The sequence below is a fragment of the Stegastes partitus genome, unplaced genomic scaffold, assembly GCF_000690725.1.
Source record: "Stegastes partitus isolate 25-593 unplaced genomic scaffold, Stegastes_partitus-1.0.2 Scaffold146, whole genome shotgun sequence".
In the NCBI taxonomy this organism is placed as follows: Eukaryota; Metazoa; Chordata; class Actinopteri; family Pomacentridae; genus Stegastes; species Stegastes partitus.
The window spans coordinates 784,936-907,277 of NW_007577877.1; the positions used below are offsets into that span (position 1 = coordinate 784,936).

Sequence of the window (122,342 nt, forward strand, 5' to 3'; positions counted from 1 at the left end):
TCCTCAGAAACATCACTGACGTCTGTGGTGACGTGTCTTTATCAGCTGGTGGTTTCGTGGAGGAGTGACCCGCCTGGCAATCAGTCAGATTTGCCCGACAGGCCACGCCTCCTGCCGCCCAGTGGTCTCTGCAGGAAAGCGTCCCATGTGTGGGACAGCATGAATGCCCCCCCTCATCATGTGATGAAGGGCCATTCATTCCGATACAAAAAGAAACATTATACCTATAATCAGAGTAGACAAAATGAACCAAATCATGCAAAAACAGATCATGATGGGTCTGATCAAGTTAAATTTTTGCTTGCTGGTTGATGAGAGTAGTGAGACTGAATCGAACCTTTAGACTGCATGTAGAAAACCACAACAATGCGCTGCTGCAAAACACTCTGTAGAATTGACAAAGAGGTGCCAGGGAGTTGGGTGATAAATGACGTTTTAAACATTTAATGCATTTACTTGTGTCTTTTTTCCAATAAAATATAATTTATTGCAGCTTTAAGAAGCAAAAGTATTTGCTCCCGCAGTTGTGGAGGTAGGATGCACTGTGCGGATGATTCCATCTGCTCACCGTTCAATATCTTACGACGGCTCAATAAAAACATAAGAGCTTTAGTGCACTGTAGTCACGGATTCCTCATGTTTCTTTGCCTGAGAGGAGCTTGATCTCCACTGTAATACGTTTTTGTCACACCACTATCTTTTCACCAAATTTTTTTTTCCCTTTTTGCATTTAATGAATATGATGAGTTTCTTGTTTTCTGTTTTTTTTTTTTTAACTTCCTTTACTGTGACAGTTACATAAGCAGCATTCAGAGTATTGGGACTCAAAGGCATCATCACGTCAGACTGGTCATTGTGCTGCCAGCACTGAAACTCACTGTGACATCAACCCAACCTTTCCCCATGGGCTTTATATAGCACAACACCATATCTGCTGCTATATGCACAACACCAGTTCCCTGAAAAAATGCGTTATGTTGTCGCTGCAAGGCAAGGAATGGGAACTGAAGCGAAGAGGAAGAATGGAAGGCAATGCAAACACAGCCCCCTTTTTTCAAGGTCTAATCCCTCTTAGTAGGGGAGCGATAAGCGTGTTTTGACTTAGCCCCAAATTTCCTGTTGTTTATGCATCCTTTGCCAAACCATGTGGATCCCTGTAGAGTCGGATAATCTTAGTGATGCCAGTTTGGCAGGGCTGCAAATATACCACTGCCTCCTGGCCCAGGTCAGATCACAACAGTGGGGTGGAAAACAAAATGCCTCTGCGTCTGTTTGCTTTCATTTTTCCCTCCCTCTATTCATCTTTGTGTGAGCGTTTGCTCATAGATAGGAATCTGTCAAAGCTGGTGGCTTTGTTGACATGCGCCTCTCATTCCTTTCTGGTTCTCATGAGCTCTGAGCTTGCAGAGGAAATGGAGATTGGTGCAATCAGAGTTACGAATGAAGCCCACCCCCCAAAGAAAAAAAAGAACCAATGTAACAGGAAAAGCCTCTTAATCTTTCTGCAGTATCCCACTAGGGCCTTTTTTCTGGGGTGCATTTGTGGCGGTGTCATTTTAGTTGTGAAACTCCTCCATGTAAATCAGGATATGTGGCTTAAGTCAGAATGCCCATTACATCATTTTGTGCTGGACCATCTGCCAAGATTATCCTTCTGTATGCCTCTTTTCACTTTTGAGCACCTCACACTTCGAGCTTGATGCAGAACAAGACAACAGGGAGTTCACTGCATACAGTACAAATAACATCTGTTGCTGTAAATTTGTAGTTTGAGGGTGCTTTTGAGTCATGCTAATCAGTCGCACTCCAAATATTTCAGATTGACTGTATACCTGTGACTAGTTTAGTTTGATAGTTGAGGTGCCCTATTACCCTGATGCTGCTGTTTGATTCTAAATGTGTAGCACTGTGCAGTAGGTTTTAATGTTTTGCTGCCAAACGGTCTGTTTCAGATTGGTTCTTATTAGTGTACGCTTAGGAGACCTGCTGTGAAAGTTATGTTCTTAAGTTAGATAAGGGATAATACTCATTTGCTACTCCATTAACAGCAATGAGAAGGACAAGATTGCAGCTGAAGTAGGCATACAGCATCGGAGCTCTCAGACTAAGGCTCACCTGGGTCCTGATTCTGTAAGCCCAGCATGGATGTTCATTAGGAGGGACTCTGCTGACGACAGATCTGCTCTGGGTAGATTTTCCCTATAAGGCTTCAGGGCAAAAATGGAAAAAACAGGATTACACATTGGCATTTTGTACAAGATTTTTTACATTTCTGTTGTAGAGTTGTCATGATTAAGCAGGAGTGCGATGCAGGTGATCAGTGCAAGGCTGTGAGCAGAACAGTGTTCCCTGACTACAGAGCTAGAGGCAGGAGGAAATGTTGGCAGCCTGTAAGCAGTAGAAAATGCTGACTATAGTGTATACACTGCAGCAACCAAAAGTAAAACAAGAACAAAAAAAATAGAATGTTTGGGGACAGTGAAGAGGAAAACAAGCAACTTCTTCTGCTGTTGATATGACATCAGGTGACAAGAGGAAGCCTGCCATGATTGTCATATGTCAGTGTCAGTTTAACTCCAACATCAAACTGTTAGTGCAACTTGATGAGTCAGGCAGTTTTAAACTCATCTCAACTGTCATAAACCCAGGAGTTAGTGTGTAGCCACTATACTGCTGATATTTTATTGCCACCTTACTGCCATGATCATGTTATATTATATAGTATTGCCCTTGCAGTGAATGAGTTATTCTTCCAGAACAGCATTCAAAACCAGTATTACCACTTTTAAATCAAAGCTTGTATGATGAGAAACTTGGCTTTACACTCCAGTTTAGATGCTTTTAACAGAAGCAAGCAATTCGTATATAAAAGTTTAAAATACCTGAAACACTCTATTAAAGTAGTTCAGCTTTGATTCTACAGGTCATCAAGTGGCCCCATAGTTTTTAATTGGGAGAGTTGCAATCTCATTTTTTAACAAATAATGCAACATTCAGCCAACTGTATTAAATTACATCAGTTTATTCTGACTTTTAACAACATGTAGTTAAAGACCAGTAAATGGGAACTTTTTGGACTTTCTGGTTGTAGTCTGTAGTAGACTTGGTTTAGAGCTTCTTTGGACTTGATTGTGACTCAAAGTGAAGCTCGAAAACTGTGTTTTTTTTTGTTTTTTTTTAAACTTGGAATTTCTTTTTTTTTTTCTTTCTTTCTTAAATTTGCTTAAATCAGGACTGGTCATGGACTACATATTTTTCATTTAACCTTTATTTTAGCAAGCAACATATGAAGGGCAATGTCTTGTTTACTTACTTAAGTGTGAAGTGCTAGAAGATACTTACAGGGGAAAAGGACCAGAAGAGGAAGCAGTGCTCCATCGTGCGACCATTTTTGATCACACATGTCCATGACATTAGCAGGTCTAACCACATAGATAAAACCATTCAGTTTCAACTGAGGTAAATCTGATATCAGGAGTGCCTGATTTTATTCTTTTCAAACTCATTTTTGGCCACACATCTGTCTGAGTTTCTGCACTGCAGTAACTTATGGCCTAGAGGATTGTCTGTGCTCGGCTGCCTCGTAGTGTCTACCAGTGCATGTGAGGTAATCTTGATAAAACTGTAGCGTCTACCAAGAGTCTGCAAATTGTAGCTTTAGAAAACAAACTGGGTTACACTCTCCCCCTCTGAACTGCGTGAGTCTCTGTATGCACATTGGTCACGCCATGCCACCCACCACCACAAATACATTTTTAACCTGTGGGAAGCACTGAGACATACGGAGCCCGTCTGGTGACATCGATAAGAAAGAAAATAAGTCGTTCCCACGCATTAGTAATTCGTGGCCACGAGTTATTAAAGTGTGGGAACGATATAGTTAAGTCATGGCCACGAGATATTAAAGCGTGGGAAAGACATAATTATCACACAGTGTTTCATCGCAAGAGATCGCAGGATATCGGTGTAGTTCATTCCAAGGTTAAAATCAAATCAAAATGCTCAATGTTTCATGCAAGTACGCCCGTTGTTTCTTCATATTCGTAATGCGAGGCCACAATTTAACTATGTCGTTCCCACGCATTACTAACTCGTGGCCACGATTTACTTATGCGTGGGAACAAGTTATTTTTATTTCTTATTGATGTCACCAGACGGGCTCCGTAGAGACGATAAAATGGCCAATATTATGCATTGCAAAGTTTGCAGCCAACGCATAGATGAGAACAGTGCCTCTGCTGTCAGAACACTGACAGTTTAAACTGAAAAGCTAAAAACATTAGTCTTGTGACATGTGCATGGCCAGCAAAGCAGCCTCCTCCCTGCAGCGCTTCAGCATCAAACCAAAACCGTGACAACTCAGAATAAAATTTAACGTTTCTTGCTCACTAAAAGTCCCAGATCATAACTAGGAAAATAGAATGAGATAAATGTACAAAATATTTATCTGCCCCTTTTTTCTGTTAATGTTTTTTTTTCTTCTTTTTTACATATGTACATGTTAAGTTATGACCTTTGGGAACGGACAAAAAAACGCCATGCTTGACATTTATTATTTAGCGCCAAAAGGTTGTGAAAAATTTGGGGTCTGGCAAAATTTTGTGCTGTTGAAAAAGTTAGGTACACATTTAAAAAGTCCATCTGAACCCTGGGACCAGGAGAAATCAACATAAAAACAAACGAAACAAAACAATTTTCGGTAACAAATTCTGATGATAAGCAGCAGCAGACTGGAATGATGAACAGACCAAAAGATGTGTTGCTTATACATTGTGTACAGATCTTTTTTTTCATTTAATATTTAGCCTCTACCGATTCCTGATACCATTTTCCTGGATAACACACACATCGAGTGTTGCTGCCTTTTACTTTCCCTTTTACTGTTTAGTACTGTAGCGGCCAGAGGAGGCAGGGACTTTTGTGTTCATCAGCAGGAGAGACTTATTGGAGTTTAGCAAAAAGGGAGCATCATGACAGAGTCTTTACTGGCGCCTAATGACCTCTGACCAGCGCACAAGTTTTTACTCAAGTGGTGCTAACTTATTACAGTGTCCTTGTATTTCAGTAGCATCTAAAAGACAAAAAAACAGCCTTCTTATGCAGCTTGTTTCTTGTGAGACAACAGATGTAAACAAAGAATCGGGCTTAGCTTCCTGCCAGTACTGATCCATTAAAGATTTCCAGGATCTGCCCCGATCCCAATCTTAGGGCTGAATATAAAAGTAGTTAGCGTAGTTAGCATTGTCAATGGTGACTTTTGAGCTCTTTAAGAACTGATCATAATCTGCTGAAAGGTGCCAACAGATGGATACAGTTTCTGTCTTTCAAAATGCAAAGTTTTTTCTTTGTTGCTACTATGGCTATTTAAAAAAAAAAAAAAACAGTAATGAAGTGTACAAACATGAGCATGGCTATACTATTTACACACACACAGGCACACACTTTGTCCTTCTGTTTTCCCATTTCTGTTTCCATTTTTCTTTCTGAGGCGAACACATTGATTCTGCCTCTTACGTCTCAGCTGATCTCTGAAAACACACACACACACACATCATGTTTTGATACGGTTTGGCCTTGTTGCTCAGTGAAACAGAGCCAGAAGAGGGGCTTCTGTTCTACTGATGAGACAGTAATTAGTACTAACTCCTAAGGGAGTGCAGAGAGACTTCACACAGCTTGACACTCTCTCTCTCTCTCTCTCTCTCTCTCTCTCTCTCTACCTCTTTCTCTGTGTCTGTGTGTCTGTCTGTCGCTCATCCTCCACTGCCATTAACAGCAGCAGCAGCAGCAGGTCTCTGCTTCTCACTCATTCTCCAGCCTCATTATGTGCCATCCAAACAAATGCGCTGCTTCCTCAAAATAGTCATTAGCACAATCTGCCACATCCAGCTAACTTTGGCTGCCTTTGTTTGGCTTTGTGAAAACTTTCACTGCGTGCAATCCAGTAAAGAAAAGACACAATATCAGAGAGAACAATCAAATAAAAGAAGGGATTCAGTCTATAAAGGTGTTTTTGTTGCTGTTTGAGTTGACATATTTGTAGAAAACACTCTATGCGTGTGTTTTTTAACTGAATATATCTGTGGAGCTGTTGTTCGCCGCCTCCTCCTCCTGACTGCTTTAGTTTGTTCGATTTTTAGAAAGAACATATGCAGTGATGGACAGCATTTCCATAGAGATTATGCATTTTCATTAGCCAGTTAGACACTATGTCATGTGTGCTGCTTTGGTCCATGAGGGGATGGGCACTTGGGTGAAATGGCCAGAAAGATTCTGTTCGCTTCAGCAGTTTTGCTGGAATGATTGAAAGTGTGTGCGAGGCAGCGCAGTGCTGGGAATCTTGTATTGCTGTTTCAGGACTTTTTCCAACTAGAGACAGATAGTGTTTCAGGAGCCATTTTTCACTTTTTTACTTCAAGTTTTTGCTGGAGCGCTCAAGTGTTTTTAAACTTTCTATTAAGATACATGTGTGTGTGTGTTGATGTGTTTTTTGAGTGCGCTCAGTCTCTGTGCATGTGTGGGTGTGAGTTAACATCGGTAAGTGGATAGACCTGCTGCTGAGTGTTTTAGGATTACCCGTTCAGATTAGCCCAGTTAACTCATTTATAAATGTAAAACCAAAACCCGGGATCACCTCTTCCTTTTAATTGGCTTTGAGTTGTTGTTGTTGTAGGCCGATTTGATTTGACCTAGCCCCGAAAGACAGTACTTTTGAAACATTTTATATAAGCAGTCCACTTCTAAAGTCTTTCACTGCAAAGAGAATGTATAAGAAATAGCTGGTTCTCTTTCTGCACTCCAGCTGATGTTTCTGTGATGATTTGTGTCATTTGAATCCACAACGGACTCAGACACTAACTCATCTACTATAGAGTGGTAATTCATTACTTTAAATAAACTGACCATGATTAGTATTAGTCTTGAACTTTTTGGAGCGTTTGTGGTCACACGACAAAGTAACATGTTTGGCTGAAATAGGAGTAGAAGCCTAGCGGTGGTTGACTAGTAGTCAGTCATACTTAGCTCCAGGAAATTGTCAACATTATTGTTCTGCTATTTTGTTTCCTCATCCCCTGTTTTTTTGTCTGCTTTTTGTTTCAATTCCACACCATTTTGTTTTTTTTAAAAAGTTGTATAAAACCAAAGCTGGCCAAGCTAACTAGCTGTTAGCTAAACTTGCTAGTGTAGTTCATCACTGCTACCACAAAAAGTTCATAAAGTTTATTCATTTTATGTTATATGTACCATGAACTCATAACTCTCCAAACAATGCATTTTGTGTAAAGGTTTTTACTTTGACAGAGGAGGTGAAATAACAGCATTGGCACAACACAATGATAAAACTACAAAGCTACGATAACTTCATCCATCGTAGACTCTGTAGCTATCCATGACTTCAAACATCATCAACATCAAGATGGATTACTCTGCGTCAAAGTCATGAATGAATGTGAATTCTGCACAGAGGTTTCATATGGATTTATTTTTGCCTCCTTAACCAGATCGTTAAATTCATTTGGGCTCAGAATTTTGCAGTTTTTATATCTTGATTTGTTTCAGCAAGAAATCCAAAGGGAGAGTTCTCCCAAGTTTAAAACTACAACTTCAAAGGTACACTGTCTTTTTGGTTTTGGGCCAGGAGTGTGGAAACATGCAACAAGTCCTGATCAGAGGGCTGAGAGAGCTGCTTAGATGTAAGATCTAACATATACAGGTCCCTGAACATGTAGAGCTCTAAAGATGAATAATAGATTTAGATTTTTGATGGAGAGCCCATGTAAAGAGGTTACATTATTGCTGTTAGATGATGTGTTAAAGCTTTGCAGCAGCATCCTGAACCATTTTTTAACAGCGGTAGGGTGTTTTAATGATACAGCTGGAAATGGAATTAGTGTAGTCTAGAATGGATGAAATAAAACCATTTCCACCTCTACATATTGCTGTACATTTGCTGCAACTATACTTCTTCAGGTTGTTACTCACTGTTTCAAGTGAGGTCTTAGCTCTGAACTCCTGTTGTTCTCCAACAGTATCCCACTGTTTAATCCTTTTTTACGGTACAGACAGCTCTGCACTGGGCGAGCAGGCAGATGCTAATAAATTCACCCTTAACAAGGGTGTGATTAGCCTATTGATTTTTTTTCTTCCAACTTCCTTGCCGCTGCAAAAATTGTCTTGCACGATTACATTTCTGTGACAAAGCCCATTGACACCACCAACCTCAGATGCAAATGTGCTTTGATCGTCCTATCCTTGAGCGGTAAAGGTCACGCAGCGTTTCTTACTCCGCTGTGTGTTCACAATACTATGACGTGCTGCAGTTTTCATTTTTGTACCCGTACATACATACCAATAATGGTTTCTGCTTCTCTGCCTCGTTTGCCCCTCTACAGACTGAAGAAGAAGTCTCAGTCGGTGGATATTGCCAGTCAAGGTTTCTCCCCGACTCTGGTGCCAGCCTCGCCCCTCAACAAGGCTGCACCACCTGTTGCCAAGACAACCACTGTCCTCGCAGTGCAGGAAAACAACACCACCAACTCCCAGCGCCGCAGCCCTCGGTGTGGCGAGCTGAAGAGAGGCTACACCATAGGTAAATGACACAGGGGGCGGGGCTCTGATCCATGTGTGTAGCAGCTGATGAAGTAAACTCCACTGGAACACTTAGAATAACTTTGATGCTCAGTTATTACATTATCCAGCTGTTACTACAATATTAATTGCAAGCAAGCTTCTGGGAAATGCATTTTACACTATATGTGTGTATGTATGTGTGCGGCTGTACAGATGTTTGGAGTTTACATGTTGTCCAAACTGCTGACACAAACTTCTCACACAGCCAAACTTCACTGCGTCACATCCACTGCTGTCTCTCTCCATCTCTCAACTCCTAATTCATTTCCTACCTACAAATTCTAATTATGGCCCTGATGACATTTATTCCTGTGATGAATCCTGTTTTTGGCGGTGGCGAGGTGGTGTAGCCGTCTGCCGTGGGTCTATTTCTGTGTCGGAGGCTAGGTTACTACTGTGAGAACTAAGTACACTTTCGGGAGCTCACTTCTTAGAGATGATGAAATGAGTTTGAGCTAAATGAATTCCAAACTGATGAATGCAATGCATCTCAGTTCACTTCATTGATGCGATTCAGTTAGCAAGCTGCTTGAGCCAAATTTGAGAAGAGGGAGTCAGGGGTGGGAATATGCACTGCTGCTGAAGGTGATCTACTGTCCTCTCACTTCTTATTACATTATGTCTTTACTTCTTTGTTATGACTTTATTTTATGTAGTTTGTTGACATGAATGCATTAGCACAGTCTTATTTATTCCAAATATCATGTGTTTGCTCCCACTGGGCTTTATCTTTTATGTAGCAGACGCTTGGATTTCAGGATTGCAAATCCAAAGGCGTTTATTGACCATATGAGTTGTGTCACTCATTACTACCACACAGCAAAAGTGACATTAAACATCAAATATATCATGCTAAATTTAGTGGAACTGTGTGCAATGATGTGAACATGCCGTTTTAGTGAGATGCTGCATTACGGCAATTTAAAATGGCTTATCGGTGTGTAGATAGAAATTAAGTGTGGAAAAAGGTTTTCACATATCTTAAAAGGAATAATTTTAATTGGACTTAGTTGCAGTATAAAAACGGGAGTTGGACTGCCATGTAAATACAAACAGAGCCAACAATGAGAGAGAATGTGAAAGTACAAAGAACCTATGTGATCAAAAAAAGACGTAAAACAAGGTGAACTTAGCGCTGACATTTAAATACCTCCATTTCTGGCCCTTTGTTTCTGAGCTGAGGTGTGAACACGATTTGTCTTTGTAACTTTGTCTATCTGCATAGATTAAATGGCTTCAGCAGATCCAATGCTGCCTTTAAGGTGTGAACCGTTTCACCATTTTTACAAGCCAATGGCTGTAAAAAAAAAACTAAAAAAAAAAAACACCACTGTTTATCTGTGACTGATTTAAAAAAAAAAAAAAGAAAAATGATTTGTTTTCACAGCAGAGTCCTTTTTGTCCTTTTGTCATTCTTTCTCAGTATTATTAATTAAATATCTTCAGTTTTTCTTGAAGGCTGATGATTTTTTGATTAAGTTCAAACCTTTGTGTTGATTATTTGATTTGAAAGCATTAACTTAATTCCATTTATTTAATTTAATTATTTTATTTTTATTTTATTTTGAACATCCATTTTAACATAGCTTATGTGACTAGGTGGGTCAAGCCAGTGTCTTTTTCTCCTATAACAGAATAATGAGGTGCTGCAGAATGGTCTGACTATGTAAGAGTAGTTCACCTCTAAAAGGAAAGGAAATGTGGAGAGTTTTTACCTCTCAAATAATGCATGCTGGGAAGTCTGCTCGTATGCCAGTTTTGAATCCTAAAAAATTAGTTCAGTGAACTAGCTGCTCATTGATCCAACTCCTCATTTTAAGTCATAACACCCCAAACCAGAAGAAGTCAAGTCTCTGAATTCTAAAGTGGTCTGAAAATAAAAATCAACTTTTTAGGTTGAATTAACTTGACATTATAAAACCTGTACATTGAATTAAGTTAATATAAAAAGATAAGTTGAGTCCACTAAATTCTTGTATGATGATCTACAGTATGGTTACTGCAAGCGGATATTCATTGCAAGTTTGGAAATTTTAGCAGCAGAAAATATGTTGTCAGTCGGACGCATTTAGTATTGTTGTTTCTGTGGTTTGCCAAATGCATACATTGAAAATGTTTCCTCATTGTGTTGAGACAAAAAGTAATCCAGTGGCAGCTAAATCCTAAATGTAATCATAATTTAGTTGTGTAGAGATGCCATTTCTAGGTGACGGTTGAAAAAAAAAACTGAGCTACAAATATGAAAGCACACATCCATAGCAAACAACTCACAGATTACACAAAAACACCATCTGACTTTAAATTGAACAGCATACTTAACACCTCACCATTTAGCAATAACGTTGCTATTTTCTACCTATAGCAGCAAACAGCCATCTTTATGCTGTGTCCTTGAGCACACACAGCCTGTGATTAGTTGTGTAAATCAGCGCAGTAGCTTCAAACCTTTGCAGCAGTGTCTTCTGCTGGGAGAGGGCAGTGTGGGGAGTTTGCATGGAGATCATGTCATTGAGGTTACAGTGCGTCACCCAGTAGGCAGGGTTTGGGCGAAGGTGTCACCCGGCTCGTGTGTCTGCTGGTGTCACACGCCGATGAGCTTTCTACAGAGTCATCAGGCATCGACTTGGCTCCTGCGGGCCAAACATCGACCGGAGAATGGATTGATCTGCAGTCGTCCGTATCAGCTCGGTCGGCAATAATCAATAAAGGAAATTGTGGGATAAAAGCTTGGCAGGACAGGTGGACTGACTGTTGATATTTCAGCCCACTCTTATCATCCATTACCCATTCAACAGCAACTGTGGGCTCTTTTTAAAAAGCGCAGGGTCGGAAGTCACAGTCGCTCAGCCATTAAATGAAACGCGACTGTGACTTATTGTGCTTTTACGGCTTTTAACTACAAAGTAACAAATTGAACAAGCCTCTAAAGCATGAGTCATAGCAGTTAATCATTGGCCCTGGCTAGCGTTGGCCTAGATAAACCACGATCAGATAAAGGCCTGAGTTTTCGCCATACGACTACAGGAGTAGTGCATCTGTCAGTCACTCGCACCATTGTCTCACATAATGAGACGTTGATTAATGACTGTCCCGTCTATGTAGATGATGCAGTAAGTGCAGCCTTGTGGCATTTTTATATAGTCAAACCCAGGCCAGGCTGCTCCTACAGGGCTGATCATGCTAATTTATTCTAATGGGATAGTAATAATGTGGCAGGCAGCTTGCTGTGCTTGTCTGCCAGGCTTCAGACAGACCTGTCATTAGAGGCACATAGCACATTCACAAAAGACATTTTAATAACCCGACCAATGAGCCTCCCACCAGGGCGATGCCACCTCTGACGAGGAGCGGGTGATTGATACGTGGATGCTGTTCTTCCATTAATAGTGCCGCAGTCATTGCAGTGTCCTTTAACTCAGAACGAGGAGAAGGCAGCATCTAAATGTGTTGATGTTGATGAGAGTTGGTCATTGCTCTCGGTAGTGTCAGCAAAGCAGAAAGGAAAACTGGTTTCATCCACTGGTATTTGCATTTAAGGACCACTCCACAGCCACAGAAAAGAAAAGCAGAAGCAGGGTGAGAACAGAAAATTAGAGTGAAGAGGGAAAAAAAAGAAATAAGAAAGTGAAAGCAAAGGAAGGAAGTGGATGGCAAATGAGAAAAAAAAAAGGTTAGGAAAGGACGGGGTGGGAATGGGTGGAAAATAAGAGAATAATAATAATAAAAAAAAAACAGGAGAGGAAAAAAGACGTAGAAGGAAAAGAGAGGGAAACTTACTGGGAAAGGAAAGGAGACAAGTAAAAACGAGGGGGGAAAGAGGCAAGGGAAAAGTAGGAAAGGAATGGGAAGTAAAAAGAAAGAGGGAATCAAAGCAAAGTAAAGAAGAGACAGGGCTGCAAAGGAAAGGAGATATGCCAGAATGCTGGGTAAGAAAGAGAGGGAAAGGAAAGAGGAGAGGAAGTCAAAGCAAGGCCAAAAACCAGTAGAGTAAAAGAGAGGAAAGAAATTTAAAGGAGGAAAGGAAAGGGCAACATTAAAGGGCAAGTAATGGAATGGATTGAAAGAAGAGGGTAGGAAAACTAAAACTAAAAAAAAAAAAACAAGGTAAAGGAATGAAAGGAAAGGAAGGACCTGGATAGACAGGGAAAGGAAAAGGAAGAGAAGAAAAGCAGAAATGAATGAATGAGGAAATGAAAAAGTAAAATAAAAAAGTAAAGACAATGAGAAGGCAGGAAAGCAAATGAAAGGAAGCTTGAGTAAGTGAAGGGTAAAGACAGTGAGGAAAGGAACAAAAGACAAGGAAAGACAAAGAGGAATAAAAAGGGAGAAAATCCAAAAGATAGACGAGCAAATGAGAAAATAGGATTGAAAAGAAAGGAAAGTGAAGGAAAACAATAGGAAGTAGAGGAGGTTAAATGAGAAAAGAGGAAGGCAAAGGTAGGAAGAGAGGAGGAAAAAAGTTACGATAAAAAGAGAGGAAGGGAAGGGAAAGGAGATGAAGGAAAACAAAGCTAACCAGAGGGAAGGAAAGGAAATACTGAGTAAAGGCATGGAGGGGAAAAAGATGTAAAGGATTGGCAAGAAAAGCAGTGGAAAGGAAAAGAAAGACTCCTGAGGGGGTGCGACACTTGACACCAGCTCTCCCTCGACTCCCAGCATCTCTGTCTGACAGCCTCCGATTCCCACCGCCATGTCTGACCTTTACATCATTATAGCCCGCCTTTAGCCCGCACTCCGAGGCTCGGTGAGCTCTGCTCGGTAATAGAACGGCAAACAGGAGATGAACCGAATGTCTCCGCAGCTGTAGACTCATTAAGTATGACTTACAGTGTTCCTGCCTACAACAAGTGCATGGTAAAACTGTTTCATCACACTGTGCTCTTATTGCTGTACAAGTACCATTCTGTCTCTTTTGCCGGAGCTGACTCATGCTCTCTGTGCCTATATACGGCGCATGTGGGTCTGCTTCCGCGTGTTTATGCTGTCTAAAGTTAACTACGGAGACGGATTATGACTGTTGGGTAAGCACTCGCGGGGCAGGAGATGTGCCTCCGTCCCCCCCAGCCAACGTCTTTCTATGTGTGCAAAGGGAGAGCCTTCACAGCATGTCACTGCAGCTAATGGCTTCTGAGAGCAGAGCTGCATCCCCCCCAACACCGCCCCCCGTTCTGCTTTTTTCTGCTCTTTTCTACCATTTTGCTCTCCAGTCCCTCCTCTCTCTCTCTCTCCCCTTCCATCCCTCACTCTCTCCATCTTCACACACTCCAGCTTGTTATCCTCTAATGTATTTCCTGTGTGTCTGACCGGGAGGTACAGGCAAAAGGGTAATCTGTCTCAAGGACAGACGGACAGCACCGGCAGATTGCTACTAACTGTGGCACCAACCTTGGCTGCGGTGTTGAGGAGAGGCGTTTTATCATGTTATTCTCTTGTTGCACTTATTTCCACACTCGAGAGATAGCCTCGCTTATGCATATATGCACACAAGGATGGCCTGACCATTGGCAACAATAAACACAATATGGCGTTTTCATTAAGGGCTTGACCTGTGCTACAATCTTATAAACAAATATCTTTTTTTAATGATCTTCCATCAAGATGTTTTATATTTGCAGTTGAGTCTTTAAATTTGATGAGTTTTAGGCTGCTGAATTTCTAACTAGTAAAACATTGACTGCGCAATATCAAATTTTTATTGAAAGAGCAATATCAGACTTGTATACTGGAAAACTAATCATTCAGACCTTACTCAGAAGTCTCATCAGAATCCGACATAAATAATTTCCTTTTAACAAGGGAAATTATGTGTGTGTGCGTAAAATTATTCCAGCGATGCCGTGCTTTGCTACCTCAGTGTGTGCGTGGCTCGCAAGCAGAAACAGAGGCCTGACTCTGCTAACACAGCATTGTATCTACAGCAGCTGACACAGGAAATGCTAATAAACACATGCTGGCGAACCCTAACACCCAGAGAGCGACGGTCCCTGCCACCGCCACCTTCTGACTGATTATTCCCCTGTTAGTTATTCATTGGATTTTCACTGCAGGGTCGAAGAAGGGAGGAACCGGTGCAGGGGGGGAGGAGGGAGGGTTAGCAATACACTAACTCGCTGCAGGCTCCCACCAAGCATTGCTTAATGTGCAGTTTCACAAAAGGGAGTGGCCAGAATTCCATTAGCAGCCATTCGATAGATCGAAGGAAGTGTCAGGTTGGGTGTTAAGTCCCTGCCCTGTTGCTCCTTTACGTCCGATACTTGTGTTTGTTTGAGCGTACAGCCGTAGCTGCAGCACTTGTCCTTGGAAACAGCACTTTCCAGTCCCCAGCAGCAGCTGCATAGATATGGCAGGAGGAGCTAATCACTACGGCAGTTGACAGTTATAGCCAACACCGCAGGCGGTACACCCATGTTGCTCTCTTTCTGTGTTTGATGTAATTGTCTCAGGTGCCACATCTCTTGTGTTTACACATCCGGATTGTAGCCAGGGGTGGCAATTACGCACAAGCCTCTGTGAGACGTCCCACTGCTTTTTTTTTTCTATGGAAATGGAACAACTTTATATCTATGACCACTTTCAAAGGGAGTGAAAATGGTGTGGTACACTATTCTCTGCATGATTTGAATTTCCGCTTATCAGTTTAATTTGATGATCAAATTGCAGGAGAAGGCTGGGATTCATGTGACTGCCGCACTTCATTCTTAGGAGTCAAATGTCCTCTGTGATCTTCTTCCTTCCATATCCTGATCAAGGTTTATGTTTTTTATTTTTTTGCTTCCGATCTAAGTCATTTGATATTTAGTATCTGTCGATACCCAATACCATTTTCGTAGAAAATATACACTTCACATAATGTAGTTTAGCTGTAGTCCCTGATTGTGGCACCAAGTGAAGCTTTTTACTGTTTAATACTGAAGCGACCACTTTGCTGTTAGCAAGCAAAGAGTGTTTTGGGAGCTATTTAAGAAGCGCTATGATAACGACATTTATGCCACTTATTGACCTCAGGCCAGCAAATAAGTTGTATATTAAACTGTGATTAACCGGGACAGCAATGCTAGATGTCAATGGAGTACCTGATGGCTGTTTTGTAGTTTTTGAAAGAGAACAATTATAAACCAAGAATACGGCGTAGACACAATAGGCATTGATCATAATCCCAGTTTCAGGTTTAGACGCAGAACATCTGTTTTTTCATGTTTATTTGCACTAATTACAATCACTGCTGAAGTCTGGAGTGAATTCAAAGGTCATGACTCAGTCATGGTTGGTGTTTCCCACCCACTGATCACCCGCCACAAAAGTTTCAGAGAGTTACATGTATGTTACGCCCATTTAGATCCCCACACAGTAGCCACTAACTGTTAGTGTGAACATGTTAGTGACTAACATGTTCACACTTCTCATCCATATCGATGTATTTTTCCTTTGAGTTTAGGTTCATCCTTTGTCTGTTTTAATAATTACCCTATGCATCAAGGCAAAGACCACACTCTGATGTGGCTAGGTTGTGTGCTGCATTGTGCAATTTCCTTTCATTTCACACGAACCCAAGAAACTAGCAATTATAAATAGAGATAATACTCAGGGTCATTATTTAGGCCAATCCAGCCATATTTTAAACGACTGAAAAGAAGCCAATCAAAATCTGATTGTTGCTTTTTAGAACTGTGTTGTCTGTTGTCCACCTTAGCCTGTCAGTGTTACTGCTACCCTTCTTAATGACAGATGGCTGAACACATACATTGTGAGAGTGAAAACTGTGGTGTGCGAACCAGAAGAGTTGGGTGTAAGGTGCTTATCTTTTCACATTAGGAAAGATCAGAGTACAAATCTTGCAAGAAATTGGGTCTCATCACTTTGTAGCACTCAGCAGCAGCTGGACTGAGGTAATCAGAACAGTTCCAGTTTCATATTCAAATGAACATTAAGGTAAATTCAGGACCTGAACTCAGGACCAGGAGAGCTTGATGTGTCACCTGCACTGAGCTTTACTGACTGTTTTAAAGTTTTCGCTTACATATTACAGTGTAAATTCCTGTGCAACTCAAAATGCTTTTACTCTGTCTGTTATCAACTTTTAATCCTTGGGGGTTTTATATATATATAAAAATTAGTGGTGGGACGTGATCAAAAAAGAAAAAGTAATTAATTAGAGGCTTTGTAATTAATTAATTAATCTTGATTAATCACATTTTTGACACAATAAGCCAATTTTTTTTTTACTTCAAATACATTTTGGCTGACGACTGAGTCGATGAATAGACATGTGTGAACTTAAGCAACAAAAATGTTCATTTTTCATCTATATTTTTCTGTGCATTTTGCGTCTTTCTATTACATTCACAGATTAGTGCAAACTCAAAGTGTAATTATAGCTATTCTGGTCAACATTTTAAGACTTTTGTCTTTAAGCTCTTTGTTGCACAATTTGCACACAACCATGCTTTCATCCAAGCTGCCATCGGAAAGTGTTTTTTTTAAAAAAAAAAACCTTTCTGCCTTACAAGCCAAGCAGTGCAGTCTCCACTTCATCACTGTTCACCAAACTTTCTTGGGCGCTGACATCACTCAATGCATTCTGTGCATCTTCTTTGCAGCTGGCAAACGAACTTCAGGTGCATTAGGTGCATATTTTTTTTGTAATTATTTAACGGAAGGTGACGCGATAAGATCCCAGCCATAGTAAAAATACTGAACACTCGTGCATGTGTCATGGGCAGCACAATGCGGAAGCAAAACCACAAGGCTGTGACTCTGATATCCATACCTTCGAATTGTCACCCACAAATGGCAAATGTCTGATTTTTGGTGACTAACAGGTGACATCAGACCTCTTTTAGTTGTAATTTTCACTTTATTGATATCATCTGTTCAGTGCCCCTCCCTGCTTTCCTCCTTTTCACCTTAATTTTGAGGACAGCAGTCTTCCAGTTGAGTAACAGTGCATATAAATGGATTGTATTAACAGGACTAGTATTTGTACATCTATATGCTAAACAGGACTGACAATAGCTCTTATTCCGCCCACAGTGTGTTAACTGTTGGACGGATTGATTTGCATCTTCTGTAAAGATCTTTGGTTGGAGGTGTAAATTTTATGTGGAGTTGAAAAGAAACCATTCCGACAATTCCCTGTATAACTTTAAAAACAGTACTTATGATATGGAAAGAAAGTTTGGCAAACATTATTTTAGTAGAAATGGTCGCTGCCTTTATCCTCTTCAACATGAATCTTAACATTTAAACCAGACAAAAAGAATTATCCTGCAACTCAGCGTATGTGGGATGCAGACTGTAAGGACAAAGGAGGCCACTTTTTTGTTTTCAAATCTACCTTAAGTAAGAGTCGCTGCCATATTGTGCATCAGTATCAAACCTTAACACGCTCTACCCTGAGTGAATGAGCGGTAACGACGGAGATGGGGTAAACGCTGGTGAGAGAGACTAACTGTAACAGTGAGAGGAGAGAGAGTAAGAGCTATTGGTCACGCTCTGACAGCAGCACCCATAGCCATGCCACGGTGCCTTTGCCAGCAGTGCTGCTTGTGTGCGCTGAGATAAGCCCGAGCCTTCTTGCCTTGGCGGTATAGGCTGGTCACGTAGCACCAGAAGGCAGCTTAGCCCCACCGCAAATCCAATGGAGGGTCTTTCTCTCACCCGCTCTTACTTTTGCATCCTCCCACGCAGGCTTGCTGCCTCACTCCCCGTCTTTCCATTTTTGTCGATGTCCCCGGTTTTTACCTTCCCTCTGCGTCTCCGTGACTGTTTGACACTGCATGTTCACTACGGAGACCGATGTACCCTTCCTAGCAACCATTTAATGAGCGGCGCCGTGCAAGAGGTGACAACAGCGCAGGTCATGCAGATGTCTGGAGAGCTTAAGCTAGGATGGGGAAAACAAAGGTCAGCCATTTGTAGCATGTGGAGCTTCAAATTGATTTTTTTTTTCTCTGTCTGCCTTTTCACATTTGTGGATTTTCTTCCTTTCTTTGTCATGTATTATTAGAAAGCTTTAGGTTTGGGATTTTGGGTTGGACCAAACCAGACATCTAAATAAACAATAGACCGAGTAATGATCAAAGTAATGCTGTGTTGTAGCCCTGGTAAATCTGTATAAAGTATAACCCTTTCATACTGAAGAGCATACAACTGGATGTGTTGTGAGAGATATTACTGAGCAACGAAAAATATCACTGGTCATTGATTAGTAATGCACACTGTAATCCATTGGCTATAACAGGATTTAAAGTAAAGATGTACAGCTTTATGAGTGACGCACATATGGGCTTACTTAGGAACTCTCTTAAATAATAAAATCAGATCCTTTGTAACATTGGACTTTAAATGTGACCACAAATGTTCACACCCTCATATTATAGTTCAGCAAACACTCAGACTTAAAGTTGTACTTCTCTGATAGTAAAACACTGTTTGTCAGCTCCAAGTATTCGTAAAAATGAGCCATGTGGATTTGGTAACCCCCCCTACACACACACACACACACACACTAAGTAGTCTGTGCACACGCTATGAGGTTAAGGCATTTTGGGTAATATTGCACAAGAACCGCCACAGTTAATCCTGTGAAAGTGGTGCTGCCCACAGGGTAGCGCAGTCTACGCGGTGTGTTGATAAGAAAAGCCTGACAACAACGTGCCTCCAGGGCTGCATTTACACTCAACAGCACTGGAGGCAGTCAAATCACACTGTTCTTGCAAACCTTAATTGGGATATCTGATACGTCTGGATTTTCTTCCTGTCTGCAAACAACAAAGCTGTGATTTGTTTTGTTCAGGTGCCGGCCGTGTTAGCGCCTGCAGTGTCTGCGGGTTTGATGGAGATGCATCCTGGTGTGCATGAGGCTGACAGGAGCATCCTAGTTGTCCGCATTTAGATGCGTCTTCATACTCAGCCCAGTTTAAGAGCCACTCTGCAATGTGGAAGGAGGTGAATGGGCATGAACTGACGTACACAGACACACCGCGGCAACCCGGGAGGGCTCAGAAACCATTTCTACAAAGGTTAATAGTATGCTTTAGTCATCCCCAGACAGCAATTGAGCAGCTTTGACGCTAACTTGGTTACAGGCAGAGAATGTCACCTCTGTTTTACCAGGTTTTGACTTTATACTCTGTGCTTATTATTCTCCGAGCCCCCTCCGTGTTCTAATCCAGATCAGACTAGCTGCTCCGAGGAATTCATCACCGCTCTCTGGTGCCGTTTAGAACTTTGCTTTTATATCATGACTGCAGATAATAGGAGATAAAAGGCGATTATAATATAAACAGCATGACTCCAAAGAACTTTTTTGACACGAGATGGGTAGTTGTATTTAAAAGGCCTGACAAAAAGGCTCAGTGACTGATGTATGCAGACCTTGTTTTCATTCGTCCCTCCTGAGAGGATGAAAGAGCACATGGTCGTCTCTGGTTCCATCAATCTCACACTAACAAGGTTGCATCCGGAGAAATCATAAATGAATTAAAGCTAACATTTGTTTAGCCCAAAGTCTCTTATATATTTTGAGAAGGAGGTATATTGCAATGCTAAATTTTCATACAGAAGAAGTAGTTGCTGCTGCCACAGGTAATTACAATTTGGAGAAAATCTAGCAACAAAGATGCTGTGAATTTACAGGAGAGGTCAAGATTTGTGTTTGTTGTGGACGGACTTGTACATGCAAGACACATGCACCTGGGATAAAAGAATCACTTATCCTTGGGCTGTCTCAATGTCATGAAGACCAGTATGATGTTAGCCCTGCCACAAACGCCCTTTCATATGTTTGTCTGACATTTGTCATTTCTAAATGTCCCCTGGGACGACGCATGTGGTCCTTAAACGAATTCTGTGCTTTTAAGCAGCTCTTGTGTCTTACGTGTTTCCAGAAGGGAATGATATTAGATGGACTTCAAGTGCGCTTTACATGCACCCATTTCAAGGGCAACTAAATGTAGATTTTATCCACAGTATACTATGCTGTCATATGTATGAGTCAACACTGTGTAAATCTAAATCGCTGCACTGACTCACAGCTTTGCCAGAAGCAAAATCCACAGAGATTTGTAGCAACCAAAGCCGCTGCTTTTTTTTTTTTAACTATAGAAAACAACAAAAACATTAACGCGTTCTTCAGTCGTGCAAGAAAGCAGTGTAAGGAAAGGGGCCGAATTTACTGCAGCGCTACTGTAAAAGATCTGTGGGTCGGATTTATTGGCCTGCCGGTGTAATTACGTTGACCGGGAGTCTCTCGGTGGCCCTCTTCTCGTTGGGCTCAATTTATAAATGCCACAGAGCTAGTAATTCCACTGTTTCCCCACTTAGTTTGGAAAGGGCTCTAGCCATCCTCTGGCTAGGATTGATTACATATAGCTCAAATGAAGAGTAAGCAGTTTTCCGCTGTCGGACGCCAGGACCAGCCCTTGCTATTGATTCATTTTACAGCAGAGGGAAAATAAGATCTGCCACTTCACATAACTGTTGATATTTGTTTCCTCTTTGCCCATGAATTTATGGGCTCCTATTATTTAAAAAAAATGCTCTATTTTGCCTGTATCTAATGTACATGCAAGAAACGGAAGAAACCCTGTTAATGCGATGTCATCGGGTGCAAAGCATTATTAGTCAATGTCTTTAAGGAGCAGGCAAACCTTTACACAGTTATAGATGGCATTTACATAGGAGTTAATTGAATTTAAAGAGGCTCTTGAATCTGATTAGATAGATTTCAAAAGCACACAAGTGCCACAAGTTAATGTGGCTCTTTAATTGTATTAATTATCAAAAAATAGTGTATAAGAGATGTGTTAAGATACTGCTGCAGCTTAACATTAATACTGTTAAAGTTATGGGACACAAAGTGGCTTTTATTGTGAAACAGAAGTTATTTATCCCCATTATCAACTCTGGACACAATCACTCTTTTGTTACAACACACCACGTGTGGTTCATTTTTTGGTCTGTCAAAACTATCCAAGAACTGTTATAAAGAAATTCCAAGGTTAAAAGGTTCTCTCAGAATGTGTTTTGAGATTTTTTTTAAAAATAAAAATGGGTTGAATATTTCAAGAGTAATCAAATAATGTTGACTGGTGAGTCTTGATAAAAAAGAAAAAAAAAAAAAAGAGGACAAAGTGTTTTCATTTCCATATTTTTACATAAGTATGTGCTGAAAGAGGCATGCCCTGAGTGCTTTTGGGTTTCGTTTTTGTAGCATCCATTGTCCTTGTAGGTTTTACCAGTCTCTGAGTATGAGGACAAAAGATGGAACAGTTGGATCTAGGCCAAAACGGTTGGAGTTGAGCTTCAAGCATGTGTACGATTCATCTGCATCCACCTTGAGCCTGGCTTCTCTCACTCCTTACCCTCCTCCACTTCTTCTTATTAGAATGTGGAGGACTTTGTATTGTACATGCTTCTGGGGCCACAGTTGCTATGCATCAGTTTATCCAAGAGGAAGAATAGCTGGAGGACAGGATTTAGCCGGCCAGTGGAGTGCGCTGTCTTCTCCACACGGGTCATTGCTCTGGACATTCACTGGATGGCAGGGCTCTGGAAAACTGTCATAAAGAAGCGCAGCAGCAGAAGCTACATACATCAGGTTTGAATGCCCCCCCCCCCCAAACGCACACACACACACTCTGGCTGCACAAACTACTGGAAATACAGCTGCCGAGAACAACAACCCTGAAAGGACAAACTTGTTATGAAAACAGGCTTCAAAAATAAATGTTGTCATTGGAAAATTCAATTTGATTCAGTGAAATTACAGTGGATTATCTAGGATAAATGTGTTATCTTTGTTTTTGCTATTGGTTCATCTAAAATTAGTTTATGCCCTTAATTCTAAAGCAATTTGTTGGGGTTTTTTTGTAATGCATTTTTGTACAGAAATACAAACCTAATTGAATGAAACAGACAACACATTAATCATAGTGTGTAGTAGATGCTGGGTCATGGCTGCCTGCCCTCCATGCTGTTTCTATGTGAAGCCTCAGGTATGATATCAGTCTTCTGTTCAGACATGACAAAGTACAGGCTGTGGACATTAATCTGCTGCGTCATCCTGATTGACACGTGTTGTGATGTCATCTGTGTCCAAGCACACAGAAGTTCATGCACTGCCTTCAGCACTGATCTATGCACAGGCAGCAGGAATAACTGTTCTAAGATGCTGTACATCTGATGTATAGCTGAACCCTATGGGATGTCCAAAAAGTTAAATAGAGCAACAGTAGGATGAAAAGATTGATACCAACTGACCTTTTCTTTTTTTTCATTCAGACATTTTTAGGCCCTGCAATAAGTGTCGTACAAATAATAATACCGTAATCATACCTTCAGTTTGTATAGCACCTTTCAAGGGACCCAAGGACACTTTACACATACGGAGAGAACAAACAGCCCCGGAACAGAAAATAATGGTGGTAATGCTTGCCAGAGAGACAAGAACATCAGGGTTTGTAGGAGTTATAAGCTAGTGGGCCAGCATGCACAATATCAGGGCCTTGGGAACCCATTCAACTCAATAGAATGCATTCATTTTTAATGTAATTAGCAACACTTGTGTGTAAAGGTCTAAGGAGAACCACACTCCTCATATCATGTCCATGCGAGCCCCTTTTCCACTGGCCTAAGTAACAAATACAAGGTGTAATTCAGCAATTTATTTATTCATCTCTTTGAAAAAAAAATAAAAAAGTTTACTTTCCAGACTTGCAGACAAATCTTGATTCACTGCAGCATTTGGTATTTAATTTGTGAGTGCAGAGAAAGCTCCAATCAAATTTCAACTTTTCACCTGTAATTTCTGCTGTGTAAAACCTTCCATTGTGTTTAGTCGTCTGAGATAGCTGCGGCCTCTCCACTCGCTTTTGAACTGTCATTAAATGCGACAAAAAAGCTAAAGTATCTATATAAACATGCGTATCAAAAGCCTGTTCTAGAGCTGGATTTTCAGTTGTTGAATGAGGTTTTCTTCATTTCCCATCTGTGAGTTAAGCGAGGAGATATAAAAAAAAAAAAAAGGATGTTAGCCTAGCTTTAGCGTAGCTTAGCATGAAGTTCCTAGTTTGGTGCTTACCGGGGGACAAAGCTAGCCTAGCAATGTCCTAAGTGAAGCTAACAATGCCTATAAAGTCCCCTGGTTCATCTTGCTGTTTTAACTAGTATACACACAGGAAGAACAAAAACATTTAGAGTGAGTTATATACTTGGTAGAAATGCTATAAGTCTTTCTTTTTTTTAACTTTAGAGGGAGTTGCATTAGTTGCTGCCACTTGCTTATAGTCTGTCTTTATGCTCAGCTAAGTTAACCACATTGCTTCTCTGGTGTCATATGCAGTTCCCTCCTTTTCTCATTTATTTCTTTTTTTTTTTTTTTTAACACCTTCACTTTTTGGTTTGTTTTCTCATTTAATCTCTTCGTCTGTCTTTAACGGGCTTTACTGACTCCTTCTCTTCCACTGCATGTATGAAAAATACTTGTTACAAAGAAGGAAACTGCCATTTTGAAAAGCGTTCAAGTCATTAAAAAGGTACAAAAATATCAAAGTCAGCGACAAAAAATCCAAAACTCATCACTTGATTGGCATCAACAGCTGTGCCTTGTGTAGTGAAAGTGTGTAATCGTGCTGTTTGCGTCAGACTGTAGCACCACAAACATGCAGATTTGTGTTTACAATTTGTCGGAAAAGACGAAAAAAAGTTGTAAGTATAAAGTGTGATGGAGGAAAGAAAAAGAATAGCCCCTGTGCTACATCTTAACCCATGTATCGATCGACTGGCATCATATTTGACTTGGGTATGTTTCATTAACACAGTCAATGTGATTCTTATCAAAGAGTCCGGCGCAGTTCATTAGGTCTTCATTGGGTCCTCACTTCACTGATGTTCCTGCTGGGGATGTCTCCAAAAGGTTGCATCCATTTAACCACGCTAACATCTCATGCCCCGGATGATGCAATATGTCCCCAGCTCGTAATTTAACCAACAAATTATCCATCTACTGCATCTCCTGGGGGGAGAGATTCATTATCCAATTTAGCACACTTGTGGAACGAGCGATATCAAGTGATAGATGAACAGTGTCCGGGGTGAGGACAGTTTTACAGCAGACAGAGAGAGCTCAGAACCTCTTAGCATCTTTGTCGGATTTAAGATGTCCATTTGGCTCTTAATTTCCTCCCATCCCACAGCGCATTGCTGTATCTGGTCACAGTTTGATTCTAATGCCCGTCCAGGGCAAAGAGGCTTATGTAGAGCAATCTTTGTGCTTTTGTGCTTTTGTTGTAGCTGAGTGATTCACGAGGCTTTTTAGGGTAATGATGAAATATAGGACTGTGTCTGAGTTTAAAAGAAAGCAATTAACTCCTTCTGAAGAGTTCAACACAGATAATAAAGTGGACACTGACATAACTGAGCATTTGTTTAGTTTATTTGCCTGACAGTGCCTCAGCGTTGTAGGTCTTCTTATTGTCTCCCTGTCAGGTTTATTGTGGGCTCAACCTTCAGTGCAAGGCTGAGCTTTATTATTTTAATAAATTGCCCTGTATGAAGTGAGCAGCGGTGCATGTCTGATGCATGTCCCTTCCTTTTCCCATCCTCCCTTATCCTCTCCTTCCTTCTCATCCACCACCATCCTGTTTTTCCTCCCCCTCTTTCTGTGTTCTTCTTCTGCGCCTATAATTAAGCATCTTCTGGAGGCTGACAAGCTTCTCGTCATCATGAACAGCTCTCTGGCTGGGGACTAAAATGAAATGCATGCACTAAGAGAGACAAGAGGCAGATGATAAGATTGAGGGTGCGAGCGCTTCCCCTCAGCAGACGGATATGTTCTTCTCGCAAAGCCAGTGGTCATCCGTCGCCGGGGCCACCCAGCCTCTCGGGGCGGCTTCAGACAGCGCAGACACCCACAGAGGATAGATGACCGTGAGCGGGGGCAGTGGAAGCAGCGGTGAAAGATAGCCCGCTCTGACGCCACCGCTCATCGATCACCACTAGCCACCCTGTAGAACTGTCTTGAGAGAGGAGCCAGGCAATAACAGTGGGTTGAATTGTAGCGGCAGCGGGTCAGTGTCAGACTGGATGGCACAACAACACCTCTGCCGTCACCTCCTTGTTTCCTGTCTCTGCTAGAGGCATTAAGCTAAAATACAAATGTTTATTTCCACACCATGAAACTGAATGTAGAGACCTTATTCATCCCGCAAGCTCATTTAGTCCATATTCCATATTTCACTTCATGTAGCACTAATGGCAAGAAAAGATCCGCTTTTTAGTTGATGTATTTGGCTCCTGTGGTAACAAATCTGTCTTAAAAAGAGAAGAAACTCTTGGTCAGGGTTTCCTGAATTAGATGAGGGGAAAAACCCAATGCATAAAAGAGGACAATTGACTGTGACAAGCGGCTTATCTTCTAAAATTAGGGCACTGTTTTTTTTTTTCTCTAAGGCTCTATTTTTTTCATATGGCAGTACAGTGTTGTGGTAACTCTGTCAGTGCTGTTATAAGCAGTTCTTTGGTTTGCTAAAGGCTAGTTCCAATATTAAACCATAACCATGCACAGGATGGGAGGTTGCCTCAGAAATAATTGTCACTCCCTATCTTGTTTTCTACAGACTACGGCCCAATAGTGGTCTCTATGATTTATCAGAAAACTCTAAACACTTTCAGTGGGAGTTCATCTATGACCTTGAAAGAAAATTTGTCAACAGATGGAATTAGAATTAGCCTTTGAGTCCCAAACTTTTAAATGCCTCACAGCAGAGCAAGCTGCTCAGTTGTCGTGGAGGTGCTTCGATTGTCATTAAACTCTTTGTTTTCTGTATTTTGTATACAATTCCCATTTCTTTCGTTTAGAATATCTTAACTAGATGTAATGAATAACTGAAGGAATGATGGGCTACCAGGAGGCTCCTGTTAGTCCTGTGTTTAAATTACTTTACACCTAAGTTGTGCAGATCAGGTGCTTGAAATGACAATGTTGCCCTGTCTTTGGTGTTGGGTTTTCTTTACCTTTCACCCATTGCATTCTGGGATATATGCCACCCTCCCTTTGCCCCAGAAATGAAACGAAAAAAACGTTTTCACTCATAGATTTTACCTCACTAAGGCTTTGCAGGTTACTATTCGCATCATTAACATTTTTAAAAAGCTCATACCTGTCAACTTATTGGAATGTGCATAAATGATGCCGCTTTTTTTTCCCATTTAAATTGCTTGCAGATTTTGTTGTGCTTCTGTTGCAAAGCATAACTTCTGCCCTGATCACATTTGTAGGGGCATTCGGTTTTGAACACACAAACATCGTCTTCTGTGGCTGATGTATAGTCATCTGGTGGAGTTACAATCTCAGATGCTTCTTTTGCATCATACAAACCAAACGGTGCAACCTTGATGCCTCTCACACAAACTATTCTTCATTCTTTTCCAGTACGATGACGCACAGGAACATCACTTTTGACAGGTATTAAATTACTTTATTTAAAATGATGATCACTGTAACAGAAGAAGTTATTATAGCACAACAGTTAGCCGAACCAGATTAGTGTAACCTTCGCCCACCATTATTAAAATGCCTGTATTTAATTAATCAGTCAGTTTATTTGTACAGCACTTTTTATACAAATACAGTGTAACATCAATTGCTTTATGGAACAAAAGGAAACAAAAAAGAAAACAGTAAAAACAATACTCCACAGTCCTTCTGCACAAAATGAACCAATGGCATGTGTGGGACACAGGTTTGTATAATAGAGAGCTGTTAAGAATATAAAAATGTATTATGGTAAAAACGATGTTACTGCAATTGATCTAAGAGAGGGATACCGGAAGAGCATTGTTGTGTATATATATTTTTTTCAACCACTCTCAGTGCTTATTCTTTAATGTAACAGCTGCACATTGGAGCTTCTAAGTTCTTCAGTATCTTACGTTGACATTTAAGCATGAAACACAAAGATTGCATATTGGTCTGACATTGACCAATAATCCATAATGTAGTATACGTGGAAACCACTTTGGTTTTTGCAGAACCAGAGCGAAATGAATGTTATTGATTGAATATTCTCTGTTATAAATACCAATAGACAAATCAATTTTCTAATCCGTGTTTGAGTAGCTGCAACACCAGCAGTGTAAAATGGACACAGCAGCAAATGAAGGCCAAACATACAAACAAATCTGTCCATTTTCTGCATCATGAGATGACAACGCACACAGTTTACCTGCTGTAACTGCACAGCTACAAACAGTGGCATTATTAACGTACGGTGACAGGTTTGCAGATTTCCTCTGAGAGTCTGTATCATCCTTCTCTGGAGCAGGGTTAGATCTGCAGCATAAGTTACCATGACAAGGAAGAGCTGCCTCACAACACTGAAAACTCTGACTTTAGGCTCAACATACCCAGCTAGCTCATTTATCTCGCTTTGTTCCACACCCCTCTGTACAGAGTACTGAGATAAACAACAGAAAAGTTACCCGCTGGCATCATTTATCCACTAAAAAAGGATCCTACAGTTCTGGATAGCATGTTAAATCACAGATATACAGACTCAGTTACACTCAAAACCAACATAAGTATAAAAAGGTCCATTTATGGATGCAGCTGCCCCACATGGCTCCCCCTCAAAACCAAAGCCAAGCTTGTGGTTTCCCCTCCGCTTCATCTTAATGCTATGCTAGGTTAATGGCCTCCTGAGCTTGAGAGTGGCATCGATTTTCTCATCTCGCTCTCAGGAGACTCTATTTTAAATATTCTAGCAAGAGCAAATGAGTGTATTTTCAAAACTATTCTTTTAAGCAGCCAGTTAGCAGCAGAACTGCTACATTTTTTTCTCACTTTAAAAGCACGGTTACTCATCTCTGCTTGAGCCGAGACTCACAGATGATGTTAATATCCGTGCCGATGTTGGTTACTGACTCATGAGCCAAATAGCTGGGCATAAATGTTTGCATAGCCCTATAGCTGCAGCTCACATAAGCTGTGAGATTGAGAGACACTGGAGGCTCAGAAATGCACAATATTCATGTAAAATAGAAGCAAATGATAAACAACGTCTGAGTGACAGCAGTCAGACTTATGTAATCAGGGCAATGAGTAATTAAACAGCCCTATTTCTCCAGATGATCGGGTGATTCAGCTTGGCATTGTCACGGTCTTAACAGGCACCACACCACGTTCAATTTATGTTTCCCTCTTATGAATATTTGGGTCCTGCTGCCAGCATGAAAAACATGTTCATCTGTTGTAGTGCTGACAGGCTTTTGAGAGGCAAAGACTCACTTCCCCAATAAAAAATGAAAAAAGCCTGAAAGAGGGTGGGATTTTGTGACAAGGGCAGTTAAACACCTGTGATTGCCGTCATTGTCTGGATGCCTCAGCCTGATTCCTCCTGGCAGAAAACTGTCTTTAATGGTCGTCATCTTGTAAGAGTCGCGGGATAATAGAGCAGAACGCATGGGAAGTGCGGGACAATGCCTGCTGTATGTTTTCTATTTACACCCCAGCTCCATAGATACTCAAAGAAATGCCATGTGAGATCCATCACTACGGAGAAAACTATCTCAAGCCCATCTCACGTACTTCAATAAAACCTTCCCAATTACCACACACTGAAGGGCTTGTTTGTGTTTGCCAGCAGGTGCATTTGTGTCGCATGAGTGAACTCTCTGCTGCATTTATGTCGTACTGTAGTGATTTCCACTGTAAACAGGACGTGTCTCGGAGAGAACAGCAGATTGTGATTGTGTGAAATATATGCATACAGCATGTGCGTGTGTGTTTGTGTGTGTGCACATGAATCGCAGTCATTCCACCAGTGTGCTCCTTCGGCTCTGCTTATGTAACATTGCTTGTGAATTCTGTCCGTCGTTAGCGGTGGGGAAAGCGGCAGCTCCCCAGCGGCCGACGTGTTTCTTCCATAATGAAAGCGTTCCCCTTCTCGGGATCAGGCTGCAGCCTACCTGGCTCTAAATGGGAAACTGCTGAGATTAACACTCGCTCCCCTGTGCCCCCTCCCAGACGATGACAAAGCCTCAAGCACAAGACCCTCTCAGGGCTTTTGCTAGCAGCTGCTGACACCAGGAGGTTTTTTTTTTAATACAGGTACTTGTACAACAAGACTCCCCCGCTTTAAAGTCATTAAACTGAATGATTCCCTGACTAGTACTACACACTTAAATGCTGATCTGATCATGTTATAAAATTAATAAGAAAGCAGATGATATAAGTTGTGCACGCTCTGTAAACACATGCACAAATTATATTACCAGTGTATCCCTTTAGGATATTGTAGATACTCAAACTATAATGAACTATCAACCTCACACAAACAGGGTAATTTGCAAAGATTCCAAAGAACATAATGAATGTCAGTTAACTAATTGGCTTCCTAGTCTCTTTAATCACCCCTAAAATACCAGAAACACTCACATCAAACATGCTAGCTTAAGTAGAACAAAATAATTTATATAATTTCAATGCAATGACGCTCGTGTAGTCGGATGAGCACGGAGGGAATTCTTTAATTTCCCCTCTTTGGTCACACTGCAGCTTAATTAGAGAGTGGAGGAGTTCTCAGAGAAAACAGGTCTTTATAACTACATTGAGTGTTATTGTTTTTGCTGCAAGCCGCCACACAGCGTGTCTCTCAACCTATGAGTTTTCAATGCAGAGAGGAGGAACCCAGCCAGGCTCCTCCTCGGGATGTTATGGATGATTTGATGACCGCTCTGGGCAGCCGTACAGCAACACACTATATCACGCAGCTCCAAGGCCCAGTGGGGGTGGCAGAGGGCCAGTCGGAGACTCGGCTAAACACACTGAGTGCCAAGTGTACCAGCAGGGCCCTGTGCAAGGTCAAAGAGTAAAAGTGGACCAGATGAGAGTCTCCTGACTCCAAGCCCATCAGCTGTCTCATACATCAATGTCAAAGCTGTATATATTTAAGACTGTGTTTTACGTTCTTCAGTTACTTTGTTGTTAAAGACTAGTTTGACCAGTTTACATGCTGCAGGTTATGTGCAAATTCATTTTTACGACTTTTACAACGAGCCTGTCACAAAACTTATCTTAAAGACATCCACAGACTGTCAACACAACTAAAGTACAGAAAAAATCATTGTGCTAACTGATGGGTTTCAATGTCAAACATTCGCACGCTCACAGTCCTAAGATTTACTACTTTTCTCTATTTTACAATATCGTTGAGTTATACAGTATATTAGTCGGCAGACAAAAGAATTAAACATCATTTGGGATCGAGGGAATTTCAGTGGGCACTTTTCACCATTTTTCAAACCTTTTGCAGATTAAGTGATTAATTGGCCAGTCAGTGAAACAACGGACAAATTAATCAACAGCAAAATAGTCATTACCACACTCATTTGCACAAAATCGAGGCTGCTTTCATGGAACACATGGTACAGGAAAGTCTGATTAATGTAGAGATGAGCATAAATCCTTTCTCTTGTTTAAAAAAAAAAAAAAAAAGTAATACAATCAGCTAGGCAAATACATTCCCAGATACTGATTATGACATAATCTTTGTTGTCATGGTGGCTGCTCACCTAAACTCTGCCGCCCCTCTCTGATGGACACCAAAGTCCACACTTCCCATGGTAACCAGCAGATGGAGCACTTTAGCATTGAAGATGGCCCTGTCTCAAACCACACTGTGCTCAACAATGACAGCTGTTTCACCCTCAGCCTGCCTCCTGCAGATAACCAGGGATGAAACGCAGGCAGTATTCTTGTCAGATTAGGCTTGCAAAGAAACACCATTTCCATCTTGGCTTTTTCTGATGTGAATGAGTGAACAAATGGTGCCAGATCCCTCATTCTGATTACTTCTGTAATTCGCCTGAATCATTACAGGGGCTTCTTTATACTCCAGCCTCCTTTCTCACCACAGCAGCTCTGCCCCTGGATGAATAATGCATCACAGCCTTTCTAGATCACTACCTGAGCCTGCTGCCCAATTATTACACCCTGTTCTGGTCTGTCGGTTTTTCACTTTTCCACGTTCATTTGCGTGCCGCAAATGCCATCTCCAGCCATCTCTCACTGGACAAGCAGACACTTATATGTCATAGGGCTCAGAGTTCTCACTGCACCCCCTCGAGCCACTTACTGTATGAGCGCAGAGGTGTACTTTGGCTCCGGATGTTAAAGTCTCAATTTATTAGAATGTTATTATGGTGGGAGTCAGATGGATGTCATTCTCTGGGGTGCCATAAAGCCCCACACTTGACGGCAATGAAATATCCTAGCAACAGTGTGGAAATTGGTGTGGGCTGAGCTGGGTTCCACTTTCGTTAAATACATTTATTTATCAGAAAGTTCATTTTTCATGAGTCCCCACGACCTTTTGAAGTCTGTCTGCAATCGGCACCGAATTTGCAACTCATTATCTGTATCCAATTAAAAGCAGTCGTCTTATTAAAAAATATCTCTAAAAAAGAATGTGGAATTTGAACTGAAGTAACAGAGTGTATAATACACAATTTGATGGGGAAAAAGCTGTGTCCAACTACTTACCTGTAAATGAAATGCATCGTTTTTAAGCATTTTGACGTAAATGTCCCCATGCACTCTATATACATGTGAGCATGTAATAAGTGGTTGATAACACTTTGATTTAGTTTGAAGCAGATTCAAGAGTCTGCTGGTTAAATAGATAGTAAAATACAATGTAGTAAAACTTTAATAATATCAAATAAGCCTTGACTGGAGAAGCTATAACTGGGTCATTCTGCCTTAATTTACCAAATGCCTCACACCTGACCATCTTCAACTTTACTTAAGTGATAAACATTGATTGAGTTGACAATGTGTAACATCTAGGTAACATTAGTTTTGAGTTAAAAATTCTTAAACAAGATGGGGTCATGTCCATTTTTGCATCATTTTCTTCACACCCATCTGTGGAGCAATATTTAAAGGGCCGTAACATGATAAATAATGTAGCTAGAGTCCAGGAATTGTGTTGGCTGATTGGCATGCACTTATAGTCTTCAGTGGTTCAACCTTGCTTTAATAGAATAACACAAACCAGTTATATGATGATGCAAATTTGGTTAAAAATGTCCATGTTGTTTTTTTTTTTTTTTTTTTAAATATTCCAGTATTCCAACAACCATAAAACCTTTATTTTTCACCCTAAGAGGCAGAAATTTTTAATGCTAAAATATAATGATTATTGTTGTCCAGGAATTCTCAAATGTACTGTTTTACAAAGAAAAATTGAAAAATCAGTAAAGCACATTATTATTTCTTTATTAAGATGTCAAATTATAGTTCTTTACTTGCATTCCTGAACAGAAAAAAATGTTTTCATGGTTGAATGTGATGCTTGATTAATTTCTGACTTCTCAGAGAAGCCCAGTGGCTGAAATTTGGGTATAAAAAGGTGAATTCAGTTTGAAATTCCTCATTCCTGTTCAAAATGGTAAAATGTTGAGAGCTGAGTGCGAATTAAAGCACTAACAAATTAGACAGGTGGTCTAATATGTTGTACATATGCTTAGGGGGAAAAAAACAGGTGGTCATGCCGGATTCTTTATTTTATTTTATTTATTTCACATTTTTTGATGAATTGAGGAGGGATGACCCAACTGCTAACACATACTATAGTGTAAATAGTGTCCTTGTAACTGCTTACAGCTACATAGCAGTGTGCGAAAAACTATTAAATACTTAAGGTGCTACCATGTTTTCGCCCTTTTTTCTTCAGGCTTCACTCAGATAAGGTCCTTACACATACATACAGTAAAGTTAGTGATAGTTTTGCAATGCTTTAACTAATTCAGACTTTGCTGAACCAAAATCCTGTCCACTTTGGCTCTAGTGGACCAAAGCGAGCATGGGGCCAGTGTGTGGACTGTGGTGTAAATATAGGCCAATGGGGCAGTAGGCTGCACTCACGCTCTGCTTCCAAACAGCGCGGCACAGCTTGACTCCACTAGGGGCGAAAAAAAAAAAGTTTGCACTTGTTGACGTTTCTCAAATAGTTCCTGCTTCGGAATGTGTAGACTGTCGGAGGCTTTTCACACCACGAGTTTGAGTCCGTGAGTTGTAGTCAACGCCTAGTTTTGCACCATGACTGCGGACTTTTCACCACTTTGAAGGCTTCGCCGTTAGCTAGCCGAGCTATGGACTACATTCTCTCTATCACGGGTAGCGGCGTCAGAGTGGTCAGAGACGCAATCTCTCAGAGACTCTGGGCCGGACCCGAAGGACAGGAGCCAGGACAGGAGACAGTCCAGGTTCAGCAGCACCACATCGGGACACCACACGACAGAGCCACCGTCCGCTTCCAGACAGGTCAGTGTGACGTTTAGCTGTGTTGGCGGACTGCAGAGGTTGGAGAAAATGCGCGACTTTGCACAGGAAGCAAACCAAAGTGCCGAACTCCCTTTAAAAAGCGTCCAGTTTAAAGTTTCCTCGTCCTTGGATAAGTGTGTTTCTTTGTGCAACATAGGTTAAGATACCGAGATGTTCACAAAGTGTCACTCTCAACTTCGGGGAAGTTGTTACTATTTGAGGGCGACAAACTCAACTTTACACGTAAACCAAAGCATGCTCACAGCGTAGTACCAGACCTCCTTTAGAAATCCTTCAATTGAATGTTTCCTCGTTCTTTGAAACACTTTCGTATCCAGTAGAACACATTTTTAGATTTTGGCATAAACTTGGAGTACTGCTCTTAGTTTCGGAGAGGGTGTGTTAAGTGTGTGTCGCTTATTGGCATATAATTTTAACTTTTATTAGAGTTGTACCTGCTGTTTCCTGCAGTATTGCGTCAATAAAATACACTGTCCAGCAGCGTCAGGTGCACATGCTGAGTTTATTGAAATTCTGTTGTATTTTCAATCACACTGAAGTCACCTGAACAGTTTCACAAAAATTGCATATTACACAAATGAACATGTGACACAGACTGACTCAGCCTCATCAGCTGAGATTTTCATACTTTTAGTTGTTTTATATTGCCTTGAAAACAATAATGTTACAGGTCAATGGTGTTAAATATCCACAGTGTAACTCAGTACTGAAGTTTTACTGTCCTTATACATTACATTGTACACTGCATAAAGCTTCAGATTCATGTTTGTCAGTTTCTGAGTTGCATTATGCAACACTGGTTGTTGCACACATGTTGGAGAAGACTTCCCACTTCTGAGCTGATGTTAATTCATAAGGAATCAGCCATGCCCTCTGTGGCTGCACTCTGCCTGTCCGGTTTGTTGTGAGGACACATGGCATGGAACAACTGAGGCATTCCAAGTATTTCAGCTCAGCAGGCAGTGCGTGCTTAAACCATCCAGCCAGAGAGTGAACAAGTACTGTATGTCCTCAAGGCTTTTCACATCAGGGAGTATCTCCATGTTAATGAAGATTTGATTTTTCTTTCTCCCCCTTTCTGCTTTGCCTCTCACACTTAATTTATGATGAGACCCATCAGTGCCTTCTCTGACTTTGAATCAAAAGCGGAGCAATGTAGTGCTATTGAAATGAAAAGCAGAAATGCTCAGAGCTCTCGGCCATGCGATCAACCCAAATATCACACAGAATGCTGCACGCTATTAGTTAGCATTAATTGGTTGTTCTGAAAACACAGAAAGTTGCATTGTGGGGGCCACACTCTCAACCCTGCTCCGGTTTTAATTTACAGGAGGTTTGCAGCTCATGCAGAGTCATCGGGCTCCAGAGCTTGGTGGCAGGCAGGTTAATTGTTCGATCTAATTAGGACAAAGATTAATCAGATGCATGCTCTGCTACTCTTGAAACGCCACGGATGGCAGTTGGGTTCATTAGCAGTCCCGATGCTTCTCTCTTTCTCTGTCTCTCTCTCTCTCTCTCTGGCAGGAGAGTGGACGGCGGGGGCGGCTTGGGACTGCAGGCTGCTGCCCCGCTCAGGGGGAAGGAATGAGACTAACTAGACATGCAGTCAGATAGTGGAAGTGAGACGATGTTAGAGATGAGGGTGGGCATTAAGGTGGTGAACAAACTGCGTGTGGGCAATGCTCTATTTGACAGGGAGGTATGGGCCCAGTAGCACAGTCCACTCAAACCGCTGAGCAACAGGCTAAGATGTCCCCTTTCTCTGCTCCAAATGCTAAATGACGAATGGGACAGCACTTAGTCAACTCACATTACCTGGAGTAGAGTAATTCTGTGACCAGTAAAGTGTGGAGCTCAGATTTCATATATAGTTTAACAATAAAAGTCATGTGGTGGCTCAGTAGTGGTTTTGGCACAAAATATCAAAATGATTAGATTGAAACTTGAACTGTGACAAAGGCGGGGATGTTCTTGTTTGGATCAACAGTCCCAAACCCACAGATACAAAGCTGGAACTTGCAGCAATGTTTGGTAATTGTTACACAATCACTTGAGCAATTAATTTGTTGTTATATTAGATCCAGATTAATTTCCTGTCAATCCACTAATGGACAAATCATTTCAGCTCTCATGTGGCAAAAGATTGTTACATTTCCAACATATTAGTAATGTGGTTTGAAGCTTGCTGCTTGTGCGTGTAAATACTTTGGCTTTTCAAACTAATTTTCAGTTGTAGCATCAGACTACTGTGACTTGTGGGTGCTTCCATCAAGCAACTTTAAGGTTTGCATGTGTGGTTTACAAAGCCTGCAAGAGAGCCTCTGGGCTTCTTTCGATTTCACAGTGAGACAGCCATGAGCTTTTGCAGATTTATCAGGAATGCATGGTAAATGAATGTTAAAGTCTGAGAACACAAGGGTGGTCTGAGCAACTGGAAAGTTGGAGTGCTCTATCAGGACCAGAAAAGAGACACAAGTGGAGGCTCAGTTTTGCTTTCATCCTAATGCAGAATTGTAGGCCATTTGACATTTTCTTAAAGATAAATAAAAGATAAATAGTCATGCAAAGACAGTGTGAATACAGAGAAGTGCCACACTTGCAGGAATTGAAACACATGCTACAGCACAGAAAGCTCCTGCAGATCAGGATGACCAGTCACACTGTCTTTGCTGTAATCAGCAGCATGTGACTCTTCCCTGGATGACCTGAGCGATAACATTGGTGGAACAGATACAGTAATGTGTATGCGTATAATGTACTTTCTCTACTTTAATTTGATTATCTCACTTGGCTAAATAAAACACTACAAAGGCAGGAACTTCAGGGAGTTGTTGTTGTGTTTTAATAGACAGAGGGAGGAATGATGATGATGATGATGATGATGATGATGATAGGTGAACGTCATATTTGATTGAAAACCCTTGAAACTGGAATCTCATTAAATATTTAGGTATTTCACAGACTATTAAAGTACTTTCAAGATGTACTGAGGAAATTCCTCACTACAGAGGGAGGATTTGCTGGCAAATTAACATATCTGTGTGAGTGGAGGCTTTTATAAAGTAACAGTTTTCTCATTGATATTGTTTCAAATAGTCTTGAACTGAAAAAGTGCAAAGTCACAGTTCCGTGAGACTCTAAAGTATGGCAACAAATTGTCCATCAGATTTTGTGGATCGCTGCTTGGAGCTTACTGTGAAGACACCATTTGACTCCATACCACCTTCTGTCCTCTGTGGTTTGTACTCTGCTGCATGTGCTGCTCAGAGTATTATAAGTAAGGAGTCGGGTCCACTCTGGTGGACACACTATGGGATTTCTGAGTTACCCCAAGCATATGTTTCTGTTTTACTGTGTGACAAAAAGAAAGTAATATCTGAGCATATCAGACAACATATGTGCTGATAACGATATATCTGTGATAGCTGAATATCCGCTAATACTTTTGATCGACCGATATATTGGTAGGGCTCCAATGTTGGCCCAGCAAAGATTTGAAAAACTTCTGAAAACAAAGATTTTATCTGGAAAGTTATTATTTTCACTTCTTTTATGTTTTGTTAAATGTCTTGTGACCTCCCTGAATTTTATCATCTGATCATTTTTGGAGCTCGAAACTGTGCCAAAGCTGTGAAGATATATGGCACTGAACTAATCTTGACGGAACATGGCAAGATAATGTGTTCATTCTTGGCCCTCATTGTAATTTTTGATAAACATTATCGTCTGAGAAATAAGCTTGTTGTTACAGGTACTGAAATACACATATAAAGTACCGCTGGTTGACTCAAGCATGAGCTTTTCTCTGGATGTTCTGCTGCACTGAAGTGGCCATATTATCACCTAAACAGATTGTGTGTCCAGAATGTGTATTAATAACACATGAATCACAGTCCAAGAGCAGGTTTGTCCTCTCGACATTGAACTCCTCTCCGCATCTCTAAGTTCTTTCAATCCCCAAGGGTGCACACTTATTTGTCACTGTTCACGTTCACCCTAAGGCTGACACCAGCTCTGCTGCAATTATCAGGATGATTCAGAAAGTGCAATCTGCTGATGCTCTCAGCGCAGTAATGGGTGATTTTAATCACCTTAATTTCCAAAAAGTCCTTGAGCAGTTTGTATTAGCATGTCACCCGCCCCGCATGCCATTATGGGACACTCCTGGGATCTTTTATGGCTCTGTCAAGGGAACCTATAAGTGGCAGGGGTCCCAGTGGGAATGGCGGACCACAGCACAGAACACCTGCTCTGCACTTCGACAACTGTGTCCAGGGTTCAAACTAATGACTCTTCAAGGATGCTTCTTCAGTGCAAACTGTGTGTTTCAGGAGCAAAGGGACACCATATCTTTCACCAAAATAATGATGATGTGTAGCAGCATGTTGCATCTCTTGTGAAAAAAAAATAGAAGGAACAGGAGAATAGAAGGAAATCAGATTAGAAAGATAGAGATGCAAGGCTAAGCTTAGCAGCAACCAAGAGTGTGGTCACTGTGTGATGAGAGAGGAGAGCTGACTGGGCCAGATGACTTGTTAAACAATGCATTGAAAGGTTTGAAATTAGATGTCAGTAAGTTGAATAACATTATATACTGTATGCTGTGATTGCCAGTCCTGAGATATTGCAGCAGCAGATGTTTCAAAGAGGCCAGATGATGAGCACAAATGTGGAGTGCAGCTGACATTTAAGGGGAGGTAATTAAGACTTGTCCTGAGTGACTCAAATGCTTCTATTGCGTCTTCATCACTCCAGCTGAAATAAGCACCCAGTCTCAGGAAACATGCAGGTAGTAATTTTTCTTCTCTTAAAAACACCACAAAAATAAAATCATAGACTGTAGAAGAGCATGGAAGAGACATCTGCTGGAGTTTTCCAAATGGGTGCTTTGAAAGTTTGTACTCTGGTTAAGCACTTGCAAGCTGTCTGTGCATAGTTTTTCTTCAGCTGATACACTTTTCTCAGCTTGGCTGTTTTACCTGTGTCTTTCAGTTCTCCCAATGATTTTACCATCTTTGATAAGCTAAGCAGCAGGGAGCCCGAATGAAGAGGGGTTTGATCTAGCATACAGACTATGCTGTCATTCTTCTGCGGGAGGTGGTGAACACCTGGTGGTTTCTTTTTCTCATGATAAAAAAAAAAAAAAAGAGTTGTCATTCACAACCATGTAAGCTGTGTGCAAGAAATTTTCCAGAGTTTCACATTTTATTTACCATAGCATGGCATTCCTGTAGACAGCTTAGCAAAACATGAGTTTACCTCTGCAGAGATCAGGGATCTACCTCTACTAATTTAGTGTATCCGTGTTGGCTGCCAGTGATCACAGAATGCCTGGCTTGCTAAAAACAAGTAAAAGTGGCATAATTTGGCTAAATGTAGTCTGAGATGCTTGTTGTGAGAACAACTAGAGCCATTCTCTATTGTCCCTGTCAGCTGATTCGACTGTATATCCTCTGGGCACAAAAGTAGAAGCAGGCGCTCATTAATCTCAACTGCAGTTGGAGTGCTCAGCTTAAACGTTCAACTAAATTCTGCTTTTGTAATTAATTTGATCATTTTATTGATCAGGAAACCTCAGACTTTATCCACATAAGAAGCAACTCATTGTCATTTGGTTTTAGAGGATAGGTAGCAGTTTTTCAAATGATGTATGATGTAACTGCATGTCACCAAAAAACTAACTTTTATTTAAAAACAAAACAAGTCATTTCAAGAGTACTAGAAAATCGTAATTGTATAGAGTCTACCAAAAAGAAAGGCAAAATGAGTAATTGATTTATTAAAGAAAATGATCAGATTGATTGATAAGGAAAATTACTGACATCTTCAGTCATTCTTTCCCTTTTCTAAAACAGTCCAAAGGGAATATTTGCAGATTCAGAGAACGCTGGCCAGTGTCTGGACAGAGCCGCTTGGTTTATGAATTCAGTGAGGTCAATAATCATCTGTAAATGTTTGACGAAGCACTCCTGTCAGGTTTGTTTTTCCTTGTGGTTTGAAGTGACCACCCCATAGCCCAAGAGAAACAACAGAAACTTTAAGAAAACAACATAGTTAGTCTTGTTCTTCTTTACCTCTTCTGCATGTCAGCTTACTGTGCCGTACACGAGTCTTGTTATATTGCTAAGGAGAGCGACGGTACATCAAGTCATGTCTCTTTCCTCCTGTGTGATTGTTAGTCATGCAGATGGATTTAAAAAGATGCTGTCTTCATTTTTTCCCCTTTATCTCAGCAGACTTGTCTGACTGTGTGGAAAGTGAGCTGTCTGCGTTGCTGAAGCAGCTTCTGTTACTGTTCGGCCATTACAGACTGTGGTTAGACGGGAGGAGCACTTTATATGACTCACTTTGCTGACTGCTTTTATTTAATTCAGTGTGGGATATGTTTCAGGTCATTTACTTAAGTATAACTAACAGTAGTGCAGTAGGAAAGTTCTCACTTCTAATTTACAGTTTTACTCAAGTATTTGCAGTAAAATGTGCTCTAAATATGTTGTCATTACACAAAATCACTCGTTTCAGGGTGGTGTGTTATTATACAGTATATACCTGTTTTTAATTCATAGTTTGACAAATGAAAAATATATTTTACTTTTTGCTGTGAGAAAATCTACAGCAACATCACAGCTAGCAGCCAGTTAGCTTAATTTAGCTTAGCGAATGACGTGAAATGGTTGCTGGGTGGCTCTGTTCATACAAAAAAAACTGCCTGTAAGCACCCATAAATCGCAGTAATGAGAAAAAATTAAATCTTGTGTGTTAAAAACCTAGAAAATGAAAGCACACATTCCAGTATCTATCAAAGGTTAGCTAACATTGCAGCCATAAGCGAATGCTAGCTTGCGGTCATCAGGCTGTAGCAGCAAACCGTGTTGGCACGAGCAGGTATGAGTTCAGCTTTCAAATTGTTTGAGAAAGAATCAATTGTTTCTTGTTTAATTTGCATGTCTTACTTTAAACTAACTAAAAAGTACAATATTTTTCCTGTCACGTGTAAGAGTGATATTTAGTGATATTTATCTCTCTACCGTAACTCAAGTACAAATAACTGCAAATTCAGACCTTTTAAATAACAAGCACATTGTTTTAGAATGAAAATTTTATGAGCAGATAAACACCAAATTGCTTAATTTCATACGCTCAGGAGTTTTACTAATAGAGCCTTATTTAGTCTGGTGTGACCCTTTAGCTGGTATGGGCTAATGCTAGCAAAAAATTAGAGTGTTGCTGAAAATAATGAACAATACTGAAAAGGTTAGCAAGCTGTATGGCTTTGTGTGCTTCTGTTTTCCTCCTTATTATAACTTATCATTATCCTCTCACTGCCACTTGTGACCAAACTGGTTATTGTGCAGAAAACATGCAGAGGGCTTGCTTGAAGTACAGTAATTAGCATGTGAGTATTTCTCCAGTTTTTCCAGTAGCTCTGCCAGTTTGGTAGCCTTTTCAAATCTGGACTTGTAAACAAGACCCTTTGCTTTTGGCTCAATAAGATCTAATAATGCAGAGTTTGTGTTTCTCGTAGCTGAGCTCATCACTTCTCCCGCTATTGATTGGTCCTGCAACCTGAGAAGTTAGCGTTGCTGCTTTGATGCAGAGTGCCAGGGCTCCAAAGGGCAATGTAAACCAATAAATATGTGTTTTTGTACAAAGGTGGACTACACACGTGTTTGTGCCTAGCCCTCTACGCTTCCTACCATCTGGTTTCTGCTGCAAGTTTTCTCCTGTGGCAAGCCAAACATTATTTCAATAATTAAGACTGATTGCATAATAATAAGGAATGGACAGTGGTCATTAAAGCGCATGTTTTTCGCAGATCATCACACATTAGTTCAGTGGCTCCATTGCATTACTGTCATGGTGAAGATGAATCACAGAGTTGTTGTGGAAGCTACAGCGAGCTTACATTATGTATATGTATCACCGCCATCGATCCAGCCGATGCAGAGTTTGACTGCAGCCATACCATTCATCATGTGGCCTTTACCCTATCCCCCCCACCCCCAACTTTGACTTGGAAAGAAATATTGCTCAAAGTGCAATAACCTTAACGCCAAAAGTTGGAGGAATCGCGGTGCGGTTAGTGAGCCTGGAGGCTGAAAGCATGTGGCGGCAGGGAGGAGAAGGAGACTGGGAGCACTAGTGCTTAAACCAGACCTCCCGGTTTCTGCTGCCTGAACTGTGGATCAAAGTGCTTTCACTGCCTGTTAGCGACATGTAACTGTTGCAGATAGATTTCCTCTGGGTACATGGTATGCAAGCTATTCTTTCGTCATAGTGTGCTGCTGTCTACATGTGGATATGCACTGGTGTTGGGCTTTTCCTTTACTTTGTATTGGGTTTTATTTAACCAAATAAAAGATTTTTAGTTTAGTCTGTAAAACGTCAATTCTAATAATAAATGTTTGTCTCAATACTGAAATACTATTGTTAGGGTGGGTTGCTGATTACAATGTTTCGATACCACTACCAATATGATGCCTGAGAAACAGTGATGTTATTTGATGGTTTGAGATATAGAAGTAAATCTTTCTTTTTTAGCCACACTAGCTGCATAGCTTGTGGAACTGCTAGATCACTTGATCTACAGCTCTGGTGTAGATGTGTCAACAAATATTGGTTGACTGAATGGACTGCTTTAAAATTTTATGTGGACCTTCATAGTCCATGGAGGATGAAGCCTACTGATGTTTGTGATCTCTTGACCTTTATTCCAGCACTGACTTGGGGTTGACATTTATTTTTATTATTTTTTAATGAAATGTCTCATCTGAAAACGGATGGGTTGCCATGAAATGCGTTACAGATGTTCATCTCCCCCGAGGGATGAATTGTAACAACACTGGTGATCAGCATCAGCTCAAAATACTTTGATTTTTGACCAAACACTGCACAAGTAATTGCATTTCATTTCGGCTTAGCTGCACTCATGTGAAGTGTTTGGTCGTAGCTAGCTAGCTACCTGGTTGCTAACAGTTGGTGACCAGGGTGGACATCACCGTGTTAGCACTGTCAGAGTGAGCGTGTTGTGAAACTCCCTTTTAGGAGGAAGAAACCTCTGGCAGAACCAAACTTGGTGTGGGTGGCCATCTGCCTCAGCCAGTTGGGGTCGCTATCCTGAAACTGAGGTTTTTTTTAATTTAAATCAGAAACATTTGATCAAAGAATATGCTGTACAGTCGTGACTTGATAATCCGACGCTAAATGTAATACCTTCTTTTATGTCGGATAGCAAGGCTTTCGGATTGTCAAGACGGAGGTCGAGATACACAGAGGGCTTGATGCTTGAAGGGTATTTTGTTGTTAATATTTTTTGTTTATAGTTGTTATAATAAACTATCTACGTATATGATATTGTTGTGATTTATATGACACAAATTAAAAGACTCGTCATGAACTACATCGGTCGCTCCATGACAGTGCATGATGTGATATGTGACTTCTTGAACGCTGGTGAAAACTTGGTAGATGCAATTTTACGTGTGGTGTCTGCTGTGTAACAGTATCGAAGCTATTTGTTTCTATGATTGATGAGCCCAATACAACCGCATTACATACAGGTTCATAGAATTGTTCAGGTGTCAAAACATGTCACATTGTTTAATACTTCAAAGCACCAAACCTATCCTTCCTGTTCTATACATGTGGAGTTGTTTACTAACTAACTTAACTAGTTGGTAAACTCACTCAATGAGTGGGACGAGTGTATCGTTAGAACACTACGCATCGCTGGATTTCACACCTAACTGTCGGATTGTTAAGTCAGATAATATGCTGTTATCCTTACTTGTGACATAAAATGTCATGTCGGAGTCGGAATCAAAGGCTGCCGGTATGTTAAGGCTATGTTTTTTTATGGGTTCTGTTCGTTTTTCCTAAAAACCTGTCGGATAGCAAGGTTTTCAGACTGTTAAGGTTCGGGATGTCAAGTCACCATTGTATTTATGTGTTTTAGGTATTTACATTTTACTGAGCCAACATTCAGTACCACCTTTAGGGTACTTGGAAATTTGTGATAATTGTTGTGATGGTCACATTTCAGTCAATACCAAACAAAACAAAACAAAACAAAAACAACAGCACTGACTTACGATGCCCAGCCCTAACCCAAGGTTTTGTCTTCATATTGCTTGATTTTTCTGATCAATAGTCCAAAGAACAGAGATAATCAATTTACAGTTTCACACAACAGAAGAAGAACAGCAGTTAGTTGCATTATGACGTCAGAACCGGGGGATGTTTGGCATTGTTGCCTGATAGTTAACCTTTATGATGCCTATCATTCAGTTCATATTCTCTGAGTTATTTTCTGTCGGTTGAATCATCAGTTCATCACCTAATTGCTTCTGCTCTGTGCTTGGATACACAGAAATAAGAACGAGACATAAAGAGGTGTGTGTGCTGTCTGGACTGCGGATTCATTATTTAGGAATAACTGAAGCACCCTGTATTTTCAAGCTAGAGCTTTCACATTAATTATACACAGACTTGACTAGTATGTCGATAGGAGGTATTGTTAATAATACTCCAGTTATAACGTCAGTTGTATAGGTGCTTATGGTTAATATATCTTAAGTGCTGGTCCTTTTCGTTCAAACTATAGGATTTTCCCACAAGTTAAATCTGCCTCTGTCTAATGTCGATGGGTTCATTGCTGGTTTTTGTTTTGTTTTGTTTTTTTTCCCTAATAATACCTTTTCCCTTTAAGTCTGCACCAGGTTCGTCACTATGGAAACAGCCATGTACACGTTGCGAGAATATTAATTAAACTGAGTGTGTATTAGCATTGACACACCTCAATGAAGATCAGTGTGTGGCTTTTAACAAAGAGAGAATCATCTCGCAGTGTAATGAATTTAATCCACATTACTGTACCGGCAACACAACCAGGGTGTGATTGGTTGACACGAGGAGAGTGTTAATGAGAGGACAGGGCAGATCCAGAGCCTCCTGTTCTGACATGGACGCACACACACACACACACACACACACACACACACGAACAAAACTGCAGTTCAGCAAAGTTTCTCATAAAAGCTGAGTGGTGTATAGGCTGGTCCATGGAGGCTGGCGGTGTAATATAGAGCTGAGTGGTACTGAGAGTGTTGGCAAAGGGATGTTCCCTGTCACACTGTGTTCTCTCTGTTTAAGTTGACAGCTCCACTAAACTCCTGCACTGTATATTCATTACAATGGAAAGACTGCGACTCATAGCAGCGAGCGGTACAGTTACACAACCATAATGGCCTCTCTTTCTTGATACACTAATGTTGGCGCTTTCCTCCTTCCAACTGGTATTCATAAGTCTTCTGAGACAACGGCACTGTTGATTAAGAAAGTTGACATTTGCTGTTGTTGGTATGATGCATTGCTTTTATCTTCCTACAACTTGCAATATGAGGAGTAATTAGAGGATCCATCAGTGTAATTACTTCTCTGCAGGTTGGAGACTTTGAAAGTATTAAAAAGTGTCTAGAAAAGCAGCCTGGCTTTATTGAATGTGATCTGGTCTGATTTAAGACTAGCGCAGCTTGTTTCTGCTTCATCCAGGCTCCTCTGGCAGGCCCTGGCACCAGTAGGACTCTCTCCTCACATGCCATCACTAAATGTTGCCTCTGCTCAAACTCCATTAATACTTTGCTGTAGTATATGATAACACACTATACAGCATTGTAGCTTTTATACATAATAGATGACTTCCTGTTGCACGTGAGAAAGAGGCCCTTGAAACTTGGGGCTATGCTTGGCTCTAGCAAAGTTGTCACGTTTACCTTATGTCTTAGTGTTGCGATAACAGCACCGTTGACTTAACTTTGTGGCTTTGTCATTGTTGTCACTTTTAGGACACATGACTACTGACTGATCAAACTCTTGGCTTCATGTGAGAAAAGCCCAACACGTTGACCTAAATGCCTGAATATTATCATTACACGATCATTACAGAAGCTGCGTGAAAGCAAAATCTTTGAAATCCACTTTCTGAGTCCAACTCTGCCAACTTTCCCACCCTTTCATCCTCAGTTTGTATCCTTTAAACACCAGAGGATGTTTCTCTGTTTGAGCTGCTTGTGTCACAACACATTTTGCTCTCATGCCAGAAAAGCAAATGGCAAGGCAATATTGTTTTGTGTTGCGAAACAGGCCTATTATCTCTTTACCTGACCTTCATATTGGATTTTTGATTTAACTAGCTAGCAAGCTAATTCCATTTTGTAAATGTGACTTTGGTATTTCTGTCCTTTACAAGCTATTACAAACTGTGCCAGAGGGCTGTTGATGTTGTTCAGTTCCTTTAATGCCAATAGACATTGAAGCTGAAGCTTATTTAATGCCTATTGATGTCCACAACTGTACTCCCTCTTCCTGTTAGAGGGATTGTAACAGCTAGGCTACATGATATACACAGTAAGTATAGTTTTGAATGTAAGAATGGGGACAGAAATGAGTCAGGTTGCAATTAATGTATACATTTTTGTATGAGTCAGGATGTCTTCTTTACAATAATCTTACAGTACAAGAAAAGTTGCCTATTCTCGCATTGGAAGGAGTCAGTCCGGACTAAAACAGTTCAGAAACAAATGAAAGAATTGCTACATCAATGGCTTTGTATAGATTTTCATGGTCCCCAGAGGATGGATTTTAATGACCATTAGTGATGGGACCTTTCTTATTATAACTTATAAGTATTTATTGCAGGCATAGCACATGTCAAATGAAACTGAATGACTTGACCTTTCTAATAATGCCTGTTGCTTGTCTATGCTTATGCTTGTTGCACATTTATACGCAACGCAGTAGAAACCTTTTTAGGACAGATCAAACTCACAAAATAACATTTTAACTAATTTCTGCACAGTTTCACACTCCAGCTTCTTGGTTGAATGAGTCACAAAGTCCATTTTACTTCATAACTCTTGAAATAAACAGCAGAACTTACCCTTTCCGATGACACTGGCTGTTTCTCTATGTGCCAAAGAGCAAGCTGACTTTCAGGGCTGACATTACATCCCACTTCATTTGAAAAATAAACATGAAATAATATATTTGGTTATCCCTACAGTGTTCCTGTAGCATCATGATACCAATTTTGTAAGTAATCTGCAGCATTGATTGCATTTCCATGTGCCTCAGATGTTTTGTGTTTTTTGCACATATTCGCAAATGTTAGCATGCCAGCACTTCAATAGGAACATCATCATAGTAGCACTGAGCTCAGAAAGCCACTGTGTCTGAAGTATAGCTGCTAACATGCTTGTGGCTCTGGTGGCTCATTGTTTTGTAGACCTAACATGGAAAATAAGGATACAATTCTCAGTGACAGTATATGTAATTTTATTTCCCAATGTCTGTTATGTGATAAAGTAAATTATGTAAAATATTCATTGAGAATGGTCACATCAAATACCGGTTTTTGGCAAGTACAGCATGTCTGACAAAGCAACATACTTCATCACATTGACGCAAAATAGCCAAATCCAAAGTTGCCAAAAGGCAGTTTTGTTCGTTGTTCTAATCTTTACAAAACACAGGGGTGCGATGTGTTGCAAGCCAATTGCTTTATATCTCACAGGAATTTCTTGCACTGTGGCCATCCTCCGTTTACCACAAACTGCTAAACCACCATCTCTGTCCTTCCTCCCTCACAAACTTTTGAAGAAAGTCTGCTGCTCTCTTAACTAGTCCTGTGCAGCACCTGTTCAGAGTGGCTTTGGTACAGAGCTCTTGCCTCCCCTACTGTTTATGAAGGGGGTTTCTAAAAATAACATCTGGGGAGGGCTGTATATAGCCAGCAGGCAGGGAAAACAAGGGAGCAGAGGGAAATTGGCTGCTTGTGTATTCTATCAGACCATGAGGGAATGTTAGTCAGAGAGTTGTTGACTCTCCTATTCCCTGCCTGCTTCAGTTTGTCATGGCTGTGTACAAAGCGAGGGGGACTATATATTTAGCAACCGTGATTCATACTCAGCAGATTGCGCGGGTACAGAACACTGCATGTTTTTAGAGTCAAATACAGTAGCATTTGCATTTAGCTGTTGTCCATTCAGGTTCTTGTGTTCCTCTGCAGTTTTTAAGTGTCATTATCAAAGACCTGTTTCTTTGCTTAAATTGTTCTCTTTAGTCACAATTTAATCAGCAGAAATAAAATATTAATGCAAGTTATCAAAGAGATATGCACGTTATTGTTTTTTTACTAGTTCTTCAAAGTCGTGTCCTTGCAATGCATGTTCAAGGTACAACTTTGTGCTACTTGTTGATTAAAAAGTTCTTTTGAGTCTTTTATTGGTGTTTTTGTTTGTTGTGAATAAAGGCAGAGATAGAAAATATTTCAAGAGGGCCGTGTGTGTTCTAATAAAATTACTTTTTCACCTTTTAAAAGACAAAACAAGCTTCTGTAATAACCAATTTCAGTTTTTTTTTTTTTGTCCTCAAGAAGCCTCATTTCACATATATGACACTCAGCAGGGGTTCATCACAGTTTACATTAGGGATGCCCGATATTGGCATAAAAATGTAATATCTGTCAATTTTGTTATTGTTGTTTTTTTTGCCTATAATGAAAACCGCTAAAGTAATGCCTGGATTTCGCCGGCATTTACCAGCACGCAAATGATGACGACATCAAACTGCATCCTGAAGCGTGTAAACAAGTGTGGCTGCAGTAACAAACATATATCGGTACTGGTTCATATCGGAATCGGAAATTGAGAGTTGGACAATATCGGCATATCGGATATTGGCAAAAACGGCAATACTTGACATCCCTAGTTTACATGTCACACACTGACACGTTGAACCTCTGAGCTGCACATAGAAAAGAGTTCAACCTGACCAGACTAGAAAAGTCAGCTCACATATTGGCTAATTTGTAGTGAAAACCTCAACCAGAACAAGCCTCCTCCTACAGATACCTGCAGAGCTGCTGTGATGTTGCGTAACCACAAGCTTTTCGGATGTAACTTCCTTTTTTTTTTTTTTCGTTAAGCTGTGTTGAAATGTGTAACCTCTTGTGACTGTTTACATCCCAGACTAGTGAGAGTGTGCCTTTGTTTTTCCTGACACACAGCAGCTCCTTTCAGCGTCTGAGCCAGCGTCACAGCCTCTCTCGCACAGTTGACCCAGCGTTATTGTGCTACAGCTCATTAATGAGCCACAGAAAATGGTCTTTATGGGAAACGACAACAGTTAAAAAGCTTACCCTGTGGAATCTGTTGTTTTACTTGGTTGAACAACAAATTAGATAACTAGCAACCTCGACTCACCTTTGTTGGTTTTTTGTTTCCGCTATGTTGTTCAGCAACGATAACTGTGTTTACTTTATCTTGATTGGCAGCGACCACAGGCGCATTTTTCTGTGCCTTTCCCATGCAGCCTCTGAATGTCCCAGTGCTGCTGCTTCTGCCATTTTGAGCGTATTATGCTGTTACAATGCATAATGATCAATAGCACGGACTGGCCGATTATCGTATCCAAGATTCAGCATTTACCTGATTACCGGTATTGTTTTGTTTTGTTTGTTTTGTTTTTTTGACTGATTCCTGATAAAATAAAGTGGATATGAAATAGGCTAGCAACACTGAAAGATAAATGTTAGAAAAATCTCTATAACCTAAAAATACGTAAAAAAAAAATAATACAATAAAATAATAATAATAATAATAATAATAATAATAATAATAATAAATACATAAATAAATAAAAAATTAACTAACAACTAATTTTTTACTTCAGAATTTTCATTCTAACTGCACATGCATATTACTTCCAAATATGGTTTCAAATTATTTTAATATTTTTATTGATATTAATATTGTAGCTGGACATGTAATATGCTGATGTAATGTACATCAGACACAGTGCTTCAATTTAAATACAAGCAATAACACAATGCAGACATTTCCAAGAACGAAAAGAAGCCCCACACGTTTCTTAACATTTCTGATGTACGCAATATCACCAAAACAGGATCTGGTTTTACTTGTGTTTTAAAACTTTTGAAGAGAAAAGAAATATTCTCACGCAGCTTTAGAGGCTCTTCTGCTTGGCCACATTTATCACAGGTTGGTGAGACTTCTGGGAAGATTTTGTGAATTGTTACCTTTAAATATTGCAACCTGTGTAGAACTTCAGATTATAGTGCACATGATTGATTGAGCATGCATTGACATAATTCAGACCATTTTTCCAAACATTCTTAGCTATTTCCATCCCCATTTCTTTTTCACAGTCTTTTTAATAGTGCTTGTATCTACTTATCATATACTTATATATATCATATTAAGACGATGTGTTTTCACAGTGTCTAACCTGCAGATATCTGAAGAAATTTAAGTTTGACAGTCCATATTTCTCCCAGTGCTGCCAGAGGCCCTGAATATACAAATCCATAATGTTACCTAATTATTTCCATTTACTAAATACCCCCATCTGTATCCGAGGGTGCAAGAGGTGGATTTTCCAAAGATAGTGTTTTTAGCCTAACTTGTTTTGCTTCTTGGCCCCAGATCTGGACAGTACAATGGATAACAGAATGGTAACTGTAGCATGATTTTTTTAAAGGTGAATGGTGAATGGTGAATGGTGAATTATAGTCGCGCCCAAGAGTATGGTGTGCAGTCCTCTTGTTCCATATCCAACCAGCTGGTGAGCACAACTGTTTCATCCAGTCAGACGGAGATACAACAAATGTTTGCAGAAAAAATATTTATGACATGAAATTTGGCAGAGCTGTTAGCTTTATGCTTAGATAGATGACTCTTCCTGATCCTATGGGATTTGTAATTCCAGACAAATGGAGGATTCATAGTCCAGTCCAGTTCAGGGTTTTAAAAAAAGGTTTTAGTAATGTATATGGGTACAATCTATTAGTTCAAATTACCATAGGGCTGCAACTAGCAACAATTTTCCTATTGATGAATTTATCGACTCTTTTACCAATTAGTCAATTTATCTTAACAGATGAAATTTCCTCCAATACAGCAAAATGGCACAGAACAGCAAAAGCAAATCTTTTTCTCCTTATTGTGGGGTTGTTATTTTAAGTTGGTTGTAGTTTAGAATACTGTGGAAATACAGGTGATTTCACAGTACAGTAGTTGTCTTTAACCTCTGTATATGGTGAGTTTGTCAGACAGCATTGCGGTAATAAAATAAGGATATTAGTGGTGCAGAGCAGCAACTTTGACGTGACTGCTGGTTAACATGAAGCCTTAATGAGCTGCCTTTCAGTCTCGATTTCATTCTTGTTTTCTTGTCTGCTCACAGATACGGAAAACTATCTAAGTGAGAACACCTTTATTGGGAATTGGGCTGTATTCAAATACAGTATATGTGAGCACAGAGAAAGCAAACAATTGTAAAGTGCCTTTGTGCCAAAAAGCTCTTGTGTTTTCTCTTCTGGGGCTTTACACTAGGTTGTTGTTGTACACCACCAAAACGCTTCACAGTGTACTAACCACCTTTTTGTTCTTTGATAATTTGAGGTGCTTCCATATTCTCCAAGTCCTGGGTCTTTAAAAACGTTACACATAACTGAATCGTTGTCTGCCCTGTAGTGCTGACTACAGCTGACCAATGACTGGACCCAAACGTGACAGCCATCATTATGCAAAGATTACACAGTCATACTGAAATCATTTGATAATATCCATTTTCTATACACCGCTTAATCCTCACGAGGGTCGCGGGGGGGCTGGAGCCTATCCCAGCCGACTCAGGGCGAAGGCAGGGGACACCCTGGACAGGTCGCCAGTCCATCGCAGGTCATTTGATAATATAACATTTTTTAAAAAGAAAACATGCATTGATTAAAAATGATGCTGACACATTTTTAGCATCAGCATCATCAGTGATGCCAACTAAGATTCAAGCCCCCACGTAAAGAAGACATCACCTATGTGAATGATGTGTCTAAATCACAGATAAAAGCAATGTCTTGACTCTGTGCTTTGTGAAAGCCCTCCATAGGTTGGACCCCTTCCCTACAGCGCCCCTCCTTCTATGGTTATCAAAGTGTGTATCTGAAAAGGAAAATCAAACTCTGAAATATTATCTGTTTGCGTATCGATGGCAAAAAACATGCTTGACTGAAAATCAAAATTCCAATACGTCTCTGGATGCGGATGGATTACATGAAACAAACAAGCTGTGATTTGTGGACTAAAGAAATTCATTGGTTCCATAGAAGCAGAGTTTATATAGCTACAACAGATGCTGCCGGTTTCCTGTGGAGTGGGATGAAACCAAAGCCTTTGTTATTGAAGATGCACTGGTGCTTTGGTCCTCTGTGTGTCTGGAGTGTGAATAAAATACCCATTTCTTTGCCACCATCCAGGGGTGAGGTTTAATTTTAGACCAATCATCGGCTCACCATGTGCCAACACCCCTGCAGCTGCTAATGCATGTCTGCTATTCTCTTTTGCTCTGTGTCTGTCTTGCTTTTCGTCGCTTGCTCTGTCTCGCTCCTATCATTCAATATTATTTGGAAGTCTGAGGCATCCGAGTGTGACCTTGTGGTTACCCACTCAACCTGCACCAGTTTAGTGTTTACTGCTACGTATGCACATGTCAAACGACAACAAGAGCAAAGCGCAGTGCAAATCTTTATTGCCCTAGCAAATCTGCAGCCAACAAAGCAGATCAACACCTCTGCTGTCTACTAGCCGAGTCAGTTTACCAGTTGCAGTCTGGCGTGCTGACATGACCTGCAATTAAACACAGACACGCCAGATTATATTTCATAACAGGAAAGCATGAAATCACAGTTATGACAGGGCAACTTTAAATAGCAACACAAACTAAATCTTCCACAACCTGCAGCTTCAGTTTGTGTTTTCCCACTGAAAGCAATCATCCTTCCAAGGTTTTCATTTGGATATTGAATAATTGATTTGGCACACACCCACAGTTTGTGCATCCAGTGTGTATTTGATAAACACAAGTCCTTTTCCAAGATTTTCATCATGCTACAGGTTATTTTATGTAGCAGTCTGGCTGGGCAGAGTTGACGAAATCAAATCTCACAGGGAGTGAGTCTGAGGGAGTGCCTCTTATATTAAATGAAATGCTGCTATTCTGGAGATGACATGTCCAAAGATAATGTATTAGGAACGCAAATAAGATGTCTGAGTGAATGTTTGTACTCCAACACATACACCAACTTGGAGGTCTGTACTCGATAAGGTGCTTCTAAAGGGGTCCCATGATCGTATGATAATCACTGGGACTAGAAGGGGGAAAAAAGCCTAGTTCTTCAGCACAAATTTTCACAGTTTGATTTTATACTTACCTCTCATACTTCTTTTCTGTCATTTTCCTGTTAAATACTGGATTGTATTTTGAGCGCTAAGTCATCAAATGAATTTAAGAAGAGAAAATCACTCTTTGCTTAAACTCCTTGTGGTCTGTACCAGTTCAAAATGTCGGATCCGAGTCCAAAAAAGACCAGAAAGTTTACCCAAATCCAGCTTGTAATCATGAATTGTCAAAACAGAGAGGCCGGATCTGAAGGGGATGTTCAAACCTGATGGAAGACATAAACTGTCTTCTTACATGGTGGTGATGGACAGAAGTTCAGGATGAACTAGAGGGAGCATCAGTCGCAAAACTAATGTTCAAACAGACATATACAGTGATGTAATGACTTGGCTCTATGGTGGTTCTCCAGAAATTGGAAAAGCAAACCAGTTCTTTAAAGGTTCACAGTTCAAACAATCGTTGTGAATGTGGAAAGAGGATCTAAAGGTGTGTTGTATCAGGCACTAAGACTTAACAGCACATCCTTTAAGTCTTCTAAGTTGCACGTTGGAGTTGATATGGATCTGACACATCAGCACGTTCCTGTTAACTCTGTCGCCACTTCATGTGTGGTGTTAATGTGTTTCCATCAGTCAGATGAGTAAAAATATTTCTGACTTCAACTGCTTTCAGAAAAAACTCAAAATGACACACTTACCAGCTAAAAATAGAAAAAGGAATCGGCTCCATGTGGAAAAATCTGAGATGTCCAATTTTAGAAATATAAATAAAACAGTTTCAGTTATAGCACCATTGAGTCTGCTGATACACTAGTTGCGGCTGTACTATTCACTGGGGTGTAGTTGAAAAATAGCACAAAATTACCTGGTCTGGACATGATTTAAATTGTTGACCAGCACCTGTGACGTTAAAGTCACCCCCGCTGGGTGAGGCAGTTTCCATCTGAGTGAGACTTTCATGAATGTAACCCTCGGTATTCCTACTGCAGTGATACACCTGAAGCAGCTCTGGCTTCCCCTCCCCTCTCACTCACTGCCTGGCAGTCCTGAGCACCATAAATAGCAGCACTGGTGTATGACTCATGTTTTCAGCTATCTCAGATTCCTGATTAGAAAGCCATGAATGAGGGGACCCATTAGTCATGTGCAGCACCTACAAAAGAAAGGCATGCAGGAGAGGTGTTTGAGGGCACTGGGTCAACTCATACCCAATATCGATCCTAGAGTGACCTCTTCCAATCATCTCATTTCTTGGTTCTAACACTCTATGCCTCCAATCAACAAAGACTTAAGCAGTGTTCCTTAAGACCATTTGCCCATGTTCCTTCTTTAAGTAAAAGACAGAAGTCAATGCTTTTTCAACATCTTCTCCACTCCCACGAGTCTCTTTCCAGTTTCTTTAATCTTCTGTCCTATCTTTTGCTTCTGTCTTTCATCTACTGGCTTTCAGTATTCCATCCACCCTCTTGCCTTCATCTCCATGCTGTCTCCCAGCCCCCCATGTTTTCCATGCACCTTCTTCCATCTTCTTCTGTCGCCATTAACCCTTTCTCTCTTTGTCTTCTGCACCCCCATCCTTTCCATCTTCCTACATAATATTTATTTTATTCCATAAGTACACGCCAGCTGCTTCTTTCTCTTATTATCCACCTTCTGCTTTATATTCCCCATCCAAACGTTCATCTTATCATTTATCTCATGCCCCATTCTTTACTACACTTCCCAACCCTGCATTTGGAACTGCTCACAAACACCCATCCTACACCTATAGCCAACCTCCTCTTCAGCTGTCACTATTCCATGGAACACCCTTCTTTTGCCCAACCAACACGTAGCGTTGAACCCTCCCTTCTCCTCCATCTACCCTCTGGTTCAGCCCCCACTTTCCCTCTTCTCTGTTTCCAGCTTTAGCACGCCCCGCTTCCCATCTGAATCCATCTCCTTCTTCTCCTCTCGGGCTCGCAACCAGAGCGGTGGTGCTCTGATGGAGGTCATCCTGCTCTCTGTCTGCCGTGAGAGGCAACAGGGGGAGGAAGGCAAGGTGAACCGTTTTCACCGGCTGTCATTGCGCTGTATGGTGGGCTCGGACGGGAAGGCGAGGAGAGAGAGAGGGGGAGAGCGAGGGGAGGACAGTGTGATAGAGAGAGAGAGCAAGAGCAGGAGGGTAGAAGCAGAGCGAGAACGAGAGAGAGAGAGAAAGTGGTCCGGCGCTCACAGCTCACATCGCTGGCTGGCTCGCTCGCTCACTGTTGACGAATGAGCTGTCTACCCACGGGGCTGGGAAACGGCAGCTTGTGACAAGCTGGGGAGAGAGGAACATGAATGTAATGCGTACCTTGCCTCGTTTGCTTTCAGATACTGGCCAGAAGAAGACTCCAGAAAAGAAGGATGGGAGGCGCATGTCGTTCCAGAGACCCAAAGGGACCATCGAATATTCTGTGAGTAACGCGCAAGCAACTCTGCTCTTTCTGTGTTAATGTCGTTATGTGTTTCTGAAGCTTTCGTGCTCCACTCCTGTGCTGCTGCTTCGGTGTGTGTGCGTCTGCTGCTGGTGATTTCTGTAGCTCTGACTAGCTCCGGCAATATTCAAGCTGTAGTGGTTGTTGTGTTTGTGTGTTGTGAGAGCTCCGTGTCTGACCATGCTTGGTAGCTCATTAGTGAGGGGGAGAAGCATTTTGTGGATTTTGCCAGTCCAACACGTGCACCTCATTCTGAAACTGTTTACATAAAGACAACGGTGTGTGTATGAGTGTGTGTGTGTAAACAGGCGTGCAGGGTGGCAGATAGAAATCTCAGGGAAACAGTGTATCCTCTATTAAAGACTCTGTGTGCAGCAACACAACACTCAGCTCCATTTTGCATGTTGATGTATAAGAAAGAGAGGGGAATTGTAGCAGCTCTGTTCGTTCCTCCAGCTGGACCGGAGCAGGACAGACAAGCAGGAGTGCTGGCAGGATGTGTATTTGTTTTTCCACTGGTTCTCGGCTCTGCAAATCGGGCGAGCATTCCACCACAGAGCTTGCTGTGCTCGCGAATGACCTTCCAACTGCGTTGTCATTTCTATTGATTTAGCTGTTGTGTAGCAGAAGGGGAGGGGGTGAGGCGATAGATAGAGAGAGAGAGAGAGAGAGAGAGAGAGAGAGCGAGAGGGGGAGAGAGAGAGGAGAGGAGAGGACTCTGGTTCCCTGGCATGAACTGAAAATGGAGCTCTCTGTGCTTTGCCTCGTTGTGTTCTTCAAATGACCCTCAAATCCAGCTGCAGTCAGACTGCTTTTCCTCGCCTTTCTCTCCGTGGCAACAGTGAGGAGTGGGATTGCTGAGGCTCAGCTCCGGCCGTCTGCCTGTCTGCTGAGGAGAGAGGAGGAGGAGGAGGAGGAGATGAAGGGAGGAGGGAGAGAGGAAAGGAAACGAGGGATGGGGTTTCTGGGTTGTGGTCTCCTACTGTCATTCTTATCCTTACTCCCAAACCCCTTTCTTTTTGCTCCTGTTAATATTGTTTATTTCTTGCCGTCAGGGTTCTTTGGACGTTGCTTCCTTGCTTCGGGAGCTACTGTAGATTTGACTGTGATTGGCTCCCTTCCCCCTATCTCCAACACCTCAGCAACACCACCTCCACCTCTACTGCCTGCCCAACCTGTCAGTCATCCAAGACCTGCTGATTGACAAGGCCCTTGTTTACCTCGCCGGGGTTTGAACAGCCGAAACCGTTACAACAGGATATTTGTCAGAGCCAAAGCACTGTGTCATGGCCCTGATATGAGGGCCACAAAAAGTCAGCAAGATGGACAGAAGTGCTGGTGGTAGAGAAAAATGGGGGGAAATTTAGTGTTTAGTTTGTAGGGGGAAAGACTCATATCTCAATCACACGGCATACCAATCCTGCTCTTGTCAGCCATCACTCTGTCCCTATGTCTTTCCCCCTTATTACCCCCCCACTAGATCACTGATAGTGTGATGGATGGATCGAGCTCTGCCAATGATTGTGTCCTGTAGCCTGACATGCTGCAGCGGCACGTCGCGAGGCGGTTTTCGGGGGGAGCGCAGAGAGTGTTTAAGGCGGTATAGCCAAGCCTCTCCTACACTGTGAGAGACACATGGCCGACAGTGCCTCAGTGATTGAGAAGCAGCTTTATCTTAAACTCATCTCCTGCACCGGGGGACGGCCAGCGATGTTTCCTTATTTCGCTCTCCGGCAGATAAGTTCATAATCTATCGCCTGGCGCCCACAGGAAAAAGGAGGGTTTCCTCTTGTGCTCCCTTATCAATACAATCTCCCTCCCTCTCCCTCCCCCTTCTCACCCCTTTACCTCACACACAGGCTTCTTTTTCTATTCCCTTTTTTTTCTCATATTGAGAAATAACCTGTGCAGCTGCAACCCATCTGCCTAGACACTGATAACGCTAGTCCATTCAGCCAAGTCCAGCTATTGGCTGACCTGCATCCAATTAAAAAAGTGTTTGAAGTCTCTGGGAACAACAGAGATAGATGAGGAGACAGAAAGATGCAGACAGAGAGAGGCAAAGAGTAGCACAGAGGTGAGCCACACATGGAGGGGGGGTTCTCTTACCACAGACTGCCTGTAAGGATGGTCAGTCAAAGTCAAACAAAATGAAGAGCTGAGAAAGTGCAGGCCGCACAAATTTATCTCCAGACACATCAGGTTTATCACCCCGTGGACATCGATGCTCCCGTTGGCTTGCTATTTTGGATCTTATCTGGGCCCCTTAATAGACCCATACTGTGTGCTGACAAATAAACAGCCTTGTTTATTACATCTGGAGTTTTACTTTTTCTGCTTCGACCATTGTTTCTATTGCCTGTGATTGCATTTCACTCTCCAAGTTAAGTGTGACTCATCCTGGGACATGGAAGCATTGGTAAAAAGAAGTGGGATGGGTAAGAAAGTGAGAGCTGTCAGGTCATTAGACAGGTCATGAATAAGGTCAGACGGATGACCATGAAGTAAAAGTGCAGAGTGTTGGTACCAGTCCTTTACTAGACAGGGACACTGGGCAAACTTGCCCAAGCTTGTGCCCCACACGTATTACTTTATGTTTCATGAATTCGAGTATTTGCACCGCGAGAAGAACTTTGTAGAATTAATAGTCTGTGCGATTGTTTGTGTCTTTTTTTTTTAAGGAATAAATGAATGTGAGGGTAATAGTGAGTGTTTCAAGGTACAGATAGTAACAATATAAGCAGGAAAACTTATACTGCCTGAGAAATTTTCATACAACGAATCAGATTGAACATCCAGAGTGTTTGAGGACTCTGGAAGTACCTGCAGAGTCAGCGTATGTGTTGTCAAACAGTCTTCTTTTTAACAAGCAGTCTAGTTTTTATTTTTGTGAAAAATTGGATGCAGCATGGTGGTACAACATTGAGCACTATTGAGTCACTGCTGGAAGGTTCTGGGTTCAAACTGATCGACTATGCCTTTCTGTTGGGAGGGTTTTGTGTTGTCCCTGTACATGCATGGGTCCAGAGTGTACCCCACCTCTTGCCCAGTATCAATGGAGATAGACTCCAGCGATGTGCAACTCTTTACAGGAGAAATTGGGTATAGCTAATGGAAGAATAGATGGAAATTGGATGCTTAGTTGTGTGGCTCAAATGTAAGGTAATACAAGAGAGACTCAATCTGGAATATGCCCAACTTTGTTCATTTTCTGATAGACTGAATTGTTTGTCTGTAAACTGCTATGGGTGCTTACAGCCAACATTTGTTCATCTTCTCCTCCAAATACATTTGGCTAACCTGAGGAGCTTGCTTACAGTTTGTCTCATTTGGATGTCCTAGTGGCCTAGATTTACAAGACACCATCAATGTAACTGGCACATCCAGATCTCTTTTCCTATCCTAAAAAAGGCAAATAAATCTAACAGAATTGGGCTCTGACTGTCCTTCTTGCTTCTTTTTATGATACTATGACCCATCCAGAATCCCAGAAATGAGCTTGAAAGGTTCATTGTCATCATAACCAAAAGAAACCAAGGCCAAAACCACAAGGATGACATCGAGAATAATTCTTTAATGTTGAGTCATGTTTAGTCAATTTTTGGCCTGAACCTCCCTACCCACACTCTCTTTCAGTCTATTGCAGTACTCTCAGCAGAACTGGCACAGCAGAGCTCTCATTACATTTTGTGTAGTGACACTAGAGAGCAGTTTTGAGGGGAAGGACTGTCTGGATATCAGATTTGTAGGGCTGGGAGGCAAAAGGGAAGTTGTCTGCATTCATGATATAGTCATTCTAGCCAATAACATAAACAGTCATATGGAATTATACAGTAAACTGCATGTGTTTATGTTGGTTGTAGAAAAACAGGAATCATGTGTCAGTAAGTTGGCTGGTCAGTCTGTCATTCCATCAGTTCGGATCAGGCTGATGAATTTCAATGAAATTCTTTGCAAACATTCATGAGAATAAACATGATCTGGCAATCCTTTAAATCATTTCAATTTTTCCTGAAGACTAGCAGATGCAAAATTTATAGAAATGTTTATGTTTCCCAGAGGATAAAGCCTAAAAACTGGGGTGATTCAAAGATGATTTCTCAACACCGCTACCAACATTTGTGGTTTTACATGAAATGTCTCATCTACTAAAATGTCTCATGACATTTGCTAGACTTATTCATGCTTCCCTCAAGATGACTGAACTTGGGTGATCTCAGGTGAAATTTAGCAAAAAAATGAGTAAAAACTTTCTCTAAAGGTGTTGTTTAAACACAGACACGCATACATAAATTTCATATGTCCAACATTGTCTAAAAATTGAAAAACCATGACTTAGATACACAGGTAGCTGATCAGAGGACAAGTGAACCAGACTACAAATCTGTAATTAGATTTTTTTACAGACTTACTGCTACAGATGTGATTTAGTTGAAACCAAATACCCATAGGAAATGTGTGTTATGTTTTAAAATGAATGCTACTTTGCATGTAGTCTGATGCAGATGGGTCACAACTCCACAGATGGAAGGTAAAGGCTGGTAATGGTAGAGCCTTGGTCACTCCATGTCACCAGTCTGCAGATTGAAGGGATGTCTGCTGGGCTGAGAGGAAGCACTGTGGGCATTAAAGGACCTGAGGGACATTAGATGACTCATACACCCAGCATCAGGTGTGTATGTGCGTTCGCAGTCGTAGACTCACATACACACACATACACACATTGGCGGCAATCTTAACTCCACACCCTCCTGACAATCAGTCACTCTGATTGCATTATTCACTGCTGGGTAGGAGAGGGGATCCCACTGTTTGAGCTCTTTCTCAGCTCCCTGTCTGAGAGCAAGAGAACAAGTCAATAGATGATGGACAAATGATGAAAGTGGAGGGGTGTGTGGATGAGGATGTTAAAAGGGATGGAGGATGGAATAGTGGGGAATGCATGCAGAGAACATAGAGATTTGACGGATAGGTAACTGGATGGGTAAAAAGAAGAGACTAATTCATGGCTCGGATGACAGCAGCTCACTCTGCTATCTTTTAATCAAAGCATTTTTATTGCACATGTTCCACTTAAAGCCTGTGATTTGTCCTTAAATCCTAAATAGAAAAGCTAGGGAAGACATGGAGAGAGTGTGCGTCATTGCAAAAATAAGTTTGAAAACAAATAAATGAAACATCCACAAACCTGCCTGCCTCCAATTTTTTCATAAAACTAAGGTGCAGGATAAGTGCTGTCAGTAGGCTAGCCATTTTTGGGTTTCATAAGCTGACTTGGCTCTTTTTTGTAGTTTGCCAATCAGTTTGTGGGTTTTTTGTTTTCAAAAAGACCTTGAGAGTAATGAGTCTGTCAATTATTAAAAAACTATCATTAGCTGATTGTGCATCCAGTTTACCATTTTTGTGCAAGTTAGCTATGTAGCAGCTGAGTACTGAGCAGTGGTTGGTGTTGAATAACAATCATTATCTGCATATATACTTGAAAAATATTGCATTCACATTTTGATCAGAATTTTTGATCATTGAAACTATAGTGATAGCATACAACATTAGCCAAGTAGAGCTGTCAGCTGGATTAATTTCAATGACGCCTTCAGCTTTACCTGCTAATATTACCATCCATAGTGAGGTGAAACACTACATAGCAGCAGATATTTCTAGATAGATAGATCTAGTAGATAAATATAATGCTTTAGAATGGTGTTAACCCAAACCATTCGATCCCGAAATTCTTTGGTTCTGTGCACATTGAGGTCCAAATATCTGTCACAAGGATTATTTTGGCCGTGCACCAGTTGTTGTCAATCAGCTATACCATGCTAGCAGGTCTAACTTTAAAAGCAGAGCAGACACTGTGAGAATGTTATTAAACCTGCACGGTGCATTAACTTACAAACGTTTAAATCGGCATCTGTCACACTGTACTGGTCAACTGACTGACGATCATGTGGTGCTCACACTGGACATGAGCATCAAGGCCACTCGCGCTTTGTCCCAGAGATATACAGCTCGATATTTAGCTTAATCCAGTGACAATTCTAATAAAGGTTTTTTTGTTTGTTTGTTTGTTTTTTAAACAAAACAAATCCTTGGTCTTGATTAAAATTGAGAAATGCAGTGTTACTTAGTGCAGTTCTACAGCTGGCATTGCACTTGTGCTTATGGGAAATGGTACCTTTTAGTTAACTATGAATATGTTGGAGGTGGCTCAGTAACACATTTCATTTGATTTATTGAAATTAGATAACACGTCAATGTCCTTTTCTTTTAAGTGCCTTAACTGTTACAGTATAAGTTATGTACAGCTTTTGAATGTTTTAATTTTTTTTTAAATAATGACAGAAATGTATATTATTTAGGAATTTCTTTAGTTTTCTCTGCTGTACTGAAAATCTACCAAACCATGACTCCAAAACCAAGAATTTTCTGTAAGCATGTTTGAACTACAAAATAAAATGTTTTTTTTAGACATGAATAAAGTCTCCAGCTGACTAAAATATTTAAAAGTGACACAGGTTAAAGGAGTCCTGCGTTTTTCTGATGTGACTAACAGTATAATTTCCTAAAATCCTTGTGTTTGTGTAAACAAAAACAAATTTTAGTATATGAAGTCATATTAGTTTTCACTCCACAGTGTGTGGTACTTGCACAGTATTTACTGTATTTACCCATAGATGGAGCAGAGATCCCAAAAAAATAGCAAAGGACCCATTTTAATTCATCCCAAACAAGCCTGGCTCGAACACTGCCTCAGCTTTGGCAATTCTATGTCGTGATGAGCCTTTTTTTTGCTTTGGTGGCTCTCATGTATCATTAGGTCTGTGCGTTTTTGTTGGCAAATCAGTGAAAAGGCCATCAAAGCCTGAAGCAGCAGGTCGGAGCCTGACGCAAGGAGAGTCCCTGAGAGCTTGAAAGTGAGAGACTAAACTTGCTCTGTGTTGCCCTGAAAAGCACCGAAATTTGCGACTCTCTCCCATGTCACTCACAGCAGCTCTAAATTTAGGTCTGCAAACGATCAGCAAGGGTGTAGTAGCACACAATTCACATGCCATTAGGGAAGTAATGGCAAAGTCGCCATGGCAACTGTCATGCAAAAGCTGGAATTCATCCTTAATTATGAAATGAGGAGTGATAGCTGCTCTGATGTGGCATTATGGGTGATTAAACCACACACTGGAGTTTTATTTCCAGTTTGATGACTACACAGTCAATTCATTATGTTTGATTTTCACTCTTTTGCTAGTGGATTCATTCGTTCCACTCCTTTTTCCTCTTACTTCAAAATCTAAAGTGGCCTGCATAAAACTGTGGATCTACCAGCACCTGTAAATGGCCACAGTTAAACATACTTCAGCATAGCCATAACTCTGCGATTACACCTTATTTCTTGTGTTGACCTTTTGCGGTAGCACTCAAAGATTTGTTTGCATGTTCCATACTTATGTTAGATGGCAGCAGACTCTTTAGTGGAGCCATTAGTCTTTGGCTGCCCGTGCCAGCTGCCCTTGGAGAATCTTTGCGTCCTCTCCTGTTCAACAAGGTGACCATTAGCTGGATGTCAGTCACTCTCAAGATGGCTGCCTCGGCCTTCCTCTACCCTTCTACTCAAAAGGAGGGATGTCACCCGAACAGGAAGAAGCTTAATTATTCATCGTCGGTTTGAGATGAATAATGGGTATTATTGATCCAAAGGATAAGAAGATAGGGTTCACCTGTCATTAGTAGCCATGATCCTGATTGTGATTACTCTCTCTTTCTCTTTCGCTTGCTCCCTCTTCCTGATGTCAATGTGTCAATAACAGGTCTTTATCAGTGGGTCACATTTGCATGTCCCCTGTCCTCTACCACTTAATTGAGTTAGAGATAGCTCCTCTTACAGTACAATCAATGGCTGCATCTCTGAGGTTTGCTGGAGTCAAATGTACACATGCCGTTTCTGTGGTGCTTAGATTCATCTGTCACGTATGAAGCTAACTGTGTGCTAATATTGCTGGCCTATGGGAATGAAGTGATTAATTAAGCTTAAAAGGCTAACTTGAGTCATGCTAATATTACACCGCTTCTTGTGCCAAGATCAGCCCACCACCTGGCTTTGCCAATGTTTACTGCATTGAACACCAGATATTTATAACTATATTGATTGGCTGAGCTCCTGATACAAGAACTACCAGAGCAGCGATTTGATACAAGAGCGAGCAGATGTCATAGGTTAGGTTAAGCTTTAAAAGATCTATTTGTACAACAGAAAGTAGAGGTTTGTTCAGTGTAAGCCAAACATGTGACCATATATTGCAGAATGTTAAAAAATAAAAATAAAAATGTGTAGAAAGCGAGCTTCAAGCAGCTGTAACTGTCCTGAAGACCTGAATGTCCCATAGGTTGGCTTTGTGCTGAGCAACACAGGAGCTGTAAAGCTAAAAATAAATAGTTCATGGATGAGATAGTGGCAAATAGCACCTAGGGAGAATCGATGCTCTGCACTGAAGGCGCCTGGATGAAAAGCTCTGACACTGTAGGAGCCCTGCTCATTATTAACTCTTCATCTTCCTCACTCATATAAACAGAGAAACTCCTTCTTGTCCCATGAAACAAGATTTGAGTGTTGAAATGCTGGCCACACACCAAGGACATCACACAAACACAAGCACCCATCAGGGGGTTGTAAATATTTTTAGGGTGGGATGATTGATGCTCAGTTATGGCACATCACAGTAATAATTTGTAATGTCTTGGGTATCCTGAATTTATTATCCTGCTTTTTATGGCTATGTTGGAAATACATGATGAGTACATGTTTGTGGGTGTCATCACTGTGTTACAGAGAGTTTGCCACTGTGGATCTGATCTCCTTGACGTGTCCTGTCGTCTTTGCGACAGGATATTTATCAATCTGACAGGCTGCTGTTGTCTGAATGAACAGTAGGACTCTGTTTAGAGCCAATGAAATGACAAATCGTGTAGATCTTTTCTTTTGTCATAAGGTGTCCAGGAGCAGCTGTTAATGACATAGTTGCGAGGAGGAGTTTTAGAGGGGAGACCTAACCGTCACCACATCCTCCATATGTCTTCTTTGTTATTCCGCCTCAGTGGTTTCTCTTCCTGCACTAAGGTGAAAGGCACAGAGGTGTTTTCTCGCACCGCCTTTGAGGTTGCACTATATTTAGTTGATTTGATTTGAGTGGCAAAAATCTCAACACTTGAATTTACCACCAGTCAGGTTTTTGATCATCTGCATCAGTACAGGTCTGCCTTTGAATCCTCAGCTTCTCAGTTACTCTGCGTCCCTTTAATATCGAATGAGTGGCTTCAGTTGTTTACGACGTGTTGGCTTTGCTGGATTAGGCTTTTCTGTTTAAATGGGCTGTGCACTGAGTTCAATCTGCCTGTTGACCTTATTAGCCTAAATGAATTAGAAATAAGCACAGAAAGATAGTATTTCAAGTTTAATAATTTATTTTAACCTGGTAATTTTATGTTGAAATTATGACAACTAACTTGGAGCAGACCAGCGTGTACCTGCCCATATCATTTCTGAGAACAAAACATACAAAGTTATGATCCCAGCACAAGAAGTATTGAGAAATATAATGTATACAAGTTAGCCTTTGGATTTTAAATGCTGTGCTATTTTAGTTGTTGAGCATATGTTTGCATTGCATAGCTCACACAGACTTCATCATGACATCAGTGAGTCTGGAGTCGACCTTGCAGCCTCAGTTGTCAAAATGCAGGGGTGTTTACAGGTAGTCTGTTCATCTACCAATGATAGGAAACTAGAGCAAAAATGCAGCATGCAGACAAGGGTCCACATAAAAGCATTTCCTTTATTGAACTGAGTTTTTTCATTGAATCACTCTATCTACAAAATTCCAGAAAATAATGAAAATGGCTGTTATAATTTCGATCAGATCAAGGGAACAGATATCTTGTTTTTTTTGTTGTTGTTGTTGTTTTGACGGGGGGGATTCTGGATCAAGAGTCCAGAATCCAAGGACATTCATCTTTGTATCATGTATGACCAAAAAATAAATTAATAAATTAATAAAGGACAATATAATATATAATATTCAATAATATTGAATTTCCCTTCTGGGATAAATAAAGTATTTTTCATTCATTTCATTTCATTTCTTATCCTCAAATTTGCATTTTTGCGTAGAAAATGCCCACGTTTCTTTTACAGACAAAACCTACAAGAGGTGTTTCTATGCAGCGTCACAGTTTCGGTCAAATATTTGAGTAATGGGAAGAAAAACATAATTTATATGCATGTAAACACAATAGGTACAGTCATATAACTACAGAAATAGTGTTTTCAGTGCAAACACTGATGTGTTAAGATATTTGTTAAAGATCCCCCAGCATTTGATTAAACCCCTAAAAACTCATCTCTATGTATTAACATTACGTGTTTTAAAGTTGTTGTTTTTTTGTTTGTTTGTTTGTTTTTAAAAATAAAACTGCCTTAAAAAGTTTTAGATTGTAACAATACAATTTGAAATTCTCTAGAAGGTGCAGATATATGAAGGCCTTGCCTGTGTCCACCCACCCCTCTCTACTTGCAGCTCAAGCACACCAGCTTACTTTCAACTCTGCTTAAACACTGAATAACACCAGAGTAACCAGAGTATATTTCTCTGGACTGCTCAAGGGCAAGCCATTCAGCCTGACATCTTAGAGCCAGACATTGATTCTGAATAAGTACGATGATATGGACAGCCGCATCCTGCAGGTTGACTGTATGAGCTCCTTTGTCTGAATCTGTTTTTTTTTAAACCCTCATCGGTACGTTGCAGTTTCAAGGAGAAGATCCTCAGGCATGGCAGTGACTTATTTTTTCGCTCATGTGTCCTCCAGCATCTAAAAACCACCATATGGACATGTTAACAAGGTAAAATACTTGATATTCACTGGAGGATGCTTTTAACACCACTGCCCATATAAATAATTTGAACAGGCACTGCCTCAAGATAAATAACTAACTACAAATTGGCAAGTGCAACAGTGAAAGCAAACTTTCTGGTTCCCTTCTTCCAAAAATACTGTAGCGCTGTAGCTGAAAATACACTTTCTTATTTGTGATTGTGTCATTGAAATTACACCTTGGTGATAGTTACATATCCAAAATGTCCCTGTTTAGCAGTTTAATCCCTTGTTGATTTGTTGCTGTCTATGAGTTCCGTGAGGGTTTTTTTTGTTTGTTTTGTTTTCACTGCACTGGTTGCTGTGCGGGCTCCATTTATCTTAATCTCAACTTTGATCAAATCATTGAATTAAATCTGGCCGATGTGAAATTCTAAGGGTATCAAATAGCGATTTGAAATATGACGGATGCTCTCTAATTTGATTTGTTTCTTCTAAAATGATCAAATTAGCATTTAATCAAGCTGGGTAATTGAATCAGCTCAACAGACTGCTGTTATTGTGTATCTCCACTCTGACCCTTCAAGGAGATCTGTTTGTAGAACAGGGCAAAAATAGATGTCTGGATATAAAGACGTGTGACACATTGCCCGTTTTCAGTTACCACCCTACAATTAGTGAAACATCAAAGTTAGTCTAACTACTATGCTTATCAGGAGTGATTATGAAGGGCTAAGGGGAGCTCAAGGTTTGTTTCACCTGCAGTGTGCTCACCCACCCAATCCATACTGCACAATGCACCCCTGCTCGGCTTTGTTCATTGTTGGGCGGCACACATTGCTGAGTCAGGGGGACTGTATCCCAGCAGCGTGACTGACCTCAGCTCTGATTAGTTTGTTGCCCCAGAGGGTAGGGCATCTAAACTCAGCATAGTCCACAATAAGGCCTCGGCGAGCACACTCACAGCCCACGCTTGTCCAACCCTACCTTTACAGGCCGGTCCTCATTAAAGGGACAGGAAGAAAGACACTTCAGCTCCCAAAACTAATGAGCTGTGCTCTGAAACCAAAACAAGTGACCCAGCAGTATTACTGTCACTTGACTTTCATGGTGATTAGTCTGTTACTAGCTGTTTCTGCTGGATTTCTGCCATTACTAGCTAGTTTTCTCATATTACTTTATTGTCAGTTAGAATAAGAAGGTTTTTTTCAGGAATGATGCGTCAGTGTTGTTGTTGCCTGTAGTGGTCTTGCTTTGCCCATAGCCTATAGCCCATAGAGATGGGGCAGGGATGAATGGGATCAGGTATTAGTGTTTCTCCGAATCCATGTCAATTTTTAACCAATTTAAACAACCATGATAGGTAATCATTTAAAACAACATCTATGTGAAATTTTAGAAGCATCTGCTGAAGTTGATTTAAAATGGAGCCAAATGCAATACGGAGCCAACATTTCCCAGAGCTTTCTGCAGGGTTTTGGCAAGTTTGAGTGCCTGATGTCCTGCTTCTTGTTGGTTATCCACCTCTGTCTCATACACAGGAAATGAATTTTATTTAAATGTAAACACTGATTTATGCTTTGCTGAGGAACTGCACATGTACGATGATTGTAGAATACAAATTTGTCACCAGGAGGTATCACGCCTATCTCCTAACCTGGTGATGCAAAACCTACCTGCAGCTAAGTTCCTCCTCTCCTCAGCGTTTTCTTCAAGACCTGCTTTATTTCACAAAGATACTCAGAGTAACAGGCAAAATTGTGCTAATTGATGAGTGCTTGATTTGTTTATCTCTCAGAGAGACAGATTCTGGGGATGATCCCAAAAAGGCTCTGTTGTACTTGCTTAATCAAGCACACTTTGTGTTGCTTAAATATTTGATTTGTGAATTCCTCCCTTCCTCTGCACACTTAATTTCTCCATTTTATGAATTTGCTAAGGATTCTTTCTCATAAAATTCTGCCTGACACCATTTAATACAGTGAAAGATGCAATAGCTTCTATTTTTCACTTCACAAGGACTGTCAGGTGTTACCTGGAGACAAAACAGTGTGGTTTTGGAGTCTGTATCAATGCTTTGAAAGCATTTGCTGGTTGCTGTTGGCTTCTGAGTTTCCATATTCTCTGCTTCTTCCCTTCAATGTTGTAACGCGTTTCCTCAGACAGGATCCTGACCATGTCATGTGTGACTGCCTCACCCAGTGACTCTGTTTTCCTAATGTTCCAGCTTGTTTGTCTTGGTTCCCCTGTTCAGCTATGTGCCTGTGACTGTGCCATGTGTGTCTATGCCTATCTGTTTGTGCAGGAATATCCTCTTAACAATCTGTCATGTCAAGAATTTGGAGAAGCTGTCATTCCTCTGTGTTTTTGTGAGATTGTTTGCACACACACAAATGCTGATAATGACCAAGGCAGTCCCATGACTGCTGCACTAAAACACACAGTGCCATTATCTTGTCCTAATTATGCACAGCTCGGAGTCAGCACTGCCTGTCTGGTTTTTCCGGGGTTCTCTCCCCAGAGCTCACTTTTATTTTCTTATACCACATTGCTCGCGCACGCAGGCGCTTTCTGTTATGGTTGTCATCCTTATTTGGAAGAAGGAAAGTCCCAGTGGGCATGCTAGATGCTTAACTAGTTCAGACACGTGGAGCACATCTCTGTTGTGTGGATTTTAACTGGTGGAGACAAGCAGACGCACCTGTGTCACACTGCAGGGTGCTGCAGCTGAGCACAGGGTGTAGCCATAACTGCACAACAGACCACATGATCTGTTAAACATTGACTAACATGAAGTACTGCATCTTCTTTTGCTCGTTTGTATACCTAAGAGAGCTCAGGATGATGTGGTTTATCAGAATACATTAAATGAGTCTTGGAATGCAGAATAGATAAGTCAGTCAGTACATTTTAAACTAATTCAAACTACAGTTTTCGGAAGTAGTTACTTGTTGTGTAACCAAAAATGGCTGTAGTGGTCTGAGTCCACCTTCTCAAATGTAAGGAGCAGCTGCTCTTCTATGGTTTATCTTTGAATTCAGAGCTGCTGGTCTGAGAAAATATTGTTCTCTGCGCCCCAACAACCCCATGAGCTGGTCGGGAATACAGTGTTTCATTTTTAAAATGGGAATTTAAGGGCCTTAAATATGCATTTGGTGCAAGATTCCACCCTCACCAGCTGAATGCATGTAAATAAAGAAACAGCATTGTTCAAGGATGCCAGTGAAAGTAGTTTGGTATTAAAAGCCTTCTGACATAATCCTGTTTACTTGTTTAGCCTACATACGTACAACTACATTTATATTTTATTGTTTGTATATTCAAAATAGATGTTTTACTTTTGACACTGGAAGAAAATAGGCTTTTAGCAGGACTAAAAACAATAATAAAGCAAACAGCATAGCCGCTAATGTTAGCCTACACTGGTGTGTGCTAGCATCTAGGAGTAGTGTCCAGTGTCCACACACAGGTGGAGTCATTGTGTGGGAAAAAAAGTAAATTAACCTTTCCATGAATGGGACTGTATTGTTTTTATCTGTAACCTCACAAAGTGTTAAATATTCCTTGGCCTTGAAAGTAATATTCAGATACTACTGTATGTTGTTAGCTAGTTAGCTGGATTTGTTAACATTTGCAGCTTATGTTAGAGTAAACAAACACACTGTTTAGGGAATTCATAACCTTTAGCTTTTATGTTTTTAATTTTAAAAAGTGTGTTAGTCCAGGTGATATGTGAAAGTAATGTTCAGCTTTTCATTAAAACCTACAACGTGTTAGCCTGGTACAGTTTGGAGCCTAAGTGTTTTCCGAACCATAGTGGCGAGGGCAGCCGTTTGACTTTCTGCATTACCCAAATTAAGTATTTGCATCATATCTCATGTACCAAGAGACTTTATAATCTTGTGGGTAGGTATATATCTGACGTCCCTGCCACATGTCACCCCCAACTTGTCAGTATTCAGCTCTAACATATAGACAGTGGCAAGGAGAGTAATATCTGCGTCTGCAGTGCACAAAGTCATTTTCTTTCAGCATCTGCTGCATGGACAAACATTCTTGTCTCTGCCTCCAAGTGCTTGCAAAGAACAATGGGATGTCATTCTTGTGGGTGCTATGGTAAAACAATGGGTCTGTAAGTGGAAGCTTTTGATGTTGTTTGGTATTTTGATTGTGGACAATAACAAAGAAACAATTCCAACCAAAGAAAACTCTGGAATGAACAAGCCAGAGTTTCTTCATTTCTTCAAGAACCACATGAAAATGTCAACTACAAAACACATCGATTGAACCCTTGCGACTGGAGACTATTGTGACACTTGGAGCTGGCCCACACTTGAACTCTAACATTGTGGCTGCATAAAAGGTTGCCTGGTGCACAGCTCTGTGTCATAATGGAGGACACTGTAAGGGAGAAAGTGATAGTGTAGTGAATAGGTTTAACAACAACTAGAAAATCAAACATGTCTCTGATATAAATTTTTGAAGTAAATCTTTGTGTGTGATACCTTCAGTTTAACGAAGGATAGCCCAATCAAGGCAAATTTTAACAAATTAGTATCAGCATGAACCTGAGTCTGTTTCTTTGTTCATGTCTGCTATCAAAGAGGTTTTCTAATTTTGAATAATCTCATTTTAAAAAATGCAGCATTGTTTTTAAGAACTAATTTGTAATACAAATTGAGCACACCGGGCGTTTGCCCTGTGCAGACGATGCCATTTCAAGCCTTGGACATATGTTACAGCTGCAACAGCGACGTTTACATGTGTCACTGGGGTACATGAACGCTATCCTCATTGACCCCAGTTTGATTTAATATATTTGCACTAGCCAAAGGGTCATTAGACATCACAGAAAACTTTGTCATGTTGCTAGCTAAACCACACCAATGCTTTCTGCTTGCCAATACAAACCTGCCCACCTCCTCTATTCACTACAGTATTAAACAGTAAGAGACTCTCCTTGGTGCTGCAACCAGGTACTACAGTTAATCTACTAAACTTAGGAAGTGTAGGAAAACGGTATCGGATTGGGACTTGGTATCAGCAGATACTAAGTATTAAATGCCTTGTATCAGATCAGGGCCAAAAAAAGAACTTGATAGGGACATCCCTAATTTCAACCTACATATTTCACATAATCTTGAATATTGTCCTACTCTTTAAAGTCACTGTATTACAAGGGTTGAGGAACAACAAGTAAGGGCAGACATATTGTTTTCTGTGTTATCATGTTTGGTTTATAAGACATGATGCAGAATACATGATTTGGTTCAAATAGAATATAAAATAGTCCCCCAGGCCAAGATGAAACGATTTTACAGTGACTTAATTTCTTGAAATGTTCAAGGCCTAAGTGTACTGAGTTTAATGCTTCTATGAAAAAGGTCAACGTATTGCCTCAAATTTGGCACACATCACCCTAACTATGAAGACAGGCAGGACCGTCCAAACTATATAGTATTACTCTGACTACAGCCCCAAGCACAACAGTTTCACATTCTTAGACTTCCAAAGAAGCAGGTCTGCTGTTCTTAGTTATGGTTACTAAGCAGCTATTGGAAAATGACTGTGGAGAAAGGTTTAGTGAACAATCAAGCTGAAGACAATCCTTTGGGGTCTAGGTATTAATCCCAATTTCCTGGCATTTTTTAAGCTAACAGATGACAAAAAGGAACTAAAAAATATAATTGAAGGATGAATAAATAATAAGAAATAATAATTTTGACTCACAATTGTAGCCTTGGACTTTGCACGCCCAAAAGAGTGTTTCTTGTTTTTAATTGTATAAAATGTAAATCATATAAGCGGTTCACAAGACAACACTAAACTGCTGCTGACATTCATGTCAGTTCAAATTCCTGCCAGCAACATCTGCGTCCCATGAGAATCTATTCCTGGTCAACAACTGACAGCTTTAATCTGCATAACATCCCAAAATCTAACATGCAAAACACAAGCCATATTAAACCCTATGAAGAGATCATTTCACAGCTCTGTTGTCCAGATATTCTCTCTCTATCTCTCATCCTATGTCACATCTTCAAGTCTTCCCTGAGCAGCTTTAAGGAAATGCCCTGAGCAGAAGCAGCAGTGTGATTTTTGTGTCCTCTCTCTTGTTTTGTGGTCCAGGTGGAATCGCGGGACACGTTGAACAGCATTGCGCTCAAGTTTGACACCACACCCAACGAGCTGGTTCAGCTGAACAAGCTTTTCTCCAGAGCAGTGGTGCCTGGCCAGGTGTGAACCGCCGTGCACGCCTTCACTGATACATATTACTGCATCACTTTATCACTGTCCTGTAGCAACCTCATAACTTCAGCCACCCACTAACTGCTCGATCTTGCAATATTTGTTCTTGACAGTTCGTATTGTATTCTCTATGGTTTGCCTTTATTTCACTAAACATTTTCTGCATTTGGGAATTTAGCTGCAAAAATTGGAAGTGCAATGTTTTTTAGGGGATGTCACATGCTGCATGGGTTTATCCTACTACTTTCTCAGAGCAGCTCACTGACTCACTAACCACAGCCCTACTCTCTCTATCCTCACTTAATTACCTGCTAATTACAGCTTCACATGTCCCATTAGGATGCAATTCATTGCATAAGATTTATTTTGTTTCTAAAAAGGTGTAATAATATGTGTGATGCCTAAATTCTTCCGGCGATGCTTCAGTTCCAACAACATGACACAAGCTACCCATCTTTAGCCCACCAAACAGATTGCCAGCTTCCCTGGCTTTGATGTTTCTTTTTTCAGCAATAGACCCAAATTCTAAATCTGTTTTTGCAATGGGGGAAAGTGACAAACATCCAAAATGATATTTTGTCTCTGTATTTTCTGGCATCAAATCAAATCCGGTCGAATGGAGACGAGCCACATGCACCAATCCCATTGGCACCCCTCCCTCTCTCTCAAACAATGCTGACTTGAGCTGCGTCCAAACAGCGGGGTGTGGAGAGCACTTACTGAATTACCATCTCTCCTCTCCTTCCATTGCTGAAACAGAAGTTACACCACAACAAAAACGACTACATTTTTAACCCTAAAACTGTAGCCAGGTGTGATGTCCCAGTTTGCAGGCCAAAAAATTCTAATCTAAAAAAAAGAATCTTCTTGCAAAATACGAAGGTCCAGCCTTTTTTTTTACAGTAGATATTTCACATATCAATCTGAAATTACCCTACAGATGTAGTCACTGTAGAGGAACCCCCTTTTATATCAAAGTAGGACAGGGATACTTTGCCAGTCCCTGTATTTGCTATTTTGTAATCGTGGACTAAATTGGGAAGGGCTGCCTGGATTGCTCTCTCTTAAAAAAAAACAAAAAAAACTGTTTGACATTTTGGGAAGCGCACTCATTGGCTGTGGTGCTGAGAATTAGATCAGAAAATCTGTAACAGTCTGTGCGCCATGTCTGTGGGCTACATTTGAAGCTACAGCCAGGAGAGAGCTAGCTTAGCTTAGCATCATGACTGAAAACAAAGGGGAACGGCTTGTCTGGCCAAAAAGGTAATCTAGTGCATAACCCCACATAAAATCAGGACTTTTAATTTTGGTTTTTGTTATTTGTTCAAATTAAACAAACAAGATATGTTACTCAGCATAGACTACATTTTCAGTATGTTTTTTAAACCATGAAAACCCACTGACATTACATCCCATCACTGCTAATTCTAACACACTCACTTGCCACCACGTTCCCTTTCTCTGTTTATCTTGTCAATAGCATGAGGCTATTCACATGATTTCATGTTATTTGTCTTGTCAAACTTGTGGTATGGTTGTGTGAGAGAGATTCTCTATCATCCCTGTCTTTACCTGTGTGTGCATGTGTGCGTGTTTGCACAAAGGCAGCGCCTGTGTAAATACAGACATGGATTGTGTTTGCAGGTTCTGTACGTTCCTGATCCCGAGTACGTCTCCAGTGTCGGAAGCTCCCCCTCCCTCAGTCCCATCAGCCCCTTGTCTCCCACCTCCTCAGAAGCTGATTTAGAGAAGGTGACGGTACGTTGACCACACCTCTGATGCACATCTCACTCACTCAGGAAATGTTAATTCACAGATAGAATCATATTCCAATCTTTGAATTTTGATCAAAAACTTGACATTTACCTGCTAAAGATCCTTTTAGTCTTTAGGATCTTCTTCTTTTTTTCTATGGTATGTTATGTTATATTGAACAAGTTTGTCACAATGAGAGAAAAGAAGATAAAAATGCTGTTTGATGCAGAGCCACTGTTTTGCTTTTGCTTGAGTTATCGCGACAGAGAGTTCACTACTGTTCATGAGAAAGTTTGACATCTGTATCAAATGTGGACTGTATTTTACAAACATGTTTAAATGCTATCATCTCCAGTTATTTGTCACAGAAGCAGGTGACTGGTATTGATTTATGCCCCAAAGTCCAGTTTGCCACTTCGCAATCATTCGTTTTAGGGCCTACATGCAGACATGAGACCTAACTGTTACACCCTTAAGCCCTTTTCGGACATGCTATACGTAACATTTCTGGTTTCATCAATGTTAAAATGATGGCATTCTGTCATTCAGACTTAGGTCACTTTTTCGTCAATGTTCCTCATAGCCATGGCATGCACTTGGTATTTGTCATTCACGTCAGATTGGACAGAATACCAAGTGATGTGTAATAAATATTAATGCAATAATAAACAAATGACTAAAGAACTAATAGCTTAGTTTAATTGGGGTTTCCTGAACCCTGAGAATGCTGCCAAAATTTAATGATAATCAAACTACTACTTTACCAACAGTAAAATAAAAATATCCCAACAGCTGTGTAACCCAGAACATAATCGTTGTTATCGCTTGTCTGTGCTGTTAGTCTCTGTTTTTATCATAGTAAAGTGTGATTTTTATAGACATTTCCATTTGTAGCCTAATAGAGCAAAGGAAATGACAAAAGTGTTTTGCGGCTGTGTCTTTTACTCTCTGTGATGTTTTTGCACCAATATTGGCTGTCATGTGGAAAAATCCTTCACTAAATCATTTCACACAACTCAAAGTACTGTCGCTTATGTGTGACGATCCGTTCATGTGACAGCATGCGGTTCAGACTTGTGTCGTGCTTAAAGTTATAGGGAAATTTGACTTGGTCTGACCAAGTGAGATTACTGTTGGAAAAGTGACCAGGGTGCTCATTCAGACATGAAGCTCACACATTCAGATGCCATCAGATTACCAGGAAAGAGTGAATGTCTGAAAGGGGTTTTAGACTCGTGATTACTGTACACATGACTCACTTATAGTGCTTGTTCATATATACACAGCTGAACCAAAAGCAATCAAGTCCTTTGCCTCTCTGTTACCACCACACATTCACACACCACACACACATAAATACTGACTTATCCTTCAATCCCTGCTGTCACGTTTTAGAGCTCTGTTCATTGTTGCCCTAAAGGTGAACATCCAGGATGATGTGTCATGCTGTCAAGGACAGAAAAGACAACAAGAAGTGCCAATAAAACCTGTCTTGTATATTCCAAGGACAGGACAAGAAGGGATACGTGTATAGTCAGGTGCAAGGACATGTGTGTCACTTCCCAACAATGGCTGTCTTTGCTGTTGTTCACAGTGTGATGGTATTTATGAAACTATGAAATTTTTCCTTCTGGTGCATGAGCTCAGAAAACATCCATGTTCTATCTGTTGTGCTTTCAACACTGGAAAGAATTTAATTTTGCAGGTTAGAGGTAGTTGACATTCTGAGATGGAGGTCATGAAATACCTACAAAAATGTCAGTCACTCAATAAAGTCTGAAACCTGCTGGTATTTTCATTATGGTCCTTGATTTAAGGACAGCACAAATGCAGGAGAAGGAAATGTGATCACAGGCACAGATGAAAATGAGCTAACTCTGGTTCAAAACATTAAATATGTGCTTTTTTGTACGTTGCCCATAAAGTTGGAATAATTTTTGTTTTCAGACACGTTCCTCTTTTCATTTCTATTTATACACGTCAGTAATCACTTCTGACCAAGTGCAATGATTACGTACTGAGTCCCAGTTACCAGGTGAAACCAATTCTGGCTTCTGGATCTGACTAAAGAGTGGAACGTCCTGCCCATTGACACCATCAACAAGCTTGTAGACAGTGTGCCACCATGTCTTAATGCACTGATCCATGTCAGGGGTGGCCAGACTTAATATTAGTGACTGAGGGACATTTAAAAGAGTGATATTGGACATTTTTATGCATGAAATCCCCTCGAATATGTGTTTCCTGTTTTATGACCAAGGTTGAAAAATTGAAACAAAACCCTTAATCCTATTGTTCAATACCTCCAGTTTAGTTTAAGCCTGAACACACAGTGAGCAAAAGTTAATTATTGGTTTAATTTTTACTGATATTTATTATATGTGTATTATGAAAGCAATAAAGTTTTGAGAAGATATACAGTTTATCTATCAAGAATAAATCACATTGTCACAATTGTTTCATGAGAAAAGGGAAAAAAATATTTTATTCCAACTTTATGGGCAACAGTGTATAATAACTGAATATATAAAAAAAACAACCAGCAATCCAACACATAATAACTCAATTTCCAGTTTCCTTTTTTAATAAATAAAAAATCACAGTATTTTTTTTCTTTTTTCTATTTTAATGTCAAAGGTATATTACTGACATGTGTTATTTGGTTACAACATTCCTAACTTTTTTGTTTTTTCTTTCACTGTTTGTCTTTGATTGTCTAAACAGTTTGAAACAAGACAGCTAACTGTTCTGGAGTTTATCAAGTAAACCTGCTTTTCCAGCCCAGCAACTGCTTGATTTGGCACTTTGGTACTGTCTCTTAAATGCCAGCTACTCTCCACCCATGTATCAATGTTTGACTATCTTGACCTTACCTTTGACAAATGGCTACAGAACTTGACATAGGATATGCTTAAGTAGCTATACAAAAAAATAAAAAGATCGGCCTTTACAGGGACTCTTACTGTAACTGTTTCTGTTTCTTTCTGTTATGTAAGGACATGTATATGTACATTCAAGAACACCTTCATCTTGTGCATGCCCTGCTAATGTGGCTTATTTAAATTCATACTTGACCTATGGAGGAAGTAACAGCTTGAGGTCGTCCTTTTTCAAACATGAAGAGACGTGTAAATGACTAGAGCAGTTAAGCAGGAAAGTGCATGTGTGGAAGGGGCTATTAAAGAAAGTGTCTCTGCAAATTCTGAGCTCTTAATTAGTATCGAAGCTGACAGCACTTTTGGTTTCACTCTCTGCTGTAACTGCTTTTTAGAAAGATGGTGATACATGACAATAATGTGGGTGACTATGGTGGTGAAAATCTATTCAGTATCCCATTAATTCCTGCATCACATCACATTTCTTCTCACTTGTCCATCTCAGATTCATCAGTATAGCATAAGACATGTTGAAAAGCTGGAAGCTGGTTGTGTTTTGTCTGTGGCTGAAGTGACTTCAGGTCTGGTCCAGTCAGCTGTGCACACCCTGGCCTCACAGCTCTTAAGGCCAGCAGTGTGAGCCATCTCCCACAGGTTCTGTGTCTGCAGCATCTGAATAAGCCAATCATTAAGCTCCGCAGGAAGCCCAGTGGTCCCTTAAGAAATATGACTGTTTGCTGGTCTCCATGGAAACGTAGGTCTCTTTTGCCGCTTTTGCAAGAAAATGGTTACTGCAGGTCTCCGTTGCCGTTGCTGTCACTGACGCTCCACTTGAGTTTAGATGTCCTCCCACCATAAGCGTTTTCCATTTGGTCTGCTTCTCATCCCTGTCCGTTAATTTCTCCACGGTTTCCGAAAGAAAGGCCCCCGTTCATTTACTACTTATCTATTTAGGTCATTGCCTGTGAGAACAGGAGCATATTCAGCGGCTCTCGACAGGGGAGGATCAGAGAGAGGGGCTGTGACTGCAGAGAAATTAAGCCCTTAAAAGTGATGCCGTGTCTGATATTTAGAGCAACTAATGAACGGAGCAGCTCGCTCTCCCAGACAAGCAGCCAGGCAGCAATTATTCCAAGCAGAGGAAGTGTGCTTGGAACTTAGCAGGGAGGGAACATTACCTCACCCGATGTGTCAGCTCTGTGTTTGTGTGTTTGTGGAGGCGTTGTGTGTCTGTATGTGTGTGTCTGTCTGTGTGTGAAAGTGTGCATCTGTGTCTGCAGCTCTGCATGTTTGTGTGCGTCTGCCTGCACACTCCTTTCTCTCTCCCTTGCCGGGTCTGTGTGTTAGTTGATAGTTATATAGAAAGATGCAGCATCCAGGTGCTATTTGATTTTTTTAAACCACAGGAAGGACCTTAATAACTCACTCTGCGCCTTTTCTTTTTTCGCCAGAATCCCCAGCATCTTTTAATTACGAGCCTATTTTGGTGCTCGGCACGCTCGTCTCAACGAGGATATTATCAAAATGAATGGTTCTGGGAGGTGTATAGTAATAGCAGCGCAGGCAGCAAATAGCTGGTATAACCCTGATGAAAACTAGTGCCTTGAAGAGAAGCTACTTTCAGAGGCTTCTCTTTCAGATTGGGATATAAAAAGAGTCAGATTCAGCAAGAGATGTTTAAAAAGGCTATTAAATGCTTAAATAATCAAAGCCATTAAACGTTACACAGTACTACAGAGTATTATTATTCATTTACATTAGAACAAAAATCATATCTGTTTTTGTGAAGGCTGCGTTAGTGCTCACAAAGTTTTATGCTTCATGGACCTGCAAAAAAAAAAACACCCATAAACTGATGAGCCAAAACATTATGACCACCCTGGTTTAATAGGCTGTGGAGTCCCTAATGTAAACAGCTCTGACCTGCCAAGGCATGGACTCTGTAAGACCTCAGAAGGTGTCCAATTAGCAGCAGATCTTTTTAGTCCTCGAAGTTGTGAGTTGAAACCACTGCTGATCAGACTCGTTCCAGCACAGCCTCCACCGCTTTACTTATTTATGGTTTGTTGTCATCACTGCTGGCTGAGAACGCCCCACAAGTCTTACCTGTTTGATTCTTGACCCAGTTGTCTGTGGCCCTCGTGGTTCGGCCCTTGTCAAAGTTGCTCAGGCTTAACTACGAGAACTGATTTTTCATTTGCTCCAAGGTATCACAAACCTTTGTAAGCATCACTGTGCAGTGCAGCTGATGTCAGAGTTCAAAACCAACAAAAAATCTAAAACATACACAAGTGAACCAAAGAGTAACTGTTCAGATTGGGATTAGTATCCAGATTTTGTGAAGATTCTCTGTTATGTTCTTTATTGCAACTTTAAGGTGGAGGGCATGCGGCAGGTTGTTTAACTCATGCTGGAGCTGAATGTGATATCAGCCAGTGTTGGGTCTTTGTTGCTGTTGTAGGACCATAAACAATGAACGGTCTACTTTGCAACACCCTCAAAAGTAATTACGACTTTGATATACCAACAGTTTGTAGTTTGAGGTCTGGTACGGGTGCTAGCTACTCTGATTAAAAAATACAAAAACTTCCTTCCAGTGATTAACTGTCTTGGAGCATTAATAAAGCTATATATTAAAATAAGTCGATGTAATTAGTTGCAGTTGCGTATAAAGGTAAATGCTAAGATGTAGTACCACGTGTTGAGAGCCATCAAGTCAGTGTTGTTAGTTATACAACAGTATCTAGCCTAAGTTTGCTAACATTATCCACTATTGTGGTACCCGTCATAACAGACCATATTAAACAGAATGAAACAGAATATGGGTGTGTTGTTTTTTTCTCAAAGTATAATTATGTTGTCTTTTCTTTCAGAATTTACACACCTGATCGTTGCCTTTGATAGAGTTGTATTAATCACATTGTGCAGGCTGTGAGGTTTAGTTCCAGAGGAGGATAACCTCTGTGCACCTACAAGGCATAATATGTCATTTTCGCTATTATAGGTTTATTAATTCAAAACTTTTTGTAGTTTGATGACATTGTGACGTAGTGTGGAATCATGGGAGTTATTGTCTTTAGCGGCAGATGTTGAAAATCTATCTGATGTGACTCGTGTCTTTGTATTAAAGTTTAATTCATGCTACGTTTAGTCAACTATAGTCACATTGTGTCATTTTATTATAATGCAACAGCCACAAGTAACTTTAGCACATAGTGTTAATTGCTAACTTACCATTAGATGAGTCAACTGAATGCAGCTACTGTCACCAACGCTATCTAGTAAATTCAGTTGTGGGGAATCCCAGTGTGTGTGTGGGGTTTTTTTTTTTTTCTTTTTTCTTTTTATTTTATCTTAAAAAATAAAAATAAAAAATTATTGTGAGCCATACAAGCAGTAGAAAGAAAAAAAAACTGATAGGTTACTAGTTGGCTGACTTCTTCTTCATCAGCACTCTGCTTATTATCTGTTTGTCTGACTACAGTGGTTTTAAAAGGTTATGGATAAAAGTTACGTAGCATTACAAGCTTTTCTGCAGTGTTGAACATTGTTGGAAAGATTTTGGACAATGTAGGTACACAAGTCAATAAAATATATAGCATGGGTGTAGTTTTTAGACAATTTCAATGCATAAATGTTAGATATTATGCCTTTACATGGATTAAGTACTGCCTTACATTTATACAGTGTGTGTGTGTGTGTGTGTGTGTGTGTAGTGTTAAGAGTTGACACATTCTGTTTTCACACAGTGTTTAGCCCATCCCTTTTTTCATCCTTGTCTTAAATTCCTCCATGGACAATGAATTAAAATCTTTGGTCATGGTGGACTTTAGACAAACACTTAGTTTATCAGGTTCCAAAGTGACATACTTGGGCAAATCTGCCACTAAATGAATACCCTTTAATTTCCACAGTAAGAAAGTAGTTGAGAAAAGACTTGTTGTTTGTAACAAGTGTCACATCAAAAGTCTATTTAGTAATCCTGTGAATCCGTCATATGCTTTAATGCTATACAGCACTGCTCATGTTTCAGTAAGCAAGGTATAAGTTTTTTTTAACCATCCCCTTACATTGTTCAGTGTTTCTGTGATCGAGCTAAAGGCCAGATAAGGCAGCTCTGAAGTGTCTTCATGCTCTCGGTCTGCCTGCTGGCCCGCTGGTATTGGCAGCAAAAAGTAACACATCTTGCAGGCATGGATCGTTGGCTGGCTGTCTGACTGGCTCTGTGTGTGCGCTTGTGTGTGTGTGTGCGTGTGTGCGTGCATGCGTGTGTGTGTGTGCATGGGTAGCTGGCTGACTTTCCGGCTGGCGGTCTCGCTGTCGTCGGATTATTTGGCAGCGACCAGTTCACTGGCGTAGTTGGTCTCTGATCATCTGTGTGGGCAGGCACGTCCTCTTCGTCCTATCCAGACCTACCTCGTGCTCATAAGACACACACACACACACACACTTACTCACCCTGGTGGTACAGCTACTACTGTGACCTTCTCTGTCTCTTCCTCTTTTGGCAACGCTTTTACCTCCCTCCTTCCTTCCTTCCTTCCTCTCTTCCTTCTGGGGCGTGATCTAAAATTAGCATTAGAGGAAGCAGAACCAGTTTAGGTTACCAATATATCTGGTGCCATCTCTGAAAATCCAGTACCTTCTGTGCCTGCTATAGTGGAGTGCAAATCTGTGCGTTCAATCTATAAGCGGTTGTTTTATAAAGGATCTCCATGTAATCAAGTGTAGCAGAGTCAGTGTATCAGCTCACAAGGGCTACAGCGTGATGTTGTACTGTTATACTGCGTGATACGAACAACAGTACAGATTGTACTTGAGGACTTCTAGCTTCAGGCGTTTGATGAATCCCAACCATTGTGTGTTCCCTCTTGCAGAACGCAGCCATGCCCACAAGGTGGAGCTGTGGATTGATTTTTGGTTGCACCGTATGTCACTGTCAAGGTCAAAGCCAGGGTGCACCTGCAGACTTCCCCTCTGAAATTTTTGTCTTCTTTATTATCTTTATCTATTAATAAGAAGCAAATGCAGCAAATATAGATCATACTTAAAATGTTGTTGTTTTTTTCTAAACAATAGGTGTTTCAGGAAGCTTTTTCTTTCTGATGTATGTTTAATAGTACAGATCACTACTTCACTATGGCCTGGATAGAAGCCATATTTTATAGAAGCCACAACCTCTTCTAGTTTTTGTTTTTTTTCCCTCTGTTGCTTTTAGCTCTGGGTGAGGAGAGAAATATTGGTCTGAATCTAAAAGGCTATTGATTTCTGTTAGCCCCACCTCAGCTGTCATCTAACACTGTTACACTCATCTCCTGTCCCCAGCACCACTGTCAGCTTCCTCTGGAGTAGATTACTGCGATGCCATCCTCAGTCTACCTCCTTGAAACCCTTAGACAAGCTCCCGGTGGCCACATCGGCCTGTATTTTTCCTAGCAACCCTCCCCCTCCCTTCTTTTTTTCACCTCAGCTTTTCTCTTCGTCCAGTTCCTCCATCCTCCCCCCTTACCCCCTCCCTTCTTTTTTTCACCTCAGCTTTTCTCTTCGTCCAGTTCCTCCATCCTCCCCCCTTACTCACAGTCTGAGGCCAGCACAGCAGCTCTTTCATCTTTGGATTTCGGTGCAGCAGCCAGTTCACTATGCTGCACTGTGCTCTTTCTCTCCCTTTGATGTTACATGCACTCACTCTCAGTGTAAAAAAAAATCCTTTTTCCAGGACTCTTGAGTGGAATGTGGTCACTTCAGGACATGGGCACGTCACAGCTCACCTCAAATGCAGTCAAGTGAAGTCTGTTTGTTTTCATTGTAGGATATTTCTCTGAGGTTGTCTGAGTTCACTCTTTTATTTTTTCCCACTGTCTGTTGTCTTACTTTACCATCCTGGTTGTCTGGCTAAAGCTGAGGGTTAATATGGGATATAATAAAGAGGCAGGTGAGTTTAGCGTCACCCTTCCAGGTACTGCACCCACCACACCAGCTAAGAAAATATTGGATGCCTTGGAGGCAAGTGCAGGACAAACATCGGTCATATATTAGAGAATAAAGGCAGAAAAGCAATATTCACCCCAATTATATCAAGCGGTTTTGTCCAGGTGGTGCCGGTTTAAATGCCATAACCTAAAACTGTATTGATCTTTCAGCTGCCAATTTTGTGTTTAGTGTTAGTTGGCCAATTTTAACCAGATAATACCCTCACCTATTGATTACCAACAATGCTAATTTTACCTCAGGGTGGACCTAGAAAGAACAACATAATTTACTAATTAAAAATAAATAAATTACAATTTGATTTTAAAATCTACAGTATGTCCATATATTCAATCAGCTGTTACACCTGAACGATAAATGCTACACTTGAGAGGGCATGAACACTAGTTACCAAGTGAGCACTGAGGTCTATTTTACAAAAATGATTCTAATATATAGCTTAAATTAATGCTCAAACATTTCTGATAATTATGGAAATGGTGAGGATATGTGGTTGAATAGGTACCTAAGAATTTTAACAATAAAAACGCTATAACAATGGATAAATAAAACAACTCAAAGTAGTGAAAAAGTAGTTATTAAAAAGAAATAAACTGTTAAAATGCTAAAAATGACAGATAAACAACTAAAATAGCAGCTAAATTAATGATAGATAGCTAAAAAGCTCAATGTAATGGATAAACAACTGAAATAGTTAGCTTAACGTAAAAGGTGAATTGGTTGAAAAAAAGAACTCAAAGCAATGGATTGACAGCTAAAATAGTTAGCAAATACTAATAGCTACATTTTTAAAAAGCTAAAAATAATAAAAAGCTAAAGAGTAGCTAAAAATAATAGCATAGTAGTTAAAAGGCTAAGAGTAATGGATAAACAACTGAAATAGTTAGCTAAAGGTAAAAGATAAATGGTTTAAAAACACAAAGTAGTAGAACAGCTTATAGAGTTAGCTAATAGTAATGGCTAAATAGTTAAAATCTAAAATAGATAGCTAATAGTAATAGCTAAACAGTTCAAATGCTAAAAGTAATGTATAAACAACTGAAAAGGTTCGCTAATTTTATTAGACAAAGCTGAAAGAGCTAAAAGTAATGAGTAAGTGGTTGAAACACCCACCTTCTGATACATACGTACAATCTCCACCAAAAAATACCACATTTTGTTGACAGTTCAGTTCCATATTAAGGTAAACAGTGGTCTTTAATAACATCCAGTTTAAAATCAGTTTTAAGTAACACAACACATGGTGGGTAAATCCATCTGACAGGGCAGTGGGGAAACATTACACCAAAAAAGATATGGAGCCACTGCTCTAACTTAAGATGGTGAACATACAGTATTAATGTTTCATTAGATATAGGATTGAATTATATTCCACAGCAAAGACAGCGTGCAAGATACTTCATCTGGAGTACAATGAGGGGAACAAATGTCTGTGCACGTGCAGTATATCTCAGAGGAATGCAATCTCTAAAGTAAGAGGTGCTATTAAAAGTATTGTTTATAAGAATTCAGACAGCTGGAGGTGGAGTGTTGGGCCGAGAAAGTGACACAAGCAGCCAATAGCAGCGTGCAGCAGGAAGGAGTAAGCAGGATAGGTAGACGGGAAGGAACCATGGGGAAGGGAGAGTTTGCGGCTCTGTTGGATGTGTCAGATGTGATCGGATGCATGGGTCAGGTGATGATTACTGATGACTGTGCAGGTTTTGTGTGAGGAGAAAAACTCAAACTTAATTAATTATGTACTAAAAATCATCACACCAACTCCATGAGACTCCATGGGCTGTGATATGGTGAAATAATGATTTGTTTTTAATGTTGTTGTTGTTTTGTCAGCCCGTTATTTAAAAGAATTTCACAATAAAAGCTAAATAAAAGGACAGATTGTCAGCTTTTGACAATACGTCAGCATTGGCAGTCAGGAAAACAGGCCAACTTTTTCTCATTGTTTACTCCTTTCATTGTATTTACTGATTATCAACCCAACATAATGTACAAATAATTGATCATTTGGAAAAATATCAGCGAGATATATCTTTACCTACCACTTTGTATTACCTTCTGAACAACCACTCTCAGCGGATGGACAAGTGTGCTTTGACAGTCATCTCTCATGTGGATTGTGTGGGATGTGCGATGGGTGTTGTTTTGTTGCCAACACATAACACCCTTTTCAGAGATGTGCCAGATTTAATTACAGGGAATGTAAGACTCTGTTTGTAATTCATTTCTATGAAGGAGGACATGTTTTGACATCTGTAGTCGCTCATTTCCATCCAGGTGTGTGCTGCACATGTATGCACAGGTGTACTCTAGACAGTCTTCTGGTTTTTTCTTCTTCTTCTCTTTTGTGTGTGTGGGAAAGTCTGCCCCGCTTTTCATATTTAACCTCAGAACACGAAGGCCAGCTCGAATGAGTCACTGGGAAGTGGCTCGCTTGAAAAGTGAAGCGATGTAGTGGAGCTGTGTAGGTGAGGCGTGTTGAGTTGAAATGCATGACAAGCTGGATTAGTACCTACACATGGCCTTCATCTTCAACAGCTGGGCCTCAGATCTTAAAGTCGTCAATAGTAGATGCTGTCACAGATCAGAGAACCTGCCTTTTTTTTTTGTTTGTTTGTTTTGATGTTCTTTATTTCACTCCGCCTCTTTATCTCCGTTTTACATTTTTCAGTCCATCTCTCCTCTCCTTTTTCAGAGAGGCTTGTTTTGGCTGTAACAGATTGGCCGGCCCCCTCAGCCTTCCCCGGCTGCCAGTGTCTGGGCTGCTTGTGTCGGTGTGGGTCAGTAGCTGCAGGCTGTTTGTCGACTGCACTGGGAGACTGAGAGAGGGAGGTGTGGGGGTGGGTGTCAGGAGGACAGCAGACAGTTGTTATGAGCTCCGGCTCTCTTCTCTAAGCTCTTCACTGCCACTGTAGCTCTTCACTGCTCTTCACTTCTCCACCGGCTCTTGATGCCTTCCCCTCGTGGTCAAAATCCCCCGTCAATGATAACGCCCACACACTCCTCTCTGTCCTGCTTTTCCTCTTTGTTCCTTGCCCCCACTCCAGTCGCGGCCCTTCACTGCCTTCAGCTCTCTTTCTCCCCATCTTTTTATTTCTTTACAGCAGCTACTGTATCCACTGCATCTGCTGCTGTTCCTGCTCTCTTTTTTCTCTTTCCTCATCCCTATCTCATATTGCACTCTTCTATTCATCTTCACATCCGATCTGACTCCTCTCACAGGCCTGCTCGTCAGACACTTCATCCTGTAGGCCATTGTTCTGTCAATCAGACCAACAGTTGTCCTTGTGAGCAGACTTCTGTCAGTCTCTCCCTGTGGCTCAGTCATCGCATGGCAACAGGCCAATGGTAGAAACACCAATGCCACCACACCTCGTGTTTCCAGCCTAGCACACACACCATCTGTGGCAGATTGCAGAGTTCCCATGGCATCGATGAAGAAGCAGTAATAAGATGGTTTTGTAGCGTATATGTGAGCGTACTGTATAAATGAACATCATAGTTGAGACATAATTAAAATTCCTTGTTGGCTGCATGGAATGTGGCAGATTGTAGAAAAATAAGTTTAAATTAGGAGGAAAATAATTTTATTTAGTATTCATTATTGCAGTCGCATGTCTGTAAGTGCCTCTTGAGTAGATTGTTTAACAGTTCTTATCATTACAGCCATGTTTTCAGCCCTCAATGTTCTATTGATATATTCAGGAAAGACTACCCGGTGCTTGTGTATGTAGGAAAAGATGTATATATATATATATCTATATGCATTTTTTCCCCCCGATTGTCTTATTTTTATTTATCACTGGTTTCTTCCAGCTGGTGAGTTAACATTGCTTTTTCTGCCGCACACAACTGGTGTCTATTCCGTGTACAATACATAAAGAATGCACCAATACACATGCTCAGATATACTCGCATTTGTTTAAGTGCAAGAGCCGCTTTTGCTTAAACGCATGACTAAAGCAGATGTTCTGCAGAACGTGACCGGTATCGTTGGCCGAGTGTGTGCACAGCGGGCACGCTCGGCCCCTGGACCAAATCTCTGCATGAGGTGACCTTTAGAATTTTTTTTTATTGCAAAGTGGATCAAAGGATGCAAACAGGCATACAGTGACCACAATGAGATGCAAAACCACCACAAACATGGTGCATCATCAAAAAGAGGTCAAACAACAATACAGCAAATGGACACAAAATTAGCTGCATCGTTTGTAGTCATTTGTCTGTTTCATTCTGGGGTGTTGCATCTCCACAGGAGGAATGGAGGGTCTTTGTCTTTGTCATTGTCTAATACACTGTCCCTGGCTATAGACTATTAGGAGTTGCAATTATCAGCTTTTTATGGATTTTATTTCATATGACAATGTTTATATTTTATTTGGATTTCATTTAGTTGTAATTGTAACTGTTATTAATACACCCCAGCCCCAATTCCTAACTTTCTACACCCACCCTTGCCCGAAGGACGTGTTAGTCTCAAATAAAATAACACTAACTACACATCAAGTTGTGCACTGTGATGAAAGCTCTGGTCTCATATGAATGTTTTTTACCTAATTACCACTGTGAAGCTCAGGCACAAAGGAGGTGCATTCTTTTCACTATTCACTGGGTATCTTTTAATCTGATTGTCCCGCTGTGCAGAAAATATCTGTTTATGTATAGATAATACATTTAGAGTCGTATTAGTGTGATGAAGTGAGATGCAAATTAGTTACACCATGTATGACCAAGTGAACCGAGCTATGCCTGTTCTCTGGTGCTTACTATTTATGAGCTTTCTGTTTGGTTGTAACCCAGATAGAGATTCAGACAAGATACATTCACCAGGATAAAGTGGAATACAGCTTTGTAATTTTAGAGTCATCCTTCAGGTTCACCTAGCTGAAAGCTCTATTCGTTCTCTTTTTCTCTGCACCCTGTTTTGTTTGTTACCAGCACAGAAGAGTCCTGCCTCAGTGTTAGATGATAATCAACTGTTATAGAAGCATCCTAACACATGCTGTTTATTGTCTCCCCTCTCCTGACTACACCCCTACAACCCATCCTTCCTCCAGGATTCCGATGGCCCCCCTAAACCAGAAGGTGTTCACCCCCCAGTGTTCTCAGCTCTGCGCCAGTCCAGAGTGGTGTCATCCACCTCCGAGGAGGAAGAGGCCCTCACAGAGAAGTTCCTCAAGATCAACTGCAAGTACATCACTGATGGCAAGGTAAGACATGGTATTAAACATACAGACAGTTATGAGTATGGGTGCTAGACAGACATCTACAAACTGCTGTAGGCAAAAGCATGAATCGCCAGCAGCAAAAACGCCAACACCAAAATACGGCAGATGGAAGAGTGTGGATTGAAGTGGTTTTACCGGTAGTAGAGATTCAAAATAAATATCTAAGCATACAGTACATCTACCAGCTGCACCTACTCAGCATACTTTCAAAAAGGTTACGTGTAAATGTGGGTTTATAAGAAAAATTCAAAGAAAAATTATGCACTTAAAATTCCAGTGAAGCTGTTCGTTGTTGTTTACCACCAACGCGTAGTTACTCAGCTCAAAGATCCAGTGCTTCTTTTGAGAGTCAGTAATTTAGACTAACATTTATACAATACAAGAAGTAATCAAATAAACTTTCAAATACTCCACATGAGCAAAGCAGAATCAAGCAGATAGTTTGTGAATCATTATAGTTAATAAAATATCCCTTTGCTGCTCCTTCTATCATTTTCGCAGCAACTGGACAATAAATTTACCAAAAATAAGCTGATTTTTTTTATAGCTTTACATTTCCAGTTTGCAGTAGTATTTATTAATGAGTAGTTAAAGAGACAGGATGTAGATTTTTTTTTTTTTTTTTTTAAACAAGTACAGAAAATACTGACACTGTGGGCACGTGTGTGGGAGGATATGAATAACCCTGTAGACCTTATAGACATTAAAAGAGAAGCTCTCCTGCTGACTGTTACTCCTTGAAGTGTTGTAAAGTGAATTTTCTAAATTCAGGATCTTAAGAGGTCTTAAGTACAGCTAAATGATGTGTCTACGTCTTCTTAACCATCTGATCAGGCCATTGTTTCGACTTAGTTCCTAGAGTTAAATTCTAAATTGCAGTTTTGCTACATGTTTAAGGAGCAACATCAGTAGTGAGTCTTAAACAACAGGTAAGAAAGCCAACATACATGTCCTTAAATGATACATTTCACCGCTGAACACACACTTACTGGTCAGATTAATTGTGTTTGGTTTTTGGTTTGATTCAGAGTAGAGCAGCTACCAGGGTGTCCTACACTGAAATAAACACAACCCATTTCAAAGTGTGTGTTTCTGTCCAGGCAGTTGCCCTGCTCTCACACACACAGATCTATGGTATTGAACCACTGCTGATTCACTCCCAGGTACCAAATGAAAGCACTGAAGTGGTCAGCACTCAATAACTTCTACTTGATTTAGGACATTTGTGGTCTGAAATAGATTTAGCGTGTAGTTGTTTGTGTGACAGGGGTGCTTTTTGATTGTCTTTCGTGGCAGATAACATACTAAGTTGTTCCTTTTACTTAAAAAATGTTCTGGTGGCTGTCATTGTTATCTGTCTTTATTTCCTGCGTTGCGGTCAGGGTGCGGTGAGCGGAGTACTGCTGGTGACACCCAACAATATCATGTTCGACCCTCACCGCATGGACCCCCTGGTGCAGGCCCATGGGTGCGAGGAGTACGGCATCATGTGTCCTCTGGAGGAGGTGCAGTCTGCCGCCATCTACAAGGAGATCACCGACCCCAAGATCAGAGAGGCTGTCCCAGAGTAAGACAAAAAAATAGATCAACTGTATGTACAAGCTCTGTAGTAGTAGCAAACGACTTCTCTAATGACAATGCTTGTAATTATTTAAACTATCATCAGCTTTAAAGGCCAACACTGGGTTGTAGGTGTGATTTATACCTACATACACCCTTATTCTTATACTTAGAGTTTATACCTTCCATGTGTCTTTCTCTCACTCTCAGCCTCACAGAAACGCAGCAACCACACTGTAATCAATGTTATTCTCTGCTGCACTCGTAGTCAGATTGCATCAGCAGCCAACCAACAGTTTAATTCTTTTCCCCACATACCAAAATAAAAAGGAAACGGCAATTACACCGGGGTTAATGAAGTGTGCCTTCGCCCTCCTACATTGTGATTGCTCACCTCTTTATGCTGGAAAAAGCATCCACTTCAGAGGATTCACTTGTGCTTCCTCCCACAGATTTGTCTAGTTCTTTTTGTTTTTGCTTCACATTGATTGTTTTCGTGCTGCTGAAACCAAATGCATGCGAGTGACAAACATCGTGTAGCATCATGGACTCTGTTGAGTCATTTTTTCCCTGTTTCTTCTGGTGGTAGCAGGGTCTGGGCAGAGCTATGTTCAGCTGGTTGAGTGTTGCCCATGAAGCAGTCATTGTGCTAGCAAATGACTGGTTTTTGTGCCAGGCCCAGCTGTTTTCTCAGCTGTGGTCTGTTGTCTGTGTCTTCTCTCTCTCTCTCTCTCTCTGTCTCTCGTTCTCCTTCTCTCTCCCTCTCTCTCTCTCTCTCTCGCTCTCTCTCTCTCTCTCTCTCTCTCTCTCTCTCTCTCTCTCTCTCTCTCTATGGTTTGGTTGTATCCAATTGTTTAGTCTAGTTGCATGCAACCTCTTTTTGAGTTTTTCAGAAACTAGACATGAACATTTTTCTGTGTGCAACACTAATTTTATCCCTTGCACAGTGAAATAAAATACAGTTCGGTATTAGAGATATCAGTAGTTATACAGTTCTTGAATAATCACAAAACACAAACATAGTTCTGTCCATGCAGATGTGTTCAGTGTCTGGTCTTGTGCTGTACTTCTATGCAGTTGGGATTATCTGGCACACATCTTTTGATATACATTTGGTGGAAAAAACAATAGTAATACTTGTCAGTGCAATAACATACAGTGCTACCACAATCCTCAAGCTGGCAACACCTAAGTTCCAACCTTGAGGTTTCAGAACAATAAACTACAAATCAATGAGTGACATCACAAGGGTATGTCCACCATTTTAGTCTATAGTTCAACCCTCCATACCTGAAACACCTGCATCTTTCAAACTCCATGGTCTGGATCTGCAACAGAGGCTTTGCAATATCGAGCCTAAGCCAAGTACAGGGTTATTTTGTCAGACTTTACATGGCTCCTCAACAACAGAAGACAGCTGTCTTGTCTTTCTTGTCTGTAAAGTGCTTTAAATGTAATACAATCAAAAAGGTCAAATCATTCAGATATTCCTTTTCTTTTGACTCTCTTAATGCTCCATGTTCATGTTTCCAGTGACCTGGAGCCTCTGCCAGCTGAGAGGCATCCCTCCCAGCAGAAAGACCCAGAGCAGCGCCTGAGGGAGCCAGGGGCCAATGACAGCGGCAGCACAGCCCCACGCAGCACCGAGGGCTCCATCTCCGAAGACGTCTTCACCGAGTCAGAATTGTCCCCCATTCGCGAGGAGGAACAAGCGTCCAGCGAGGACCTCCGTCTGGACAAGTCCTCTGGCGCTTCCACGGAGTCTGTGCAAACCATCACCCAGGTGGAGGCTGCCAGCTCCCAGGCCTCAGGCAATGCCCGCAGTTCAGTCAGCCAGCCGGAGGGGCCTGCCGCAGCGAAAGCAGAGGACAATCCACCAGACACTGCCACAGAAAATGATAGCCAGTCCCCCATGGGATCCAAGCAGCACAGTGTAGAGAAGCCACCAAGCACACCCACTACCACCACCAGCAGCAGCACTAGCCAGGCCCAGGGTCCCAGCAGCACCTCTCGCCCGGGGTCCCAAAGCTCAGCCACTACTGGTGCCATTGACACCACCTCCATCTCAGCCAGTCCACAGGGGGATGCCAACCAGGGGACAGATGTCTCCAAAACGGACACTATGCAACAGGGCAAGGAGGAGAAGGAGAATGCAGAGCAGATGCAAAAGGACGGCTCGCAGAGCTCTGCAGAGGGTAAACACGCTTACTGAGTTACAGTTAGGAAACATATCATTTGTACCTCGGGGTGGAGGTACAGAATATTTTCATGTGATCAATCTGGCCTTGTGTTGTCGCTTAGCTGCACCTGTACATCCATATTCGTTTGAAGACTATCTAAGTGAGTTTCTCTGTTCTCCAGCTGCCTCAGAATCACTTCTCTCATGTTGGGCCCTGATAACCTTTCCATTTCCACTCTGCCTTGGTGCTAGTAATTGGAATGTAAAGACGAATGGAAATGGCATCCCCTCTGTTGCTATCAGCTTGTTGAAGCTAGACGGGCTTTATGGGGCTTTATGCAGCTCTTTGATCTCTGGTTCTGGTGGTCTGGGCCACTCCTCTGGGTGATAAGCTAAAGCCTATCAAACAGCACAATGCAATAAACACACCTGGCCCCCAAAGGGGAAACACAGTAACGATTAAACCAAACATCAAAACGCCTTCTGAGATAGCATTCAGAGAGGTGTTATTTATATTTCACATCCTTCTCTGGCTTTGCTTTTATGTGCATTTAGACAAATACCAAATTCCACCTACCTGGTCTAAGCTTATGTTGTGTTCGTTGCCATGTTTAAGATGAAAGGACCATACCTGAGGTTTTAGATGTTTCAAAACAGCTTCATATCAAAAATACCTTCAAAGATGCACAGCAGCAAAAGAAAACATCAGTTATAACATTCCATGCATTGCAGATAGCATATGTTTGTGCAAAATTGTAAATAATAATAACACACATTCACTAAATGTAATAACCTTCTTATTAAAAAATACCTAGAAACTAAACATATTTGACCATGATTTATACAAAATGATGATCCCTCTCATCTGCCAGCTTTCTTTCTATCAAGTAGCCACTTCCAAACCTCAGTTGAACCTTCCTGACCACATTTTCCTACACTTCAACCTGCTGCATATTCATGCACACCAAAAACATATATTTAAAGGTGCACAATATTGGATGTTTTCCAATATTTTAAACAATTTTGGCTGATGCTGCTATATCTTTTTTTCACCTAATTGCAGGGAACATCAAATGGCAGGTGCAGATATAAAATGTAAATGTATACATTAACTGGGAGAAAACTAATTAGACTTGGATTAGTTTATATTGTCGTATTGGGTGCTTGCATCCCAACAGCAATCACTTCAGTGCAAGAAATCACGACTACCTGTCATGATTTTCAAAGGCAACCTATTGTTTGTCTTTGAGGTTTGATTTTATGACAGCTTGCAAGTGTAGTACTTTTCAGTGCTATGCTTTGAACTCACAGATGTCAAGGTATCCTTAAATGTCACCAGCAAGAAGTTTCACAGTAGTCTCTCCTCTGAACTATTTTACCACACAGTGATAACACTGTTTTATGTAACTTTATAAAGGTGCCAAAATGTTTGCTCTAATGGATTACCTGTCTTTAAAAAAAAAAAAAAAAGCAGGCTGATCTTTGTAGAAGGACCAGTGAAATATACAGTTAGTTAAAAAGTGCAGCAGCCTTGTTATCTGACAGAGGCCTCAGTCTGTCACACTCACTGACTCACTTGTGGCCATATAACCCACTGTAGTTAAACATGGGGTTGTGATTTTGAAAAGATTTCTCTCCCTATGAAGAAGCCTAACAAGACAGTGGGAGAGATTTACCATTTTCTCCCTGGCAATTATTGTCACACAGAGAGTTGAGCTGCAGAAGCAGTTCTAATTCATGGGCATCTCAGCAGGGCTGCCCTTTATTCTGTGCACATTAGCACAGCCCACACAAGTAACAGCCGCAACTTTTCAAAAACAAGCTGTTTTAATACCAAATTCATGCATTTTAAAATAATATTTGTCCCGCTTAGCTGTTTGCCGAAGCAAATTCATGATATTTTTTTGGTCATGATTTACCAGTGACGTGGTGTCTGACCAAGAGCATGTGCCAGTGCAGTGTTTCTGGCACCGTGGTCTCATTCGGCATCTTGGGCCTGTGACCTTCTAATCAGCTACTGATAATGTACCACAGGCAGACAACTCAGTGCAACTGTCAATTACAGCGTGCTACTCCATTTATTTCTGTCATCTGCTGTGTCTCTGCCACAATATGACTAATGCCAGCTGAAGTAGCCAGTAAAGAAAAGCTCGAAACTAGGTCACATAAATGAAGCAATTATAATAAAGAGTATGCAATTTGTTTTTTCAGCTGGCAAATGTTTGATAGAGAGCAAAATGTTATTACTGAATTGCTGTACATTTTTGTTTGGTTCAGCGTCTGGTTAGGTTATCTTTAAAATTAGCTTTGAAGAAGGGAAGTAACAAGCCTGGCATCCTATCAACACCTCTAAAGCTCACTAAAATGTTATTTCCTGTTAGTTTGAGTTAAATCCAGAGCCATGCCAGTTAGACTTTAGGCTAAACTGTTAAGCTTCATATATTTTATGTTGCTTTAATAGTTTATTTTCCAGAACATTACCATTATAATATCTATTTGACCAGCTGATTTGTATGCTTCTTTGACCATGTGATCATTTCCTTGTCCAGGTACAGGGTCTGCCGAGAGGCGGAAGCACCGCTCTCACAAGTTCTTGTGTCTGCGAGTGGGGAAGCCCATGAAGAAGACATTTGTTTCCAACGCCAGCGCCTCCATGCAGCAGTATGCCCAGCAGGGCAAGAAGCATGAGTACTGGTTTGCTGTGCCGCAGGAGAGGTCAGTAAATCTGCTACACCTCCCACAACTCCTGGGCAGGATGTATTTAAACACAAGCAAGTAATGTTTGTAGTAGCCTGCAGTAAATAACAAGGTTGAATATCATACAACCTGTGCTGTACCGGATATTATTTAGGAGGTTTTAAAATGGAAACAATACAAGTGAAACCATAAGATTCTATTATGTTCCTAACAAAGCACAATTGCTGAAGCACTTCACCTGCAGTCCCTTTAATATTTGAAACCAATCAAACATGCATTCTTTGTCAGGTCTGACTCCCGCTGCGGCTTCTGCCCATTTCCCTGTGCTGCCTCTGCTAGACAGCAAGATGATTTATTATTCATTCACTCTGCAGGGAAACAGACACACTTTATTTCTGGACTGGGACACACACACACACACACACACACACACACACACACACACACGACGGAGGATCTGCTAAAGCATCTCACCATGGGTTCTTTCTAAAACTCATGATTTCTATCCTCAGAATGCGTTTCACTCGCAAATGTGTTCATGAACTTTTTCTGACCTGCAGTGAAATTCATAATGTTTCACATCAACTGAAAATCGCCTTGGTTTGTTTATATTTTTTCTTAAGTTGGGTCACTCAGTCTAGATGTACAGTTGCCAAGTCAGCAGTAGTCATAATTACATTAGAGCTCTTCACACTGGAAGGAGATGCAAGAACAAATGGGCTTCCTTGTAAGTCCTTGTAATATGTTTATGTGGTAAATTAATCCCAATTGCACTAATAGCCTAACTCAATAAGTCACTCTTGTTTGAAAAGCCATTCATTTGAGCCACATCTAGAACTGACTGGAAACAGCAGAGTCACTGTTTTGTGTGGTTACGTTGGATGTTCTTTTCCAAGTGAATAAAGAATGGGACAGAAAAGCTGCACAGCACCGCTCCTGTTTTCAGCACGTGTCTATAGTTTTACAGCAGCAACACACATGGTGCTCTCTCAAGCTGCTAATCATATTTGAATCAGACAAACAGGCGTGTCCTTTTTAGTTAGTCATGGTACCATAAATGCCTCATCTTGCAATGTGTTGAGTGCCTGATTAAAGTAATGACTCTGAAATCCCCCTCTCTTCATTATTCCCTATGAACCTAAGTCTTGCTTGTTAACGCTTTGTTGTTTTCATCCACAGGTTGCTTAGCTACAGCATTTCCCACCTGATAACAAGTTTCCTGAGATGCCCGTTGCTCTTGGGGATAATAGCGCAGGGATTTGTCAGATTCAAAGCTAGTATTAAAATGCAGGGCTCATACATGTTACTGCTTGTGTTACTATTCATAACTAGCCCATCTTTGCACTCCAAGCAGGCTAAGGTGTGTGGGAGAAGTGATCAGAAACCTTTCAGACAGACAACACAGCAACTCTCGCCTTTTTTCTTCAGATGCTGTTAGTCTCTCTGTAGCTTGACCTAGATAGGAGGTGACCCGCATGATGTGTCTTTAAGTGTCTTGGCATTAGTGTGGGAAGAAAAGGAGGCCTTTGAATGAGCCATAACCAAACACGACACTGAACGCAGCTCTTTCATGTCTGCCAGCCATAGCAGTGCATGACACAGGCTGTGCTCTCTATTTGTTTGTAACTTCTTCATAAATTATTCCATGCTGTCATATCATCTTCTAAATCTTTTACAAAGTTGAGGTGGCTTCCTCCTCTGATACATGACTAAACAGCAGGAGAGGTGGAGGGGCAGAATTATAGTCACAATGCTGGAGAGGCGGACAAGTTAACCACTACCGTCTTAAAGAAACTGAAAGGTTGAACTTTAAAGTCGTCAATCAATATTTTCACATTAACAGTAGATCACACTGCTACATTTAATAGGTCCTGCGTGCTCCCTCGGTTTTACCGAGCATTTTTAGCATCTTTCAGCTCATTGTTTTGGTTTTCCGCCCCAAAACTTTACTGTTTTGATTCAGTCTTGGATCGTAACAGCCACTTTTCCAACTGCCCCTCAGCAGAGATGGTGGTCACTAAAAGAGTTACCAAAGCAAAGAATATTAGGCTTAAATTCCTTGGGTGTCTAAAAACATGACTGCAAATACATGCTAATGTTTCTCTGTCTTCTTGACAGTAACACGTTTGCCTGTACAGGTTGATCATATGTGAATGTTGTGCTCACAGTTTGTTTTACTTCAATTAATACAGATTTAACTGTATATTTTATTTACTTTTAAGAGTATTTGCTCCAAACTCAGGTAACCACACTTTAGCACAAAGTGGTAGCTTGTGTTGAAAAATATGACGGCAGACAGTGTCACACAGGCTAAGCAGCTTTAACAGTTTAGCAGAATGGAAATAAGTGAAAGATTCCTGCTCTCGTTTAATGTCCATAGATGTTTAAAGGACTCCTTCACAGCCTTTTTTGGGGAGTTTTGAGAATTATTTAGTGTGTGAAATATGGAGTGATTCTCAAAACCTTTGGTGAGTTTATCAGATGAACAATTTGCTAATTATTTTCTTTCAGTTTATCACGGACAAGTACATGATTATTTTTAATTAAGTCAGAGTCTCAGTGTAAAATGTCAACATTACTCACTATTGGCTTTTACTTCTCTGTAAGTTTTTAGGACTGGTCTGGATGTTTCGGGACACCTGAATGACGTGTCTCAGATGATAATTTTTCTTAAATTCTTGCAGTACGTAGGAGCCAATCCTTATTCCTTCCTGTGTTTCCTCCTCCAGATCAGACCACCTGTATGTCTTCTTCATGCAGTGGAGCCCAGACATGTATGGTGAGGGGGTCAGGGGGATGGGACAAGAACCCGGGTTTATGGTTGTCAAGAAGAACGAGGTGACAGAAACAACTGAGGATGAGCCCATCACTGACCTCAATGTCAAGGAATGGGAGGTAAGGTCTATGCAGCTAAAACTGTTCCCTCACCCTGCTTAAAGTGCACCTGTTGTGTTGTCTCGAGCCTCAACCACATGGATTAAGTGCAGGTCTCCACTGTGCTTTAATCCATATCCTGTGAAGCCACAGTTTTATGTGGATTAGTTGTTAAGTTTATTGTTATCTGTTAAATCAAACATTAAGTAAATTTGTTAATTTGCTTTCATTATGCAGTGCATAGTGTAAATGTATTGTGCTGATCTTGTTTTGTAAACCATTTGAATTGTGTAGTTGTGTATTCTGCTTCTATATTTTGCACCTTTGTTTACCACTGCATATTTCTTGGTTTAATGGTAAATTTCTGTGACTTTGTATTACTTGTAAGTTTTGTAAGATGTGGACACACTTGCTTTGCTTGGAAATGCGCTTCTCTGAACTTCCAACCAAAGTGTTTTGCATGTTTGTGTAATTGTTTATTCTTCTCAGTGACTGTATTGTAGTTCCATCACATGTTGTGTGACTGTCACTAGTGTTGGTCAGTATTTTGCAACTTCTTTTGCTGAATGGCAAAAGACTGACACCATTATGAGCACCTCATGCTTTTTGGGTTATGTAATTCCCAAAAAATGAGACACTGATGGGGGTTCTTCCTTCTTTGTCAAACTAACCCTCAAAATGTCGCAATTGTGGATTCACAGAATGTGGATGTAAGACTAGGAAGTGTAGATAAAGGTTGTTCATGTAAATTTTCTGTACTACATGAGCAGGTTGGTTCAGCCTGCAGAAAGTAGATGGGATTTTGTCAAACGAGACTGTTTACTAGCCTGTGGATAATGAAAAGGATGCATTCATTGTATGAAGAAATTGATACGATGGAGGCAGTGTCCTGCATTTAAATTTTAATGTAAATGAATGATGTAGGAAACAAAGTGGACTGATTTGTTTGTCCCTGGACTTCTGGCAAACAGAGGGTGCATGATCCATTACATCTGAATAAGTAAATAGGAACCTGAACCATGAATTTTAAGGAACACCTTTTTTTCATAGAGCTTTAGGAAGAAGATAGATGTTTTACTAAGAAATAAATTTTTGTTTAATGCAGAAATTGACCTAATTAAATTTTCCGGTAAAGTTGGGCTAAATTTTAATTCAGTTAGGTCATTTTTTGTTACTAGAGGAAATGAGCTGTCAGATTCTATAGGCACACACCTCGTGGGAGAGTGGTGCTACTGTATCTTTAAATTCTGTCAGTTGTGGGCTGGTTCAACGGTTTTTGTAACCAATAGGAAACCGGGTTTCCTCTCGTCCTCGATTGTTATTGGACCTCAGCGATGCTCCTCAGATCCTACGGCGTTGAGACCCCTTTGGAAAAATGATTCTATTTTAGTCAAGCAGGCTGCCAGGCTTCATACCAACTCCGGTTGCTTGTCTCGGGGCTACACAGGGAGAACTTAAGGATCTGTAATGTGACTTTCCGGCTTTAACGTCGCCCAGTAAGCAGGAAATGTTTTCTAGGAAAGTGAAGGACCAAGAGAAACGGCTAACCCCTAAGTATACCTGTGTACGTTGCTTGTACTTACTTCAAGCTTTCTGTTTATAGCGACGTATATCCTTGAATGATTTGTTGTTGTTGTTAGCAAGCCATGCTAACTCGCTAGCGAAGCTAATTAGCCTGCTAGCCCTGTGGCCGGACCGGTCCAGTTCAATGACTGCTGTTAAACAAAGTGTCTACTATCTGAGCACTATTTGTCAGTCAGGGTAGTGCTCCTATTCGTTGTCTGTCGTTTTGGCACCGTGTAATGGGATGTGTGTGGCTCTGTGTGCTGTGTGAAAGTTTCCAGAGCTAGGTGGCACTTCAAAGAGGCTGCCCCTTTAGTCACACACTAATTTATTTAATGTTACATTGCCAGGCATTTTTCTCAGTTATCATGTATTCTGCTGCTGGTTGAGTGTCTGTCAGTTATCTGCGTGTGCTGCACTCAGCATTAAACACATTGCTCACATCCATATACTGACCTTTTTCCTGACATTGATCACTCCTTATCAGCATTACATTCACGTTAAAGAGTCTGTTTTTGCAGCAGCTTCTGAAAGCTAGCATGCTACTAGCTTAGCCGTTTTAAGGGCAAAATGCTCAAAGTGCCTTTAGCTGGAGGTGAAGGGATGCAAGGATGTATTTTTTATGAAGGCTGTCGTTTATCCTTTCTGATGCATTATTGAGACCTGTAAAGAGGTGGCTTGTTACTAGAAAAGTTATTTACACCAGTAGGAACAAGGTTAGAAGAAAATTATCTAAGCTATAAAAAAAGGGGAAAAAAAAGGAATTGAAAGCAGCTTATGTCATCTGCTTCATGACAGTGTTATTTGATTAAATAAGCACAGAAATAATGCTTATTTTAAAGTCGATTTGTGTATATAACTGTTTGTATGTCTGGCTTTTATGTTTGTTTGTTTGTTTATCTCATGCACAAGGCTTTTATCTTTCCTGTGCTAAGTCACAGTAGGCTATTAAACGGCAACATTTGTTCAGTGGCAGAACAGAGGCAGCAGCTCTCGGTGGAGTGTGCAACAGCGTGGGGTGTAACTTTGCTGGAATGTAGCCATGTTTAGTAGGCCATTGTGTTGGTCTGTCTGGGTTGTAGTTTGGTGAACTGTTGTTCCTAACAAACAGGGAGCGGACTTGGCAAGTATTGTTGTATCAGTCAGACCTCAGCTGTTTTTGTTGGTAATGTTGTATGGTCGAGCGTCAAATTGCTTTTCGGAGGAGCCTTCTCGCTCTCTCTCTCTCACTTTGCTGCAGTGTTATGTCCATCATTTCGTCTGAGTTCATTTTTAGTATAACTGAAGCCTCTGATATTAAACATATTACACAAACATGCAAAATAACTGAGTGCTCTGAAAGACCCTGCCCCCTCCAATTTCAGCCAAAGTAAACAACAGTGGCCTTTTGCCTTTTCGTCTATTTATACAAACCTCTACCACCTACCTTGTTGTAAAGAGGAGTGTTAAGTTTGCTGGAGTTGCACTACTTGGTGCACAAACTGCCTTTCAGAACTGATCCTTTTCTCCCCATGGCCAGCAAAAGAGCTGGCAGAGTTTTATGTTCCACCTGTTCCTGTCTTTGTACTACCAGGTAGTGTCTCTGACTGAGTACCACCGTCGGATCGATGCGCTAAACAGCGAGGATCTGCGCTCGCTCTGCAAACGACTTCAGGTGCCCTGACCAGCCCTATGTGCCCCTCTCTCTGCTCTGCCCAGCACTGCTGCTGTCCTCACCAACATGGCCACCTTTAGACTCCCCACTGCAAGCTTTAGCTGCAGTTGATGTTGCACTACTAACAACAGACACACAAGTCAAGATTACTTTCAGTAAACATTATGAGTTGATTAGTTTCAGCTCACAAAACCTCTTCAAAACTTCTTGGACCACATTAAGTGAAAACAACATTTGACTGAACATAGTTTATATTGCTCCATTACAGAACGGTTGGCTTGTTTGGAGTGATGAGGTTTTCACGTGACGGCAACCTTATCTCCTTGTGTCAGGCTTTCCTTCTAAGACTCAGTTGACATTTTTAGTGCTTCAGCTCACTAGATTAGTCTGGTTAGAAGGTAGTTACTGCTAGCTGTTTGTGCTGGCTGTAGACCGATTTGTAGATTGTATATAGGGCATGCAGAGATGGGTGTTTCTGAAGGAAATCCAACTTACTCTTTGGAAGAAAATCACCTGCAATGCTTAAATGAGCTGAATGTAAAGAATATGGCCTTCTTGAGGACTGATCAAGAGATGGTCAGAGGTTTGAATGACAAAGAGATGTTGTGTTGGTGAGAGGGTGGAAGTAAGACTCCCCTGACAGGGTGAATGATGTTTTCTAAGGACAATGCAGGTAGGCCCTATTTGAATGAGAACTGAAACATGAGAGCATCCCAGCCACCAGTGGCCAAGGGCTCTACAATCAGCCTCTGTTATCGAGAAAGATAAATAACCCAAACAGTCCGTTGGTCAGAGAAAATGTCAAACAGTGGAGTGCAAATTATTCATTGAGTTGATTTCCTATTCACTTTGCATTCTCTTCTCCCAGACAGCGTCTCTGCCCGCTCTCTCAGTTCTGCCAAACCAATCCTAGTCATCTGGCATTGGAGAGTGGCGGGAAGATATTCAGCTGTCATCGTCAAATTGTTGGATTATCAGTGTGTTGCAAGCAAACACTGCATTTATAATTTTGGCAGGACAACTTGCTAGATTCAAAATCCCCAAATAGATTAAAAATAAATAAATAAATGTGAGGTGAGGTTGGACTGTGGTTTAAGGCAAGTTTCACAAGGTTAATCCTGTCATCCAGCCTTCACCACCCATGTAGCTAAGCTTTTATGCTTTGTAGAATTTGTTATATACCCCTACATTTTCATATTTCCCTGTCTCATTTAGTGTAAAAAATAATCTTAGCTGATTACAGGTTAAAACCTGCTAATAGGTAGCCTGACTAGTTAAGCCTGTTTTATCAGTAGCCTGAATCTGCAAAACAAAATGGTAGGTTGACGCCAGTACCCATATTGGAACCCTTCCAGTATTAGTACTTCTTGGAGGTTAAACCTCTCCTCTAACAATTATTTGTACTTGTAGATTACCACCAAGGAAGAGGTGAACTCCAAGCATGGTCCATCCATCAAAACTGAGCTGGAGCCGGAGACATTCAAACCGAACCTCAGAGAACCCAGTGATCTCCTGGAGGCCGACCAGATAGAGAAGGTAAAGGCTGCAGCACAAACTTGCTCTGATGTAAAAAGTTATGTACCGTCTGCATCTAAATTTTTATCAAACTTTGAAGGGTAATGTTGGCAATGTTCTAATCTCATGTGCTAATTCTGTAAGCAAATAATTTCAGTGTGGTCAGCACCTGATTAGCGCTGAATAGCTTTCAGCAGTCGCTCGATTTACTCTTGTTAAAATACATTTTGATATAAAAGAAACAGATCTCTGCTGTTTCAGAGATCTACCTGGTCTCTTTTTTAAAAACAGCATTACATTATAAATATATATTAGTTGCCTGATTTCAGTAGGAATCAGTGGCTTTGAAGCATTTGCCACAGACACACTTGGAAGCTGAAAGTGTTGAGAGACGGACTGATTCAGGGTTGGTTTTGTTTATTCTTGTGATTCGCTGACTGTAAGACAAACCTACCTTTTTTCCAGAACTGCTTTACTCTTTAAATAGATATCAGCATGTTCTGTCCAGCCTGTGTGCCATGTGGTAGGCTAAAAAACTGACATGCAAAAAGTGAGGCCATGCTGGTCATTTCACTCTCAAATATTATGCATGGAAAACAAAGTAAGTCATCGGTTTGCTCAGCAACCTTTCAGGCTTGCTTTGCAACAGTGTACTTAGATGTATTCACTGCTGTAAAAACAATTATGCAGCTGCCTGTCCAACAGTTGTTTGGTGGGCAGATGAATACATTTGGCAGAAACAATAGCATTTACAGACAGAGCTGTCAGCATGTAGGTCACATGATGCCACCTCACATCAGCCTTTGAAACAAAAGCTCTGGTTGGTTTGCTGATTTGTGGCAGAGCTACAGGAAACGACATGTACTGTTTTATTTACTACATGCTTAATTATTTAAAATGGATATAGATTGTAGGGAATGTATTTAACACCAGCGTATAGAGTTAGAAACCATCAAAGGGAAAGACAGTACACATGAAACGGCTGTTTCCAAGTCACTAACCTTTCATGTTATTTTAAGATGTGGTGTATGCCTTGCAGGCATCGCAGGTTAGCACACATCTGTAAATGAGTCCCTGTTGGCATATTGACCAACACACTGCCAATACACGGCTTCCTTTAATCACCCTGAGGACAGAGCTCAGAGCTCAGGCCCAGATCACAACAGTGCAGAGGTGAGCCGAGTGGGGCGTCATCTCCTCACGGCTTTGCTTCCAGCCTGCTGATTACGCGACTGCTTCCGTTCTGCCACTGGAGCATGTGCTGTGCTGACAAAGAAGAAGCAAAGGGACTGAGGACTTATTGTAGAGAGAACAGAACATTTAAAGACCTTTGTTTCATATAGTGGTAAAAAGTTGTCACTTTAATGCCATGTTTTAGTCAGTGTCTGTTTTATCTGTCCGTTAAAATGAGGCATACGCTGTGCTGCTCCTCCAGCGCCTTTGTTGGCTTTATCTCCCCATGCACCACAGCCACTGTTAATCCTTCAGTCTGTCAGCGGCAGGCCAGCGGGCTCTCTCAGGGAGTGCTGGACCTCTCTTTCTCTTGAGGCTGCTCTCAGTGCTTGGAGCCCTGTTACTCTTCTTTAAACGCCAGACGGTGTTAAAAGGTCACCGCAGATGTAATTGAGCATTGGTGGCTGTGGCCTTTGTGTTTCATTTTCTTTCACTTTTTTTTTCTTTCTTCCTCCATCCCTGTACATTTTTTTTTATTATTTCCCCCTACAGCTTGCCAGGAATCTCCCACCACGGACCATTGGGTACCCGTGGACACTGGCCTTTGGCACATCAAAGCATGGCATGAGCATTAAGACGCTGTACAGAGCCATGCAGGGCCAGGACACCCCAGTGCTCATGGTCATTAAGGACAGCGACGGCCAGGTAGGCTGCAGATTCAACAGAGAGATGGCACATTATTACACCTTAGTATTTTGTGACAAAATCTTGGTGTGAATTGGTTTCTAAAATCTCCTCCTCAGTTCTTCTGTTTTTTGTCCTCTGCAGGTGTTTGGTGCATTGGCATCTGAGCCCTTTAAGGTCAGCGATGGCTTTTATGGCACAGGAGAGACCTTCCTCTTCACCTTCAATCCTGAGTTTGAGGTACAGTTGCTTTCTCAGTTTAGAGATATTCGGCTGCTGAAAAAATACACATTTTTTTGAACGTTCAATTTTGTCAATAAACAGGATACCTCATGATTAGAAGACATCCAGGAGAACTTAAGTACAATATGTGTGGCTGATTTTGGTTTAAAGGTGCACTAATCAATATTTTTATGATAACAATTGATCAGATGACTACATACACTGCAAAAAGGCTCACTCATAGTGACAAACCCAGAGAGATTTAGCACTCATCTGTGCAGTTCTCCTCAATACTGTAATCCTTTAGCAACGTTGTTGTTGTCTGTAACTTTACTATTTTGGTTCACTGTTACTCATCAGTCTTGCTTCTGTTTTCAGTTAAAAATCTCTGATAAAGCACTCACTGCACTCTGTTCAGCACCAAACAGCAGAAAGGCACAGTTAGCAGTTAACTGATGAATAGACAGGAGCATTTAGCAGCTAAAGAGACACTGATATTCCCCTCATGAGCTGGCAGAGAGAGAAAACAGCTAAAAGGAGAGTGAGTATTGGTCTTACATTTGTCAGGTTGCCAAAAACACAAGTCCAAATGGATTCTAAATGCATGTTTGCTCGCTGTGTAAATAGGCAACTGTTAGCTAACCTTAATATATTCATGTGTGGTGTTTACACCTTGTTTTGCTGTCCCTTAAGTGCCCCTAAAGACATTTAGTAACGCTTTAAGAGATTTTCTTATTTTTTAATCCGGCCAAAATATTTCACACATCAGCAGAGAGAGGCAGCATCTAAACACACAGACACAGAACACACTGAATACAAGTTTGCTTAGACTATCTATAAATACTTACTGTAGACTTTAAACAGCTGTGTCACTTACTTTATATAACATTGCAAAATAAAATGAGACATGACAGCAACTCGATACACAACACAATATGTGCACTGTGCTCCTACTGCATGTGACGCTCATACATGCATGCTGTTTCAATATCTGTTCATTCATCTTCATACATGATAAAAGGGTTTTTATTCCTTTGAAAAGTTTTCTAAGTGACTGAGTGGTATTAAGTGTTTTGTAACTTGCATTCTGGACTCTGCTCTGTTGTGTTTGAATACTGAGCTTTACACTAATTGACTGACCCTCATGGACACTTGAGACGAAGGGCAGCAAATTCAGTGTATCTGGGACAGGCTCATTTCTCTACAAACAACAACTTTACCAACAATGCATTTCAAATGACGCTACAGTTCTTCATGTTAGATTCTACGAATGTCTGACCTCTTTGTCTTTTACTGCGTTGTGTTTAAATTTGACGGATTTATTTAGCGACCAGGTGATGAGCTGTTTCCTTCGAGGCCAGTCCAATATCTCTAAATGAATTATGCGATGTTAATGTTGGATCCTCCCACTGAGGCAAACATGCATGCATTGTGCTCTCATCAAGATAAAGACTATTAGATTAGGTCAGCGTTGAACATGTCATGCAACATGTGCTTTATTGTTTCCTCAACAGGTGTACAAATGGACAGGTGATAACATGTTCTTCATCAAAGGAGATATGGACTCCTTAGCCTTTGGTGGAGGAAGGTGAGTCTATCCCAGCCAACGTAGAGGGAAGGCAGGGGACATTCTGGACAGGTCACCAGTCTATCACAGGGCTACACTTAGAGACAGACAATCAAACACACTCACATTCACACCTTCAGACGATTTACAATCACCAATTAACCTCAACATGTTGCTGGATTATAATATACCTAAACATTTATAATTAAATGATATGACTTAGTAAGTATCTGATCAAAGATGAAGAAAACAGGCTTACATATAGTAAGTGGTTTTTATGAATAATTTCCTAATATGGTCCTTTTAGAATTATGTTAAGATTGTGTATTTTCTTCTTTTCCAGTGGCGAGTTTGGCCTGTGGCTGGACGGAGACCTTTACCACGGCAGGAGTCACTCCTGTAAAACATTTGGGAACCCCATGCTCTCAAAAAAGGAGGATTTCTATGTGCAGGACATAGAGATCTGGGCTTTCGAATAACAAAACAGTGCACCACAGGGAAAAAAAAAAACAAGTCCTGCAAAGGGCAAACCGAGGAGTTCTCCTCCTTTAGAACAATGGCAATGTCCCAAACCTAACTGCACATCACCAGGGCTCCCCAGGCCGGAAGCCAGCTATCGGATGCTTGTCGTGCGTTACTACTGCAGTTATTACGGAGCTTTCTTTTCTTTGTGAAAAATTACCTATGTGTGTATCTTGTTACAGCCTTGTGCAGCGTCTTTGCAGCGTAGGGGGAGTGTGTAAAGAAGCAGTGAAAAGGCAGTAAGATGAGGCTGTGTCAGACGGATGAGGAGAGGGGAGCAGGGCAGGGACCATCGGGCCTTGAAGAGGACCATCGGAGCTCCTCTGTACAGAGAGGTGGTGAAGATGATGGCGGCTGAGGTTTGGGACTGCTGCGAGAAGAGAGAACTGCCCTACTGGTCCAGATTGTGCATCAGAACTTTACAGAACCTCAAGGAGTCCCCCTGCACCCTCTCAGACCCCCCCGAGAACTTTGTTCATTCAGTTGGATGTTACTCACTGTGCTGTCAGCCTTGACGGAGAGAGACCCAGTTAGAGGGAGAGACAGGAGACAAAAGCTGAACACATTCCATTACTCTTGGTGATGGTGGAGTGTCAAAATACAAGTGGTGATTTGTGGTAAACACACACACGTACAAAACACATCAGCAGCAGAATACGATGACACTAAACTCAGAGAAGAGAGAATATTTGCTGTGTGTGTAGTGAGGGTGGGGGGTTAGTCTTTTTACAGTACAGTACAGTTTTGGGTTGTCCTCTGAGGCTTAACTTATAGAGTATTGTGTATTGTAGTCCTCCTGTTGTTCACTGTCATAGCACACCATCTGAAAGCACATAGCTATAATCAGACCACCCATCGTCGTAATGTTCTGTTCAGTGGGTGTACGTGTGAGTCCAGCTAACACCAGCTCCTCTCACAGGATGCTGGCTGTACTGTTTGTAGACAGTAACGTGTTGCAATAGATTTGTGGAATATGCAAATAACTGTCCTGTGACCTCAAATAACCCACAGGTCGTGGCACTTTTGCCTCCGCCTGTCGCTCTTTCAAGAGAGAAACTTGTAAAGCTTTTACGTCTTGATACACAATTGCTTTTCTGGGTATCATTTGAAAAGCCTGAGACGTGGTTAACTGTTTTACATGCATATATGACAATTATATATTGGTATATATGATTATATATGGGTTTATATAATCATATATATTTTGCTGTTGAGTGTGACAGTGATATATTTGTGCTGATATTTCAGCTGTTACTATATAATGTATATTACCCTGTAAATTAATGTTAAAATAGTAGATTTGTTCCTATATATATATATATAAATACATAATGCTATATAAATATATATATATATAAAATAAAGTGTGGATTGGTGGGTTGCTTCTAGCACTTTAATCTGGTGTAAAAGCGTCAAGGCCAGGTTCTTAGATTCTCTTAGCAGTAGCTGTACAGTACTTTTTTTGTTTAGATCATTAAGATGTTAACTGTTAGTAGAAAGCTTGCTGCTACCACTATCAACAGGGGTCTACCCTAATGCTCTGTGTCTAAAAAGGAGGATTACTCAAAGAAAGGAAGGGGGGGTTGAATGTGGTTCTACAGCAGCAGGCCTCGGTTTCTCTCCGCACGCAGCCGTCAGGTGAGTCTGAGCAGGTACAGGTAGGTATGCAGGCAGACTGACCTCTGATAGGCAGGGGATGGCTGGTGAAGGGAAGTGTGTACAGTACGTGACCCTCCCCCTCCCTCATGGAGCTTTCCTCCCCCCCTTTTCTGGTCTTCCACACCAGTATTTGTGTCCTTGTGGAAAGTCACAAAGAATAATATGGATAATTCTTCCAGTTATTTCACCAGAATACAATGTATCAGTCATGTATAAATAACAATAAAGCTGAATTAATTGTTGTAACCTGGGATATATCTGAGTTTGTGATGCTTTCATTTACTTACTTCTTGATATTGAGCTTCTTATTTGCTATATTCTTTGCCGTGGCGATGGACAGTGATCTGGTAAAACTTAGCCAGTAATCAGTGGTTTCTCCTGCACAGAGTAACGACTACCTTGGTTGTTATCAGTAGTTGTTATGTGGAGTCTGGAATTTGACACTGCTGTAATTATACTTCAGCAGTAACTAAAGAAATAACTGACACATGCACAAATACATCATAATTGTGAAAGTGCCCATGATCATAGTTCACCATCGTGGGTGTGAACTCTTTATAACAAATAAGACTTCTGTCACAAGCAAGATGTATGTTTTTAGGTTGTTATTTGTCTCTGCAAGTACTTGTAGATTCTCGGGGCCCTGCTGTGACCACAGACTGAAAGCTGTATTTATTGTTTCATGACTTTAAAACCTACAACTTCCCAAGTGTTAGTGTTCTTACATTCGTGGACATAAGTGCTGTAGTAGAAGATTCAAATACCGAATTTACTGATAAAATCTCAACAAGTTTTACTGTAAATGTTCCTGAGATGAATTTAAAGCACAGCAGAGTGATTGAATCCAGTCTATTGGGAGGTGAAGCGGTAACAGCAGGATGATCAGTCCTCCCATTGTGAGTGAGTGCCATCTACTGGTCATATTTGTTAGTATTTTAACTCCCTTTACTCACTATAAATTTAATAAAGAAGATACAGGTAATGGTAGATTACTGAGTACTTTTACTTAAGGTTGTACTTAATTACAATTTTCAGGTACTTGTGCTGTGAGTATTCCCATTTTCTGCTACTTTAGGCTTCCACTTGACTACATTATAGAGCTAGATATTGTACTTTCTATTCCACATGTATTTGACTGCACAACTTACCATTTACTTTTTAGATGATAATTTTATACAATTAATGATCTAACAACCCTGTTGAATACAAAACATTGTGAAAGTTGTTTACCATCTTTTCAATTTCCATCTTTTTCTTAGAAAAAGTATGTATAGTTGTGAACACGTCAGATATCCATGAAAAATAGTGATTTTTCACTCTGAGCTTCTCACAAAATTTAATTTTGTTCAAATGATCAAATTCTGTTTTCCCATGTTATATCATCTGACGAGCCATCAGACTGATCTGGATATAAAATTGCATCTGAAGTAGTTCAAACTAGCTCCACCTCCAATTGTAACATGCTGCTGATACACTGATTCTTCTCTATTAATCCAATTATTTCATCATCATCTTGATCAGTGTTACTTTAATGTTTTGTGTTTAGCTGCTAATACTTGTGTACCTGTACTTACACATTTTAAATGTAGGACTTTTACTTCTAATTAATTATTACACTGCTGTATTGATACTTTCGCTTTTACTTCTTCAGTCTCTGAAAATTGTCATGTTGATATTTTTAAAAAATGATCTAAAGATGAGTTGCTGTACAGATGTAGATGAACTGACACATAGATCTTGTCACTGTTTATTTAAACAGCTCATTGAGCCCAACGCAGGCACACACAGACAAACAGCAGTTCAGGAATCTGTGGTGATCGAACACTTCAGGATCGTTTGTCAGCTTCAGACTAAAAAACACCTGAGCTTCATCCAGTGGCTTGGTCCTGATGTGAGCAACGATCTTTCTATGTCTGGTCCCCATCAAACCCAAATGCCCCCCCAGGCAGCCATGCTGCGTCAGGTCTTCACTGACATCCAGCAGGACTAAAATAGTCCAGGGTTCATCCTCGGGTTTTGGGATTACAGTCTTGATACATGTAGCTGCACAGTCAGTTTGTTTCAGACTGAGCATAGAAATCAAAATGCATTACAAGAAGTTCTTTATCACAATATAGTGTAGAGCAACAATATTGGGACACAGATCAGGGTCACTAGGGGACAAGAAGTGTTTGACTTAATCAAATAAAGTAATGGAGATCTTTTGCTCAGCAAAAACGGGCTCAAAATGCACTGTAACAAAAATGAAGAGTATTTTTGTTTGAAATACCATGAAAAGATATTTTAGGCAGCATGCTGCCTGCATCATCAGTGCTTTAGATTTAAAATTGGACTTTGATCATTAGTACAGAAGCATCATCACATTAAACATAGTCCACATCAGCTAAACATAACAATATACAGCAGAAAAGTGGATTTATCTCAAAATGACTTGGATGAAATTCAGCTGCCATGTTTCACATGGCTGTTCTGTTTGGCAGGAATAACTCCTAAGCTAATAAGTAAATGTACCCTGCAGTCTTGTAGACAGGGCAGACTGTGGGTGAGCACAAACAGTGACACCAAGGCATCATAGAGACATACGTCCACACTGAAAGAAGGCATGAAGTCAGACAATCTTCAGTAAGGCTGGGACATTTTCTAGAAAATGTTCAAAATGCTGGTTGAAAGTTCCTTTTACAGCAAGAAGGCCATTTTGTGAATGTTTTGTGCTTCCTCCTATTAAATCTGTTAAGACTTCACAGAGTTTGGTCTTTGTGTCCGAATGCAGTGTTGTTTAGTAGACCAGGTACTTGAGTTCAGAGTAGATGAGTGGAAGCATGACTGTGCAGGCTCGGTACAGGATGGCTCCGCTCTTTAACAAAGCTCGAGGTTTGGTGCTCCAGGATTCAGACTTGAAGTTGACGTAGATTGCGTACAGTGCAACAGCGAAGAAGTGTCCAATAAGGGTCATTGGTTTGGGTGTCAACCTGAAAATAGATAAAAACGTCAAAATGTTTATTGTCATGTTTAAGCAGGAAATTTAACAAAAGATGGAAAAAGAAAAAAAAAATCTAAAGCCTGAAAAGTTTGCCACTGCTCACCCGACTAGGATGCAGCTAGCACAAAAACAAGCGCTCCTCCTCCTGCTCACCCTTGTAATCCCACTCACCTGTTCACTCCCATTGTTCATTACAAACAAAGACCTTCAGCTCAACACTTCAACCAAAGACACCACTGGTATGATAAATATAATGGATAATGTTGCCTGTGATAGTTCATCTGTCTACATTTTTGCTGTTGGGTTGATGCTGTATGTATGTTTTAATTGTTTGTTTGGGGGTATTGCTGTGCTTTGTTTGGTATATCGGTTTCACTTGGTATTAAGTTAAAGTTAGTCAGTTGGTTAATAGTGTTTCATTTTATTTAAAAGTAATTCAGTAAAAACATCCATCCATCCATCCATTATCTATACACCGCTTAATCCTCACTAGGGTCACGGGGGGAGGCTGTTGCCTATCCCAGCTGACTTAGGGTGAAGGCAGGGGACACCCTGGACAGGTCACCAGTCTATCACAGGGCTACACTTAGAGACAGACAACCAAGCACACTCACATTCACACCTACGGACAATTTAGAATCACCAATTAACCTCAACATGTTTTTGGACTTGTGGGAGGAAGCCGGAGAACCCGGAGAGAACCCACGCTGCACGGGGAGAACATGTAAACTTCACACGCACCGGCGACATTCTTGCTGCGAGGCAACAGTGCTAACCAACTGCACCACCTTGCAGCCCCTAGTAAAAACATTAGTTGATTAAAACTACTAATTATATTAAAGATAAGTTAAAACACAATTTAAAAATGGATTTTGAGTTCAGAATAATTTGTTAAAATATGTTTAATGATGATCATGATTTAATTCATCGTATGATTTCAGTATATTTAAAATATTTGGTAAAATGTAAAATAATCTAACTTTTTTAGTTCATGTTATGCAAAATTTAATTTAAAACAACTCACTGGAAATATTTCACTGGAAAGAACTGGTTAAAAAAGTCATTCATCTCGTCATTATCATAGTCTCATATGTACTTTTTGTCCATTGTAGGTAATCAACCTACTCCTGTACCTGTTCTACTATTGGAATAAATATTGAAAATGGAGTTGAGTTTTCCCAGTGTCCTTTTGTCCAAAGTCAGGCCTTTTCAAGTTGGGGCAGGAGCTGAAGGAACTTTTAAAAACTTGACATTTACTGTCATGGATTTAATCTCATATTTCAAAGAGTAGTTTGACATTTTAGAAATGGAATGAATGCCACCCTCATGTCTGAATGCTAAATATGAAGCCACAGCCAGTAGTTAGCTTAGCACAAAAACTGGAAATGGGAAAACTGCTAGCCCACACTGCTAACTGCTCCCAGCAAAAAACATTAGAGAAAAAAAAGGTAACAATTAAAGTACATTTTTGTTTCACTTTTACGCTATTTCTAGCTTAGCATGACAAGTGGAAGCAATGGCAAACAGCTAAACGGCTCTGTAAGAAGCTAATAAAATCAGCCTGATGGCACCTATAAAGCTAACTAATTAGCATAGACTATACATGTACAAAACCCAACATGTAAAAAAAAGTAGTGTTTTGATTTTGCAGGCATTACGTGCTGGACTATTTCTTGACCAGTGCTTTAACTTGTGCAACCCCAACCCTAACCCTGGACAGAAACAAGCCTTCTCTCCGGGTGTGTTTCCCAAAATGCCAAAACTATTCAACTAATGCAAGACTGCTCTCCATTAAGACATATTTGTAAAATCATTTCTAATCTGTAGTTGTGAAGGACACCATTCAATGCTCACACTGAGAGAAGTCCAATAGGCCCGGCGATGCATTCTCCACCAAGCTTGAAGTACTGGAAGCAGGCCTTCCTTAGCTCATGAAGAGAATCTGGTGAACACGACACATGGACATGATGAGAATGAAAATGAGAAACTATTGCATGATTTGACTTTTGTCCAAATTGTAAACATCAATCATCGTATGTGCCTGTGTTCCATGTGGTGTTAAATGCAGAGGCAAGTAGAGACTCACTGTCAGTGGCTGCAAACAGCTCATACAGGGCCTGGGCCAACACGTTCACCACAAAAGAATGTGATGACTTGCGTTCCCAGTGGAATTTTTTCTTTGCCTATTGAGGAGAAGAAGAAAAAAAAAAGCGGAGTGTAATATTGCACACTAGTCTGCAGTCTCACCTACAGCAGAAGAAATAAAAGGACAAGGCAATGTGATGCAGTAGAGACTCTAAATATAGCTCTTGCTTGCGTTCATACACAACCAGAAAAATCAATGGCGCTTCCTCTGCAGGCACTGTACACAGGCCTCACCTTTTTATTTTATAGATTGGACAATTTTTCAATGGTCATTTGTATGCAGTCAAAGGTGTTCTAATCCTGACAAGCAAATGTCTGGGGGAAAACACTGAATAAGTCAGGGGTGAGGTAGTTCACCTGCAGCATGGCCCTGTCATCGTACAGGTCTGGGATGTTACTGAGCAGACTCCTCCAGATGCGAACGTCGTTGAGAGCAACACTCATCCCTCCTCCCGTCAGAGGATGCCTCATGTTGTAAGCATCGCCCAGGAGAACAACACCTGCAAACGACAGACTGCTGTTTGTCTCCTAAATCACCATTTGTTCTTCATTTATCCTCAGCATTTACCGTCATCTGCCTAACACAGTGAACTGAGGAGGATGACAGCCAGAGGATTAATGTGAGCATTCTTCTGTGCATTGATTTCTACTGTTTTGACAGTAAACACATTATGGGACTGTTAAAGTACACCATCACATCACAAGTGTATTCACTTTCTTGCCTTTATTTAAATTTTTCTGCATTTGACTACAATTCCACATTATCCTTTTAGCGTTTTGTAAATCAAGTAGTCAGAGGAAACTAGACCCATGCATCTCCCCGTGGCTCCATTTTTAGGCTTTAGAAAATCTACCCTTGATGGGAGACTTTAGCCAATCACAGCTCTTTGAGCAGGTAAGAAAGTATAAATAGCACCAACAAAGTCCATAGTGACAGTAATATATGGTGGTGTAACGAGTTACACGCATGAGATTTAATTCCCAGCTGAAGCCACAAATGAATACTGAAGGTTTTTTTTTTAGCTCTACTACCTTTGAATGATTGAAACACTCATCTAATGGAGGGGTTGAAAACAGACAGGGCCTTAAAATTCTTACCTCGATTTCTGCCAAACTCAGCTTTGAGTTGACTAAACTTATTTGGTTGTTACATATTATTTGGTTAATCCCTAAAAATGAAAACAATTTTTGAGTGTTTGCCAGAAAACCTTACAGTGACAGTGATAGTGTACTCCATTTTAACTGGGATGTCAGAATTACCAAGTTCCCAGTTGGAAATTTCAAATGGAAATTACATTTTTGGAAAGTCACAATGTTACAAGCTCTGTCCTCAAAATCCAAGATGGCTGCTCAGGGTGAATGTCCAGTAATGTATTACTAGAGCATTTAACCTGTCGTACTGTCGTAGTATAATATGTATTGTTTATTAGCACTTCTGTCTTATTTGTGTCTCATTAATCAGTTGTACACCCAGTACTTTCCAGCCTCTGTCTGTGGACATGTTGCTACATTGGTTGTATGCAAAAATACAAAATACTGCATGATGCATTGTTTTCAGCTAGTATTGCTAACAATGGCTAACAAAGGTGTTACATCTGAAGTAAGTTGGCATTATTTTTGAGAGCACCAGTAGGTTTAGCTACCTTTGGACAGAGCCAGGCTGTCTGTGTCCCCCTGTTTTCAGTCTCTGTGCTAAGCTAAGCTAACAGTGTAACAGGTTGCAGCGTCATAACTTAGCTTAGCATGCTAACTCAAAAACAGGAAAACATCGAGCCTGACTCCTGTGAAACACAGCCCAAAGTATGTGTGAAAACTTATCACTTTAATCCTAAAAACCTAAAGTGTAAAAATGACAAAACACCTTTAGACAGAGCTAGAGTCAGCTGTTTCCCCCCTTTTTCACTTCCTTGTGCTAATCTATGCTAGCCGGCAGCTAGCTGTAGCCTTATTTCTACCATGCAAAGATGAATTGTATCAGTATTAACATCTTGCTCCCTGCAAGAAAGAGTTTTACCCAACATATTGAACTATTCCATTAAATGTCAGTAGTAGTCAATCAAAAACATGTATTTTTTAATATATCCATAAAATAAAGTTGTATTAAAGTTGAAGAAAACCTTGTCAAGAGCATGCATTTTCTGCTAGTTTTCAATTTAACTTAAAACACTGACTAATTGCAAATTAGATTATGGCCAGGTAAGTTCTATAATTAGTTTCATTATACAGTAATGACAAAAACGAGACCCTACTTTTCCTAGACATGCATCATACTGCACACAAGCCGGAATCGGTTCAATAGATTCTCTTAAGCCACCTCCAACCAGAAATCAGTCAATAACACTTCAGTACCTGGCTTGTTGACAGGGGAGGGAGGGAGGAAGCTGGCAGGCATGGACCTGAGTCGATCGTTCTGCAGCGCCACCATGAAAGGCTCCTTTAAATGCTCTGACGGGAAGAGAGAAAGAGAGAGCGCAGGAGGTCGATCACTCAGCTGGCTGTGTGGATGAAAACCCAAAGGTGCACGCTGGGCACATGCAAAAGAAAAAACCTTTTCTTTTGGTGTCTGAATGTACATTTATCAATGTATCAGTGTGACTGACTCCAGCATTCCAGCTGGACCTCTGTCAAGGTTATTGGAGCGGTTGCTTTGATACTCTGGCTTTGATATTTCAGCTGAATAGCAGAGCGCACCATGAAAGTCAAATCCTTCAACTGCAACTTCCCTGGAGGTGCACACACCAGCACACGCAGCAGTCTGGATGTCTTCACGCCTACTGCCACTTTTGGCATCTTTGCTTCATGATTGTGATCTTTAAATAACGTTGATTTGTCACACTACAGATGTTCCTCCTCAGGCCAAAGGTCATCTTTCATCAAGGAATATTATTACACTAGAATACAACCTTTAAGAGGCACTTTCAACATAAAGTCAGTCCAGTCTGACATTTACCTGGCAGCTGTGGGTATATTTTCTCAGCCATGTACTCGGGCAGGTTGCGAGGCATCTCCCCCCTGACATCCACGAGCACTCTGGTGTGTGAGGAGGAGATCTGGTAGATGAGCACTGGGCTGGGGTTGGCCAGCACCAGCTCAGCATGGTTGGCTTTAAACTGAGGACAGTCCTGGGTAAAAGAGCAGCGATAACAGATTTTAGATTAGTTTACAGGGTGATTTATTGCATTGTAGACAGTCTAATAATGCATGTGTATTAGTTACTTTTCTTGGATGTTTGAAACAGCATATGCTAAGAGTTTGACACTGAGCTTAGGGTGTGTATTTGCTGGCAATATTTGTCTGTCTTGTGTCCTATCCAACTGACAAACATTTGCATATTCATAAATTCTGGATTTTTCCGACAGGGACAAGAAATAGATGTCATTATAAAAATTTCTAACCAGTGAAATGAACTGTGCTGCTCTTCCTACCTTCATAAGGCATCCAACAAAGTGAGAGGAGACACGAGCTTTCCCAGACACCAGACTCTTTCTGAATTTGGAGAAACAGCCGTCAGCCACCACAGTCAGAGCTGCATGGACCTCCTGCAGGACATGCATCATCACAAAGCCACCGTGTTAAATACACTGTTTCTTTCAATGAGAGCATAGAGAGGAGGATCAGAAAGAAGAGTATATAAGTATGAGTTTCCTCCTCTCACCCTGATGTCTCCAGTTTCTTTATCCTTGTATTGGACTCCGGTTACACAGCCGTCCTCTTCCTGCAGACTGGTCACGGTGCCTTCTACGAATGTGACACTGGAGGTCGCAATTTAACAGTTAGAAACATCCTTTCTACATGCAAGAAGAACATAGTAGGAAGTGAAATATATGTCTATTTGACGAGTGGCCTAATGAGTAGATTACATATCTGTGTACACAGGCAACCACATGTAAGCAAACAGTACATTATGAACACAGTCCATTACACGTAACTGCCTGAAAAGCACAACATGTTGGAGCATACACGAAGTGAACCTTGTGTGGTTTTTTAAATTACATTTTTTTTGTTTAAACTAGTCACATACTTTGGTTTTGTAGGACAGATTTTAAGCAATCCCTCTTCTTATAACTCTCATTTTCTCTAAAAAACAATGTTGTTCATAAAGTTGCTTTTGCCTCCTACGGTTCTGCTCACTTTGGTTCTGCCATGGCGGTTCTCCTCAGGCCTGTGATGAATCGACCGTGGTGGAAAGCGCGTCCACACTGGATGCTCTCCTCCTCCTGAGGGTAGGGAACCTCCACCTCTGAGCCACTCTCGATGTCGTGGATCACGTAGCCATTGACCAGATGGGCGTCCAGACCCTCGACTGAACCTGAAGCCAAACACAGAGCAACAGGCTACGTTTACACAGTGCATATTCATTATTTATTCAGTCTGACGATGACATGGAACAGAGACTAAGAGCTGCTGCACTGAGACATTTTTAGTTTACACTTATAGCTGGTGTGTTTGGAAACTAGGTTCTCATTTAGAATTTAAAATAAAGGTTTATTAGCTTAAATAGTGCTTGGTTTGAAAGTTTGAAAGTTTGAACTGACTGGCACATCAACATGTTATTGTTTAAAGGTTAGTTAAAGCCTATGTTTTCATATGTATTCATGCATATGAATGTGTATGTATCACCTAGCATCATAGAAATGTAAGTATTTAATTTACTGTCCCATTTCTTTTTTTGATACCATTTTGCAACTTTTTCTGACTTATAAGAAATGAGATATTGGACTCCAGCTCAGACTGGTGCCTGAGGAAATGCAGACGTCACTAATACTCTCTGGTCATGTTCAAACATTTTTGAAGGATGTATTTCATGTCCTTAAAGATGTTCCTCATGACTCCCCAAAGATCCAAAAGTAATCAGTCCTTCTATGTGAACTTTTGTAGATCTTTGGGGGAAACAGATAGAATGTATTTTCTGCAAATCCTATTAAGGGGCCACCATAAAGTGTATTACAGTTAGGTTTGGATATGAAAAGTCTGGGAGCTGTATGAGACGGCATAAATTACATATTAGATTTAAGGCTTCAGAAATTTAAAGAGCCTGGGCATGGCCTTATTAATGCAATAATATTACTTTAAAATGCTGGAGTGAGGCTATTTTCTGGGTAAATTCTGCATAAATCTGCATGTATTTTTGGAATATAAAGTATCATCTAACAGAAAGATTCTCATTGCATTAGAGGAGACTTTTCAAAAAGCATAGGTTAGAAGTTTTTATAGTAATAAACTGGAGAAACAGTTGTAAGCACAGTGAAATCAACCAACCACATATGATGGATGATTAACAGAGCCACTGGATCCCCTCACAGTAGAAGTGACGCATTGAGGCCTTTATCCTTCTCTTGGTGTCTCACCACACAGTGCACCAATTGACAACAATATGGTGAAGGATGACTCATCTGAACGTATTCCTGTTTTTCACATCTCTGTGGGTTTTACACCACTTAGGACCCAAACGTGTGTCCGTCTTTGTAATGAAGGATTTCTGCACTGCAGGCCTGCTGTAAAACCCCTCTCTGTGTGTGATTGCTGACTGTTCTTGCCAACAGGCTGGTCATGTCCTGACATTCTCAGGCACCTTGCTCTAATTAAAACACGACAGCTGAGCTGAAGCTCCTGCCATCTGTGGCCCAACAGCGAAGCCTCTTTTAAAGTCTTTAGATGTTTTTCCTCTTGCCGTCTTGATACAAGCCCAGAATCAACTGGACCTTCTCAGTTTTTCTACATTACAGACAGGGCATGGCTGAAAGCAGTGCACCTGTGTTTGTCCTCTCATTTCTTCACTTTTCCTTTCATTTGTCACCCCTCTTATATGAAGTGTGCATGTAGACAAACAGAAGTCCCTGGAATATCTGCGTTCAAGTCAAATGTATTTCTCCAAATCATGAAATATTCATGGATGAATAATCTGCAATCAGGTTTAAAAGATTTGATTGACAGCACTGGCACCATTAGAAAACAGCCAAACTGTCACCAGACTGTGAGTCAGATGTTGCTGAGCTCTGATTGGTGCACAGTGCCATCACCTTTCCCAGCTGAGCCCTGCCCACTTCAAACCAGTGGCAGCAGCACAAACAAAACAAAAAACAGAAACCTTTACTGTGAGAACTCTGTTTTCGTGCAGGAACTCACTACTAACAGCAGCAATCTATAGAGGAAAATAACATTTAGAGGGCTTTTAGCATCTGAATTATTCTGCACTTTCCTATGAGGCAGGGCTCCCTCACAGTTTGTACATCAGGACAGAGTATATTTGCAGAGGACTTGCAATAACTGACCTTCCAGTCCCAGGTCTCTGAGCGCTCTGTACCCTCCAGGCTGCAGCAGCTCCCCCACTATCCTGTCGGGCTCCTTTAGGTCCCTCTCCACCACCGTCACCTTCCTCCCATCGCGGGCCAGGACAGCTGCCATGGCTGAGCCCAGGACCCCGGCCCCAACTATCACCACATCTGGCTCTGGGGCCACAGACGAGCTGCAGGCTGAGGCACCGGATGAGGCACTGGACTCTGTTCCCACTCTTCTTCTTGTTCTCTGGAAATAAAGTAGCAGAAAGGCTTATATTCATGTACATTTTTACACTCCATCAAATAATCAAATAAGGATTCTGCAGCAGGTCTTGAATACATAAACATGAAGGTTTAGTGCATTTAAATGAATGAATGAAGCTTTCAGACTCTCTGAAGGCTGTATACATAAAAGAAAAGTTTAAAATATATAATAAATGAGTGGAACTGAATGGAAAACTAATCATATCTTGGCTCTTTTATCTGCCTGTGTCTTCCTTTGTTCATATAATTAGTCTTACAGGAGTCCATATGAAGAGTCTTACCTTTTTACAGCTGCTCTCTGCTTTCTCGCTCCTCTGTGTTGCAGTTGGAGGGATTAGGTGGTTGATAACAGGTAAAAAAGACAAGACGCTCAGCGGCAAATTAAGTACCTGAGAGACTCTGAGCTTCTGGCCATGAAAGTACCTGATATATGAGAGCAGCAGGCCGGCAGTGAGCAGGAAGGCTGCGGCCGTCACCAGGTCTCTCTGAGCCAAACTCAGGACTGTGTCGGATTTTTTGTAAAGGTAAGTGAAGCTTGCTATTCCCAGGAAAGTCCACATCTTTTTGAATTTAAAAAAAAAAAGGCAAACTGGTGGTAAAATTGATAGTAACAAAGAAATTTTCGTCAGGCGGAAAAAAAAGAAATCAAACAAGGAAATAAACTGCAAATAATAATAATTGTGAATAATTTCTGAAGTTTCTCCAGAAAACAGTTAGTCGGCGCTCAGCCAGCGGTTCTCCTGAAACTCATGGTCACCGGTTCGCAGACGGTCGGAGGGATGCTGCTGAATATTTTATGATAATGAGAAAGACGGACAACTTTGCATTCGCAGGCTTCACATCCCGCCTCCTCCGCGGCTCAACAAACCAATCAGGAGCGACGTGCCGGTGAGCAGAGCTCACGCTATACGCTGATTGGACAGTCGCACCGGCACTGGGCCTCCGCCTGGCCGCTGATTGGTCGGCCGTCCGGCAGGCTGGTAGTATGATGTGATGTCAGTAGAAAGGTGCGTGTTTTATTTCTTTAGAGTCCAGAGGCTGAATGAGAGCAGAGATAGTTGATGTCTGACAGGAGAAGTCACTCTGTGGAGCAAACCGGTGCCGCCGTTTGGACCACGTGTCAAAAAACATACAGTCGTCCTCAAATGTATTCATACCTTTCCATTAAAGAAAAGGAAAATTCATTATAATAAATAATATAACAAATAAACAAAAAATTGCTTAAAAAAATAAATAAATAAATAAATAAATAAATAAATATATATATACACATAATGTAGTGAAATAAGACATTGCTTTTGCATTGTGGTTGAAAGGAATAATAATAAAAATAAAAATAAAAAAAACTGTCTGGGACAAATTAGAGCACTTTGCTGATGAGCAGTGGGCCAAAATCAAAATACCTGTCAACAGGTGCAGAAGTCTGATTGAGAGTTACAGAAAACCCTTGATTGCAGTGATTGGCTCAAAGGATTGTTCAACAAAATATTAGTTTACGAGTCCCATCATGCTTGTTTGCTTGTTTTGTTTGTTTCTATTGTTTTGTTTTGTTTTGTTTTGTTTTGGGGAAAAAAATAGGTCTGTTGAACCACAATTCAAAAGCAATGTCATGATTTTCATTAAATTTCTATTTTTTATTGCTTTTGTCAATTTCAACTTATTTCAGTGACAGCAGTTTTTTTCCTTCTTTAATGGGAGGGTATGAATACATTTGAGGACGACTGTAGCTAGAGAGATGGCGAGTAGTCACCAAAGCAAGTAAAGTTATACATACTACAAACAGGTCAATAATTACATTCAACAAGACACAACAATAATATTCTATTTCATATACTGTGTGACTTTTAACACTGACAGTGTTAAGGTGACACGTTTATATTCTTAAGTTTATATTCTGACTAACGTGTCTGAATCACACAGGAGACCTTCACGGTGACCAGAACAGGTGCAGAGTGAGACCTCCTGTCAGTGCCCACTGGTGACTGGTTTGTTTGTTTGGTTTTTGTTTTTAAATTGAAGTCAGTGGATGTCTCTGGATATACACACCTACAATATGTTTATACAATGCATTCACAAATTAAAATTATGAAGTTAAAAAAAGAAAATGCTCAAGTACATACTCACCAACATATACTACCAGATACTAATTAGGGTCC

The 122,342-nt window shown here is 40.8% G+C and overlaps 2 protein-coding genes across 3 annotated transcripts; one reads left to right on the plus strand and one right to left on the minus strand.

Annotated features, from left to right (window-relative positions):
• Positions 1-33,595: 33,595 nt before the first annotated feature.
• On the plus strand, positions 33,596-108,772 carry oxr1a (oxidation resistance 1a). Of its 2 annotated transcripts, XM_008279185.1 has the most exons (15): positions 33,596-33,958; positions 55,588-55,670; positions 72,684-72,791; positions 74,448-74,561; positions 88,480-88,632; positions 90,033-90,217; positions 91,744-92,405; positions 94,939-95,104; positions 97,816-97,981; positions 101,097-101,177; positions 102,588-102,713; positions 104,418-104,570; positions 104,694-104,789; positions 106,286-106,359; positions 106,682-108,772. In XM_008279185.1, the coding sequence occupies exons 1-15, from the start codon at positions 33,787-33,789 to the stop codon at positions 106,815-106,817; spliced, it is 2,475 nt and encodes an 824-aa protein (XP_008277407.1). In that variant the 5' UTR covers positions 33,596-33,786; the 3' UTR covers positions 106,818-108,772. The 2 variants fall into 2 exon arrangements, with proteins under 2 accessions (XP_008277407.1, XP_008277408.1); XM_008279186.1 differs by lacking the exons at positions 33,596-33,958; positions 55,588-55,670; positions 72,684-72,791; ... (4 more) ...; positions 94,939-95,104; positions 97,816-97,981 and adding an exon at positions 97,995-99,524.
• A 1,478-nt stretch (positions 108,773-110,250) lies between these two features.
• sqlea (squalene epoxidase a) lies at positions 110,251-120,959 on the minus strand. Its single transcript, XM_008279187.1, has 11 exons — positions 120,468-120,959; positions 119,917-120,169; positions 117,776-117,953; positions 117,300-117,396; positions 117,070-117,183; positions 116,595-116,766; positions 115,994-116,089; positions 114,002-114,144; positions 113,586-113,682; positions 113,354-113,441; positions 110,251-111,488 (listed from the first exon to the last, which is right to left on the minus strand). The coding sequence occupies exons 1-11, from the start codon at positions 120,744-120,746 to the stop codon at positions 111,296-111,298; spliced, it is 1,710 nt and encodes a 569-aa protein (XP_008277409.1). The 5' UTR covers positions 120,747-120,959; the 3' UTR covers positions 110,251-111,295.
• Positions 120,960-122,342: the final 1,383 nt, after the last annotated feature.

What these genes read in the sequence shown, in the direction of transcription:
- sqlea (XM_008279187.1), bottom strand. Translation starts at nt 120,746, where the DNA reads ATGTGGACTTTCCTGGGAATAGCAAGCTTCACTTACCTTTACAAAAAA. An exon ending in CAGAGACCTGGGACTGGAAG is followed by an intron (nt 117,954 to 119,916) that starts GTCAGTTATTGC and finishes GTTTGGCTTCAG; the next exon opens with GTTCAGTCGAGGGTCTGGAC. An exon ending in CCTATTGGACTTCTCTCAGT is followed by an intron (nt 111,489 to 113,353) that starts GTGAGCATTGAA and finishes ATCTATTTTCAG; the next exon opens with GTTGACACCCAAACCAATGA.
- oxr1a (XM_008279185.1), top strand. Translation starts at nt 33,787, where the DNA reads ATGGACTACATTCTCTCTATCACGGGTAGCGGCGTCAGAGTGGTCAGA. An exon ending in TTTGCTGTGCCGCAGGAGAG is followed by an intron (nt 95,105 to 97,815) that starts GTCAGTAAATCT and finishes TTCCTCCTCCAG; the next exon opens with ATCAGACCACCTGTATGTCT. An exon ending in AGGCCGACCAGATAGAGAAG is followed by an intron (nt 102,714 to 104,417) that starts GTAAAGGCTGCA and finishes TTCCCCCTACAG; the next exon opens with CTTGCCAGGAATCTCCCACC.